The sequence below is a fragment of the Heteronotia binoei genome, chromosome 4 (genome assembly GCF_032191835.1).
Source record: "Heteronotia binoei isolate CCM8104 ecotype False Entrance Well chromosome 4, APGP_CSIRO_Hbin_v1, whole genome shotgun sequence".
In the NCBI taxonomy this organism is placed as follows: domain Eukaryota; kingdom Metazoa; phylum Chordata; class Lepidosauria; order Squamata; family Gekkonidae; genus Heteronotia; species Heteronotia binoei.
The window spans coordinates 163,217,594-163,339,489 of record NC_083226.1 but is presented as its reverse complement, the minus strand read 5'-3'; the positions used below and the strand labels follow the sequence as shown (position 1 = coordinate 163,339,489).

Sequence of the window (121,896 nt, the reverse complement as noted above, 5' to 3'; positions counted from 1 at the left end):
GTGACTGAGAGGGTAGTAGGTATCATGTGCTTCTGGTTCATAGGAGTGGATATCTCCACATGTAACTGGTGATAAGGGCTTTAGAGAGGGAGAAGATTTCCATGGTAAGCTTTATCAGGGTGGTTCTGGTCCTCTCTTGTGTACTTTTATCGCATGTTACAGTACTTTGGTGGAAACAGCTGAATGGGGTCTTTCATTTTCTGGTTAAGCAGCATATGCGTTTTCTAAAGATTACATCCAAAGGACTGAAATGGGCCTGGTTTGTGTTCGTATGAGAAAATCTTTTTTGCACATGAGTTGGTTAGTGACCAAAATGATGCCTATGAAACTCCTGTACAATAATTCTAGGTTGAAACATTCTCAAAAAACCCTGGTGATTATGCTAAATATTTTTTTAAAAGTGTTGTAGAATAACCCTTAGCCTGACCTGTCTCAAACCTACGAACATTTCACTGCTGAACTTGCCATTTGAGATCTACCTCAGTGAGCGAGTGTTGGTTTGGGTGTTAAGTTGTGTTCAACACTGAAAATACCTGGAGTTCTTTGTTGTGTGTGCCCTCTGTGCGGTCCCACACTGGGAACCATGTATGTGAAGGCCAGCTGCAGAATCTTCCAGAACTTTAGGGAGGAGCACAGGACTTGCATGGCGCCCTCTCCTCAGATAAAGTTGTTTTCGTGCTCTTTTGTTTCACGCCAACCGACATTATGGCTTGTTTCTCCCTGTGCCTCGAGAGTCAAACTAGGCAAAACAGATAATCTGAAGGGAGCTGTACACACAGGTCTCATCCAGATGGTATATGAAAAAGATGAATTTGTCACAGGGAGAAGAGCGGTATTATAATTCCGTCAGAAGTGGGTGAATTTTGATATTTCAGCGGGCTTCCCATTGTACCCAGAGATTTCCATAAAAAAACAAACTATTCACTGCCATTTTCATTTGAACACCACTGCTTCTGGGATTTGCCTTCTAACAGTTTTGAATTAAGTAAACAGAATTCAGGCCAAATGAAGGGGTGAGGTAAGATATATATATATATTTTTCTGTGCCATACAGCTGTTCTTGCGCTTTGAAATAAATCTTTCCTTTCTTTTCTAGTTCAGAGGCAAATGGCAACCTCTTTGTTCTGTGCTTAATTTTGTACCATGTTACATTTTCGTTGATCCTTTTACCAACCATCTCTCGCCTAAAAATTGCCTGCCCTCCTTGCACAATAGGGCTGTCATTGTATATACTATGTAATCCAAGGTACCTATTGTATCTTGCCTGACTATATTTATTGAGATGATCCTTTGCAGATTTTTGTATCCTTTGTCTTTCTGATTTAACACTAACAACCTTCTAGTCAATCGATTGCCTTTTTAAAAAGCGTATTCCTATGTTTCAGTTACCCAGAGCATGTTTTATGTTGGTCCGTGCAGCCAGTCTTTACTTGTTGAGATTTACACTCTTGAATGTGGAAGTTTTTATTATACATCTCTTGGTAGACTGTGATGCCAGCATAACAACATCAGTCATCAGTATATTGTACCAAAGTACCTGTGGCTTCAAAGCAAATATATACATACATATATATTGTCCAACTTTCTTTACTGGTGTATGGGTTTGTACAATATGGTCAAGGACTGTAATTGTGTGATTTCATTTCTGCACTGTTCTTTTGAAAATTAAAAAAATACCGTTTTTAATCACTAGTGGTCTGTATGTTGCTTGGAGAGCAAAATTTAATGCTGTGTATCCACAGGCCCGTAGCTATGGGGGGGCCCAGGCCACTCAATTCAAACCCCCCCTCTATATGTATGGCCCTTCCATTGGAGGAGGGGGGGAGTTTGATAAATATGTGTGTGATATTTAATAAATAAGTGTGTAGATGACTGGGGAAGGCAATGATGACAAACCACCCTGTAAAAAGTCTGCCAGGAAAACGTGATGTGATGTCACCCCATGGGTCAGTGATGACTCGGTGCTTGCACAGAGGAGGGACTACTTTTACCTTTTAATATTTGTCCCTGTCTTGTGGCTTTCAAACATCTGATATTTATTCTATGTGGCTCTTATGTTAAGCAAGTTTGGCCTCCCCTGGTCTATAAAGTATCAGACACTACAGACCACAGGACCAAATCTGACCCCCTCACATATCAACCAAGGACCCATCCTTGAGGAAAGAAATGAGCAGAGGAGAGAAATACGGGTGTTCTGTTGTGCAACATGAAGAGCTAAGTTTTCTTTCTGTTATCTGTTCTTTCAAACATGCTGATTTGGATCCTGCTTTGCTATGTTTTGTTCTGCTTCAAGGCAGCTGTTTCAGCAGCCTTAAGCCTTTTTACTTTTACTTTCAGGATGTTTTCTTTGATAAGATGCTGAATGTAGCCTAATTAGCTTTAGGTGTAAGAGGGGAATAGCTGGTGCACCAGCAGAAATTGTTTACCTTCCTCCACTTTTATAGCTGTAGCTTTCCCAACAGCAACCTGTTTCATCTTATATTTTGGGTTAAATTGGTCCAGTCCCTACTGTGCTGAGAACACATGATAGCTTTCACCTGTGGGCTAAGTGTGGCATTTACAGACTATACTCTGCTATAGAGGAGCATTGTCTTAGCTGATTTTAATTGGTTTTAGCTTTCGGTAGCAGAGATTTAAACTTTTTAAAGCTCACAGACAAATATGACAAAGATTTAAAAAAAAAAAAAAACCTTAAAATAAACCATGCTTAAAACATCAGCACTTGTTGGTCTTAAAGGTGCTTTCTTTGTGTTTCTCCCATGGGATCCAGGGAACTGGGCAAAGGAAGCTCTGGCTCTTTTCTTCCCTCCTCAGGGGACCAGGACGGGGAGGAGCCTCAACCAATGGAGAAAATTGAGGTTTCGCTCTGTAGTTCCTGTGCAATTGAGCAAACCTTGCAAAGCAAGCTGCAGAAGGAAGCAAGAGAGAGGGAGAAGGAAGCAGATGACAGCCAGTTGCTCGGGGGGGGGGCTGATAGGAGCCCTCTGGGGGCCTGTTTTGGCCCCTGGCTGCATGTCTGACACCCTTGAAATAAACGGTGCAGGGTTTTTTTTTAATATTTCCACATGATGTCATCTTCTGTTTGTCCACAGACTATCAATAGTTTATTTCCATACACAAAAAAACCCCCAAAAGCAAAACAAAAACTGGCTTTATTTTAAACCTGTAAAAAAGAAGTAGTAGTTCCTAGGCAAGATGCTATTTCCATGAGCAATTTTGTGTATCTAAAGGGGAGCCAGTGCAATTTTAGGACTTCAGTGAAGAGCTAGTCAAATTTTCATTTGTTGATCTGCTCCCTCTAAGCTGTGGAGTCTTGTAGGCAAAAATTCTACTTTGTGAGCTACTGGCATTAAAGTTGTGACAGAAAGATTTGGCTGCCGCTCCAATTAATTTGCTCTGGGGCCATTCTTCCTGAGCTAAGACAAAAATGTATGAGCAAGGGGCTAGAAAACTGTGAATCAGCTCACACTAACTTAGCTTAGAGGGAACACAGTTGATCGCCACAAGGGGTTAGTCACTTGCAGAGATCAGTGCAACAGAAGAGAATCACCTGCCTTTGAGACACAGGGGAGGAAGAAAGGATGAGGAGGTCTCTGCAAATCTGAAGAGATTTTTGAAAAAGTTGTTAAAAGATATTGTGCTATTCCTATCCAGCATTACTCATGCCTTTAAAATAAAATAAAAAGAACAAGAGCATTGTCTTACCTTTGGAGGGTATCATCAGAGGTGTCTGCAAAGATGTTGGAGGTTTATTTAAAAAAAAAAAGTATTGCATTTATTCTGTGCAGCACTGTGTTACCTTCAAAATTGCTCCTTGAAATTAAAAATTAAAAAAAAGTAACAGTGTGGGCAAAGAATTCTGTGGATCACAGGAGAACATAGTGGTAGCAGGCCTTCAATGCACATCAAGCGTGAAAGGTAAAGTGCTAAAAATGGAGATTGTCTAGAATCTCTGTTGCAAGGGCAATTTCACACAGAATTGCATCATCAACCACAGTACCTCAGAAAATCACCCTGGTGTGGAAAGACCTCCCCGGCTAAGTTGTGATAAATGTCTCCTGGTCAAACAAAATATACTTTTGAGACACCTGTTTAAACTTTGGCTCATAGCATTTTTAATTTTGTTTTTTTTTTGCAGGCTTGGAGTCCCCCTTCTGCTTTCCAAATTCAGCTGCATCTAAATAGCAACCTACCAGTGCTATTTGATGTCCTAATTTGCCAGGTTTCTAATTCCTAGGGGCGACTCAGCAAGTAACATGCTGGGACTACTAAATAAATAAGTCATGAGCAAATGCGTAGGAGAGTTATTCATAAATCTTTTAACACCAATGATTGCAAAGCTTCAAATGTTTTAAATATTTTCATTTTAGCGTGTCCTGGTTTTTTTTTTTCCTTGGTTACTGAAAATGGCTTGGAAATTTTTGAAAGCACTGCACCATGGATAATGCAGGTTCCAATTGATGGTGCCTTGGTTGTACCTAATATATGTTTATGTCATGGGTGGCCAAACTGTGGCTTGGAAGCCACATGTGGCTCTTTCACACATATTGCGCGACTCTCAAAGCCCCCACCACCTTGTTGACTGGCTTAGAGAAAGCATTTCTCTCTTGAAATCATTTCTCCAAGCCAAGCCAGCCAGCAGACTGGAGAATGCATTTAAAATTGCTTCCTTTTCACCTCTCCCTCCCCTATCTATCATCTTCCTTCCTTCCTTCCTTCCTTCCTTCCTTCCTTCCTTCCTTCCTTCCTTCCTTCCTTCCTTCCTTCCTTCCTTCCTTCCACCCACATCTGATGTTTATTCTATGTGGCTCTTACATTAAGCAGATTTGGCCACCCCTAGTTTATGTGTTTGCTTCATTTATAGGCCTTACAGAGTCAAGGCAGATTTAAGCTCTCACACTCCTCCCCTCCATCTCATGCTGGACAAAATGGTTTTATAATGCTCCCATTAGCTAAATAAAATGCTAAATAGCGGGGGGGGGGGGGGGGGGGGGGTGGAGCAGGAACGCAGTTCCAGCTAGCTTGGCATCAGGGGTGTGGCATAATATGCAAATGAGGTCCTGCTGGGCTTTTTCAACAAAAAAGCCCAGTGTGAAGCAATGGTGAGATGGGGGTGTGGCCTAACATGCAAATAAGTCCCTGCTGGGATTTTTCTACCCCAAAAGCCCTGCTAAATAGTATTCATTTCCAGGAATAATGGCTACCATAGCGAATCAAAATTATCTGGAAGACATCTTCTATGGACTTTTCTCTTTCTGGCCACCTGAGATATGCCCTGACCTGGACAGCCCAGCCTCATCAGATCTCAGAAGCTAAGCAGGGTCAGCTAGGGTCTGACCAAGTCCAATTCAAGAAATATCTGGGGACTTTGGGGGTGGAGCCAGGAGGCATTGGGGGCAGAGCCAGGAACAAGGGTGTGACAAGCATAATTGAACACCAAGGGAGTTCTGGCCATCACATTTAAAGGGATCACACACCTTTTTAAATGTCTTCCTTCCATAGGAAATAATGAAGGATAGGGGCACCTTCTTTTGGGGCTCATAGAATTGGACCCCCTGGTCCAAACATTTTGAGACATGGGGAGAGGCACTAGATACTATATGGAAAATTTGGTGCCTCTACCTTAAAGAACAGCTCCCCCACAGCCCCCGAAACCTCCAGATCAATTCCCCTTTATACCCTATGAGAATCGATCTCCACATAGGGTGCCTCCCCTTTTCCTGAGGTAATACACCATGTGACACCACATCATGTCCCATCTGACCCAGTGTCATAATCCTCTGCCCTCCTCCCCCCTAAGGGCTCAAGGAAGACCTTATAAGCTCTGACCCTACACCCCACAAGTGTGCATCAGACAGTACCCCTACCCTGCTGTTTAGATACGCCCCCGATACCTGATCAGTTGAGGGTCCTTCCCGCATCTCCTTTTTCGTCACCATTGGAGCCTTCCTCGAAGACTACAATAGGTAATTATTACCCTATTTGTCTATCCCTGTGTTTACCTCTGTGTATTTTCATGCTGTTTTCTTAGGTCTGTATGTATGTTGTGTGATTTTATACCCTTGTATGTTTGCCTTTATTCTATAATAACACCTCCCCCCCTGATTATTAGACAAATATCTCCTCATTATTGGGTGACTTCCAAAGGAGAAACCTTCTGTATACATTGGATTCACAAGATCTCGCTAAGGCCTAGTTGCCCACCCGCTAATTCTCCAAGCCTAGTTTTGGGCAGTTTAGGTAACAATTAGCACTCATTGGCCTTAAGGGTGTTTTCTTTGTATTTCTCCCATGGGATCCAGGGAACTGGGCAAAGGAAGCTGTGGCTCTTTCCTCCCCCAGGGGACTGGAAGGAGGAGCCTCAGCCAATAGAAGGAAGAGAGGCTCGGCTCAGTAGCTCTGCTGTGTGATTGAGAGAGCCTGGAAAAATGAGCTCTGCCTCCCCCCCTTCCTCAGCCAATGGAGGAGCCTCAGCCAATGGAGGAAATAAAGGTTTTGCTCTGTAGCTCTTCTGTGATTCAGAAAGCATTGCAAAGCAAGCTGAGATGTAGAAGGAAGTAAGAGAGAGGGAGTAGGAAGCAGATGACAGCCAGTTGCTCGGGGGCCTGATAGGAGCTCTCCGGGGGCCTGATTCAGCCCCTGGACCACATGTTTGACACCCCAGCTCTACCCCATAGGAGATTCTGAGGAAAGAGTCATCCAGAGAAGGACCTCCAACCCAGATCACAATTGCTGTCAGGTCAGTGGCTGCCATTATCTACTTGCTGTCACACCGTGATTGGCACACTCCATTCTAAGTGCTGGTAGCAGCCAAAGGTATGTCACCTGCGCATTACATTGGTTTTATGCCACTTTAAACTGTCATGGCTGTCACCAAGGGATGCAGCAAGGCAGAGAGAATTTTCTTGCAGGGATTCCTGGCAATACCTATTTGCATTTGTCCAGGGGTGGGATTCTAGCAGGAGCTCCTTTGCATATTAAGCCACACGCCCCTGCTGTAGCCAATCCTCCAGGAGCTTACAAAAAAGAGCCTTGTAAGCTCTTGGAGGATTGGCTACATCAGAGGTGTGTGGCCTAATATTCAAAGGAGCTCCTGCTAGAATTCCACCCCTGCATATGTCTACCCACAGCACCTGAGATGATTCTCAAGACTCCCTGGAGAACAGAGCACAACCGCTAAACCCATTTGAATGTGCAGCATAGCTACATATTAAGGGCCTAGATAAGTCCATTTCATTGTAGAAGATGATACTGGATATACACCCCACCCTATACTCTGAATCTCAGAGTGGCTTACAATCTCCTTTACCTTCTCCTCTTCACAACAGACACCCTGTGAGGTGAGTGGGGCTGAAAGAGCTCTTATAGCAGCTGCCCTTTCAAGAACAGCTCTGAGATAGCTATGGCTGACCCAAGGCCACTCCAGCAGCTGCAAGCGGAGGAGCGGGGGGGAATCAAACGCAGTTCTCCCAGATAAGAGCCCACTTAACCACTATACCAAACTGGCTCTTCATGTAAAACCATGTAGGCATGAATAGAAGTCTGCCATATTCTGGGCTCCTATTCAGTTTCTTTAATCCTTCATGTGTTGGTCGGTACAGCTGGACGGATATTACTGCATACAGCACAAAAAAGTTCCTGGCTGCCGCGTACAGCTGAATCAGTCTTAAATGCAGTACATTTCCATCACTGGTAGAGAGAGCCACACTGCTATAGACACGTGTCTTTAAATAAATAAATAAAAATGAAGTCACTTCCTCCTCCTCCTCCTCCACCACCACCACTTTGGAGCCATCTTCCAAGTCCTCCTTCATATCAGACTCTGTTTCTTCCATTGGAAGGTGATTCCGGGTTACCACTTGTCCTGCCACAGGCATGAACCAGCATGTTGTGGGGGAAGAGCTGCTCCTATGCGGAATGGTTCAAAATGAGATTGCACAGGAGAGGAATCCTCCACAGGAAGTGAAAGTAACATGGGATCGTAGGGCTGGATCACAGGGACGTCTCACTTGCGCAGCCTGGTCACCATGCTGTACGGAGAGATCCCGTCAAGCCTGCAAAAACAAGGAGAAGGTAAAACCTTTCCATAGGGAACAACACACCTGTAAGCACAAACTGATCTTGTGCCTACCCGGTGCATCAAGGCACTGGGGAAGGGGGCGGAGAAAGCTTGCACTGAATCCAACCAGCTTATCTGCTGGTGAAAAGGAGGAGGTATAACTCCTTCGGCCACCAAAAATGGAGGAACTGTGGATCATGGTACCTGCATAGACAAAGGCTATGTGGGCTGGAGTAAAGAGGAGAATTGGGGCAGGCTGAGTGAAAAAGCTGGCTGGATGTAGCCCTGTTCAGGGCTTTTTTTATAGCAGGAACTCCTTTACATATTAGGCCACACACCCCTGATGTAGCCAGTCCTCCAAGAACTTACAGAGCTCTTCTTACAGGGCCTACTGTAAGCTCTTGGAGGATTGGCTACATTAGCGCTGTGTGGCCCAATATGCAAAGGAGTCCCTGCTACAAGAAAGCTACTGGGGACAGTTCAGTCATGATTTGATCTACAAACAATGGTTTTACTACTTCTGCAAAGTTAATTTAGATACAATGGAAGCTTAGGGAAATGCAGGATTGCCAGGTCTTTGGTGGTTAGCCAGCTGTTCTGGCAACTTCCTGAGAGATGGGTAGGGAAAAGAGCTTTCAGGTAGCTCTGAACCAATCTTGGGCAAGGAAACACTGCTGGCCAACTGATAACTCATGTAGTGGAGCAGTGAATTAGCCTCTAGCCACCTTCCTCAGGCTTGCAGAGGGGCCAGAAGAAGGCTCCAGAAGCCAGTTCCTCAGAGACTCAATATGAGGGATGGATTTGCCACAAGCATCTTTCTTCTGTGGTATTTCCATCTTTTACAACTGAACTCAAACTTTGTTCCATTGCGTCAGACCAGCCTGAAGAAACCCACTCAAACAGATGAGGAGGAAGATTGCAGTGAGCCACAGGTGCTGCCATTTAATTGTTCAAAACAAATGAAGCTATTGATAATTCTTTAAACACACAAGGTGCTAGATCACCAGAGAGGGATGTGTGTGGAAGGATTCTTACTTCGCTGAAACAGCTTTGGAAACTCTTGATTTGGATTGGGCGGACCAGAATTGCACTCTGTACTTCAGTTCTTCATTCTGGAAGAAGGAATCGCACCGATTCAGTTTCATTATGGCCCCACCAAACATTAATGTTCAATTCCAGTAATTCGTTTCAGCCGTTAGTACCACCACCTTTGGATAGACCAGGGGTGGGGAACCCCCATCCCGAGGGCCGAGGTCACTTGGTATGGCCCTCGGGGATTGCTGGGCCAAACCGAGCCATGTGGCAGCCTCTCTGGGGCCTGGTTGGCCAGCAAGGATCAGGGGGGCCCAGCTGCACTGTGCAGCAGCCTCTCCAGAGCCAGGCAGGGATCACAGGGCCCAGATGTACTGTGCGGCAGCCTCCCTGGGGCCTGGATGGCCGGCTAGAATTGTTGCAGGGCCTGGAAAAGTAACTGTCCCAGTTCAGTTTGCACTTGATTATCCCAGATGGTGTGGCCTAATATGCTAATGAGTGTGTGGCCTAATATGCTAATATTAGGAGATGTGGTCTAATATGCTACTGAGTTCCTACTGGGCTTTTTCTACAAAAAACCCTGGATCTATGAATTTGCCTAGGGCTGCAGGCCAGGTGTGTGTGTGCGCGCCAGATTAGGCTCTCCCCACATGACTTCATATAGAAAAACAATTATCTGCATTAATTTTGCTGGCCTGAATCATTCTCCCTTGGCAGAGCACTGTTTTTTAAGTTGGTAATTTTTTATGTCCCGCGAATGATGTTATAAATATCCATATGGCCCTTGGCAGAAAAAAGGTTCCCCACCCCTGGGATAGACCAACTTCAGATTTAAAGGGCCTCTTATTTTGATTTTTTTAAACAGAGTTCATTAGCTGAAGTCATTTGCAAAATGGCTTCATTAAGGGGCGGAGCCAGCTGCAATGAGCCCTGCTTTGAAATATCTGCTTCTACACCAAGATCTGATCACAGAGAACCAACCACCACTTCTATTTTACAGGTGGACAGCCATCTTGTTCTGCAGCAGAAGAGCAACATTTGAGTCCAGGAACACCTTAAAGACCAACAAGGCATAAACTCCTGAGAGTTAAAGCTGTCAGATATCTGATGAAGCCAAACTTTATCTCATGAAGGCTTATAGCCTGGAAACCATGTGGGTCATTAAGATGCTACTGAAGCCAACTCTTGCTCTACTACTTTACAGGCAAGGAACACTGTGCCTGAAAGACAAGGGACATAAGAGAAGCCATGTTGGATCTAACCAAGGACCCAAAGACAAGGAACATAACCTAATAGAAGCCATGTTGGTCAGGCCTATCTAGTCCAACACTCTGTGTCACACAGTGGCCAAAAACCAGGTGGCATCAGGGGATCCACCAGTGGGGCTGGAACTCCAGAAACCCTCCCACTCTTGACCCCCAAGCACCAAGAATACAGAACATCATTGCCCCAGACAGAGTGTTCTATCTATACCAGGGTGGCCAAACTGTGGCTCAGGAGCCACATGTGGCTCTTTCACACATATTGTGCAGCTCTCGGAGTGCCTACTACCCCATCAGCTGGCTTGGAGAAGGCATTTGTCTCTTTCAATCACTTCTCCAAGTCAAGCCAGCCAGTGGTTTCGATAACGCATTTAAAGTTGCTTTCTTTCCACCTCTCCCCCCATCTATTTCCCTTCCTTCCTTCCTGCTCTAAAACATCTGATGTTCATGTCTTGCAGCTCTCCAACACCTGACATTTATTCTATGTGGCTCTTACATTAAGCAAGTTTGGCCATCCCTAATCTATACCTTGTGGCTAACAGCCTCTCATGGACCTCTACTCTTAAGAAGATAAGATATGCCACGTTAGCTCAGGCCAATGGCCCATCCAGCCCAACACTCTGTGTCACACAGTGGCCAAAAACCAGGTGCCAGCAGGAGGTCCACCAATGGAGATTTATTAATCCTTATTTATAAGTTCCGAACAACAATACATGTGAGCATTTTTGCATGTAAAGAGTAAAGCTGCTTTATAACTCAACTAGGGAGAGAAGATGAGGTTAATGGTTTTATGAATGTTTAATGGTTTTATGAATGTTTATTTAATGGTTTAAATGGTTTTAATGGTTTTATGAATGTTTATCCGTTTTAGATGTATTTAAATGGTTTTAATGGTTTAAATGGTTTAATGGTTTCAGATGTATTTAAATGGTTTATGAATATGTGTGTTTGATGTGTTGGTATGTTTGTGGAAGAGCACCTCATTTCGTTGCTCTCTTTTTGTTGAGAACAATGACAATAAATTCATCTATCTATCTATCTATCTATCTATCTATCTATCTATCTATCTATCTATCTATCTATCTATCTTTAGCATATCACCAGCCTGTTGATTTATTCATGCCATTAGGCCATTACACAGAGGCAAATTTGCCCTCCCAAGCAATCTGATGTCCTATAGTCTAGAACAGTGGTGCTCGATTGCTCTAAATTTTGCATAATGGTGTGTCTCTGGAGTTCCCCCCTCCCTTTACCTTTGCCTGCAACATCCCAATCTTCTCTTTTAGGGATTCTATTCGTTCATCCTGAAGTCTTAGCTCATTATTCAAGTCTTCAATCTGCAAAAACCAATAGGAAAAAAAATGCAAATCAGTAATAAAACCAGTTACTAATATATCCATCACCCTCAATTCATCGCTACTCTTTACATTCACAGGTACTTTTCCTTGTGAACTCTCAACATTTATATTAGATCAGCTATGATGCCAAATACCTGAAATAAGCAGCCACAAACCATTTCCCCAAAGATCCCGACAAATTAAATTAAAACATCAACTCAGGGCACTGAACAACCTATAGAAAGATGATGATGAAGATGATATTGGATTTACATCCCGCCCTCCACTCTGAATCTCAGACTCTCAGTGCGGTCACAATCTCCTTTACCTTCCCCACCCCCAACAGACACCCTGTGAGGTGGGTGGGGCTGAGAGATCTGTCAGCAGCTGCCATTTCAAGGACAACTCCTATGAGACCTATGGCTGACCCAAGGCCATTCCAGCAGGTGCAAGTGGAGGAGTGGGGAATCAAACCCACTACACCAAAGTGGCTCTCTGGATCTCAAAAGGAAGGAAGGAGCCAGAGCTTCCTTTGCCCAGTTCCCTGGATCTCATGGGAGAGATACAAAGAAAGTACTCGTGGCGCAGAGTGTTAAAGCTGCAGTACTGCAGTCCTAAACTCTGCTCACGACCTGAGTTTAATCCCCGGTGGAAGCTGGGCTTTCAGGTAGCCGGCTCAGGTTGACTCAGCCTTCCATTCTTCCGAGGTCGGTAAAATGAGTACCCAGCTTGCTGGGGGGAAAGTGTAGGTGACTGGGGAAGGCAATGGCAAACCACCCCAAAAAAGTCTGCCGTGAAAACGTTGTGAAAGCAACGTCACCCCAGAGTCGGAAACGACTCGTGCTTGCACAGGGGACCTTTCTTTTCCTTTCCATTTAAGAACGTAAGAGAAGCCATGTTGGATCAGGCCAATGGTTGCTCCACTCCAACACTCTGTGTCACACAGTGCCCTCAGGAGGTCCACCAGCGGGGCCACAACTCAAGAAGTCTTCCTACTATTGGCCCCCGAGCACCAAGAATACAGAACATCATGACCCCAGACATAAGAACAGAAAAGAAGCCATGTTGGATCAGACCAATTGCCCATCCAATCCAACCCTCTGTGCCGCACAGCGGCCAAAGCACAGGTGCCTTCAGGAGGTCCACCAGTGGGGCAAGAATTCCAGAAATCCTCCCACCATTGGCTCCCTAACACCAAGAATACAGGGCATCACTGTATCCCGACTTTCTCCCCAATGGGGACTTAAGGCAGCTGGTATTATTATCCTGTCCGGGGAAGTCTGTGGGACTGAGTGTGTGACTGGTCCAAGGTCATCCATTAAGCTTTCACGGCAGGATGGGGACTTGAACCCGAGTCTCACAGATCCTCGTCTGACGCTCTAACCACTACACCAAACTGGCTGTAGAACACAGTACTCCAAATGCTACACAATGTGTGGCGTTCGTTTTGCCTAGGAGATCTTCTGCATTAATTTAAGAACCAAGACGATGTTTATTTATTTGATTAAAAAATGTACTAGACAAAACATAATGATCTTAAAATACATTATTGCAGGGGTGGAATTCTAGCAGGAGCTCCTTTGCATATTAGGCCACACTCCGCTGATGTAGCCAATCCTCCAAGAGCTTACAAAAAAAGAGCCCTGTAAGTTCTTGGAGGATTGGCTACATCAGGGGTGCGTGGTCTAATATGCAAAGGAGCTCCTGATAGAATTCCACCCCTGCATTATTGGCTGTTCAATAATATGCCTCAGCAACTGTGGTGTGTCAGACAGCACAGTACCTTAGTGCTCCAATGAATGCATTTATACAGATGTGGGCTAGAGACAAGATGAATCCATTTCTTACCATTACAGCAGAGAAGTGAGGAGAAGGAATTGGTTTTATAACCCACTCTTCACTAGCTGAAGAAGTCCTGGAGCAGCTTACAATCACCTTCCCTTCCTCTCCCGTAAACAGACACCCTGTGAGCCAAGCCCCTGGTCTGGGCAGGGAATCCCCCACCCCAGAGGTTCCCAACCCGTCGGCCCACATTGGGCCAGCGGGGGGAACCTCCCCCTGCATCACCAGCATGATGAAATCACCCGGAAGTGACATCATCAAAATGGCGGCGTGCACGCGGGGTATCATAGAGTTTTACCTCCCAAATGGCTAGAGCGTCTGGGAAAACCATAGAGTTTTCCCGGAAACACCTAGAGCAGTGCCGTGTGCACGCCGCCATTTTGACCCAGAAGTGACGTCATTTTGTCATGTGCACGCATTGAACGCACACAAATGTCCCCCACCGGGGCTTGAAGAGGACTTGGCAACCCTAGTTCCCTCTCAGTCGTGGAGTCTTGAGAGCAAAAATTCAACTTTGTGAGCTACTGGCATTACAGTTGTGAGCCACTGCATAAATTAGTGTGCTCTGGGGCCATCCTTCCTGAGCTAATACAAAAATGTGTGAGCCAGAGGCTAAAAAGCTGTGAGCTAGCTCACATGAACTCAGCTTAGGGCAGGGGTGTCGAACTCATTTTGTTAGGAGGGCCAAATCTGACATAAATGAGACTTTGTTGGGCTGGGCCTTGTATGTACTTATTTAACATTAGGTAGCAGAGATATAAACTTTATAAAGAACACAGACAAACACAATTAAAGGTTGCTATTTTTAAAAAACTTATCAAATGCTTAAAACTTTAGCACTCATTGGTCTTAAAGGTGCTTTCTTTGCATTTCTCCCATGGGATCCAAGAAACTGGGCAAAAGAAGCCTTCCTTCCCCAGAGGACCAAGAGGTGGAGGAGCCTCAGTCAATAGAAGGAAGAGAGGCTTGGCTAAGTAGCTCTGCAACTGAGAGAACCTGGAAAACCAAGCTATGCTTCCCCCCTTCCTTCCCAAGGGAGAAGCCTCAGCAAATGGAAAAAACAGGTTTTGCTCTGTAGCGCCTGTGCGATTGAGCAAGCCTTGCAAAGCAAGCTGTTATGCAGAAGGAAGCAAGAGAGAGGGAGAAGGAAGCAGATGACAGCCAGTCACTCGGGGGGCCTGATAGCTCTCCAAGGGCCTGATTCAGCCCCTGGGCCGCATGTTTGACACCCCTGGCTTAGAGGGAACATCGCCTGAGAGGTAGGCAGGGCTGAGAGAGCTCTGAGAGAACTGGGACTGGCCCAAGGTCAGCCAGCAGGCTTCATGTGAAGGAGAAGTGGGGAATCAACAAAATTCTCCAGATTAGAGTCCACTGCTCTTAACCACAACACCAAACTGGCTCTCTCTCCCTCTCGCTCTCTCTCCCTCGACTCTAAAGAAGCTGAGCTGAAGAAGGGCAGGTGTAGTAACTCACACTACAGTTCTAACAAGGCATCCCCCAAAAGTCAGAAGCAAGGGCAGTAAAGTACTGGGGCAGGTACTCCCCCCCAAATAGGGACAATCCCTAGCACAGAGGTGCCCAATGTGTTGTCCCCAATGGGCAACATTGTACCCACTGACACCTTTCCCAGTGCCTGACAAATATTTTCAAAAGTGGGTGGGGCTTTTGCCCTGCAAGACTCCTGACTGGCCTCTGGAGATTTGACTGGCTGTAGAGATATGCCAGAACGCTGTTTTGTCAGCGGCTGCCACCACAGCACAGGGATCTTCACTGTGTGACTGAATGTAAGCCAAGGCAGCCATTTTGTTGCTGGCTGTACCTCCCGTGGCAGCCATTTTGTGGCTGCACACATCACACTCAGTCAGAATTCCGAGGGGGCCCACAGGCTCATTAAAGCTGGGGACCTCTAGTAAACATGGAAAAGTGAAGAGATGCGCAGCGAGCCCTCCAGACGTCATCGGATTAGCTCACCTGATGAATCAAAGCATGTAAGTTTTGATGCTGAGAATGGATCAGGTGTTCCAGATGACTTATTTGCTCCTGGAGAGTAGAGATCTCTGTCTGGACTTTGACACAGCTGTCAAGAAAAGAAGAAAAGGAAGCATTAGGGGATAAGGAACCTCCAACCTGACTTCAGCTTAAGAATCTACATAAATATTACAGACAAATTCACCCTTTCTTAATAGCCAAGAGTACAGGTGGTCAGTAGGCTCTCTTAAAATGAACATCTGCTGCCCTAGTCCCACCTTTGGTTCTCCTTGTTTTAACGGCATTTATTATGCTATCCCTTATACAAAATAAAATGTTCAACAGCACACAGATTGCACCGTTCTTTCCGAGGGAAAAGCTGTCTCACGATTGAACACAAAAAGTTGTGCAAACCTGTTAGTGTCTTCTGCTTTCGACATCATCTGTTGCAGCTTCCCTTTTAATAACCGTTGCTTTTCTTTCAATGTCTTCTTTTCCTAAGAAACAGCAAAGTGATTACCAGCCTCGTGCAGAGCAGAACTTTCTTTGATATAAAAGCGTCGGGATTTTCCAAGCAGTGCAGGCGGAGATCAGAAGGGCACAATACTTTGTACGGCCTTAGCTTATCTCCAGTTGACTTTCCTTGCATGCAGTGGCCCTGATCCAACCTCAGATACGTGCTGCCTACACCCGTACAAGCACAGACAATTACCACACTTGACCAGAGGTGTACAAATTTGGCTCTGATCCCGGCATCAAACTTAAATGTCTCCTAACTGCAGCAGGAGACTCCGGCTTCCACGGAGAAGTGCCATTTCCACTCATTCTCTTTTCTCCCTGTACACCCATCCCATGACACATCTTAGTCCAGGGTTCCCCAACACTGTGCCCATGGGTACCATGGTACTGACAACACCTTTCCTGTTCCTCACCCAGTTTTTAAAGAAAGTGGGTGGGGCTTTCACTCAGAGTCGGATTAACAGTTAGGCCAAGTAGGCACTGGCCTATGGGACCCCATGCTTTTAGGGGCCCTGGGCCAGCTTCTCCCCCCACCCCACCCCGGTTTTCCTCCTGCTTGCAGCCCTCCCAGCCTGTATGCACAGCCAGCAACTGAGCTGCTCTTTGCCCGACTTGCCTGCTGCGGCTGATGCTGGCATCATTGCCAAGTCTGCCTCTCTCTGCCTCTCCCCCGCAGCTTTGTCAAAGGGGCTTTTGAAAAGGTGCCTACAGGCTGCAGTGGGGGCCACCGGCAGTGGGGTGGCTGCTCCAACTCAGACAATTTACAAGGAGTCCCCACACCCCGAGATTTTGACTGCTCAGGGGTCTCCACAGGGTTTAATCCAGCCCTGCTTTCACTCAACAAGGCTTCTGATGGGCTGCATGGATTTTTTTAAAAAATGTTGCTTCGGTAGCAGCTGCCAACATAGGATAGGGATCATTGCTGTGTAACTGACTGAATGTAAGTGTCAAGTTCCACATAGTCTTCATCTATGAACACTTCTCAGTAGTTAGCAGAGTAAGTTTAATTGCATGGTTAAAGCAGGTACAGAGAGCAAGATTCCTCTCGCTGAAACTGAGTCTCAAGGCCTCAGCCCTTACATATATAAGTTTGGGTTTGTCCGTTATACATTCAAAGTGCTAAGTGCCAAAATCTACCAACTGCATCTTCCCACTATCCCCCGTTAGCATTCCTAATTGCATCATTGAGCAAGAAACAAAAGTATATTCTCTGCGAATCGGATAACATAGGTTGACCTTGGTACCAGCGTATTGGATACATATATGGAGAAGAGATCCATCAGTGGCTATCTTGACTAATTTGTTATGAGGGCTGGATCTGATATAAATGAGACCTTGTTGGGATGTCAGGTTGGGCCGGGCCATGTGTATACCTATTTAAGATTAGGTAGCAGAGATATAAACTTAATAAAGGACACAAACAAACACAATTAAATATATATTTTTAAAAAACTTAAAACATGCTTAAAAAGTTAGCACTTCTTGGTATTGCAAAGCAAGATGTTATGCAGAAGGAAGCAAGGGAGAGGGAGAAGGAAGCAGATGACAGCCAGTTGCTCGGGGGGGGGGCTGATAGGAGCCCTCCGGGGGCTTGATTTGGCCCCCGGGGCTGCATGTTTGACACCCCTGATTTTGAGGTTCTGACACTCCACTCACAGGAGCTCCTGCCCAAAATGAGGCCTGGTTTGATCACTGCAGAACTATCAGTAGCCACAGAGACCAAATTTGATCAGAAAGTGCAGGGGACAAAATGCTTTGAAATAAAATGAAAAAGTAAAATAAAAGCAAGACCAAGCTGGTCCCAAAGTACAGAAAAACACCCTTTTTTGTCCTGTCATATAAAAAAGGCTTCACAATCTGGCTGTTTGACTGAGCCTCTATTAATGGAATGCGATCCCACTGCCTCCCACGTTAGAACGGAGCAGATGGCGATGCTTTAATTTTAAGTAATGCATTCATTGCGATAAACTTCTCATTGCTAATCACTGTTTACTATTAAGGAGGTGGTGTTTGTTCACTGCAAGCACTTGTGAATCAGGCGAGAACGCTGGAAGGGTTTTCGGGGGGGGGGGGAGTGGAGGGAAATGAAAAAAATTAGCTCATCTGCCTGCTGGAATTCTGAGGAACAGGAACCGAAAGAGTAGGTGTGTGTTCGCAAACTGTGCCAAAGTTGTCATCAGTTGGCTTCTTTCTTGCATTTAGCTGCCTTTCAGCCAACCAGTAAAATGATCAGAATTTTCTTTTTTTAATAAGATTCTCTGTGTACACTCACTTTACAAAATGGAACAGGCACTTTGACTCAGCTTCAACACAGCCAAGTTGACGGAGTTTGCTTCTGTGCTGCAGAAAGTCCCACGGCTCAGTAGCAGAGCATCTGTTTAGCTGCAGAAGGGCTTAGGTTCAACCTGGGGCATCTCAAGTTTAAGAGATCAGCTAGGAAATTATATGAAAAGACCACTTCCTGGGACTCTGGAGAGCTGCTGCTGGTCTGAGGAGACCATATTGACTCACAGGGCTTTTTTCGTAGCAGAAACTCCTTTGCATATTAGGCCACGCACCCCTGATGTAGCTAATCTTCCAAGAGCTTACAAGGCTCTTAGGACAGGGCCTACTGTAAGCTCCAGGAGGATTGGCTACATCACAGACAGTTTGGTATAGTGGTTAAGTGTGCAGACTCTTATCTGGGAGAACCGGGTTTCATTCCCCACTCCTCCACTTGCAGCTGCTGGAATGGCTTTGGGTCAGTCATAGATCTGGCAGAGGTTGTCCTTGAAAGAGCAGCTGCTGTGAGAGCCCTCTCCAGCCCCACCCACCTCACAGGGTGTCTGTTGTGGGGGAGGAAGATAAAGGAGACTGTGAGCCACTCTGATATTCAGAGTGGAGGGCAGGATATAAATCCAATATCTTCTTCTTCTTCATCAGGAGGGTGTGGCCTAATATGCAAAGGAGTTCCTGATACAAAAGAAGCCCTGTTGACCCTGATGGACCAAGGATCTGATGCAATACAAGAGACCTTCATATGTAGAAGATCCTATGAATATTCAAATATATTGGCTGATGCTCCTCCCCTTCCTGGTCTTCTGGGAAAGGAAGGAAAGAGCCAGAGCTTCCTTTGCCCAGCTCCCTGGATCCTGTGGGAGAGATACAAAGAAAGCACCTTTAAAACCAGGCCTCAGATTCAGCGGGAGCTCACAGGAGTACAGCTCCTGAACCTTCCAGAGAGTTCCACCTCCTCCTTCTGAGAGTTCCACCTCCTTGTCCATTGAATAGTATGTGCAGTTGCATCACTATCCCAGGATGAGCTCCACCACCTATTTTTCTACAAAATGACCGCTGTTTAAAACCAATGAGTGCCAATGTTTTAAGCGCTTTAAATTGTGTTTGTCTGCGGCCTTTATAAAGTTTATATCTCTGCCATCTAAACAGATACACACATGGCCCGACTCAACATGGCCTCATTTATGTCAGATGTGGCCCTCATGACAAATGAGTTTGACACCCCTGGTGTAGACAATACTGACTTTGATGGACAGATGGTTCAAGGCATCTTCATGTGGCTCAGTGGTGGAGCATCTGCTTGGTAAGCAGAAGGTCCCAGGTTCAATCCCCGGCATCTCCAACTGAAAAGGGTTCAGGCAAATAGGCGTGAAAATCACCGTTAACATAACACACTTCACCACTCTGGGGGCAAAGTTTGCGGCTCGCAAACCAGGTCAGACTAACCTCTTCCATCCTCTGGACTCGCTTCTCCAGCTCCTCAGTCTGGTTGTACTTTTCTTTAAGTGCCACATTCATTCGACTGAGGTTCTCCGTGCTTTGCTCTAACGTCTCTTCTTGCTCAGACTTACGTGCCTGAAATGGATGAAAAGTGGATAGAGAAGACCAAAGGAGAAGTAACCCTCGGAAGGGGTGACAAACAAAAACTTGCTGTCTTGCAGCCGCACAGCCTTCTTCTGTCTGCTCAGGGCAAGGCTGCCATCCACCGTTCAACTGGGACAAACAACAAGCTGATCCCGGCAAGCACTCAGACAGCAAGAAAAGCAGTGCTCTGTAAATCAGCTTGATGCTACCTACGCTAGCAGGAAGAGGGAGGTGGGCCTTATCCTAGCTGCAGTTGCCAGAACAGGAACGGACACCCCCCCCCCCCCCCCCGCCCCGCCATGTCCTTCATTAGGCTTGCCAGCTCCAGGTTGATAAATACCTGGAGATTTTTAGGGTAGAGTCTGAAAAGGGTGTGTTTTGGGGAACAGAGGGACTTCAATGGGGTGTAATGCCATAGAGTCCGCCTTCTGATGTGGCCATTTCCTCCTGGCAAACTGATCTCTTGTCACCTGGAGATCTCCCGCTATCTCCCTCCCCCTTGGTTCCAGCCCCACCCTCCTGTATCAACTGAGGCATCGTCCAGGTATCAGGCGTCTCCACTTCCTGTTCCCTGCTCAGTTGGGGTTGGCTTCCCAACCCAAGCATTACTTCTGGCAGGCTCTTTCCATGGTGCAGCCAGTTTGGTGTAGCAGTTAAGAGCAGCAGACTCCAATCTGGAGAGAACCGGGTTTGATTCCCCACTCTTCCACATGCAGCGGCTGGGTGACCTTGGGTCGGCCAAAAGTTCTCTCAGAGCTGTTCTCTCAAGAGCAGTTCTCAGTCAGGGCCCTCTCACAACCCAAAGGTGGCACAGCTCCCAGAGAGACAGAGAGGTTATTTTCAGACACACTTCAACTCTTCTGGTATCTAACAAAGGGAGCTTTGACTCTCCAAAGCTTATACCTTGGAAATCTTATTGGTCTTAAAGGCACCACTGGACACAAACTCTTGCTCTTCTACCAGCAATACCCTCTCTCTGGGTGTGAAGGGTCAACAAGTCACAGCGAACTTATGGCATCCCCAGCAAGGGGCTTTCAAGTCAAGGGAGAAGCAGAGGTGGTTTGTCATTGCCCTCCTCTGCAGAGTCTTCCTTGGTGGTCTCGCTTCCAAGCACCGACTCTGCTTAGTTCCCGTACCAACCCTGCTTAGCTTATTAGGCAACACCCTCCTGATGAAGAAGAAGATCCCAGCAAGGGGCATTTAAGGCAAGTGAGAAGCAGAGGTGGTTTGTAGGGGAGGGACGGTGGCTCAGTGGTAGAGCATCTGCTTGGTAAGCAGATGGTCCCAGGTTCAATCCCCGGCATCTCCGAGTAAAAAGGGTCCAGGCAAATAGGTGTGAAAAACCTCAGCTTGAGACCCTGGAGAGCCACTGCCAGTCTGAGTAGACAATACTGACTGTGATGGACCAAGGGTCTGATTCAGTATAAGCAGTTTCATGTGTTCAATCCCACCTACCTCACAGGCAGCAACCCCTCTAAGCTGAGTTAGTGTGAGGGACGGTGGCTCAGTGGTGGAGCATCTGCTTGGTACGCAGAAGGTCCCAGGTTCAATCCCCGGCATTTCCAACTGAAAAGGGTCCAGGCAAACAGGGATGAAAAACCTCAGCTTTGGGTCTGATTCAGTATAAGGCAGCTTCATATGTTCACCATTTTATCCTCACAACAGCCCTGTGAGAGTGTGTGACTGGCCCAAGGTCACCCAGTCACTTCCATGGCACAAGCAGGGATTTGAATCTAGGTCTTCCAGCTCTTAGTCCTAGTGTTGTTGTGGTAGGATACGCAGAGCTAGAATTAGAACCTGGCTCTTCCAGAGCCTACTGCGCCACTCAAACCACTGCACTGGCTGTGCCCTTACCTTTATGATCTGTATAACTCCTTCATGCCTTTTCCTAAGATTGCCGCAGCGCCGATTGTATTCTTCCTGGAGTACGCACGAAGCACTTTTGACAGACTCTAATCCAGCAGCTCTCGAAGCCTCGAGCTGGAAACGAAAACACCATCGCTCTAGTCAACACTTTAAATCACCCCTGTCATGAAAACAGCTTCAAGTGGGTAGCTATGCTGGTCTGCAGCAGAAGGGTTTATGTTCTTGCCAGGGGTCATTTTGTAAAAAAATAAGTGGTGGAGCTCATTAGCATAACCCATTAGCATATGCCACCCTCCCCCGCCAAAAGCAACCTGATACAAAAAAGGAGAGCCCTGGGCAAGTGAGGCCTGTTTGGGCTGGCTAGAGATTCAGCCAGCCCAAGCAGGCCTCACTCACCTGGGGCTTTCCTGGGCCATCTCCCCCACCCCAGTCAAAAGGCCAGCAAGCCACCAGCCACCCAAAATCACATAAGAAGTGGAGAAAGGGAGGCACTGGATTCTCCAGGGGTTAATAAGGGCTGCTGGGGATGTGGCAAAGCCCCTGGTGGCTGGCTGGCTGCCCGCTCTCCTAATCCAGGAATTGTTATGCAGCTGCACCTACTATCCAATGGACAAGGTAGGTGGGGAGGAAGAGGGGGAACCCTCAGAAAGGTTCAGGAGCTGTGTTCCTGTGAGCTCCTGCTGAATCTGAGGCCTGGTTCTTGCACTCTGCACCCTTGCTACTTGGGGCGCGGCAACTGTGGGAGGGCTTCTGGTGGTGGACCTCCTGATGGCACCTGGGTTTTAGCCACTGTGGGCAGAGTGTTGGGCTGGATGAGCTACTGGTCTGATCCAACATGGTTTCTCTTATGTTCTCTTATCTACAGCATAGATGAAGGAGCACGTTGCTGGGATCCCTTTGGAGCAAAGTTTCTGTGATTGCTCTTTGTCAATAGTGGATTTGTTACTGCATGTTTTTTTCCTTTACTGTTCTAAGCACACGGTTACCAGGGAGAAACGCCTTGCAAAAGAATTGCAAAACTATTTGGTCACTTCTAACACCCACAAACTGCAACCATTTTGCAGTGGGTTTTGTAAAGCCCTCAGGTGTCAAGATGACTCTTGCCATTCCCCCCCCCCTTCTCTGAAATACTTTCATTTCCCTGTGTCTCTGCTTTGCCTTGCTCCTATCTCTATGTAACCGCTACCACATTCTTTTCTGCCTGGTCTCAAGAGTTGCTGAAGTTGATTCCGTGCACACCTGCAAAGGGGCTGAGAAAGACTTGGGGGGGTGGGGACTGCTGCTTCCCGCTTTCCTTTGAAAATGTAACGGTTTCAGCCAAGGCAAAAACCCACTGAGCCAGTTTTCACAAAGTCCGTCCTGCCTTGGGCTGCCATGTATCAATAAATAGTTATTCATGAAATGGACTGTTTGTGATCATTAAACTGCTAGGGTCTGGACATCAGGGTTCATGTGGTGAAATCTATGGGGATGCCAGCCACCTGGTGGGACCTGCAGTCCTCAGGAATTCCGGCTCATCTCCGGACTACAGAGATCCATTTCCCTGAAGAAAATGTGTCTTTCTGTGGATAGAGAGAAGCCCCTTTGGATTCATTTATGAACTGTTATTAAGGACCTTCTCACATATTAACCTGTTCCACCCTGTGGTTGTTTTGCGGATTTTTGTCATAAATTGATCTGAATGTCTCAATAGGAATTAACATTGGAATTTTTGTGGTTCCAATGTTTACAGTGTGACTGAATCTTTAACTGTTTGTTATTAGATTACTTGTCACTGGGGCTGTGCCTTTTTTTTATTCCTTGCTCCTTTCCCATGATTCTCACTTCTGTTTCTATAATTCCCAATTGGGGGCAGAGGATCCCCTGGTTTGGAAACCCTCCCCCCCCCCCGCCGCCCCGCTTCAGAGTTATCAGAAAGCGGGAGGGGGGATGTTAAATGGCTGCTGGGCTCTCAGTTCCCATTTCATGTAGCAATATTCATAACCAGGAACTCATTAGGCCACACCCTCTGATGTCACCATTGTTTCATCCAGGCCTTTTTTGTAGAAAAAGCCTAGCTGGGACTTATTTGCATATTAGGCCACACCCCCTGGTGGCACCATTGTTTTATGCAGGCCTTTTTTATAGAAAAAGCCTAGGAGGAACTCATTTACATATTAGGCCACACCTCCTGATGCCAAGCCAGCCAGAACTACATTCCTGTTCAAAAAAAGCCCTGTTCTTAACTCTGCAAGGATCTGTAAATCAATATATAGTTCCCAATTTGACCTGATTTCAGTGCTCAGCATGTGGAAGCCCAGTGTCTGCTGCAATATTATACTACTACCACAAGGTGGCAGAAAACAAGTCTGTTCCCCTGGACACCGCATTCAACGTGTGGAGAGAGCTGACAGTCGTTCTTGAAAAATAATTTGACTGGAAATGTGCTGGAGAGACGTTTTAAATTGCAGTATGTCAGGATTAAGCACTTAAAATGCACATCACTTACTTCTTAGCCAGCTCGAGCCATCTGTGATGACAGTTGTTCAGGCTAATTGGGAGACAGAGTGGGATGGGAGACCATCCTTTGGAGAGGAGGGAAAGAATGGAGGAGGAGGAGGACAGGGAGCTTTTGAGGTGAGAGGAAATGGAGGGAAAGGGGTGTGTGGCCTTGGCTTGAGCCCTGGGCCTTGTACACACTTGCACCCCAGGGCAGAAGCTCCCCCTTTCAAAATAAACTGGCCAGGTGTCTCAGAGTGAGAGAAATAGGTGAGGCACTTTTGGAATTGCTTCTGGTGCCTTCAGGAGGCAATGCCTCCTAAATAGAGCCAGTTTGGTGTAGTGGTTAAGTGTGTGGACTCTTATCTGGGAGAACCGGGTTTGATTCCCCACTCCTCCACTTGCAGCTGCTGGAATGGCCTTGAGTCAGCCATAGCTCTGGCAGGACTTGTTCTTGAAAGGGCAGCTGCTGTGAGAGCCCTCTCAGCCCCACCCACCTCACAGGGTGTCTGTTGTGGGAGGAGAAGATATAGCAGATTGTAAGCCGCTCTGAGTCTTTGATTCAGAGAGAAGGGTGGGGTATAAATCTGCAGTCGCAGTCGTCTTCTTCTCCTTCTCCTCCGGCCCAAATGACTGCAGTAACTTACTGTCAAAGTTAGATAAGGAGGAGGAAGGGAGGGGAGGAAGAGAAATGAGAGATTGATGGGAAGATAGAAAGGCCTGTTGCTCCAGAGGGGCCTCTGAGGGCACTGCCCCCTGACCTTCAGGCAGGGCCCCCCCGACTCCCAGGGAACCCACTGGGGTGCAGCCTGCTTTTTGTCTTTTTGCCATGGCTGAGCTGGTAAAGTGTCACCAGCTGCAACCAGAGCCAGGAGAGCTGAGCAGGGCACAGTGTACTACAGAAGCAAAAGCGGCAGGTGGAGAGGAGGGAGGCAGAAGAGTGGGAGGCGCGTGGAATGGGCTGGGAAGGCAGATGGACCTGTTGGCTGCAAAATGCCAGGATGGGGGAGAGGGAGGTGGAAGGAAACTCCTCCCCCCCCCGCCCTGCTTACAAACAAGGTGCAGGCCAAGCTTTAGGGTTAGCTGCCTCGACTCGGACACTTTCAGAGCCTCCAGCTTTTGCCCCAACTTCTGAGAAGCGGTAAGCCCCACTGTGGATGGGAAAAGGGTGCCCCCTGACTTTTTAAACCCCCCTCTCAACTTTTAAAATCCTGGCTACAGCCCTGAAGATAGATTGAGAGGAAGACAGATTTAAGCATCAAGAGTCTTGGCTTGATTGACTCTTGGATAATTATACTCTCTAAATTTTATTGATCTCTGAAATGCTACTGGATTTGAATCAAACCTACTCCAAACCAAGATGGCTACCCTAAGAAACTAACCACTAAGAAGAAGAAGAAGAATTGCAGATTTATACCCCGCCCTTCTCCCTGAATCAGAGACTCAGAGCGGCTTACAATCAGAGCCGATTTGGTGTAGTGGTTAAGTGTGCGGACTCTTATCTGGGAGAACCGGCTTTGATTCCCCACTCCTCCACTTGCACCTGCTGGAATGGCCTTGGGTCAGCCATAGCTCTGGCAGAGGTTGTCCTTGAAAGGGCAGCTGCTGTGAGAGCCCTCTCCAGCCCCACCCACCTCACAGGGTGCCTGTTGTGGGGGAGGAAGGTAAAGGAGATTGTGAGCCGCTCTGAGACTCTTCGGAGTGGAGGGCGGGATATAAATCCAATATCTTCTTCTTCTTCTTCTTCTTCTATATCTTCTCCCCCCACAACAGACACCCCGTGGAGTGGGTGGGGTTGAGAGGGCTCTCACTGCAGTTGCCCTTTCAAGGACAACCTCTGCCAGCGCTATGGCTGACTCAAGGCCATTCCAGCAGGTGCAAGTGGAGGAGTGGGGAATCAAACCCGGTTCTCCCAGATAAGAGTCCACACACTTAACCACTACACCACTCCTATATCTTCTCCCCTCACAACAGACATCCTGTGAGGTGGGTGGGGCTGAGAGGGCTCTCACTAAGGTAAATGCAGGTCCACATCACCACTATCTGAGGGGATTGGATAAAAATATGGAGCAGAGGCCCATCAATGGCTATTAGCCATAGTGTGTGTGTGTGTGTGTGTGAATTGGCCACTGTGTGACACAGAGTGTTGGACTGGATGGGCCATTAGCCTGATCCAACATGGCTTCTCTTATGTTCTTATTGTGTTTTCAAGTTTATTCACTAGCTGCAATTAGGTTTAATCCTGGCTTGGGGTGACATATGAACACAGATGTCCCTGCTTCATACAGGTGTGCAGTACTAACTACAGAATTGTCTAGTCACAGTTAAGAAGAAGATATTGGATTTATATCCCACCCTCCACTCCGAATCTCAGAGTCTCAGAGGGGCTCGCAGTCTCCTTTATCTTCCTCCCCCACAACAGACACCCTGTGAGGTGGGTGGGGCTGAGAGGGCTCTCACAGCAGCTGCCCTTTCAGGGACAACTCCTGCAATAGCTATGGCTGACCCAAGGTCATTCCAGCAGGTGCAAGTGGAGGAGTGTGTTAACAGTCACTCAATACCTACCAATAGGGTACTGGATTCGCTTCAAGGTGCTGGTCATTACCTTTAAAGCCCTATATGGCCAGGGTCCTGCATACCTTAGGGACCGCCTTTCCCTGCACATGCCCCAGCGAGCACTTCGGTCCGGGTCTCAAAACCTGTTGACAGTTCCCAGCATCAGAGAAGCGAGGCTCAAAACAATGAGAGCCAGGGCCTTTTCCGTTGCTGCCCCTAGCTGGTGGAATGAGTTGCTGGAGGTGGTTAGGGCCCTGTGAGAGCTTTTAGAGTTTCGCAGGACCTGCAAAACGGCACTCTTCCGCCAGGCATTCACATGATGGTAACAACTGCAGCAACGGGACTGGTCCATAAGAACACCACCAATGGCCTATCCTACCACGCTACGGCGACCCTCAAACCTCCGAGTACAGTAACCACTAGAACTCAATCGCTGCCTGAAACTATTATAGTACCACCTCCAAAATGTTTTAAGCAATTGTTTTTATGTTTTGTTGTTGGTTTTACTGGTCACACTAATGTGTTTGTGTCGACCCTTGGTTTGTAAGCCACCCTGAGCCTGCCTTTGGCAGGGAGGGCGGGACATAAATTAAATAAATAATTGGGGGTTTTTTTTGCAGAATTAATCTGAATGCAACTAATCCTTCTATGTATCTGAATATGTCAGTATTGTTTACTCTGAATATTAGGCTACACCCCCCAGATGTAGCCGATCCTCTGAAAGCTTACAGGGCTCTTCTTACAGGGCCTACTGTAAACTCCGGGAGGATTGGCTACATCAGGGAGATGTGGCTTAATATGCAAATGAGTTAGGGTTGCCAAGTCCAATTCAAGAAATATCTGGGGACTTTGGGGGTGGAGCCAAGAGACTTTGGGGGTGGAGCCAGCAGCAAGGGTGTGACAAGCATAATTGAACTCCAAAGGGAGTTCCAGCCATCACATTTCAAGGGACTACACACCTTTTAAATGCCTTCCCTCTTTGGAAATAATGGATAGGGGCACCTTCTTTGGGGGCTCATAGAATTGGACCCCGTGGTCCAATCTTCTCAAAACTCGGAGAGTCTTTTGAGAGGAATCGGATGCTATGCTGAAAATTTGGTGCCTCTGCCTCAAAAAATAGCCCCCTCAGAGCCCCAGATACCTGCTGATCAATTCTCCATTATTCCCTATGGAATCGGTCTCCATAGGGAATAATGAGTGCCCAGCAGACATTTCCCTGCCCCCCCCTGCTTTCTGAAGACCCTGAAGTGGGAGGAGGGCCTCCAAACCGGGGAATCCCCTGCCCCCACCTGGGGATTGGCAACCCTAAAATGAGAAATGAGTCCCTGCTACAAAAATAGCCCTGCGTACTCTGACTGATAAAGGCTCTCCAGAATATAGGGTTGCCAACCTACAGGTGGTAGCTGAAGATTTCTTGGGATTACAACTGATCTGCGAACAACAGAGATCAGTTCACCTGGAGAAAATGGCCGCTTTGGAGAGAGGACTCTATGGCATTGTACCCCATTGAATTCCCTCCCCAAACCCTGCCCTCCTCAAGTTCCACCCACTGAATCTCCAGGTATTTCCCAACCCAGAGTTGGCAACCCTACCAGGATCTCGGACCGAGGTTTTCCACCTACAACTTGATTCTTTTAACTGAAGATGCTGGGAATTGAACCTGGGACCTTCTGCATATGTTATGTATGTGGACTGATGTATGTATGTGAACTGGTTTAGGTGTCCTGCCGGGCTCATTGGAGCTATACAAACAAAGCTTGGGGAACCGGGAACAATGGGCGGCAGGATCCAAATACCTGTCACCCTGCACCAATCACAGGGCCCCTACCGGTTTGAATGATCCAATAAGGTGCTTGCGTGGGAACCCAGAGTTGTATATAGTTTCGGCCCTGTTGACCGGTTCTCCAGTCTTGTTAGTGCAGCCAGCTACCTAATGAAGAGCTGTTATTCACTTCCACTTCGCCTCTTCAATTATTAGAACCCACTATATTATAGCATACAAAGCAGATGCTCTGTTATTGAGCCACAGTCCTTCCCCTAAGATGCACTCAAGAAAACTGGACGCACCTTGATCTGCAGCCATTCGTTTTCTTTGTTCACCCGTGACAGTTCTTGTTCCATTTCCTCCACCTTCTCCAGTGTCTTCGTGTAGCTGGAAACCAAGGCCTCTTGGTCAGATTCCAATGGAGATTCTTGGAAATGTGGCTAATGTGAATTAACATCAAGCATTAGTAGGTTTCCCCCTTTCCATTTGGTTACTGTTCCATGGCTTCTCTCTGTCTCACATTCTACTTAATTGCTTAATTAATTTTTAAATTGGCCCATGCAAATTTGATTCAATTGCCAGTACATTCTGGAGGGATTCAACAGATACATCCCAGCCCATTGAGGAAGAAGAGGAAGTAGTAGTAGTAGAGACTGAATTTATACTTTGCCCTTCACTCGGAGTCTCAGAGTGGTTTACAAACTCCTTTCCATTCCTCCCCCTACCACAGACACTCTAGGAGGTAGGTGAGGCTGAGAGAGCTCTTTCAAGAACTGCTCTTAAGAGAACAGCTTTGAGAGAACGGTAGCTGACCCAAGGTCACCCAGCAGCTGCATGTGGAGGAGTGAGGAATCAAACCTGGTTCTCCCAGATTAGAGTCCATGCTCCTAACCACTACACCAAACTAGCTCTCTTGCTCCAAAAAGTAGGGGGGTTTTTGAGCAGGAATGCCCAGGAATGCAGTTGCGGGCGGCTTGGTGTCAGGGGGTGTGGCCTAATATGCAAATGAGTTGCTGCTGGGCTTTTTCTACCAAAAAAGCCCTGCCAAAAAGGATTTTGCCATTGCACAGTTGCAAAGTGCACTCAAAGTGAATTGAAAGTGTATTACTTAGCGTGTGTGAAAGCACCTTAAAACACACCCCCAGCTCCCCAAATCTAAGTCGGTATGGGAAAATAAGATTTCTTAAGCATTTTCTGATTGATATAAACAATTTAACTAGAGGTTTCTGGCAAAGAACTCCCAAAGCAGATATGCAGATGAACTCAATGTGACAAAACTTCTGCCCCCCCCGCCCCCGGGTCTTTGTAGCCCCGTTGAACTGAGCCCCAAGAGAGATTCTCAGCAAAAAAACAAACCTCTTTCCTCTCTCAACCCATGGCAGTATCAAATATCATGTTCTATCAGCTCAGCTTCCCGGGGTTTCATATCTTGAAAGCATTAGCACAACAAACCTGATAAATAACAGCTTTTGATTCCCTCGGGAATGGGGTTTTTTTTTCCTGCCTACAAGATTAATTAGCGCTCAGAACACTGCAGAGGCAGAAAAGCAAACTCTTTCCGCCTAGGTCTGCAAACCGGTGGCATTCAATTGCTGAAAGCCGAAGCTAATTCCTTCACATTCGTTGTAATGAACATTCAACTCGCTCTGTGGCTAAAAAGGCCATCGGACCCGCTGGCTAATGAGTAGGTCTGTGATGCAGGGCAAAAGGTGATTTGGAGCATTTCACTAGAACAACAAAAAATGTGTGAAAGGGTCCTTCGGGGGCAAAAGCTCAGAAAAGGTCAAGCAGCCCGGTGCTGCTTAATTCGGGGTCTTTTGCAGCTGTTTCATAAATTGGAATTACGTACTGTTTTTATTTAGAGGGGTGGTTTTTTTTGTCCAATTGCTTTCCTGTTTAACATAGGTAGCAAACAAAGCACTTTTAGCAGAGGAGCAATTAAACATTTAATATCTGCACATTACAGCGAAAATATCCAAAGCCTGGTTGCTGTCAGCATTTCTGTCTGAATGCTGGCCGTTCTAGATGGTCCCTATTTTGACTGTGAAAAAAAGAAAATTGCTCATGAAATTCTGGCTCAGCCTTACGGTTGCCAAACTCCAAGTTGGGTCTGGAGTTCCCCCAGAATTCTAACTGCTTTCAAGACCACAGAGATTAAGAGAAAATGGCTGCTATGGAGGGTGAGCTCTATCTGCTTCATACCTCACTGAGGCCCTTCCCTTCCCCAAACTCCACCCCTTCACTGACTCCACCTCCAAATCTCTACAACCTTCCCAAGCTGGTGCTGACAACACTAAAGTAAAGGTAGTCCCCTGTGCAAGCATCAGTCGTTTCCGACTCTGGGGTGACGTCGCATCAGGACGTTTTCACAGACTTTTTACGGGGTGGTTTGCCATTGCCTTCTCCAATCATCTACACTTTACCCCCAGCAAGCTGGGTACTCGCTTTATTGACCTCGGAAGGATGGAAGGCTTACTCAACCTTGAGCTGGCTACCTGAATCCAGCTTCCGCCAGGATCAAACTCAGGTCGTGAGTAGAGCTTGGACTGCAGTACTGCAGCTTTATCACTCTGTGCCACGGGGCTCAGCCTTAATTATTTATAAGCTACCAAAGTCAAATCAGAACAAAACTCTTCTGCTCTCCGTTCTCCTGTAGGTATTTAGCCTGGGTATGGCCGCTGGAAGGGGAACAGCTCAACCAGCTGAGATCCACCCAACATGTTGGAATTTCGTTGCCATGATTTTGTCTGTCTAAAGCATACTTTTGTGCTTCTGTGTAAGTTGCCTTGAGTTCCCAATGGGGAAGAAGAGTGGAGCAGAAACATTTAAAGAAGGTTAAGTTGATCAATAATGGCCAAAATGTGCAGGGCCAGAAGGTTTTTTAAAGCTATTTCATTTCTGGAGTGTTACTGAATAAAGAAAATATCCTGTTATAGATTAGATTATTGTAGAAGTATTCTAGGATTCCTTTAAATATCTCAGGAGAGCCAGTTTGGTGTAGTGGTTAAGTGTGCAGACTCTTATCTGGGAGAACTGGGTTTGATTCCCCACTCCTCCACTTGCACCTGCTAGCACGGCCTTGGGTCAGCCATAGCTCTGGCAGAGGTTGTCCTTGAAAGGGCAGCTGCTGTGAGAGCCCTCTCCAGCCCCACCTGCCTCACAGGGTGTCTGTTGTGGGGGAGGAAGGTAAAGGGGATTGTGAGCCGCTCTGAGACTCTTCGGAGTGGAGGGCGGGATATAAATCCAATATCTTCATCTACCTCACAGGGTGTCTGCTGTGGGGGAGGAAGGTAAAGGGGATTGTGAGCCGCTCTGAGACTCTTCGGAGTGGAGGGCGGGATATAAATCCAATATCTTCATCTATCTCACAGGGTGTCTGTTGTGGGGGAGGAAGGTAAAGGAGATGGTGAGCCACTCTGAGACTCTTCGGAGTGGAGGGCGGCGGGATATAAATCCAATATCTTCATCTACCTCACAGGGTGTCTGTTGTGGGGGAGGAAGGTAAAGGAGATTGTGAGCCGCTCTGAGACTCTTTGGAGTGGAGGGCGGGATATAAATCCAATATCTTCTTCTTCAACAAACGTCCTGAACTGGGTAGCCCAGGCAGGCCTAATCTCATCAGACCTCAGAAGCTAAGCAGGTCTGAACCAGGTTCCAGCGGAGGATCCCCCGTTTTTACAGGCTTCTCCCCGCCCCCAGCCAGCTGGCCAGCGGGGGAAGCCCCACCCCCCACAATCACCATGTAGTTTTAGAGCTCCTGCAGGTCCATTTTTAAAATATGTGCCTTTAAGGCTCAGCAGGAAGCAGGAAACAGGAAGGGCTTTGGAGAACGGCCCCTCCCTTTGTTTTGCTTTCGTTTTCAGATCAAGTAAAGTTCTGCAGGAACAAGACCCAGTAAGTATTTTTGTGTGTGAGAGAGGGAGGGGGCAGGGGATTCCCTGGTTTGGAGGCCCTCCCCCCACTTTAGAAAGCGTGGGGGGGAGGGAAATGTCTACTGGGCACTCTGTTATTCCCTATGGAGAACGATTCCCATAGGGAATAATGGGAAATTGATCCGCGGGTATTAGGGGCTCTGGGGGGGCTGTTTTGAGGTAGAGGCACCAAAGTTTTAGTATAGCATCTAGTTCCTCTCCCCAAAATACCCCCCAAGTTTCAAAATGATTGGACCAGGGGGTCCAATTCTATGAGCCCCAAAATGTGGTGCCCCTATCCTTCATTATTTCCTATGGAAGAAAGGAATTTTAAAAGGTGTGCTGTCCCTTTAAATGTGATTGCCAGAACTCCCCTGGAGTTCAATTATGCTTGTCACACCCTTGTTCCTGGCTCCACCCCCAATGTCTCCTGGCTCCACCCCCGAAGTCCCCAGATATTTCTTGAATTGGACTTGGCAACCCTAGCTCTAAGGAATACCAGGGCCGAAGCAGGCTGCATTGAGCCACTTCTCCGAACTTCCTCCATGCCCCAACAGGGTTCGCCAAAAGTCACCATGACTTACAGGGATGCATGTACACACGCGCACAAACCACAAAAGATATCCCCCCCTGTTAGAAGTATGATGCATTCAGCAGAGTAACGTAGAGAAAACTAGGCACACGATTTAGCTTTAAACAAAGTATTTTACTTGTCTAGTGAGGGAAGGGAATAACTTGGAGTTCTCCAAAACAACAAAGGATTTAATATCCTATGTGACTCCTTAACTACATGTTGACTCTCTCAAGTCTAAACTGCAACTGCATGGAGATCTGAGGGCTAGAGACAAAGGGCCATAAATGGTAACCTAAAGCTTTCCCTCAGACCAACCCCAAAAGTATTGAATAGCCAATTAGGGCTTTCCTTTACAAGTCACTATGCATATTGACCCCTAGCCTCTGGCGAGAAATACATGGAGACATTCTGATAGATCCTTTCACTGATTGGCTAAATATCAGCATGCATAAACAAATAATTAACTCGTGATGACAGGAAGTGAAGTTGCCAAAAACCCAACACCCTCCCCCCAATTGCAACGAGCTATCTATGATGTTGATATTTTGGAGATACGCCACATTTATTTGCATTAATATCTCGGTCCGTGAAGCACGACAGACACAGCTTGGCCCATTTTTTCAGTACTAGAAGCCTCCCTTACCTTTGAATCTAGAATGCCATTTGCAAGTCCGCGGTTTTTACACAGCAGGGGCTGAACTTTAGCTAGAGTGGATCTGATCTGTCGGAAGAAAACAAAACGTCATTAGGTTTCAATACACTGTTCTTGGAAGTCTATTGGTTAACTGTACATTCTGGGGCAAGTGCTAGAACAGGGATGTGCAAACAAGAAGACAAATAAATGAGGGGAGAGGGAGAGATGGAAAGAAAGTAATTTTAAATGAATTCTCCAAGCTGCTGGCTGACTTGGTTTGAATAAGTGATTTAAAGAGATTTTTAATGCCTTCTCCAAACTGGCCAGTGCGGGGGGGGGGGGAGGGAGGGCTTTGAGAGACACACAATATACGTGGAAAAGCCACATGTGGCTCCGGAGCCACAGTTTGGTCACCCCTGTGCTAGAGCATGCTGTCATGCGATGATGTCACTTCCTTTGATGCGATGATGTCACTTCCTGGTTGTGCCAGAAGCGGCATCATCACACCAGGGATGCCAGTCATGCCCTGTCAGTTCACCTGCCATTTTCCTGAGTGGTGGCAGACTGTAATGGTGGGGGGAGGAGATCTACCACCAGTGGGAATGTGTCAGTCCTACATCTGAGGCAAGTTTCTTAAACTATGTGGCAGAGGAAATCAGTCAGCTCACATGTTGGGGGTGGGGATAATTCAAAAACAAGAATACTCTGCACCACTGACGAACAAACATGCCCAGGACTGCTGCCCGGGCTGTGACAGCAAGCAGAAAGAGCATAATAATAATAAGACCGCAGATTTACACCCTGCCCTTCTCTCTGAATCAGTCTCAGAGCGGCTTACAAGCAATCTCCTATATCTTCTCCCCCCACAACAGACACCCTGTGAGGTGGATGGGGCTGAGAGAGCTCTCTTTCAAGGACAACTCCTACGAGAGCTATGGCTGACCCAAGGCCATTCCAGCAGCTGGAAGGGGAGGAGTGGGGAATCAAACCCGGTTCTCCCAGATAAGAGTCTGCACACTTAACGGCTACATCAAACTGGCTCTCCAGCTATGCTGGATCAGACCACTGGTCCATCTAGTCCAGCATGTGCCTTCCATGCAGTGGCCAATCCATTGCCCCAGAGAGTCAACAAACTGGACACAGTAGCAAGGCATTACCTCCTAACACTTTTATTTATTGCCTCTGGATAGGGAAATTCCCTTTGGTCATCATGCCTAGGCCATGGACCTCTCTTCCCTTGAATCTAACTCCATTTTAAAGATCTTCCCTACTAATGGCTATCGCTACATGCCCTGCCACTGAATCCTACAATCTACTCATTAAGAAGAGAAGAGCAAAAAGGGTAGCAGGCAAAATTTCAAGGCAGCGCTCACATCCTTTTGGGCATAAATCTGGACAACATTATATATGCTTAGGATAAGCACAACCCTACCATTTTTATTTATTTATTTAGTAGGCATATATTCCACCCTTTCCTATAATGGGCTCAGGGCAGATTTCAACACAAACTGAACAATAAAAATCTAAAATTTAAATTTAAAACAATACAATAGAAACCAAAACAATAGAACTTTTCACGGCAAATCTGGGGTCATCAATAAGCATACCTCAAAAGGGAGCCAAAGCCCATCCAAGCTTTCTAACAATTTGTACCCAAAGAATACACTATAACTCTGTTTAGGATTGTACTGTACAGAGTGTTTGAAACCAGAGTATTCTTTGGGTACAAATAACTTATACCCTTCTAAACCGGTTGGTTCCAGTGGACTTTGAAGGGTGTAACTCTGCTTATCTCTTGGATTCACATATAAAAAAGAAATATGTGGAAAAGCTCATTAGATTAGAGAAATAAATTTGTCATTGCAAGAGCGAGAGAGAGAGCGCAAGCCAGGGAATGAGTTTGCAGCTACTGGAAGCCCCTAATTGAAGCCCAGATATTTCCAGTTATTATTTTAGGCATTTTTTTACCATACCATCTAATGAAGGTTGTCAGTTTGCATGTTGCAAACTGCAGTTTTTAGAAAGGTGATATAAAAATGCTACACTAGAGCAATGTTTATGCACATGTAGTATGCCCAAAACTTGAAAGTAATTCCAGATATGGAGCCTATATGTAAGTCTGTAGCGGAAAATAAAACCAACACAGGCAACTTCAAGATGGGTGGGTGTAAAATGAGCTCTGACTCACAGAAGTTTGTACTGGAATGAATTTGGTTAATCTGTTTTTCAAAACTGACAGCCTTTGTCATTATGTAGGTCACTATCCTAATTAGACACGCCAAGACAGAATCTCCTTGAAAAGCTATGAATACAGGACAGTCAAGTTGCTCTTACTGATAAGATTAAGTTTCTCCTTTGTGGTGTTCATGCCCTTAGCGGACTGGTAGCTAGAACTGTTGTATAGACACAGAGAAAGTCAGGAAGGAATTTATGGGGGATTTTATGGTTGACGCTCCAAGCTGGGTTTGCGGGGTGGTTTGCTTTTTTGAAAACTATTTTACTGCTTTACACATAATTCACTGTTACACTTTTTGTGGTCAAAATTCTTTTTGGCTAACCAAAAACCTGAACAAAACAAGCAAACAAACCTAACAGAAAAGATTTATTAAATGATATTGGATAACTTCATGGCTGATCTGAAACCAGGTCTCCCCAATACTCTATCCACAATTTCACACCAACATAGGTTCAGTATTTTTCCATTCTGAGCCACTGGAACGGATCCCAGAGGAGGGTGACGAAGATGGTGAGGGGTCTGGAGACCAAGTCATATGACAAAAGGCTGAAGGAGCTAGGTATGTTTAGCCTGGAGAGGAGGTGGCTGAGAGGTGATATGATTATCACCTTCAAGTACATGAAAGGCTGTCATATAGAGGATCGTGCAGAATTGTTTTCTGTCACCTCAGAAAGTAGGACCAGAACCAATAGTTGAAATTAAATCAGAAGAGTTTCCGGCTCAACATTAGGAAGAACTTCCTGACAGAGCAGTTCCACAGTGGAACAGGTTTCCTCGGGAGGTGGTGGGCTCTCCTTCCTTGGAGGTTTTTAAACAGAGGCTAGATCACCATCTGACAGCAATGCTGATCGCGTGGACTTTGGGGAGATATTTCTGAATTTCCAGCATTGCGCAGGGGGTAGGACTTGATGACCCTGGATGTACCTTCCAACTCTATGATTCTGCTGTGGGATATTGTGGGGAAACATGGTATAAATATTTTAATCAATTAAAATACATTCATATAACATCCTACCTGTTTTATGTATTCAGTTTCTTCAGTAATCTCAGAAGCAGTGGATCCATACAGGAGATAATTACCCTCCGTCCCCCGGTCCTCTCTCAAGACATGCTGGGTCAACACTAGAGTGGTGGTCATTATTAGGGCTTTGGGGTGTTCTGCATGCAAAGACCAAAAATGCTGATTAAATATTCTTCTATGGGACAAGCTCCAAGTCCAACCAGTAAATCATGCCTCTTGACAGTCAGACGATACAGGAGAAGCAAATCATGATGAAAGAGAATGATCAAAATGTATATTTAAATGTAGGAGAGGAGATCTTTATATATATTTATACTTCATTGTTTCATATTTTCTATATATTATTTCCTTTCTTTATTTCTCTGTCCTTTAAAGTCAAATAGAAATCTCTGAAAACAAAAAAAAATATTAACACATTATGTTAATAGAAAACTGTTTCCTTCCAGCTCTCAAAATGGCTCTGTTGTGCAAAAACACCTGTGGTTTAGGTCCAATTTACTAACCCCTCCCTTATGTCTTCTTAAGAGTCATTCGCAGGGATGGAATTCTAGTAGGAGCTCCTTTGCATTTCAGGCCACACACCCCTGATGTAGCCAATCCTCCCAAGAGCTTAGGAGGCTCTTTTTGGTAAGCTCTTGGAGGATTGGCTACATCAGAGGTATGTGGCCTAATATGCAAAGGAGCTCTTGCTAGAATTCCATCCATTAACTAAAAGCATCCTCTTGAGTTGATCACTCCAAGTTAGAAGAACTGAAATGGAGATAAAGTATTATGGGCTACAATACCTCTCTCATACAGATATCTCTCATTCAGAGGCACTAAACCTCTGAATCCCAGAGCCAGGAGGCAACATCAGGGAAGGCCTCAGCCTCTGTGCCCTGTTGCTGGCCATCCAGAGGAACTGGTTGGCCACTGTGTGAGACAGGATGCTGGAGTAGTCAGAACACTGGTCTTATCCAGCAGGGCTCTTCTTATATTCTTATACCACCCTCAGCTCTCTGTTGAAAGTGGTATGAGAGGGGTATCATAGCCCATAGCATTCATAAGAACATAAGAGAAGCCATGTTGGATCAGGCCAATGGGCCATCCAGTCCAACACTCTGTGTCACACAGTGGCCAAAAAAACTCAAGTGCCATCAGGAGGTCCTCCAGTAGGGCTAGAAGCCCTCCCACTGTGCCCCCCCCCAAGCACCAAGAATACAGAGCATCACTGCCCCAGACAGAGAGTTCCAACAATAAGCTGTGGCTAATAGCCACTGATGGAGCCCTGCTCCATATGTTTATCCAATCCCCTCTTGAAGCTGTCTATGCTTGTAGCTGCCGCCACCTCCTGTGGCAGTGAATTCCATCATTCACATTTGTGTCCTATCAAGATGATGCGTCTACTGCATCACACAGATGTAAACCTCAAATAGATGTAGAACTTACTCAGACAGCAACAACACAGGGACAAATAAATAACTGAAGGTCCACGCCTACCGCCACTTTTGATTCTCTGAATAACCATTTTTGCAGCAGATAACTGAAAGCAGTTGTGGCATCCCTTTCCTGGAAACTTTTCAAAACCTAAACGTCCATTGGAAGCCTTGTGAAGCCTTTTACTTATTCCTTATATTTATCGTGCCCTTTCTTAGGGGTCGTTTTGTAGAAAAATAGGTGGTGGAGCCAGCCCCGTAGCCAGAAATTTTGGGGTGGGGGGCCCAGGACATAAAATTTTGGGTGGGGGGAGCGTGGAGGTTGGCTGCTTCTTCCAGCCTCTGAGTCCCAGCTCTCTCTCTCTGATGCTCTTGGGGGTGGGAAGAGCCTGGAGAGAGCAGCAGCGGCGAAAACAGGTGTGTGAGGAGAGCTTGGGAGGCAGGGAAGAGACTGGGGAGAGCAGTGGCGACAAAAACGGGGCTGCGGGCAGTGCAGGGAGAGCGGGAGAGGCAGGGAAGAGCCCGGGGAGAGCAGCAGCAGTGAAAACGGGGCTGCGGGGAGAGGAGGGGAGGCAGGGAAGAGCTCAGGGGGAGCGGCGACAGCGAAAATGGGGCTGCGGGGAGAGCTTGGGAAGCAGGGAAGAGCCTGGGGAGAGCAGCAGCAGCAAAAACAGGGCTGGCAGGAGAACGGGGAAGGCAGATGGGCCGTGGGGAGAGCCTGGGGAGAGTGGCTGCGGCAAAAACAGGGCTGCGGGAAGATGGGGGGAGGCAGGAACAGGGGGGGAAGAGCTTGGGGAGAGTGGTGACAGCTGCGAAAATGGGTCGCAGGGAGAGCAACGGGGAAAGGAGGGGCCACACAGGTGGAAGGGGGGGTTGGTTGGAGGGGCTGTGCCTCCCCAGGCCCCACCATGGCTACGGGCCTGGGTGGAGTTCATCCAGGGATTGTTATGCAGCTGCACCTACTATTCAAAGGACAAGGAGGTGGAACTCTCAGGAGGAGGAACTCAGAAAAGTTCAGGAGCTGTGCTCCTGTGAGCTGCCACTGAATCCAAGGTCTGCCCTTCTCCAAAAATCCCAAAGTACCACATATCCATTTTGTCCCCACCTCTGGGTTAGGCCCAGAAAGAGACTTGACTAAATTCAGCCAGCAAATATCACAGCAGAATGAGGACATGACCTTTGGTGTTCTAATCCAACACTTTAACCACCACATTAATGGGTTTTTTTGTAGCAGGAACTCCTTTGCATATTAGGCCACACACCCCTGATGTAGCCAATCCTCCTGGAGCTTACATTAGGCCCAGCACTAAGAGCCCTGTAAGCTCTTGGAGGATTGGCTACATGGGCGGGGGGGGGGGTGGCCTAATATGCAAAGGAGTTCCTGGCTTTTTTGGCCCAATACACTCTTATGTAAAGTCCTCTTATTTAAGGTCTGATATTGTGAATTGTGACTGGGACCCTGTCACAGTGATGGACTGTTTAAATTCAACTGCATGACAGGGTCAATATATGTATAAGACAGTTTGTAATTCACAATATCAGACCTTAAATAAAAGGACTTTAAATGAGAGAGTCCTGCAGGGAATGCTTATAGCTATTGTGGGCTTTTGGGGAGTGGTTGTGCGGAGAGCCAGTTTGGTGTAATGGTTAAGTGTGCGGACTCTTATCTGGGAGAACCGGGTTTGATTCCCCACTCCTCCACTTGCACCTGCTAGCATGGCCTTGGGTCAGCCATAGCTCTGGCAGAGGTTGTCCTTGAAAGGGCAGCTGCTGTGAGAGCCCTCTCCAGCCCCACCCACCTCACAGGGTGTCTGTTGTGGGGGAGGAAGATAAAGGAGATTGTGAGCCGCTCTGAGACTCTTCAGAGTGGAGGGCGGGATATAAATCCAATGTCTTCTTCTTCTTCTCTTGCGTGTTTTTGTTTTTTTGTTATTGCGACAGGAAGATGGCAGCATGACTACTGTTAAAGCTTGCTCAATGAACTCTGTCCACACAAGCAGTAGTATTTGATTCTTTTATGTGCAATCGCTAGGAGGAAACTATATTTTCCACCTGCAAGGCAGAGAAAAGCCATCTCTCCCAGTACAAATGAACTGCTGGCAGTTTCACAACAGAACATTAATCCCTGCCCACATACACAAACTTGATTCCAATTTATGGTACTATGATGACATCCAGTGTTTGAGGAAGTAGTCTCAGGCCTATATATACAGTGCAGCTCTAAAAAAAAAGCCTTCTTTATCTTTAGGGTTGCCAGTACTTGGAGATTTGGGCGGAAATACTAGGAGATTTTTTTTGGGGGGGCAAAGCCTGAGGAGAACAAGGTGTGGGGAGGGGAGGGAATTCCTTGGGGTATAATGCCAAAGAATCCACTTTTCAAAGTGGCTGTTTTCTGCACAGGAAACAGGAAATCTCTACCACCTGGAGGTCACTTGTAATCTCAGGAGATCTCCAGTCACCACCTAGAGGTTGGCCACATTCATATACTACAGGATTCCATCAGCAGCCTAGTTAACTGAGACGTCATCATAAAGAAAATGAAGGGAAGTCACACCTCTGGGTTTACAGGCAAGCAGCACATCCATAAAATCGCTGTTTAAATGCAGCATCTAACTCTTCACACAAAACTCGACAGCCTGTGCATTTAAGTCACCTTTCTTTTTGTTAATAAGTCAACTTCTAGTCCTTATGAAGGCAGAGGAGAACTTGAAAACATCTGTCCTTTGCGGGGTCTGCAATGGTATAGCAGCAGAAAGCATGGAGCAGATGTACAAAAGTCATAAGAACATAAGAACATAAGAGAAGCCATGTTAGATCAGGCCAATGGCCCATCCAGTCCAACATTCTGTGTCACACAGCGGCCAAATATATATATATATATACACACACATACACACTGTGGCTAATAGCCACTGATGGACCTCTGCTCCATATTTTTATCTAACCCCCTCTTGAAGGTGGCCATGCTTGTGGCCGCCACCACCTCCTGTGGCAGTGAATTCCACATGTTAATCACCCTTTGGGTGAAGAAGTACTTCCTTTTATCCGTTTTAACCTGTCTGCTCAGCAATTTCATCGAATGCCCACGAGTTCTCGTATTGTGAGAAAGGGAGAAAAGTACTTCTTTCAGGTCTCAGTGGATCTCTGCTCCTCACTGAGTCCCTGTCTGGCACTCAGAATAATGGTCAGGCAAGGCAGACAAATGAAGATTTTATCAACAGAGTAATCAGTAAATGTGTGTGTCCAGGAATGGTAGGTGGGAGGGAAGGCTGGTATAGCCCCATCTCATCAGATCTCAGAAGCGGGGTCAGTACTTGGATAGGAAACAACCAATGAAGACTCCGTAGAGCGGGGGTGGCCAAACTTGCTTAACGCAAGAGCCACAAAGAATAAACGTCAGATGTTTGAGAGCCACGACATGAACATCAGATGTTTGAGAGCCGCAATACATGAACAGAGGGATGGTGGCTCAGTGGTAGAGCATCTGCTCGGTAAGCAGAAGGTCCCAGGTTCAATCCCCGGCATCTCCAACTAAGAAGGGTCTAGGTAAACAGGTGTGAACGTTAGATGTTTGAGAGCCAGAAGGAAGGAAGACAAATAGATGAGGAGGGAAAGAAAAGTGGAAAGAAAGCAACTTTAATTTTAAATGCATTCCCCAAGCCACTGACTGGCTTGGCTTGGAGAAGCGATTTAAAGAGAGAAATGCCTTCTCCAAGTCGGCTGACGGGGCAGTGGGGACTTTGAGAGCCACACAATAGGTGTGAAAGAGCCATATGTGGCTCCTGAGCTGCAGTCTGGCCACCCCGCCATAGAGGAAGGCAAAGGCAAACCACCTCTGCTTCTCACTTGGCTTAAAAGTCCCTTGCTGGGGTTTCCACAAGTTAGTTGCAACTTCACAGCACTTACAAGTGAAGGATAAGCAAAAAAAGAAGAAAAAAAGCCCTGACTAGATTTCTTGTGACGTTGCTCAGGCTGAAGGGTAGTAGAAGAGCTGTGTTAATAATATAAGAGATGATTGGTTCCTTCTGATCATCTGTCTGTGTGGGTTCCACCCTGAAGCTTCTGCCTGTTGGCTCCCAGAGTATGCCATCGTCCACTACTATGGGGTAGCCTAGAGCTTAACTCCTAGGAATTCAGGGTCTAGCCCTGTGGAAGGATCAGGAGGTAAAGGCGGTAGGACAAGCATAGGAAAGAAACCTACAAGTTTGGCTTCTCATTCTCATCAGAGCATCCTTTGGATGGGAGGAAGAGCATACAGCTGAGGAAGAAGAGGCCAAGATTATGAATGATTTCTTTAAAAAGGTATAGAAATTCTGCTTTGGGCCCACCCATCTCTCAAATGGAAGCATCACATACTTGTCCTTTCATGGCTCATGTTGAAAGAGACACTGCTCCTTCCTGAAACGCAGCCGGGGGAGCTGGCTTGATTGTAGGGGTCCCAAGGGCCAAGGACTGCGCAGAAATGGCTGAGGGGTTGAAACCAAAAGGCTTGAAAGGGGGGCGTAAATGAGTTATGAAAGAGAAGAGGAGGACAGATAGATAGCATGGAATCCCAGTTTCACATAACCGTTCACCACCGCCTGGCATCACATCTCTCCTCTTCTCTCCCCACGCTGACCTCCTCTCTGTTGGGATCCAGGTCCATGCCTCTGCTGACAACTTCCTTGATCCCCCCCCCCCACTTCCTGTTGATATCCAGTTCTCCTCCATCCCACTCCAAGGACACAGCAATAAACATGGCCCCCCCTCCCCCATTGTGCATGCACAACAGCTCCGTGAAGCAGGTTTAACTGGGAGGGGGTGAGAAGTCTACAGCCCCTGGTAAGCTTCAGGGCTGAACTGGGGATTCGAAACCAGGTCTACCTAAATCTTAATGTGGCACTCTATTCAGCACACAAGACTGGCTCCCTTCTTACCTTAAGTCCCCAGTTAAACTCCCATAATGTTTACTTGTTTAGAAACTTTATTATATCACCTCTCCAGAGACTAGCTTGATATTATTTGGGCTGCAATGTTTAGTTCGATGAATCAGTCCCAGTCCCTATGATCTGCTAATAAGGCTGCAAACTTAGTTGGGAAATTCCTGGAGATCTGAGGGTGGAGACTGGGGGAGTTGGGACCTCCCTGGGAGCCAGTTTGGTGTAGTGATTAAGTGCGCGGACTCTTATCTGGGAGAACCGGGTTTGATTCCCCACTCCTCCACTTGCAGCTGCTGGAATGGCCTTGGGTTATCTATAGTTCTTGTAGGAGTTGTCCTTGAAAGGGCAGCTTCTGGGGGAGCCTCTAAGTCCCACCTACTTCACAGGGTGTTTGTTGTGGGGGCAGAAGGTAAAGGAGATTGTGAGCCGCTCTGAGACTCTGAGTGGAGGGCGGAATATAAATCCAATGTCTTCTTCTCATTGCAATATGATGCCATAGAATCCATCCTCCAAAGGAGTCATTTGTGCCAAGGGAAATGATCTGTCATCTATGTCATCTGTCTGTTTAATTCTGGGGATCTCCAGGTCATATCTGGAAGTTGGCAACCCTATCTACTAATTAAGCAACAGAATTTAGAATTATTTTCAATATAGCTTCTTGTAAGAATGGCCATTTTAGTGGTAGGTGTTATTTTAGACAAAGCATTCCTCCCTCTTCTCTTAAGAGATATGTTACCGTATGCACAGTGTCTTGAGCCTTTGAAAATATGTAAATACTAAGTATCTGTCAGTTAGTCCTATAAATTTTAATTTGCCTGCACACATTTGTATATAAGTAATAGTAATAGAGCTTTGTTTTTAGATGATAAATTTATGAGTCTGGGTGGGGACAATTTAAAAAACCAGTATTCTCTCAGTTGTAGGGAAATTATTGTGGGATAGTTTTTATATGTGCTTTGTTTTTATAGCACAGACACTTTGTTACAACAAATGATTCTAGCTAGCTAATATTCATTGACAGATCTATTCATCCCAAGTTGATGCCATTAAGAGAGGCCATAAGAGAAGCCATGTTGGATCAGGCCAATGGCCCACCCAGTCCAACACTCTCTGTCACACAGTGGCCATAAAAACCAACTGCCATCAGGAGGTCTACCAGTGGGGCTAGAAGCCCTTTTAATGCCAGTGGCTTTAAAAGCCAGTCATTTAAAAGCCAGTGGCCATCACATTGGCATTCCATTAGATTGTTTCCCTGCTCAAGTAGATTTAACATTCTTGGGGAACTTTGACCACTATGTCAGTGGGTGATTCAGTCTCCCAGAAAAACAAGATGACAGCATCATCTTGTCCCAAGAGCTGAGATTTATTAGCATTCCAAGTGGAAACTAAGTCTTTGAGATATGTCAGCTTACAACCTTTAAGCTTCTTTACTCATCCCAGGATATCACCACAAGGATACACCTTCCAGTTATCACACACTTCATCTGTGATCTTGTGGTCTACCAAATGAAGTACAATGAGCCACCATGGATGGATCCTCTCTGTTCCTGGAAGGGTGATAACGTCACAGTCTTGGTTGTCTGGGAAAGCAAATAACCTGTTGGCACAATACAATGTTCTTGGAGAATTCTGAGCATCTTCTGATACGGAGAAGAACAGAAAGGACCCTGCCTTGATGTCTGAAAAGCAAGTGACTGTGGTGGCCAAGACAATTTTCTATCTCCTGAATCTGGTTTGCCATGCAGCTGCATAACAATCCCTGGATTAGGAGAACAGTCAGCCAGCCACTAGGAGCTTTGCCATACCCCCAGCAACCCTCACTAACCCCTGGAGAAGCCCATGCCACCCTTTCTGCACTTCTTATGTGATTTTGGGTGGGGGGTGGCTTGCTGGCCTTTTGACTGTGGCAGGTGGCAGCCCAGGAGAGCCCCAGATGAGTGAGGCCTGCTTGGGCTCGCTGGATCTCTAGCCAGCCCAAGCAGGCCTCACTCGCCCGGGGCTTTCTTTTCTTGCGTTGGGTTGCTGTTGGCATATGCTACTGAGTTATGCTAATAAGCTCCACCACCTATTTTTCTACAAAACGACCCTTCCTCACATAGATTGAAGTCCAGTAGTGTCTTAGCAACCAATGAGATTTTCAGGTAATATTTGATGAAAAGGGAGCTTTAACTCTTGAAAGCTAACACCCTGATTATTGTGTTGGTCTGTAGGACGCCCCTGGAACCCAAATCTAGCTGGTCTAATGCAGATCAGCACAGCTACCTTCTGAACGTGACTCATGGTGACCCAACCATGGATTGTTCAAAGCAAAAGACTAGCAGAGGTGCTTTTTTAGTTCTTTCTTCCACACAGCAACCCATCTTCCTTGGTAGTCTCCCATCTAAGTACTGGCCATGGCTGACCCTGCTTAGCACCCAGGCTCTGACAAGATTGGGCCAAACTGAGCTATTCAGTGCTGCTGACCTCACATGCTTTTATCACCTCAGCTGGACTACTGTAACATGCTCTGTGTGGTGCTGTCCTTGAAGACTACCCTGAAACTGCAACTGATTCAGAATGGGGCAGTTGGATTACGGCCAGGGACTTGCCATTTGGAAAAGCTTCCCTATAGTAAAAGATATGTATATTTATTTTGTTTACTTCATTTGTAGCCTGCCTTTATCCCCATAAGTGGCCCCGTGGCGCAGAGCGGTAAAGCAGCAGTACGGCAGTACTGTGGCCTGAACTCTCTGCTCACGACCTGAGTTCGATCCTGGAGGAAGCTGGATTCAGGTAGCCGGCCCAAGGTTGACTCGGCCTTCCATCCTTCCGAGGTCGGTAAAATGAGTACCCAGTTTGCTGGGGGGGAAGTGTAAAAGACTGGGGAAGGCAATGGCAAACCACCCCGTAAATAAAGTCTGCTGTGAAAATGTTGTGAAAGCAACGTCACCCCAGCGTCGGAAACGACTGGCGCTTGCACAGGGGACCTTTCCTTTCCTTGATCCCCACTGGCTTCCGGCTCATTATGACCATTAAAGCCTAGAACCAACATAACTGTAGGACTAACTCACCCCTTACATTGCTGTGTTCCAGTTACAGTCCCCCTATTTTAGATTATCTGCCTCTTATCTACCACAGCCTGTTCCTTTTCAGAAGCAGTTCCCACTTTGTGGTACAACCCTCCTGAAGAAGCGAGAAAGGCACTGGTCTTAGAAGTTGTTCTAAGGCTGATTTATTTGTCAGGGACAGAGGTAAAGTCTAATCTGCGAGCCTTTTGCTAAGAGAGGGGCTAATAGGTTTTTATTTTATTATAGCCGCCTAGATGGCCCTGATTAGCCTGCACTCATAAGAACTAAGAAGCTAAACAGGATCTAGGGTTGCCAGGTCTGTGCTGGAAAATACCTGGAGACTTTGGGGGTGGAACCAGGAGAGGGTGTGGTTTGGGGAGGGGCCTCATCATGGTTCAATGCTATAGAGCAGGGGTCCTCAACCTTTTTAAATAGGGGGCCAGTTCACTGTCCCTCAGACTGTTGGAGGGCCGGACTGCCGTTACTGTACAAGGCCGCGGGCCGTCAGTTCTCCGTCTTCTGCATCTCTCTCCCTTCCCCACACCACACACCCTGGCCTGGGAACTCACCTCACCTCGGTATCGCCTCACACTCTGTCTCCGCCGCCTCAGCCCAGTGCCGGAAGTGTGCGTTGCTAACGCAAGTTTAGGTCGAACGTCACTTCCGGTCTGATTTTGCCATAACCCGGCGGGCCGCATAAACGTCCTCAGCGGGCCGCATCTGGCCCACGGGCCGTAGGTTGAGGACCCCTGCTATAGAGGCTGCCCTTCAAAGCAGCCGTTTTCTCCAAGGTAGCTGATCAGTGTCAGCTGGAGATAAGTTGTAAAAGCAGGAGATCTCCAGGCCCCACCTGGAGGCTGGCAACTCCAGCAGGATCGGCTGAGGTCAGTTCTCACATGGGAAACCATCAAGGAGGATCAGGGATAAACCTATGGAGTAGAGGTCCATCAGTGGCTATTAGCCAAGGTGTATTGATGGAACTCTTTCTGGGGCAGTGATGCTCTGTATTCTTGGTGCTTGGGGGCACAGTGGGAGGGCTTCTAGTGTCCTGGCCCCAATGATGGACCTCTTGATGGCACCTGGGCTTTTTGGCCACTCTGTGACACAGAGTGTTGGACTGGGTGGGCCATCGGCATGATCCAACATGGCTTCCCTTATGTTCTTAGGGTTGCTAAGCAGAAGGCAGCAACGGCAAACCTGTTCACCTCTTCTTTTGAAAAGCTCTTGGGTGAATATAAGTCAGCCACAACTCAACAGTATGTTATTATTTTATTATGGATACTTTTTAATTTAGAACTGTAAGCTGCCCTGAGCTGCAAGGGAAAGGCAGGGAATAAATGTTTTTATTAAAATTAATTTATTATAGAGTAGGACTTAAAGGGCTGCTGAGGGGTCACCTGAACGAACGTTCCTCTGTTTTTTAAAAAGAAATCCCTGCATACAGAAAGCTAGATAGCAGGGAGAAGGTTAGACTAGAACCTGTCTCCCTGGTATTTATTTTTCTAAGTACTGGGAAAGTTGCTGCATGGAGGAACGCTTTATCAGGTGAGTAGTCACCTGCACTTTGAGGTAACACAGCCCAGATTTACCACCTCAGTAAGGCCAATAATGGTGTTTGCTCAAAACGGTTGACGTTCTAATCAAACAGACAGCACCACGCATGTGGACTTTCCACAAGGCCATAAAATTTTTCCAACCAAACATAACATTTGATTATCACAGGATGGTGATGGGCAAACGCTGCCAAGATAATTGCAAATAGTTGTTCCCATCCCAAACTGCTGAGAGGTTCAAAAAACTGTTCCTCAGCTCTATTCTTTTTTGTTGTGAATTCTAAGGGAAAAAAATGTTCTGCTCGGTCTTATGTGCATCGGGGGATAGACAGCAAAGACTGGCAGAATTTGCTTGTGCAAACAGTCTTAGGTCACCCGTTCCTCCCGTTTTCAAAAGCACGGGTCCATCCACAAAATGATACCCAACAAATCCACCCTTGATTTAGCTAAAAAAACACCCAACAGATAGGAAGAACTGTGTGCAAACACCAGGAAGGTTTTACTATAGTGTAGTCCCGTAGAGATTAAAATGAACAAGTCTGGGCTCATGAGACTCAAGGGCAATCCCAGCCCCCCACTTTCTCTCTAGACCTGGCATGCCCCTCCCCCCCCCGGGGCTCTTTTGCAGCTGCTACTGGGCACCCTTGCAACTGCTAGTGCAACCCCCCCCCCCCCCAGCTCCACCACGCTGAAGGTAGGAAGGAAAGAGCTTTCTCTACATTTGCACAGAGAACACTATTTCACTTTGGGGGGGGGGGGACTTTAAACTCCCAGTGTATTTTTAAAAAAAAAATATTTCAGGTTTTTCTGCAAACTTGGGGTCACCTGGTTTACAGCTGGTGTGATCCAGATCTGAGGATTTAGAGGCCTGCTGATGGGGGGGGGGGGCACTTGGGAAACAGCATATGGCTAATAGGATGGGAGAGAGCCAGTGTGGTGTAGTGGTTAAGTGTGTGGACTCTTTATCTGGGAGAACCAGGTTTGATTCCCCACTCCTCCACTTGCACCTGCTGGAATGGCCTTGGGTCAGCCGTAGCTCTGGCAGAGGTTGTCCTTGAAAGGGCAGCTGCTGTGAGAGCCCTCTCAGCCCCACCCACCTCACAGGGTGTCTGTTGTGGGGGAGGAAGATTGTGAGCCGCTCTGAGACTCTGAGATTCAAAGTGGAGAGTGGGATATAAATCCAATATCATCTTCTTCGTTATAAACCTCAGGTTTGCCAACAGATGAAAAGTTAACAGGAGTTACAGCTTCCTCAAATCATTTTAAGGGATTGTGTTGCCACCTCCAGCCTGGAAAGTTCCTGGAGATTTGAAAGCAGTTCTTGCAAAAGGTAATTTGGGGAGTAGGGGGAGCTCAGCTTGAATATGATGATCTCTGAAACTGCCATTTTCTCCAGAAGAAATTAACCCCCTGTGGTCCAGAGATTAACTGATGTTTCACAAAGAACTCCACTTTTTAATTAAGAACATAAGAACATAAGAGAAGCCATGTTGGATCAGGCCAATGGCTCATCCAGTCCAGCACTCTGTGTCACAGAGTGGCCGATATATACACACACACATATACACACTGTGGCTAATAGCCACGGATGGACCTCTGCTCCATATTTTTATCTAACCCCCTCTTGAAGCTGTCTATGCTTGTAGCCGCCACCACCTCCTGTGGCAGTGAATTCTACATGTTAATCACCCTTTGGGTGAAGAAGTACTTCCTTTTATCTGTTTTAACCTGACTGCTCAGCAATTTCATCGAATGCCCACGAGTTCTTGTATTGTGAGAAAGGGAGAAAAGTACTTCTTTCTCCATCCCATGCATTATCTTGTAAACCTCTATCACGTCACCCCGCAATCGACGTTTCTCCAAGCTAAAGAGCCCCAAGCGTTTTAACCTTTCTTCATAGGGAAAGTGTTCCAACCCTTTAATCATTCTAGTTGCCCTTTTCTGCACTTTTTCCAATTTAGAACTGTAAGCTGCCCTGAGCCACAAGGGAAAGGCAGGGAATAAATGTTTTTATTAAATTAATTTATTATAGAATAGGACTTAAAGTGCTGCTGAAGGCTTACCTGAATGAATGTTCCTCTATTTTTAAAAAAGAAATCCCTGCATACAGAAAGCTAGATAGCAGGGAGAAGGTTAGACTAGAACCCGTCCCCACTTGGAGGCTGATCAACCACAAAATAAACAACACTGTATCTTCCTTAAATTAGCGTGTTATAATTGTTATTCACGTGCTCATGCAGTCAACAGTACAAAGTGACATTTCCAGAGCCATAATTCATGTCTAGAATGCAAAAAAGAAGTCCATGTAGAAGTCTCCAGTCAGTTTCCAGTAGTGTTCCTCTGAGCTCTTGACTTTAGGTGATAAACTCTGGTCAAACTCCAGTAGTGTTCCTCTGAGCTCCTGGCTTTGGATAAGTGATGACACGTCTCCCAGCTTTAAACTGGACGTGTTTCAAGAGGCTCTCCCTTCTTCAAACCACCATCATTAAATTTGGAACCACTGCTCAAAGTACAATTTCACAGAGGCATGAGTCCAACCAGTGATGCAGACAGTCTAGGTTCTACATGTTGTTTATTTCGTGGTTGCTCAACCTCTACACCAGGGGTGTCAAACATAAAGTTTGGGGGCCAAATCAGGCCCCTTGGAGGGTTTCTATCAGGCCCCCGAGCAACTGGCTGTCATCTGCTTCCTTCTCCCTATATCTTGCTGCCTTTTGCATAACAGCTTGCTTTGCAAGGCTTGCTCAATTGCACAGGAGCTACAGAACAAAACCTCTATTTTGTCCACTGGCTGCGGCTCCTCCCGTGGGGAGGAATAGCTTGCTTTGCCAAGTTCTCTCAATCGCACAGCAGAGCTACTGAACTAAGCCTCTCTTCTTTCTATTGACTGAGGCGCCTTCCCCACCCAGTCCCTGGGGAAGGAAGGAAAGAGCCAGAGCTTCCTTTGCCCAGTTCCCTGGACCCCATGGGAGAAATACAAAGAAAGCACCTTTAAGATCAATGAGTGCTAACGTTTTAAGCATGATTTAAGTTTTTAAATATATATATTTGTCAAAGATTTCAGGTTTTCACGGCTGGTAACATCATTAGGGTTTGTAGAATCTTTCGGGATCAAGTGCCATGTTCTACTGGAGAACACGGCACTTGATCCTGAAAGATTCTACAAACCCTAATATATATTTGTGTTTGCCTGGGTTCTTTATAAAATTTATATCTCTGCTACCTAATCTTAAATAGGTACACACATGGCCCAGCCCAACAAGGTCTCATTTATGTCAGATCTGGCCCTCATAATAAATGAGTTCGACACCCCTGCTCTACACTGTAGTTTCGTGTTTTGCTAAGTACCCATCTGGAGGCTGGCAACTGTAACTAAGCACTTCATTGCATTAAGCATTCATGGAGCATCAAGGGGGCACAGACTTCCTACACATCCTACCATTGTGTGCCACTGCCCAGGTAAGCCCAATCTTGTCAGATTTCAGACGCTAAGCAGGGCTGGCCGTATTTTGCGCTTGGATGGGAGAACACCAGGGAAGTCCAGGCAATGCCAAACAAGCTCTGTTCGTCTCTTGCCTTGAAAACCTTAAGAGGTCGCCGCATCAGCATGGCTTCACAGCGCTTTCCATCGCCAAGCTAGTGGTCATCAAACAAGACTTCTCTCTTGTGTGGGATGCGTAGCAAATGGGGCTGGAAAATTAAAAGCTAAATTATGAACAGCCTGAGGTGTGCTCAACTCTGCATAACTGGATGCAGAACCTTTGTTGACTGACCAGGGAGGGTCAATTTTGATAGTCAAGAACTCTTGATAAGAAGGGCTGGAGGCCCTAAGAGCACACTCATTTGGATTTGCTATTTTTGGCTCTGCTGTTGTAGCATTAACCAGAAAAAGGTAGGAAAACAGAAGCAAAACAAGACTTGCCTCTTACAACAGATGAGAGCTCCTGGGCAATTACTAGGGTTACCAAATGTCCTCTTCTTAGAGGATATGTCCTCTTTTGGGTTGGAAGTCTATGAATATAGCAATTATCACAGCTTAAACAGTTTGCTGTTGTTCAGCTGCACAGTCGAGTCCGACTCTTTGTGACCCCATGGACCAAGTCATGCCAGGCCCTCCTGTCTTCTACCATCCTGAGCCACTTTGGTGGGAAGGGCAAGATATAAGTCAAAATATAAATAAATAAATAAATAAATAAATAAATAAATAAATAAATAAATAAATAAATAAATAAATAAATAAATAAATAAATCCTCCAAAGTCTGCTCAAATTCATGTTAGTTGCATCAGTAATTCTGTCCAGCCATCTCCTCTTTTGTTGTCCCCTTCTTTTGCCTTCTGTCTTTCCCAGCATCAGGATCTTCTCCAGAGAGTGCTCCCTTCTCATTTGGTGGCCAAGGTATTTGAGCTTCAGCATCTGACCTTCCAGGGAACAGTCAGGGTTGATTTCCCTTAGGACTGACTGATTTGATCTTCTTGCAGTCCAAGAGACTCTCAAGAGTCTTCTCCAGCACCACAATTTGAAAGCATCTGTTCTTCTGCGCTCGGCCTTCCTTATGGTCCAGCTCTCACAGCCGTACATTACTACTGGGATTACCATCGCTTTGACTATAGATTAAACAGTCAGGTATTTAAAATTAGGTCAGTCATTGTTACCATTCCTTTGAAGTAGTCAGTTGGGAAATACATCCTCTTTTTCGATTTTTCAAAACACGGTAACCCTACCAATTACTATATTTTTCATCTTTACCACTCTTGAACCACTACAGCAAACTGACTTGGTGACCTCGGTTCAGCCACACGAAAGCTTATACCTTGAATAAAACGTTGCGGGTCTTAAAAGTGCCACTGGATTCAAACTTTGCTCTACTGTTTCAGACCACCACAGCAACCCACCTGAATCTACCTTATAGGGTTATTGTGAGGATAAAAAGAAACGTAAGACAATTTGGGAGGAAAGTGGTTTATAATATCAAGGCCAAGGAACACAGCAAAGCCCCATCATCTCTACAAAGAGACATAAGAACATAAGGGAAGCCATGTTGGATCAGGCCAATGGCCCATCTAGTCCAGCACGCTGTGTCACACAGTGGCCAAAAAAACAGGTGCCATCAGGAGGTCTACCAGTGGGGCCAGGACACTAGAAGCCCTCCTACTGTTGCCCTCCCAAGCACCAAGAATACAGAGCATCCCTGCCCCAAACAGAGAGTTCCATCAATACGCTGTGGCTAATAGCCACTGATTGACCTCTCCTCCGTATGTTTATCCAGTCCCCTCTTGAAGCTGTCTATGCTGGCAGCAGTCACCACCTTATGTGGCAGTGAATTCCATGTATCATAATCCAGTATCATAATGCCCCTGTATAAATCGATGGTGCGGTCTCATTTGGAGTACTGTGTGCAGTTCTGGTCGCCGCACCTCAAAAAGGATATTATAGCATTGGAGAAAGTTCAGAAAAGGGCAACTAGAATGATTAAAGGGCTGGAACACCTTCCCTATGAAGAAAGGTTGAAACGCTTAGGGCTCTTTAGCTTGGAGAAACGTCGACTGAGGGGTGACATGATAGAGGTTTACAAGATAATGCATGGGATGGAGAAAGTAGAGAAAGAAGTACTTTTCTCCCTTTCTCACAATACGAGAACTCGTGGGCATTCGATGAAATTGCTGAGCAGACAGGTTAAAATGGATAAAAGGAAGTACTTCTTCACCCAAAGGGTGATTAACATGTGGAATTCACTGCCACAGGAGGTGGTGGCGGCCACAAGCATGGCCACCTTCAAGAGGGGGTTAGATAAAAATATGGAGCAGAGGTCCATCAGTGGCTATTAGCCACAGTGTGTATGTGTGTGTATATATATATATATATATATTTGGCCGCTGTGTGACACAGAATGTTGGACTGGATGGGCCATTGGCCTGATCTAACATGGCTTCTCTTATGTTCTTATGTGTTAATCACCCTCTGGGTGAAGAAGTACTTCTTTTTATCAGTTTTTGACCTATCATTATTTGATGAGTTCTAAACCACCACGTGATAACTCACTGCATTAAAATAATTTACAACACAGCATGCCTCCATTCCAGTAGAAAAAAAAACAAGAGGAAGCTGGATTTTGTAATTTCTACAAGAACGCTAGAACATGAACACTCAGTTGTGATCTAGTTAACAGGAATGCAAAAGGAAATGTTGAATTCCTTGCCCTGCAAGTAGCCAATGGACTTTGATCCTCATTGGGCTCTGAGAGAGCTCACAAAAAGCCCAAACACTGCAGACTCATAAGTGTTTTGCCAAGAGACTACAGCCTCAGGCTTCCTCTGGTAAATCTTGTGACTAGGATTCCAGCCTCCAAATGTCTCTTTTAACCTTCCAAGCAGATGAGAGTACGTTTCTAGTATTAAAGATACAAAAATTAAACATCTGGTAACCCTAAGTACATAAAAATGGCACTGACCTATAATGACATCACAGGCAGTGTCCAATAGGTATCCCTGACACTTCTGCTATCATATTCTCAACAACCAGAGGTCATTTTGTCGAAAAAGAGGTGCCAGAGCTCATTAGCACAACTTATTTGCATATGCCACACACCCCTGACATCACCAGAAGGGGTACTAAATTATATCAGCTCACATCTACCTTCAAATGCTTCTTGAATTACAATTGTCATTAAAACCTTACTCCCATCTTACTTTTTAAATTACTTTCTCCTATGTGGCCACAGTGGCATGTGGAAGATTTCCATTTGTCTGTTTGATATGTTTTGATTCTTTCCCCATTTTTTTAGTGGGGGGAAATATTAGAAATGTTGTCAAATATTAGAGTTCAGCAAAATTCTCACAGGGAGTTTGAACAATGGAGCCCAGAAGCAAGTATTGGAAAGAGGGGTTTAACAAAGAAAGAGCACAATAAAATTTAGAGGTTCCGGAGCTCTGCTCCTGTGAGTTCCTGCCCCATGGGGAGGGACGGTGGCTCAGTGGTAGAGCATCTGCTTGGGAAGCAGAAGGTCCCAGGTTCAATCCCTGGCATCTCCAAAAAAGGGTCCAGGCAAATAGGTGTGAAACACCTCAGCTTGAGACCCTGGAGAGCCACTGCCAGTCAGAGAAGACAATACTGACTTTGATGGACCAAAGGTCTGATTCAGTATAAGGCAGCTTCATATGTTGTTCATATGCCCAAAATGAGGCCTGTCAACAACGGTCTCAAGTACAATAGCATCCATCCTACAGGTACAATCCTACTTAGTGTTTGTATCAGGCCTATCGTTTTGTGTAGGCAAAGTGTTTTCTTCTACATTTTCTCAGTTTTACAACAATCTTCTCACATTATGTTGTCTTGACTGCATGTGGGAGCATTAAAAGAGAACAGGAAACAATAGGTTAGCCACTGAATTTATGGCTGTGGAGATGAAGTTTTTGACAAGTGATTTTCTGGCTCAGAGTTCTGCACCCATGAGGACAACCCAATTTGTAAGCCCTGCCAAGTTCAGTGGGAGGTATATTTCCTACTTGACTCTGATTATAGGTCAAGGCACAGCTATTAGGAAATATACTTGGCGGGATTTATCTCTAGCTCTTCATGTACACAAGAGATAATAAGACAATAACAGGCCACACCACTGAATTTATGGCTTGCAGCTTGTTTTAATGATGAGAATGGAAATTATAAGAGCTTCCCAGTACTTGTGGAAGAATACTGTTCAGACCCTATGCAAGATTATAGGACGTGATGGGTGGGCAGCCACATTGGCCTGAAGCAACAGAACAAGGTTCGAGTCCAACGGCACTTTTAAGACCAACAAAGTTTTATTCAAAGTGAGCTTCGTGTGTAAGTGGATTTCACTGCACAATGAAATCAAATTAGAAACAGCAGTCATACATATAGGCCCTGTGGCGCAGAGTGGTAAAGCAGCAGTACTGTAGTACTGTGGTCTGAACTCTCTGCTCACGATCTGAGTTCGATCCCGGCGGAAGCTGGATTCAGGTAATCGGTCCAAGGTTGACTCAGCCTTCCATCCTTCTGAGGTTGGTAAAATGAGTACCCAGCTTGCCGGGGGGCGGGGGGGGGGGGAGAAGTGTAGATGATTGGGGAAGGCAATGGCAAACCACCCCGTAAAAAGTCTGCTGTGAAAACGTTGTGAAAGCAACATCACCCCAGAGTTGGAAAAGACTGGTGCTTGCACAGGGGACTTCTCCTTTCCTTTCCTTTCCTTATATAGAGCAGGGGTGGCGAAGCTGGGGCTCGGGGGCCACATGTGGCTATTTCACACATAATGTGAAGCCCCCACTGCCTTGTCGACCTGCTTGGAGAAGACATTAGTCTCCTTAAATAACTTCTCCAATCCAAGCCAGCTGTCAGCTTGGAGGATGCATTTAAAGTTAAAGCTGCTTTCTTTCTACTTCTCCCTCCCCCATCACTCCATCTACCTTCCTTCCTTCCTTCCATAAATATTTGTTTCTGTAACCTGGAACTTCTTTCTCCCTTTTGTAAGCTGCTTTACTTTGCATAAATCCAGGGAGAAAAACTACCTTAAGCAAAATGCTTTATGTATATATGTGTGTGTGTGTATGTACATGTGTGTGTGTGTGTGTTCTACCAAAAAAGCCCAGCAGGAACTCATTTGCATATTAGGCCACACCCCCTGTCACCAAGCCAGCCGGAACTGTATTCCTGTGCATTCCTGCTCAAAAAAAAGCCGTGTGTGTCAGTGTTCCCTGTAAGCTGAGTTAGTGTGAACTAGCTCACAGTTTTTCAGCCTCAAACTCACACATTTTTGTCTTAGCTCTGGATAAATGACCCCAGAGCAATGTAATTTATGTAGTAGCTCACAACTTTAATGCCACTAACTCACAAAATAGAATTTTTGCTCACAAGACTCCACAGCTTGGAGGGAGTATTGGGTGTGTGTGTGTGTGTGTGTCTCCTTCCTTGGAGACTTTTAAACAAAGGTTAGATGGCCAATTGTCAGCAATGCTGATCCTGTGAACTTAGGGGGAAGTATTTGTGAATTTCCAGCATTGTGCAGGGAGTTGGGCTAGATGACCTTGGGGGGGGTCGCTTCCAACTCCATGATGAGAGAGAGGGGGGAGGGAGAGAGATGGACAGATAGATATCTATGTATTTATTGCCACAATTCCATAGAAAAGCAATTCTTTAAATCACCCCTTGTCTACTCGGAAGTAAATATCTGGGTTTGGAGAGGGACTGTGGCTCAGTGGATGAGTCTCTGCTTGGCATGCAGTAGGTCCCAAGTTCTATCCCCAGTATCTCCAGTTAAAAGGATCAGTTAACAGATGATGTGGAAGACCACTGCCTGATACCTTGGAGAACCTCTGCCAGTTGGAGTAGAGTGAAATCAATTCTCTTGTATGTCACTGTGTGTAGAATAGCCAAGACATCCTACGGTTGTCTGGCAGCCAGAAGTTCTAGCTCTTTCAGCATTGTGCACCACTAGGTGGCAAACTAGAGTTGCTTTTAAGACAAGAGATGGTTCAGAGGTGGTTTGCTATTGCCTGCCTCTAAGAACATGAGAAGCCATGTTGGGATCAGGCCAATGGCCCATCCAGTGCAACACTTTGTTACGCAGAGGCCAAAAATCCCCAGGTGCCATCAGGAGGTCCACTAGTGGGGTCAAGATACTAGAAGCCCTCCCACTGTTGCCCTCCATGCACCAAGAATACAGAGCATCACTTGTCCCAGACAGAGAATTTCATCTATACCCTGTGGCTAGTAGCCACTGAAGGACCTCTGCTTCATATGTTTATCCAGTCCCATCTTGAAGCTGTCTATGCTTGTAGCCACCGCCACCTCCTGTGGCAGTGAATTCCATGTGTTAATCACCCTTTGGGTAAAGAAGTACTTCCTTTTATCTGTTCTAACCTGACTGCTCAGCAATTTCACTGAATGTCAAGTTCTTGTATTGTGAGAAAGGGAGAAAAGTACTTCTTTCTCTACCTTCTCCATGCAAAACCTTGTAAACCTCTATCATGTCGTTGCTCTCTTTTTGTTGAGAACAATGACAATAAATTCATCTATCTATCATGTCACCCCTCAGTCGACGTTTCTCCAAGCTGAAGAGCCCCAAGCCTTTTAACCTTTCTTCATAGGGAAAGTGTTCCAAACCTGTAATCATTCTAGTTGCCCTTTTCTGAAGTTTTTCCAGTGCTATAATATCTTTTTTGAGGTGCGGCGACCAGAATTTTACATAGTACTCCAAATGAGGCCACATCATCGATTTATACAGGGGCATTATGATACTGTAATCACAACCCTGGTATTCCTTGGGGGTCACCCTTCCAAATGCTAGTCAAGGCTGACCCTGCTTAACTCAAGCTACCCAGGTCAGGACAGTCAAAGTAGAAAATGCTGACTTTGAGGACCCAGAGGTCTGACTCAGGACAAGGCAGCTTCCTACGGTCACAGAGGTTCATGGCCAGCCTTCTACCTCGCAACCTTATACAATGAATATAAAAAGAATAATACGAAGAATAAAGTTCCTCTTGCAAGCTGCAGTGTGCACTTACCCTCAACATTCGAATAAATACAGAAAGTCCCCACTCATCACAAATCAGGAGGCACAGTTCCCAGAGAGACAGAAAAGGTTATTTTCAGACACACTTCAACTCTTCTGGTATCTAACTAAGGGAGCTTTGACTCTCGAAGGCTTATACCTTGGAAATCTTAGTGGCCTTAAAGGCATCACTGGACGCAAACTCTTGCTCTTCTACCAGCAATACCCTCTCTCTGCGTGTGAAGTCCCAGCCAACTTATGGCATCCCCAGCAAGGGGCTTTCAAGTCAAGGAAGAAACAGAGGTGGTTTGTCATTGCCTTCCTCTGCAGAGTCTTCCTTGGTGGTCTCCCTTCCAAGCACCGACCCTGCTTAGCTCCCATCCTAGCACCAACCCTGCTTAGCTTAGACTTATGAAGATCCCAGCAAAGGGCATTTAAGGCAAGTGAGAAGCAGAGGTGGTTTGTTATTGCCTTCCTTGGTGGTCTTCCTTCCAAGCACCAACCCCACTTAGCTTAAGACTTATGGAGCTCCCAGCAAGGGGCTTTCAAGGCAGCTGAGAAGCAGAGGTGGTTTGTCATTGCCTTCCCTTGCAGAGTCTTCCTTGGTGGTCTCCCTTCCAAGCACCGACCCTGTTTAGCTTCCAAGATCGGACTATACTCTACCATTATGTGCACCAACACAGCCACCCACCTAAAAGCAGCTTCAGCTCTTGGGCTTGCCTTTTTATTAAAATAATTTTTTTTCCAGCCTGGGGCATTCAAAAGTACCAAAAATCTATCATCTTGATGAGATCAGTATAGTGCTAGGGAGAGAAGTGCTATTTTAGCCCCATACTACAGACAGGCAAACTGAGACCGATTTCTCACTAGGCTTCTGTTTTCTCCTGCGTAACCGATCTATTTCCCACTAGTTGCTCTGCAGGTGCATTTTGATGTGTGGTTCCGTCCACTTCCCCTTGCAGCTTTGTGATGCTGTCTTTTATGGATTAAGAAACCACAAGGAGAACTGGAGGGAGCCATGCCTCAGAATTCATCCATGGAGCAACTAGTGGGAAATCAATCACTTGCACGGGGGCGGGGGAGCGCAGTAGCCTGGAGGCACAGCAATTCTATTGAGAAATCAGTATGAAGCTCATAGATCTTCACCGACGGACTTCATGAGAGAGGGGAGAGATTCAAACCTTTCAGATTCATAGCTCACATCCTAAACCTTTAAGCCATAGAAAAGAGTCCCGGAGCACCTTAAAGCAGGAGTGTCAAATGTGTGGCCCGGGGGTCGAATCAGGCCCCCAAATGGATCCAATCAGGCCCCCGAGCAACTGGCTGTCATTTGCTTCCTTCTCACTCTCTCTTGCTTCCTTCTGCATAAGAGCTTGTTTTGCAAGGCTTGCTCAATCGCACAGGAGATACAGAGCAAAGTCTCTATTAAGGGTACTCAAGAAGACTGAAATTACTGGAATGTATTATTATTATTATTAGCACCAAACTGTTTTAAAAAATGTTTTAATTGTTTTATTGTAAGATTTTAATTACGTAGTTAATATTTAACCTGTAAATGCTTTTACTGTTGTGAGCCGCCCTGAGCCTGCTTTGGCAGGGAGGGCGGGATATAAATCCAATCAAATAAAAATAAATTAAATAAATATGTTCTCCATTGGCTGAGCTCCTCCCTTGGGGAAGAATGGGGGAGGCGGAGCTTGCTTTGCCAGGGTCTCTCAATTGCACAGTAGAACTACTGAGCAAAGCCTCTCTTCCTTTTTTCGGCTGAAGCTCCCCCTCCCCTCCAGGCCCCCTGGGGAAGGAAGGAAAGAGCCAAAGCTTCCCTTGCCCAGTTTCCTGGATCCCATGGGAGAAATACAAAGAAAGCACCATTAAGACAAATGATTGCTAATGTTTTAAGCATGTTTTAAGCTTTTTTTTTAAAAAAAAATTGTTAATTGTGTTTGTGTCCTTTATAAAGCTTATATCTCTGCTACCTAATCTTAAATAGGTACACACATAGCCTGGCCCGACAAGGTCTCATTTATGCTAGATCTGGCCCTCATAACAAATGAGTTTGACACCCCTGACTTAAAGACTAACAAAATGAGTGGCAGGGTGTGAGCTTTTGTGAGCCACTGCTCTTTTCTTCAGATGCAGCTAGAATGTGAGTCCATCTGTCCTATATACTGGAAAGTGGAGTGATTTCAGATGCCAAATGACAATGGAAGGTGTAATTGGATTAGATGAGATATGCAGAGAGGCAGTAGACATGGAGAAATCAGCATTGGTAATAAGACAGGAAACCAAGGTCTTGATTCAGTCCAGGTGGATGCATTTTTTTGAGCTTTGTTATCAGCTCAATCCAGCCACACCTTCTATTGTCATTTGCCTGCTAGATGTCATTTGGCCTCTGAAATCACTCCACTTTCCAACACACAGGACAGGTGGACTCAAGTTTAAGTCCAAGTTATTGGCATTAAAATAACAGTACAAAATTAATATAGTGTGAAACAGGCGGACTCACATGCTAGCTGTATCTGAAGAAGTGACAGTGACTCACAAAAGCTCCTCCCCTGCCACAAATTTTGTTAGGCTTTAAGATGCTTACCGGACTCTTGCTCTTCTCTACTGCTACAGACAAGCATGGCTACCTGTCTTGTTCTGTCTTTAAGCCATAGTTCCAAAATGCTAAGGATCACAAATAGGCCTGTTTTGCAATTGACTTTTATGGTCACTGACCTACCAGCAATCCTAAAATTGCTGGGGCGGGGGATTATTTATGAAAGAGCTTCAGGGTTCACACAGACAGTAAGTACTCTTCCTAAAGTTGGCATGTTCTCTCTGGCCACTAGCATGGGGGCGGTATGGGGTGTAAGGTTGCCAGATCCGAGTTGGGAAACTTCTGGTGATTTGGGGATGGAGCCTGGAGGGGCCAGGGACCCTAGTGGGGTACTGTGTGTTAAGAGTCCAATCTCCAAAATATTCATTTCCTCCAGGGGACCTGATCTCTGTAGTCTGGAGTTAAGCTGGAACCAAAGCTCCCCCAAAGTTGTGGAGCCTTGTGAGCAAACATTCTACATGGTGAGCGACTGGCACTGAAGTTGTGAGCAGCAGCATCAATTCGTTTGCTCGGGGGCCATCCTTCCTGAGCTAAGATTAAAATGTGTGAGCCGGAGACTAAAGAAACGGTGAGCTCGCTCACACTAACTCAGCTTAGGAGGAACCCTGGCTGTAACTCCAGGGGATCCCCAGGTCCCACCTGGAGGCTAGCAACCCCACCAAGCTGACAACTTCACCACCTTTACTTTGAAACATCGTCTCATTCGCCCCCTGATTAAATAAAACCCCAAAACATCCCAGAGAAACCACAATCCCTCGGCAGTTTGAAAAGGAAGCAGCAGTGGGAATTCCCTTAAGAACCCAGCAAGGGTGGCCAAACTGGGCTATGGAGCCACATGTGGCTATTTCACGTATTTTATGTGGCTCTGGAAGCCCCCATCACCCTGCCAGTTGGGTTGCCAATCCCCAGGTGGGGGCAGGGGATCCCCCGGTTTGGAGGCCCTCCCTTTACTTCAGGGTCATTAGAAAGCATGGGGGGGAATGTCTGCTGGGCGTTCCATTATTCCCTATGGAGACCAATTCCCATAGAATATAATGAAAAATTGATCCGTGGGTATCTGGGGTCCTGGGGGGGCTGTTTTTTGAGGTAGAGACAACAAATCTGCCGCATAGCATCTGACGCCTCTCCTCAAAACGCCCTCCAAGTTTCAAAAGGATTGGACCAGGAGGTCCAAATCCATGAGCCCCCAAAGAAGGTGCCCCTATCCTTCAATATTTCCACTGGAGGGAAGACATTTAAAAGGTGTGCAGTCCCTTTAAATGTGATGGCCAGAACTCCCTTTGGAATTCAATTATGCTTGTCACAACCTTGCTCCTGGCTCCACCCCCAAAGTTTCCTGGCTACACCCCCCAAAGTCCCCAGATATTTCTTGAATTGGACTTGGCAACCCCGTTTCTCTCTGTAAACCACTTCCCCAAGCCAAGCCAGCAGCAGGTGGGTTGGAGAATGCATTTAAAGTTAAAGTTGCTTTCTTTCCACCTCCCCTTCCCCATCTATCTGCTTCCCTCCCCCCCCCCCATTTCTTGGTGCTTTCAAACATCTGATGTTCATGTCTTGTGGATCTCCAACATCTGACATTTATTCTATGTGGCTCTGACGTTAAGCAAGTTTGGCCACCCCTACACCAAACTCTCCCGGGAGATTTCCACAGGGGACGCGAACGCCTCCTCCAACCTCGCCAGTACCAAGACACGCGGGGAATCTGATCCACAAACTCCGCTCCTCCTCGCCCACTAAGCCCACGGAGCAGGAGACTTCGCTTTGCCCCAGCTCAGCCCTTACCGCGGTTCCAGGAGCGGGTCTGCGGACGGCGCCTCTCGGACTTCTCTTTCAAAGCCCGGCGCGACTCCGTCTTTTGGCTGCGGCGCTCTGCTCCTGCCCGGCTCTTCCCAAGCCTCCAGTCGACCCGGCCGGCTCCGCCCCACGCCCCGCCCTGCAATCCCCGCCTCGACGGCGCGCAGCTGCAGTCCTTTCCCCCGGGGGGGGGGGACTTCCCAGGCTTGGAGAAGTTGTCAAGCGTTGGTGGGAAAGACAGTCGGGGCTTTGCGAGTGGCAGGCCGGTTTCTTTCCCAGCCGCTTCCTCGCTCAACCTGCAAAAGAAGCTGAGGTTGAAATGGATGCTGTTTACTTAATGTATACCCTGTTTTTCTCCCCAGCGGCTTTTCCTCTCCTCCGTTTTGTAGGGATGCCAGCCTCCAGGTTAGGCTGAAAGCTTGTGAGTGGCCCAACCTCACCCAGACAGCTTCCAATGCCCCAGTGGGGACTAGGGTTGCCAGGTCTGCGTTGGAAAATACTTGGAGCCAGGGGAGCTGATATTTCTGCCAGCTGGAGATCAGTTGTAAAAGCAGGAGGTCTCCAGGACACACCTGGAGGCTGGCAACCCAGGACTGGAGATTTGAACCCAGGCAACCCAGAACTGGAGATTAGTGCATGTGTGTATACACACACATATATTGGCCACTGTGTGCCACAGAGTGTTGGACTGGATGGGCCATTGGCCTGATCCAACAGGGCTTCTCTTATGTTCTTATGTGACACGGAGTGTTGGACTGGATGGGCCATTGGCCTGATCCAACATGGCTTCTCTCATGTTCTTATGTGACACAGAGTGTTGGACTGGATGGGCCATTGGCCTGATCCATCATGGCTTCTCTCATGTTCTTATGTGACATGGAGTGTTGGACTGGATGGGCCATTGGCCTGATCCATCATGGCTTCTCTCATGTTCTTATGTGACACAGAGTGTTGGACTGGATGGGCCACTGGCCTGATCCAACATGGCTTCTCTTATGTTCTTATGTGACACGGAGTGTTGGACTGGATGGGCCATTGGCCTGATCCAACATGGCTTCTCTCATGTTCTTATGTGACACAGAGTGTTGGACTGGATGGGCCATTGGCCTGATCCATCATGGCTTCTCTCATGTTCTTATGTGACACGGAGTGTTGGACTGGATGGGCCATTGGCCTGATCCATCATGGCTTCTCTCATGTTCTTATGTGACATGGAGTGTTGGACTGGATGGGCCATTGGCCTGATCCATCATGGCTTCTCTCATGTTCTTATGTGACACAGAGTGTTGGACTGGATGGGCCATTTGCCTGATCCAACATGGCTTCTCTTATGTTCTTATGTGACACAGAATGTTGGACTGGATGGGCCACTGGCCTGATCCAACATGGCTTCTCTTATGTTCTTATGTGACACAGAATGTTGGACTGGATGGGCCATTGGCCTGATCCAACATGGCTTCTCTCATGTTCTTATGTGACACAGAGTGTTGGACTGGATGGGCCATTGGCCTGATCCATCATGGCTTCTCTTATGTTCTTATGTGACACAGAGTGTTGGACTGGATGGGCCATTGGCCTGATCCATCATGGCTTCTCTCATGTTCTTATGTGACACAGAATGTTGGACTGGATGGGCCATTGGCCTGATCCATCATGGCTTCTCTCATGTTCTTATGTGACACAGAGTGTTGGACTGGATGGGCCATTGGCCTGATCCAACAGGGCTTCTCTTATGTTCTTATGTGACACAGAGTGTTGGACTGGATGGGCCATTGGCCTGATCCAACATGGCTTCTCTTAGGTTCTTATGTTCTTATGAACCTGGGACTCCCCAATCCTAGTCCAATACTCTTAACCACTACGCCACACTGGTTGGCGGGGCGGGGGGATTCCCAAGTCTTTTGTACTAGTTCATGTTTCAGGCAAAATACAGCCAGTTGTCGGAATGCTCCATGCTAGACAGCAGGATTGCCTACTGACCAGGGAAAAATCCAAGCCTGCTCCTGTGTCTTTAGCAGGCATCTGACCAGTAGCAATCAGCAGGGGAAGCGTCAGGCAGGATGGGACTCTACTTTCACCAGACTTTGCTTTCTCTGACTTCTGTTAAAGACGCAGACCTGGCAACCCTACCTGTCATGCATCTAGGACACTCCAGGCTGCTTCTGCTCCAATACCTTTTCTTCACTCTTGAGTTACTCCTGATTTTCTCAGGAGTCAATCCACAAGCATTGGAATGGCTCTGGGCAGGGTTCTTCTGCACATCTGCCCTCTGTCTGCATTTTCACCGTTGCAAAAAGGTAAAGGTAGTCTCCTGTGCAAGTACCAGTCGTTTTCGACTCTGGGGTGACGTTGCTTTCTCAGCGTTTTCACGGCAGACTTTTTACAGGGTGGTTTCACAGTTGTAAAGTCAGTTTATTTTCTTCTGCGTGTGCCTTCGGTAATGATGATTTTCAAGGATGCTGTTATCAGTGGTGTCACAGTACCCCCCCCCCCTTAAAAACAGCACCAAAATACTGATAAATTGCTAGAGTGTTGCAACTATAGGTTTCCCAGCTTCTTCTCTTCTTCGTCTTCTTCTTCTTTAAAAAGGAAGTCTCTATCCTCTTTCCCTTGCTGAAGGAAAGACGCTAAAGACTTTTTAAAAATGAATGCTGGGGATTTAGAGAACTTGCTAAGCCTATTGCTACATCATTCTAGCAATATATCAATATTTTGGTGCCTTTACACAGAAACGAAAAATACTTATTTTTAGGGTTGGCGGGAGGAGAGGAAATGGTTTGACCACCACAGTCCAATCATGGAAAAGTGGGTGGGTGGGAGGTGAATGGGAATGGGTGGGACAAAGAAAACTGACAAACATTACCCATGAGGGGAAAAGTAGGTCATAATTGGCTTCCAGAAAAAAAGAAAGGGGTAAAAATAGTCTCCAGAGAACTGGAAAAAAAACATGGAGTGGGGGGGAACAAAGTGAAAATTGAAGGTACAAAAATGCGTGCAGAAATCAGAGGATAAACCAAAGCAGTATACAGCCAGAACTGACAAAAACAAAACATGTGGAAAAGGACTAATATTCTACGATATCCCATAAACGTCACTGGCATGGTGTGGGACCAGCTATGTGGAAACTGTACCCCCTAGGGTTCCCAGCTTTCTGCTGGGGGCGGGGTTTTCCCCAATTTTGGGGGTCTCCAACCCGCTGGTACAGGATTGGGCAGTGGGGGAGCCCCCCCCCCAAGAGCTCCATCGACTCTCGATGTGCCCGGTGTGATGATGTCACCTGGAAGTGACGTAATCACACCATGCACATCACACAGGGACACTCTAGCATTTTGGTTGAAAAAAGCCCACCTCTATGGTGCCTAAATACAAGAGGAAAGTTCAGCCTCTGATAGCCAGGGACAACCTGGCAACGCTAGTACCCCCAGCATTCTATTGACATTCAGAATTAAGCATTCACGTTGAGTTGCCTTGTCATGTAAAGGAAGTGCATTGCCATAACTGTTAGCTGGGAACTTAGTCAGAGGTGGAATTCTAGCAGGAGCTCCTTTGCATATTAGGCCACACCCCCATAATGTACCCAATCCTCCAAGAGTTTACAAAAAAGAGGATTGGCTACATCAGGGGTGTGTGGCCTAATATGCAAAGGAGCTCCTGCTAGAATTCCACCCCTGAACTTAGCAAAGTTTTGCATATGGAGACTTTGGTTTGCTCAATGCAGGAACTGAAAGGAGGGCGGGGTTCAGAAGAGCAATGGCCCCGCTTGCTACCATCCAGCCTTGTAGGGCGGAAGCAGTAGACTTTGCCCTGCCATTCCTGTGTTTACAAGCCAAACAAAGAAGGATGTTAAGTCTTATTTTTGCTTTTCCAGGGTGGGAAAGGAGCGGTTCTGGCCTTTAAAAATGGCTTCAGCTTGTAGCTGTTTCTAGGACTCAACAGCGAGCAGCAAACAGGTTCTTAACTGAGCTAGGATTTGATGGATTTGCATTTAGAAATGTGCTTTGAAAGCCAAGGCTAAAGACATAACAAAGAAGGCAATATATTAGGGATAAGGTAAGGATAGTCCCCTGTGCAAGCACCAGTCATTTCTGACTCTGGGGTGATGTCACAGCACATTGTTTTCACGGCAGACTTTTTACGGGGTGGTTTGCCGTTGCCTTCCCCAGTCATCTACACTTTCCCCCCAGCAAGCTGGGTACTTACTTTACCAACCTCGGAAGGATGGAAGGCTGAGTCAACCTGGAGCCGCCTACCTGAACCCAGCTTCTGCCAGGATCGAACTCAGGTCGTGAGCAGAGAGCTCGGACTGCAGTAGTGCAGCTTTACCACTCTGCGCTGCAGGGATGCCAGCCTCTAAATGGGACTTGAGGACCCCTTGGAATTACATCTCATCTCCAGACTACAAAGATCAGTTTCCCTGGAGAACATGGAGGCTGTGGAGGGTGGTCTCTATGGCACGGTACCCCACTGAAGTCCCTGGATCTGGCAACCCTATCCCCGAACCCCACAAGTGGCCAGGAAGGATCTGCCAACCCTACAGTATTCTCAAGCACATACAGTACCTTTCCTTCTCCAGTGGGAAATGGAATCTTGTTCATGTGCTTAAAATCCACTTTGCAAATTTTCTGTGATGGCATGTTATATTTTTTGCTGTATGTGTTATATTTTTTTGTTTTAGGGAGCTTAGGATTCAGGTTTTTAGCCTTGAATGTTACAGAAAAAACGCAGTAAATTAGAATACAAATACAAGAGCTAATCCCTTGGTACCTGTCGCATCAACCATCACCAGTGGTCTGACCTAGTCTCAGATCGCAAAGCATGGAGGCACACCATCCACCAGGCTGTCTCTTCCTTTGAGAATGCACGCATAGCTGGTCTTGAGGACAAAAGGAGATTGAGGAAGAATCGCACTGCTACAGCACCAACCCCAAATCAGACTTTTCCCTGCAGCCACTGTGGCCGGACCTGCGTGTCTCGCATTGGTCTTGTCAGCCACCAGCGAGCCTGCAGCAGACGTGGACCACTGCACCTTTCTTAAATCTTCGTTCGCGAAGTCAAGCCGAGAGAGAGAGAGAGAGAAGAGCTAACAAACAGATGTGGGAACGAGGTTTGAATCCAATCGCACCTACAATTGCCAGTTGGTGTAGTGGTTAAGTGTGCGGACTCTTATCTGAGAGAACCGGGTTTGATTCCCCACTCCTCCACTTGCACCTGCTGGCATGGCCTTGGGTCAGCCATAGCTCTGGCAGAGGTTGTCCTTGAAAGGGCAGCTGCTGTGAGAGCCCTCTCCAGCCCCACCCACCTCACAGGGTGTCTGTTGTGGGGGAGGAAGATAAAGGATATTGTGAGCTGCTCTGAGACTCTTCGGAGTGGAGGGCGGGATATAAATCCAATATCTTCTTCTTCTTCTTCTACAAGCCAAATAAAGTTCAATACGGGGTACAAACAAGAACTGAAAGATTTGATATGTACACTCCTTGTGATGAACCGAAAACAGATTTTCTCAAATACCTATAGGTAGGAGGGGGTGGGTGTTAGTGGCCACAGAGTTAATATAGCTAAAATTTACTGCCATTCACAAACCAGTTTGGTGTAGTGGTTAAGTGTGCGGACTCTTATCTGAGAGAACGGGGCTTGATTCCCCACTCCTCCACTTACAGCTGCTGTAATGGCCTTGGGTCAGCCATAGCTCTCGTAAGACTTGTCCTTGAAAGGGCAGCTGCTGTGAGAGCCCTCTCAGCCCCACCCACATCACAGGGTGTCTGTTGTGGGGGGAGAAGATATATACAGGAGATTGTAAGCTGCTCTGATTCAGAAGGGTGGGGTATAAATCTGCGGTCTTCTTCATCTTTCTTACATCCAGTCTCAGCTATAATCACCCAGTCGTTATGCATCTAAATGCACCTTCCTGACAGCTACCCCACCCCCTATAAGTAAGGTTGAGGAAGTTCTTTTTTGTCTGTATCTGATGAAGTGTACATGCACCCAAAAGCTTATACCCAGAATAAGACTCTGTTAGTCTTAATGGTGCCACTGGACTCAAACTATGCTTCTGTTTCAGACCAACACAGCCACCCCACCTGAATTTATCACACTACAAATGAAGACAGAGATTCTCTAGTTGAATCCTACTTAGAGAATCTGTTAAGTGCAGTCTCTGATACAAGCTACTGATACAGTTTCATTTGGGGGTTATTGAAACATCTCAAGTATGCCGGTACATATTCAGCACACTTGTGAACTGAGGGCTGCAGCAACCGCAGCTCCTGAACCAATCGCCCTTCTTTCTTTTGGAGAAAATCTGCATGCATGAGCGGGATTGGGTAGAAGTCTACAGCAGGCTGATCCACATGCATGATGCACCTGAGGCTAGCAAAGTTATGACTGGTTGAAAGCACCTGACAAATCAGTACTGAAGAAAGAAAGGCCCACTTGGTGGTTGCTGACAAAGTTGCAGCCCCCTCACTTCCGACCGAAAAGCGCACTTTTGCAAAGTGACAGTGCATCCGTTTTAATCTGGGCAATTATTCTTTGATTCAGTGCTGCTGATTTGTAATTTGAAGCAGGTTTTCAGGAATACTCATGTGAATGAAATCTAGCAAACTGTCTGCAGAACTGGAGGCTTCAGGAAAACAAAAATGCTACTGTGCACAATTTTTTTTTTTAAAAAAAATATACTTGTAAACAGTTAGAAAAATTCGATTACGTCATTTCATAAGGAAATTTAAACCGCACACACTTTTCACTACAAGAAACTGTTCCTTTCCAAACTCAATGATGTTACACCTGGTGTTTTTCGAAGCCACGGTACCGTCCACAGCAAATGCTAGGTACAAATCAAATGCAGAATTCATAGGAGCTCACACATCACACATAGGAGCTCACTACCAGCCGAGGTTCGAGCCCTGCGGGACTATAATCAGTTCCGCAGGGCATGTAAAACTATTCTTTTCCAAATGGCCTACAAGACTGAATCCTGAAATGACATCCAGCCATCTGATATACATCGTTTTGTTTTATAGCACCTTATCTGTTGTGGTTTTAATTAATCTATTTATTTAACGTATTTTTATTGCATTTTATTGTATAATATATTTATTGTACGTCATAGCACTTTCCATGTTTGTGAGCCACCCTGGGCCTGCCTTGGCGGGGAGGGCGGGATATAAATAAAAATTATTATTATTATTATTATTATTATTATTATTATTATTATTATTATTATTATTATTATTATTATTATTATTATTATCATCATCTTGCTCCAGGAATGAAAAAGCCACTCGACACTTCTGCTAGCTCAGGATAGTGTTTCATCAATTAATTCCCTCAGGAGTTGTTCCACAATACACATTCAAATATTCGTAACATCCACATTCCAATGTACAGCCTCAATTTCTCTTTTCTGGCACACGCTCCAGTCGTACCTACCTATTTACTGGAGAACTTATCTGAAATTTCTGTTTAATTTCCCAGGACTGCAGTTGTGCCTGCTGTATCACTCCGTTCCATAGCACAGAAGAAACATCAGGAGCTTCAAGTTGCAATGTCGCGCTTTCCTACAACAGCACATCTCTTGGACAGCCAGCATGATGTAGGGTTAAAATAGCATAGCAGTTAAGCCCACAGACTCTAATCTGGGAAAACTGGGTTCAGTTCCCAACTCCTCCACATGCAGCTGCTGGTGTGATCTTGGGTCAGTCACAAGTTCTCTCAGAGCTGTTCTCTCAAAAGCAGTTTTCTCAGAGCTCTCTCAGCCTCACCTACCTCACAGGATGTCTGTTGTGGGGAGAGGAAGGGAAAGGAGATTGTAAACCACTCAGATTCCAAGTGAAGGGCAGAGTATAAACCCAATTTCTCCTTCTTCTAGACCAGGGGTGGCCAAACTTGCTTAACATAAGAGTCGCATAGAATAAACATCAGATGTCTGAGAGCCGCAAGACATGAATGTCAGATGTCAGAGCAGCAAAACATGAATGTGAGATGTCTGAGAGCCGCCAGACATGAATCTCAGATGTTTGAGAGCTTGAAGACATGAATCCCAGATGTTTGAGAGCTTGAAGACATGAATCTCAGATGTTTGAGAGAAGGCTTGGCAAAGTGATTTAAAAAGACAAATGCCTTCTCCAAGATGGCCAATGGGACAGTGGGGACTTTGAGAGCGACACAATATGTGTGAAAGAGCCACATGTGGCTCTCAAATCATAGTTTGCCCCCCCCCCTGTTCTAGACTAAAATTTGGAAAATCCAGGTTCAAAGCTCATCCCATGGAAGCTTGCTGGTTGATCTTAGGCCAGTCACACATTCTCAGCCCGGCCTTCTTCACAGGAGTAGAAAAGAGCAGTAGCACCTTAAAGACTAACAAAAGTTGTGGCAGGGTATGTGCTTTCGTTAGTTACTGCTCGCTGCTTCAGATCTACCTTATAAGGCTGTTGTGAGGACTGTTTCAGCCTGTGGCCCTCTGACCATGGCCGCTCAGAGATTTCCCAAAAAAGCCAACTTCACTTTTGAAACTCTGTGTTTGATCCAACCCTGATCGCAGATCTTGCGAGATATTCCGTACCACGAAGAGCTGCACACATCAGAGAACCTCACAAGCGGCTTGCACTGTTATTGTGGCTTCGTGGTTGAACTGAGCTCAAGCAAGGCTTATATTTCGCAAACTGATGATTCGCTGGGACTTCTTCCTCTGGAGCTCAGTGGCAGAGCATCTGCTTGGCATGCAGAAGGTTCCAGGTTTGATCTCCAGCATCTCTGGTTAAAAGGACCAGGTAGTAGCTGATGCGAAAGATCACAGCCTGAGATCCTCAAGAGCCGCTGCTGGTCTGAGTGGACAATATTAACCTTGATGGACCAATGGTCTGCTTCAGTATAAGGCAGCAACTTTATGTATTCAGGGCTTTTTTGGTAGAAAACCCCCAACAGGAACTCATTTGCATATTAGGCCACACCCATCACCATTGTTCCACAGAAAATAGCCCTGTAGGAACTCATTTGCATATTAGGCCACACCAATCACCATTGTTTCACACCAGACTTTTTCTACAAAATAGCCCTGCAGGAACTCATTTCTGTATTAGGCCACACCCCTGATGCCAAGCCAGCCAAAACTGTTCTTGTGTGTTCCAGCTCAAAAAAAGTTCTGCACGTATTCCCTTTGCAAATATTTTCTCTTTTAGAGCAAACTGGAAATATTAAAACAGAGCTTGTATCTGTGGCACTTGATGCATGAGCTGTCTTCAGAAGAACTTTGCGAATAATGTTGACAGTAGGGACAGGAATCATCCTTATCTAATCTTATAGATTTCCTTCCATGAGAATTTTCATACTGTACAGCTCTTCAAAAGCATTTGGGGGTGTATATTTGATTTAATTTCTCCCCAGTGGGGACCCAAGGCAACTCACATCATTTCCCTGTCCTCCATTTTACCCTCACAACAACTCTGTGAGGTAGGTAAGGTCACACAAGGTCACCTAGCAAGTTTCCATGGCTTGAGTGGGCATTCGATCTTGGTATCTTCCACATACAAGCCCAACACTCTTAACCAGATGGAAATCGACCTTGTCTGATGAGAGGTGGCCAAACTGCGGCTTGGGAGCCACATGTGGCTCTTTCAGACACATTGTGTTGGTCTCGAAGCCTCCCCTACCTCGTTGGTCAGCTTGGAGAAGGCATTTGTCTCTTGAAATCACTCCTCCAAGCCAGCTGGCAGTTTGGAGAATGCGCTTAAAGTTAAAGTTACTTTCTTTCCACCTCTCCCTCCCCCATCTATTTGCTTTCCTTTCCTTCCTTCCTTGCAGCTCTCAAACATCTGATGTTTATTCTGTGTGGCTCTTATGTTAAGCAAGGTTGGCCACCCCTGAGACGGACATACTTGATTGCCTGTCTTCTTTTCCTAACCCCTCCACAGCATGCGGAGTTCAGCCATATCCTGCAGAAGTAGAAGAATTCAATTCCCCCTATGCATTTTGCATAGGCTGGCCCATTGGGTGGGTACAGCATTTTGAACATGGTTTTGCTACTAGCAGGGGTCGTTTTGTTGAAAAATGGGTGGTGGAGCTCATTAGCATATGCCACCCCCCACACACACACACACACACCAGCCAACAGCAACCCAACACAAGAAAGGAGAGCCCTGGGCGAGCAAGGCCTGCTTGGGTTAGCTAGAGATCCAGCCAGCCAAAGCAGGCCTCGCTCACCTGTGGCTCTCCTTGACTGCCCTTCCCCAGTCAAAAGGCCAGCAAGTTACCCACATAAGAAGTGGAAGAAGGGTGGCATGGGCTTCTCCAGGGGTTAACAAGGGCAGCTGGGGGCATGGCAAAGCCCCTGGTGGCTGGCTGGCTGCCTGCTCTCCTAATCTAGAAATTGTTATGCAGCTGCACCTACTATTCAATGGACAAGGCAGGTGGGGAGGAGGGGGAAACCCCCCCCCCCAAATAGCCGAAAGGCCAGCAAGCCACCTGCTACCCAAAATCACATAAGAAGTGGAGAAAGGGTGGTGTGGGCTTCTCCAGGGGCTAATGAGGGCTGCTGGGGGTGTGGCAAAGCCCCTGGTGGCTGGCTGGCTGCCCGCTCTCCTAATCCAGGGATTGTTATGTAGCTGCACCTACTATTCAGTGGACATGTTACGTGGGGAAGAGGAGGGGGAACCCTCAGAAAGGTTCAGGAGCTGTGCTCCTGTGAGCTCCTGCTGTATTCAAGGCCTGGCTTCTAATCAGTCAGATTGTGATCTAAAAGGCAATTTCAAGGTGATGGGGAATCACAGCATTTCTTTATGGTGGCTCTTCCGGAAAGCTGCTAACCTTTATGCTGGTGCTTCAGTTCTGGCCATACCTGCTTGGTTCCTGCCATTGCCTCAAGCACACACCCTCTCCAGCCACTTACACTAATGCAGCACATCCTTTGGTGGAAAAACACACAAAGACCTGAAGCCATATTAAGATTTTATTTTCCATTCCTGTTGTCAGCTGTTACTGTGTGGTTTGATCTGCAGTGGGCCTTGGGAAGCAGCTCTGTCCCATCCAAATTGTCACCTGCCGAAACTACACAGCAGGCAGGGTTGCCAACCGACCAGGGGGAAATGTAAATCCTTACAGCCTTCATAAGACGTCTCCTCTAGATTTCAAGACACTTCAATACTGGTCGTCTTCAGTTATCAGGCTTTCAAACTAGCACCCGATTTCAACGGCTTCTAACACAGACTCAAAGTTCATAGTTCACAGTAGAATCAATTAGAGTAGAATCAATCTAGAGGGGATGTTTTATGAAGGCTGCAAGGATTTCCTGATCCTTCCTGCTTGAAAGAATTTCAGAACTTTTCATGGACTCTATCATGAACTTTATTTATTGAAGGAAGGAATGATTGAAGACTATTAATCCCTCTATTGGAAATTATGGAAGCAATTGATTTGTAATGAATTGTAATTGCGATTTCTCGGGAGGGAAGATATGATGATATTGTATACACTGGTTTCAAATTATACAAGGATTTAAGCATATGTATTATTATTATTATTATTATTATTATTATTATTATTATTATCATCATCCAGAGAAGGGCAACTAGAATGATTAAAGGGCTGGAGCACTTTCCCTATGAAGAAAGGTTGAAACGCTTGGGACTCTTTAGCTTGGAGAAACGTCGACTGCGGGGTGACATGATAGAGGTTTACAAGATAATGCATGGGATGGAGAAAGTAGAGAAAGAAGTCCTTTTCTCCCTTTCTCACAATACAAGAACTCGTGGGCATTCGATGAAATTGCTGAGCAGACAGGTTAAAACGGATAAAAGGAAGTACTTCTTCACCCAAAGGGTGATTAACATGTGGAATTCACTGCCACAGGAGGTGGTGGCGGCCACAAGTATAGCCACCTTCAAGAGGGGTTTAGATAAAAATATGGAGCAGAGGTCCATCAATGGCTATTAGCCACAGTGTATGTGTGTATATAAAATTTTTGGCCACTGTGTGACACAGAGTGTTGGACTGGATGGGCTGTTGGCCTGATCCAACATGGCTTGTCTTATGTTCTTATTGTTTTTCAGCAGTGCTGTTTGTAGCAGTATTTGTTTGCTCGCATTCACGCTGAAACCCCTTCCTCCGTAGTATTTATAATAGCTTCTGAGCTCAAGCTAGCTTGGGGCACCTAAGTCAGGACTCGAGTAAATTAATACAGCAAAATATTATTTTTCTTCCCCAACATATTCTGTGGGTGAGATCAGTTCCCTCATGTGTCACTGACAACATTTATCAGGCTGAGTGGACACCTCACATTGTTGTCGGCTGCGATACCGTGGCTTGACATCACACACGAACATCTTTGCTAAGCCTGTAATTTTCTGCGTAGGAAGACTTCTTGTAAATAGACAAGATTCATTCTGGAATTTCAGGTTTTGACTGACTCATGTTCCTCCCTGTCCTTATACATCCTTTGTTATCAGCCTTGGGACACTGGATCAGAGTTTATTTTGGGTGCACAGTGAGTTGGACGGTTTATTATTGGGTGCACACTCTACTCTGGTTAGACCTCCCTTGGAGTACTGTGTTCAGTTTTGGGCACCACAGTTTAATAAGAATGTTGACGAACTGAAACATGTCCAGAGGAGAACAATGAAGATGGTGAGGGGTTTGGAGACCAAGTCCTATGAAGAAAGGTTGAAGGATCTGGGTATGTTTAACCTAGAGAGGAGATAACTGAGAGGTGATATGATAGGATGGAATGGAGTTTTCTGTTGCCCCAGAAGGTTGGAGCAGGAGCAATGGATTTTCCTCCGGGGCAGACTGGCCCACGGATCTTGGAGGCCTTTTTCTCTTTTTTTTGTCTTCCTCTGGACATAGAGCAAGGGTCACCGGTGTAGTTTGGGAAGAAGGTAGCTGATGATTTCCAGCATTGCTCAGGGGATTGGATAAGATGACCTGGGGTCCCTTTCAGCTCTACGTTTTTATGTGGTCAGAAATTCTGATGAGGATTTTGAGCTGTTGTGCACTTGGTCCACATTCTTCTTCCAAAAGTAATGAACATAAGAACATAAGAGAAGCCATGTTAGATCAGGCCAATGGCCCATCCAGTCCAACACTCTGTGTCACACAGTGGCCAAAAAAAATTATATATATATATATACACACACACACACACACACACACACACACACACATACACATTGTGGCTAATAGCCACTGATGGATCTCTGCTCCATATTTTTATCTAAACCCCTCTTGAAGGTGGCTATGCTTGTGGCCACCACCACCTCCTGTGGCAGTGAATTCCACATGTTAATCACCCTTTGGGTGAAGAAGTACTTCCTTTTATCTGTTTTAACCTGTCTGCTCAGCAATTTCATCAAATGCCCACGAGTTCTTGTATTGTGAGAAAGGGAGAAAAGTACTTCTTTCTCTACTTTCTCCATCCCATGCATTATCTTGTAAACCTCTATCATGTCACCCCGCAGTCGACGTTTCTCCAAGCTAAAGAGCCCCAAGCGTTTCAACCTTTCTTCATAGGGTTAATCATTCTAGTTGCCTTTAATCATTCTAGTTGCCCTTTTCTGGACTTTCTCCAATGCTATAATATCCTTTTTGAGATGCGGCAACCAGAACTGCACACAGTACTCCAAATGAGACCGCACCATCGATTTATACAGGGGCATTATGATACTGGCTGATTTGTTTTCAATTCCCTTCCTAATAATTCCCTTTGTCTTCCAGAAATAATGTCTTTCTTCTTCCGGAAACAATGCCTTCATGACGCATTCTAAGTCATCTTGACATCACTGCAAACATATCAAAGGTGTCAACCTTGGCAGCTTCCATCTCTGCCTCTGAAAGTCATAGTGCTTATTGGCTGTTTTCATAGAAGGCATATCACCTTCTTGAGTGTACGAAGTTGCCTTCTACTGAGTCAGACCCTTGGTCTTTCAAGGTCAGTATTAAGAACATAAGAGGAGCCCTGTTGGATCAGACCAGTGGTCCATCTAGTCCAGCATCCTGTCTCACACAATGGCCAGCCAATTCCTCTGGAAGGTCAACAACAGGGCATTGAGGCTGAGACCTTCCCCTGATGTTGCCTCCTGATTCTGGGATTCAGAGGATTCGTGCCTCCGAATGTGGAGTCTCCCCTCAGCCGCCCTGAGCCACTTGTGGGAAGGGCGGGGTATAAATCTTAAATAAATAAATAAATAAATAAAAATAAACCATAGCTAGTAGCCACTGATAGACTTATCCTCCATGACTTCCTCTAATCCAACACTCTGTGCCTCACAGTGGCCAAAAAAAGCAGGTGCATTGTGCAGAGGGTTGGACTAGGTGACCAACCCTTGTAAGCTCTTGGAGGATTGGCTGCATCAGGGGGGTTTGGCCTAATATGCAAAGAAGCTCCTGCTAGAATCCCACCCCTGACGTTATATATGACTGCAAATTGGATTTGGGATTCCTAACTTGTCTCATTTCACGCATATAATCTAGGTGAGCCCTTACAAGGAGTAATTTCAAATTAAGTAAGAGTGAGCAGAATGTGAAACCAGCAAGTTCCTGATGTGGGTACAAGGAATGAATTCACTAGGTGTGAAGATGTGAAAGTTCTGTGTCGTCCCTGGTAGAGATGCAGCAGGAACCAGAAAAGCCAGTGCCTGGTTAAGCTAACGCTAACCATCAAAACCAAGATGCTCATCTAATCCTGCCAGCCGTTGATGCCCTGGTATATAGCACTGGAATGTAGATCACATCTTCTAGTTGCAAAGAGAAGAAACCCAACGACTATTAAAGTGGCATCCTTGGCATTTCCTGGAAAAACAGTCACCCGTGTAGATGTTTTCACTGCATTCAATCTACCAAGCACCCAGGTCTTTCAGAAATAGAGACTGCCTAGGGAATGTGCAAGATGGCGGCATACCAAAGCATGGGTTTTGTGGTGAGATAGCCAATGCTAGAGATAAGCAATCAGAGACCACTCAAAGTTCTAACATAAGGATGTCTGCATGTTATAACCTTAGAGACTTTGACATGCCCAGGGGTGGAATTCTAGCAGGAGTTCTTTTGCATATTAGGCCACACACCCCTGATGTAGCCAATCCTCCAAGAGCTTACAAAAAAGAGCCTTGAAAGCTCTTGGAGGATTGGCTACATCGGGGGGGGGGGGTGGCCTAATATGCAAAGGAACTCCTGCTAGAATTCCACCCCTGGGCATGACACTGAAGAATGGGAAGTTCTTAAAAGTGAAAAAGGATCACAGCAGGCCTGTAGCTACGGTGGGGCCCGGTGGAGGGGCCATTCCATTAACCCCCCCCCCCTTCCAGGGACAGAATTCTAGCAGGAGCTCCTTTGCATATTAGACCACACACCCCTGATGTAGCCAATCCTCCAAGAGCTTACAAGGTTCTTTTTTTGTTAGCTCTTGGAGGATTGACTATATCAGGGAGGTGTGGCCTAATATGCAAAGGAGCTCCTGCTAGAATCACACCCCTGTTTCTACCTGTATGGCCCCTCCACAAGGGAGCTGTCAAGCAGCTCCAGAGCAGCAGCATCAGAAGGAGCCTCAGAAGGAGCATCAGCAGGGAGGGCATGGAGCCGCTGCAACTCTAACAGCAGGAAATCAGAGCTGGAAGCAGCAGCAGCGATCTGGCAGGGGTCTCCATTCTGGAGCTGGATCCATCCTCTCCCAGGGCAGCACACGCAGCTATGACTCATCCAGTTTAAGATGAAATCTCGATCCGACTAATGAGGATGCAGCGTTTGCTAGACTGAAACTGCTTCGTTAGTCCCTCTTCCCTGGAAATAAACTGAAGTTCTGTGAAGAAAAGCAAGGTGTGGCTATCCCTGGAGAACTCTCAGCACCACCCCAAGGTTCTTGCAAAGCGGATCTCAGGCAGCTGAGGAAATATAAAACTGATCTAGGTTCGTAGGTAGGATCTTGTCGCAAGGTGGGCCAGTCTCAAAGGAATTTCATCAGCCATTGGAGGAGGTGTAGTCTGAATTGAGACAAGTTAGCCTAAAAACAATTCAGGTCAATAATTTTGTAAAGAGACTCTTCCACTAGCCAGTTTGGTGTAGTGGTTAAGTGTGCGGACTCTTATCTGGGAGAACCCACTCCTCCACTTGCACCTGCTAGCATGGCCTTGGGACCACCATAGCTCTGGCAGAGGTTGTCCTTGAAAGGGCAGCTGCTGTGAGAGCCCTCTCCAGCCCCACCCACCTCACAGGGTGTCTGTTGTGGGGGAGGAAGGTAAAGGAGATTGTGAGTCGCTGTGAGACTCTTCGGAGTGGAGGGCGGGATATAAATCCAATATCTTCATCTACCTCACAGGGTGTCTGTTGTGGGGGAGGAAGGTAAAGGAGATTGTGAGCCACTCTGAGACTCTTCGGAGTGGAGGGCGGGATATAAATCCAATATCTTCATCTACCTCACAGGGTGTCTGTTGTGGGGGAGGGGAAGGTAAAGGAGATTGTGAGCCACTCTGAGACTCTTTGGCGTGGAGGGCGGGATATAAATTCAATATCTTCTTCTTCTTCACATACATATTTTGCCTACTCAGCACTTCAAGATGCTAGAGCAGGGGTGTCAGCCATCTGGCCTGGGAGCCGAATCAGGCCCTTGGAGGGCTCCAATCAGGCCCCCAAGCAACAGGTTGTCATCTGCTTCCTTCTCCCTCTCTCTCGCTTCCTTCTGCATAACAGCTTGCTTTGCAAGGCTTGCTCAATTGGACAGGAGCTTCAGAGCGAAACCTCTATTTTCTCCATTGGCTGAGGCTCCTCCCTTGGGGAGGAAGGGGGGAGGCAGAGCTTGCTTTGCCAGGCTCTCTCAACTGCACAGCAGATCTACTGAGCCAAGCCTCTTTTCCTTCCATTGGCTGAGGCTCCTCTCCCTTCTGGTCCTCTGGGGAAGGAAGGAAAGAAGCCAGAGCTTCCTTTGCTCAGTTCTCTGGATCCCATGGGAGAAATACAAAGAAAGCACCTTTAAGACCAAGAAGTGTTAATGTTTTAAGCATGTTTTATTTAAAGGATTTTTTTAAAAAAATATATTTAATTGTGTTTGCCTGTGTCCTTTATAAAGTTTATATCTCTGCTACCTAATCTTAAATAAGTACACACATGGCCCAGCCCAACATGGCTTGGCCCAACAAGGTCTCATTTATGTCAGATTTGGCCCTCATAACAAATGAGTTCGACACCCTGTCATGTATATACCAACCCATCTTATGGCAAACTATAGGATGTTATAATCTCTTGAGAAACCATGTCCTCTATTTAAACTAACAAAGCCAGAATGTTACCTAGATTTATGGCACTTCTCACCTACAACAGCAGTCTGCTTTTTGTCACTCTCCAATGTTTTTTCAACCTTGTTTTGTCCTACACTAACAAACACAGATCCCTATTTTTGATTTTTTCAATCTGCTAAAAATATTTCCATGATTCCAGACTGCCCACTTATATTAAGTATTGCTGCTTGCCATTCCCATTTTGTCTGATGAAGTCTGCTTAAGAGCACACGAAAGCTTACATTCTAAATAAAACCTAGTTGGTCTTAAAGGTGCGCTTGCCTACTGCTTTGTTCTATTGCTTCAGACCAAAACGGCTGCCTACTGGGATCTATCCACAAATAAAGGAAGAGAAATTCCTCTTTTGAAAGAGAAAAAAAGAACATAAAAGGAATCAATGGTTGTATCTTTCAAAAGTGAATGTTGGGGGAAATTCCACTCCCAGCAATAGCACCGTTGTAAAGCTTTCTGATATATTCCATTTATTGTTGCACTTGAGAGAATGTTGTTTGAAAATTCTCTGGGTTGGATCTCACCAACCAACAGCAGAATGTACACAGATTTCCCCCTAAGTTTCTTTCTCTTTGTTTGGCCCACGTTGGGGATCCATATGGTCAAACAACAGTGAAATTTATTGGGGGGGGCGGGGTGGTCTACAGTGAAGAGGGGGAAGTCAGACAAAATGGGAATGGCAAGCAGCAATACTTAATATAAGTGGGCAGTCTGGAATCATGGAAATGTTTTTAGCAGATTGAAAAAATCTGTAATCTTTCATTGAAATCTGCCTCCGTTCCTGAGGACTGGAAGGTAGCAAATGTCACCCCCATCTTTAAAAAGGGTTCCAGAGGAGATCCGGGAAATTACAGGCCAGTCAGTCTGACTTCAATACCGGGAAAGTTGGTAGAAACCATTATCAAGGACAGAATGAGTAGGCACATTGATGAACACGGGTTATTGAGGAAGACTCAGCATGGGTTCTGCAAGGGAAGATCTTGCCTCACTAACCTGTTACATTTCTTTGAGGGGGTGAACAAACATGTGGACAAAGGAGACCCGATAGATGTTGTTTACCTTGACTTCCAGAAAGCTTTTGATAAAGTTCCTCATCAAAGGCTCCTTAGAAAGCTTGAGAGTCATGGAGTAAAAGGACAGGTCCTCTTGTGGATCAAAAACTGGCTGAGTAATAGGAAGCAGAGAGTGAGTATAAATGGGCAGTCTTCGCAGTGGAGGACGGTAAGCAGTGGGGTGCCGCAGGGCTCAGTACTGGGTCCCATCCTCTTTAACTTGTTCATAAATGATTTAGAGTTGGGAGTGAGCAGTGAAGTGGCCAAATTTGCGGATGACACTAAATTGTTCAGGGTGGTGAGAACCAGAGAGGATTGTGAGGAACTCCAAAGGGATCTGTTGAGGCTGGGTGAGTGGGCGTCAACGTGGCAGATGCGGTTCAATGTGGCCAAGTGCAAAGTAATGCACATTGGGGCCAAGAATCCCAGCTACAAATACAAGTTGATGGGGTGTGAACTGGCAGAGACAGACCAAGAGAGAGATCTTGGGGTCATGGTAGATAATTCACTGAAAATGTCAAGACAGTGTGCGTTTGCAATAAAAAAGGCCAACGCCATGCTGGGAATTATTAGGAAGGGAATTGAAAACAAATCAGCCAGTATCATAATGCCCCTGTATAAATCGATGGTGCGGTCTCATTTGGAGTACTGTGTGCAGTTCTGGTCGCCGCACCTCAAAAAGGATATTATAGCATTGGAGAAAGTCCAGAGAAGGGCAACTAGAATGATTAAAGGGCTGGAACACCTTCCCTATGAAGAAAGGTTGAAACACTTAGGGCTCTTTAGCTTGGAGAAACGTCGACTGAGGGGTGACATGATAGAAGTTTACAAGATAATGCATGGGATGGAGAAAGTAGAGAAAGAAGTACTTTTCTCCCTTTCTCACAATACAAGAACTCGTGGGCATTCGATGAAATTGCTGAGCAGACAGGTTAAAACGGATAAAAGGAAGTACTTCTTCACCCAAAGGGTGATTAACATGTGGAATTCACTGCCACAGGAGGTGGTGGCGTCCACAAGCATAGCCACCTTCAAGAAGGGGTTAGATAAAAATATGGAGCAGAGGTCCATCAGTGGCTATTAGCCACAGTGTGTGCGTGTGTGTGTGTGTGTGTGTGTGTGTGTGTGTGTATATATATATATATATATTTTTGGCCGCTGTGTGACACAGAATGTTGGACTGGATGGGCCATTGGCCTGATCTAACATTGGCCTGATCTTCTCTTATGTTCTTATGTTCTTAAGTCAGTGAAACTCCATCAACAATCCCTCTTCCAACTGCAGATCTGCACTCATGGAACAGCACGCAATACCCCACTCCTGTGTTGCCATCATCAAATGAACAATGGGGTGATGTCACATCACAATGTTTTCTTGGCAGACGTTTTGTTACGAGGTGGTTTGCCATTGCCTTCCTCAGTCATTTACACTTTCCCCCCAGCAAGCTGGGTCCTCATTTTACCAACCTTGGAAGGATGGAAGGCTGAGTCAACCTGGAGCTGGCTACTTGAACCCAGCTTCTACCAGGATCAAACTCAGGTCATGAACAGAGCTTGGACTGCAGTACTACAGCTTACCACTCTGCGCCATGAGGCTCCTAAACCAAGTGAACAACTGACATGTGGAAAGCCAGGGGAAGAATTCTAGCTGGAGCTCCTTTGCATATTAGGCCACACACCCCTGATGTAGCCAATCCTCCCAGAGCTTACAAGGCTCTTTTTTGTAAGCTCTTGGAGGATTGGCTACATCAGGGGTGTGTGGCCTAATATGCAAAGGAGCTCCTGCTAGAATTCCACCCCTGGTCCCAGGCCATTAGATAGGAAGAAAATAACCCATTTTTAATAGTCAGATTCCCTAGCAAAATAGTCTTAAAGTCCAATCAGTCCCCATGAGTTTGATGAGGCTCATATACTGAGAAAGATCTCTTGCTTTCAAAGAGAGCAAGAGAGTTACTCCCATCTAAGCTCATTGATTTCAAGTGGACTAGAATACATCCATATAGGATTCCCCCCCCCCCAGCTGTCAAGTCATATCTGGTTTATGGCGACCCCTGGTGGAGTTTTCAAGGCAAGACAAATTCAGAAGTGGTTTTCCGATGTCTGCCCCTGCATCAGAACCCTGGAGATCTTTGGTGGTCTCCCCTCCAAATCCTGGCCAGTTCTGACCCTGCTTAGGTTCTGAGATCTGACGAGGTCAGGCTAGCCTTGACTATCCAGCTCAGGGCCATATAAGACTGTATTGCTGTTCTCTAACTTCTGTCGTCTTTCTCTCTTAATAAACTCTCCTGTCTCTTTGTCTTCGTGTTCTGTCTCTGCTCTCTCTTCTGATGAATCTTCTCCAGCATTCTGCCAGTTTTCCTTATAGCGACCTTATCCTTCATGACAGCAAGGTCTCAGATTCAGCAGGAGCTCAGGGGAGCACAGCTCCTGAACCTTTCTGAGGGTTCCCCCTCTTCCTCCCCACCTAACCTTGTCCGTTGAATAGTAGGTGCAGCTACATAACAATCCCTGGATTAGGAGAGCAGCCAGCCAGCCAGCCGCCAAGGGCTTTGCCACACCCCCAGCAGCCCTCATTAACCCATGGAGAAGCTCGTGCCACCCTTTCTCCACTTCTTATGCGATTTTGGGCAACAGGTGGCTTGCTGGCTTTTTGACTGGGAGGAAAGTCCAGGAGAGCCCCAGGTGAGCAAGGCCTCCTTGGGCTGGCTGGATCTCTAGACAGCCCAAGCAGGCCTCGCTCACTCAGGGCTCTCCTTTCTTGCATTGGGTTGCTTTTGGCTGGGGGGGGAGCATATGCTAATGAGTTATGCTAATGAGCGCCACCTATTTTTCTACAAAACGTCCCCTGATGATAGCTGACTGCAGGGCTTTTTCTGTAGCAAGAACTCCTTTGCATATTAGGTCACACACCCCTGATGTAGCCAATCCTCCTAGAGCTTACAGCAGGCCCTGTAAGAAGAGCCCTGTGAGCTCTTGGAGGATTGGCTACAACAGGGGCGTGTGGCCTAATATGCAAAGGAGTTCCTGCTATGAAAAAAAGCCCCACCTGGCTGTAAAGTATTCCAGGACAACTTGGAATCAGATGGTAGGATCTTAAGCTGACTGCAACAGGCTTGGTATGAACATACTCTTTTATACAGCTGTGTAAGGCGTGACTTCCAGCCATTGGGCATTTGTTAGAACTCTAGGAGTCTTATTTAGAAATTGTTGCTGTATTACAGCTGCGTTGTAGATCACTTACCCCTTGTGGTTACTACCAAAAGCCCTGCTCTTTACTAGAGATCTACATGTTGGGGAGTGACGCTGAAATACTTTGGCGTCTGTGTAGCACTGCTGCCCGGTCACATTCCCAAAGGCATGTGGTGCTTGGGTGCAAACCCTTACATGTGTAGGCTGAGACGCAAGAGAAAAGCATTGAAAAGTTATTCCGCCTTTTGGACTGTATGTATTTATACTCTGCTTTTCTCCCCAGTGGGGAGCCAAAGTGGCTTACAAAATCATTCTCCCTTCTGGCACTTCATTTTTGTTATAACAACCCTACAAGTAAGTTAGGCTGAAAGATAGGGTAGCCAAGTCCCTTGGACCTACCAGCCAGGGGATTGGGGATGAACTTACTGGGAGCAGAAAGGAACATGGAAAAAATATGCAGGGGTGGAATTCTAGCAGGAGCTCCTTTGCATAATAGGCCACACACCCCTGATGTAGCCAGTCCTCCACGAGCTGGCAAGGTTCTTAGTACAAGGCCTACCGTAAGTTCCAGGAGGATTGGCTACATCAGGGTTGTGTGGCCTAATATGCAAAGGAGCTCCTGCTAGAATTCCATCCCTGGACCTATGTGACCTGGAAGTGATGTAGGCACATTGGGGACTTCGTGTGGGGGGGACGCTCTGGATTTTGGGCAAAACTCTATGGTAGAATTAGCTTTTATCATAGTTTTGCCCAAAAACGAGAGCATCACCTCCAATGTCCCTATGTTTCCTACGTTACTTCCAGGTCATGTAGGCACATCACATTTAATTTTGGCTTTCTTCCCTGGTTTTTTTTTGGGGGGGGGAATCCCCCTCACCAGCCAGCTGGCCAGTGGTGGAGAGGTAGGACCCAAAAGTAGGGGACTCCCATAGAGGGGGAGGTCTGGAATCCCTACTGAGAGAGAATAACAGGCCCAAAGTCACCAAGAGCTTCCAAGGCAGAATCGGTCTCAGATCTGGGATCTTCCAGATCTTGGTACAACCAGCACTCCATATTGGCTTTCCCCAGTCACTAGAAAAAGCTCAGATCCAAGCGGGCAGCTGTGTTGGTCTGAAGCAGTAGAACAAAGTAGGAGTCAAGTTGCACCTTTAAGACCAACAAAGCATACATTCTGAATAAAACTATGTTGGTCTGAAAGGTGTGACTTGACTCCTACTTTGTTCTAGGAAAAGCTTGTTAGCGACTACTGCTGACTTTAACAGGTGGCAAACAGCCTCAAAAAAATTAGAGACCAGCCGCGGGAAAAGGAGCAATGAGACCAGAACGAGGTGAGTGCGGAATCGATAACGATGTGGTTACAATTTTCCCCTTAAATAAAACAACTCAATCTAGCAGCAAAGATTTGCAATAAAACAAAACAGGTGCGACTGTGCTGGGACTGAAGCATTGCTGTCTAAAGCAACCAATATACCCAACCGCACTGGTGAGCATCATGGAGGCAGTATGCAATCCAGCGATGTGTATTATCTTACGTTTATCATCTAAGGACCAATTTGAAGCAACAAGAGCAGAGAGACTTGTTCTTGGCGGTTGTTCTCCTATCTCTGAAACTTCCTGGCTCTCAACATCTTGTTTCTCCAGACATCCTGCACGGTTTTGTTTCCATCTTTTTAAATCCTTTTGTAAACATGGATAACCAGGATTTAGGGTTGCTGTTATGCATTATGCAAACACTTTATCTTTTAAATGCATGTAGTCAGAACCATCAGGCGGTTTAGTTACCTCTGCTGATCTCTCGAGGGCAGGGATTCACAGGAAGAGCGAGACGGTAAATGAAAAAAGCCTTTGGTCTTCTATTCCTTCACACTTACAGAATTAGGGTTGCCAAGTCCGCCCCCCCCAGCCTCTGGCAGGGACTCTATGGTTTCCCCAGGCACTCTAGCATTTTGGGAGGGAAAAACTCTATGGTACCTATTGTACCAGAGAGACAGTTTGGTGTAGTGGTTAAGTGTGCGGACTCTTATCTGGGAGAACCGGGTTTGATTCCCCACTCCTCCACTTGCAGCTGCTGGAATGGCCTTGGGTCAGCCGTAGCTCTGGCAGAGGTTGTCCTTGAAAGGGCAGCTGCTGTGAGAGCCCTCTCCAGCCCCACCCACCTCACAGGGTGTCTGTTGTGGGGGAGGAAGGTAAAAAAGATTGTGAGCTGCTCTGAGACTCTTCGGAGTGGAGGGCGGGATATAAATCTAATATCTTCTTCTTCTACCACAGAGTTTTCCCTCCCAAATTGCTAAAGCATCCAGGAAAACCATAGAGTTTTCCCAGAAACATTTAGAGCAGCCGGCGCACGCTGGCACCAGTGCAATGACATCACTCACGGGTGATGTCATCATGCCAGTGACATTGGGGGAGGTTTCCCCCGCTGGCCCAGTGGGTTGGGAACCTCCTGGGTGGCAGAACCCCCGCCCAGACCAGGGGCTTGGCAGCCCTATACAGAATGGATTATACCACCTAATAATGACGGCAAGAAGCAATTGGTTGACCATATAGAATCATAGAGTTGGAAGGGGCCATACAGCCCATCTAGTCCAACCCCCTTGCTCCGTGTAGGATCAGCCTAAAGCATCTCCGACAAATAATCATCCAGCCGCGTTTTGAAGGCTGCCAATGAAGGGGAGCTCACCACCTTCCTAGGCAGCCGGTTCCACCTCTGAACTACTCTGAACTACTTCTGAAATTTTTTACAGAAGAAGAAGATATTGGATTTATATCCCGCCCTCCACTCCAAAGAGTCTCAGAGCGGCTCACAATCTCCTTTCCCTTCCTCCCCCACCACAGACACCCTGTGAGGTAGATGGAGATATTGGATTTATATCCCACCCTCCACTCCGAAGAGTCTCAGAGCGGCTCACAATCTCCTTTACCTTCCTCTCCCACAACAGACACCCTGTGAGGTAGATGGAGATATTGGATTTATATCCCACCCTCCACTCCGAAGAGTCTCAGAGCGGCTCACAATCTCCTTTACCTTCCTCCCCCACAACAGACACCCTGTGAGGTGGGTGGGGCTGGAGAGGGCTCTCACAGCAGCTGCCCTTTCAAGGAAAACCTCTGCCAGAGCTATGGCTGACCCAAGACCATTCCAGCAGGTGCAAGTGGAGGAGTGGGGAATCAAACCTGGTTCTCCCAGATAAGAGTCTGCACACTTAACCACTACACCAAACTGGCTTCAGGGCAGTGTGGGAATTTGAACTGGCATCTCTCAGATCTTAGTCCAAATAACATTTCACTTGTGTATAAAAAAAGGTAGTCCTCTGTGCAAGCATCAGTCATTTCCGACTCTGGGGTGACGTTGCTTTCACATCATTTTCATGGCAGATTTTTTACAGGGTGGTTTGCCATTGCCTTCCCCAGTCATTTACACTTGCCCCCCAGCAAGCTGGGTACCTATTTTACCGACCTCGGAAGGATGGAAGGCTGAGTCAACTTTGAGTCGGCTACCTGAACCCAGCTTCTGCCGGGATTGAACTCTGGTCGTGAGCAGAGAGCTCCGACTGCAGTACTGCCGCTTTACCACTCTATGCCACAGGGTTTGTGTATACCTTATAGCTAATTCAAGGTACTGTTTAGCTTTTATCCAGGCCTTAATAAGAGCTTAAGCTTCCCATGTGTTGACCAAGATTCTGAAAACCAATTGCTCTTGTTATATCTTAATCAACTCTTGGGAAAGTCCAAGTTGTTGGTTGGTTGACCTGGAGAACCTGTGGATGGTGTGGTTTTGGAATCCCTGTTCCCAAAGTGTCAACCCAGCATGTGTTCACAGATTAAATCACTACTCCACCCTTTGAACAGTCGTATGGAAGAGTATGAGTCCTAGGCAGGGCATACAAATGGATCATGAAAGCATGCAGAAGATATTGAAATAATCCATGCTGTCTTTTTCTCAGCAGCTCTGCACTCTGGTTTTGGCACAGAATGACAGGTTCAGGTCTGTAGAGCAGTCACCTTTAATCCTGAACACATGTTCTTGTTACTTATTCCCCAGTGGTTGAACATGAAGCTGCCTTATAATGAACCAGAATACTGGTCCATCCAGGTCAGTATTGTCTACTTTTGGCTTGCCAATCCCCAGGTGGGGGGCAGGGGATCCCACGGTTTGGAGGCCCTCCCCCTGCTTCAGAAAGTGGGGACGGGGAGGGAAATGTCTGCTGGGCACTCCATTATTCCCTGTGGGGACTGATTCCCATAGGGTATAATGAAGAATTGATCTATGGGTATCTGGGGGAGGCTGTTTTCGAGGCAGAAATACCAAATTAGCAGCATAGCATCCGGTGCCTCTCCTCAAAGCACCCTCCAAGTTTCAAAAAGATTGAACCAGGGTGTCCAATTCTATGAGCCCCAAAAGAATGTGCCCTTATCCTTCATTGTTTCCAACGGAGTGAAGGCATTTAAAAAGGTGTGAAATCCCTTAAATATGATGGCCAGAACTCCCTTTCAAGTTCAATTATGCTTGTCACAACCTTCCTCCTGGCTCCACCTCCAAAGTTTCCTGGCTCTGCCCCCAAAGTCCCCAGATATTTCTTGAATTGAACGTGGCAACCCTAGTCTACTTAGACACGCAGGGTTTCAGGCAGATGTCTTTCACATGACGTACTTCCAGATATGTTAACTGGTGATGCTGGGGATTGAACCTGCAACCTTCTGCAAGCAAAGCAGAGGCTCTTCCACTGAGCCACGCCCCCTTAGTTTTCATGTTTAGGATTACTGTCTCCTTTTGCATTGTCACAACTGCAATGAGTCAGGAGCAGCCCCTTGACAGCACCCTACCTGCATCAGGCTCGATGAATGAGGCAAGAGACGTGAAATGAATTATAGTCAGTTCCCAAGATTCCATTGGAAGCTCCCAGCATTCATTGCACTCTAGTGGAACCAAGGAACATGTCTAGGACAGAGGGAACTGAATCTTTATGGCCCTGTACAGCCAGGGGCCTGCATATCTATGGGACCACCTCTCCCCATATGAGCCCCCCTAAGCACTTAAGTCTGTCTCACAACATCTACTTGTAGTCTCTGGGCCTAAGGACGCCCTAATGGTTCCAACAAGGGCCAGGGCCTTTTCCGTCTGGGCCCCTACTTGGTGGAATGAGCTCCCTTTGGAGATTCGAGCCCTGTAGGACTTGACAAAGGCTTTTAATTGATCTGCCGGGCGTCCCTTTGAATACCATCACTCCCCCCCACACACTATTTTACACTCATGGTGCTTATATAGAGCTGACAATCATTGGCCATACGTGCTGTTTGTCGCTTATGCCTGAAATAGTGTCTATTTCTTCTGAACATGCTATTTTGACCACTGAAAGTGTTTTTATGACTTCTTATGACGTTTTAATTCTGACGTTGTTTTTACTGCTGTAAGCCACCCTGAGCCCGGTTGCGGGTTAGGGCAGGGTATAAATAAAAAAATTAAATTAAATTAAATTAAATCTGCCCTTCCCCTGATGCAGTGAACATAGACACTTTTCCATCTCTGTTGGAATTGAGTCTAGCTCTCTGCCTTCCCTTCCCTTTTCTTCAAATCCCATCCCAAGGGCTTTGGACTCGTGTTTCTTCTTATCTTTTAATGATCACATTCTGGCAGGAATTTTGCTGACCTCCCTGAACAGGAAGTCGGGCTGCTGTTTATTTCCCCGGAGTCTACAGGGAAGGCAGAATTCCTGGAGGAACTTCCTAATCCATCCTCAGTTGTCTCACCAATCAGAAGGACTGTTTTCGCCCATCAGAGAAGCCAGTTTGGCGTAGTGGTTAAGTGTGCAGACTTTTAACTGGAAGAACCAGGTTTGATTCCCAACTCCTCCACCTGCTGGAATGGCCTTGGGTCAGCCATAGCTTTCATAGGAGTTGTCCTTGAAAGGACTGCTGCTGTAAGAGCTCTCTCAGCCCCACCTACCTCACAGGAGGTCTGTTGTGGGCGGGGGGGTGGGGGAGGTAAAGGAGATTGTGACCGCTCTGAGACTCATAGGAAAGGGCAGGATATAAATCCAATATCATCAATCATCATCATCATCAAAGACATGACATCGTGAAATGTGGAACCCGTGTAATTAAATGTTCCTTGGGATGACTGGATTGTTAAGTTTCAGGCACAGTCTGATATTGATGCCAGAAAGGAATTTCCTCCCAGATCGGATTGGTGGTGAATCTGAGGTGCTCTCAGCATCTGCTACAACATGTGGCTTGTGCTGTTCGTATGAGTTATCTTCAGCTACCTACCAGGTGAGCGCATTTCTGTGACTCACCTGCTCCCTGCTTGTGGCACATTGTCACCTGGGTTATATCAGCTGCTTGGAGATGGTTTCCAACACTGGGCGTAGCTGTCCTACAAAGAATAACTGCAGTGCTTCCCTTTTCCCAAGAATTTGACAATGCATTGTTGGGAGAATGACCTTCAACTGTGAATACTTAGCACATCACCACTTTCTCTGTGTGTGTGCGTGAAAGAGAGATAGAGACAGAGAGACAGAGACAAGCCAAAAGTCATGGTGAGAGGTGTTCATGGCAAGAAGCAGAGGAGGTTTGCCATTGCCTTCCTCTGCACGGTCTTCCTTGATGGGCTCCCATCCAGGTACTACTGACCCTACTGAACTTGGAGGCAGGAATGTGAAACTGACATGCAAGTTGAGACCACACTGTACAGAGCTGTTTATCCTTACTGGGTTCCATTTAAGTTCAGGCTAAGCAGAATGCTATCCAAGAAGCAAGCTGATGAAGTGACTTCCTTCCACACAGGGCCGCCCTGCCACTAGGCGAGTTAGGCAGTTGCCTAGTGCGCCAGCTTTCGAGGGGCTCCAAAGTGGATCCCCCCCCCCCCATGCAACCAGGTCTCAAAAATAGCCCTGCAGCCATGGATTCCTCCCTTCCCTGGTGTCTCCGCTTGCCGGCCAGGCTCGGGACTGCACTGCTGTGGCAGCTTCTGGGAGCTCCACTCACTGGCTGGGCGTTGGGACAGAGCTGCCCTGTTGTGGCACCTTCTCCAGAGCCTGGCTCTCTGGCTGGGCTCAGGAAACTGAGCCGCGCTGCTACAGCAGCTCACTGGCTGGGCTTGGGGGTGGAGCCACAGCACTGCCCTCTCACAGCACTGCCGTTTCAAGGACAACCTCTGCCAGAGCTATGGCTGACCCAAGGCCATTCCAGCAGGCTGGCCCTGCTTCCACAAAACTAGAAGAAGAAGATATTGGGTTTATATCTCGCCCTCCACTCCGAATTTCAGACTCAGAGCAGCTCACAATCTCCTTTATCTTTCTCCCCCACAATGGACACCCTGTGAAGTGGGTGGGGCTCGGAGAGCTCTCACAGCAGCTGCCCTTTCAAGGACAACCTCTGCCAGAGCTACGGCTGACCCAAGGCCATTCCAGCAGGTGCAAGTGGAGGAGTGGGAATCAAAGCCGGTTTTCCCAGATAAGAGTCCGCACACTTAACCACTACACCAAACTGGTTCTCATATCTGGAAACACGATTCTGTTCATCTGAAACTTTTGCACTTGGATTTATTACCTTTAAGACTAGTTAGATGAAACCTCCAGTTGTTTGTCTTGAAACTATTCTCTCATTGCCTGAAAGTACTCTGCACAAAAAGGTGGCAAGAGTGTGGGTGTAGTTACTACTGCCTGCTATTTAGAATCAAAGAGCCTGCCTATATCTTTGTATTTAATAATTTAGCATCATGTTTATACATGAAATCTGTATTTTTGTATGTATGTAGGTTTTATGAGAGATCTTTGACCACAGATCCAAAAGTTAGCATTTGGAATTACCGGTTCTAAGAAAAAAACCCACAGGAAAAAAATCCTATTTTAATCCTGAAATAACAATAAAAAATAACAAAATGGTCACTTTTTGTTGCATGTGAATGCTAAAATAACAACAAAATATTATTAATAGTTATCCACAATTATAAAAAAACTATAAAAATCTACATATTTTTCTATGTGGGTTTTTTCCCATGGGCTTTTTTCTGGTTACAGGAATTACCATATATAAACCTTTGCACTATATAGGCATAAAAAAAAAGCAGAAGACTTTTATTATACATATCGATGGTCTCATATTCGGTGGATTGTGTTATCTACAAGACCAGGGTCTACCATGCTGCCTTCCCTAACTTCACCAAGTGTGTGTGTCTGCTGGGCACGCCATTATTCCCTATGGAGACCAATTCCCACAGGGTATAATGGAGAATTGATCCATGGGTATCTGAGGCTCTGTGTGGGAGCTTTGTTTTGAGACAGAGGCACCAAATTTTCAGCATAGTGTCCAATGCCTCTCTTCAAAACACCCTCCGGGTTTCAAAAGGATTGTACCAGGGGGTCCAATTCAATGAGCCCCCAAAGAGGTGCCCCTATCCTTCATTATTTTCAATGGAGGGAAGGCATTTAAAAGGAGTGCGGTCCCTTTAAATGTGATGGCCAGAACTCCCTTTGGAGTTCAATGATGCTTGTGACACCCTTGCTTCTGGCTCCACCCCCAAAGTCCCCAGATATTTCTTGAATCGAATCTGGCAACTCTATCCCACTGTAGCCTAACCTATGGGTTTTTTAAAATAATAAACAGGAGTACAGAGGCCCCTTAAAAACAACAACAACATTTATTTTAGTAAATTTCTATTCCACCCATTCCCCGTAGGGTTCAGGGCGGAGTACAACATATAATAAAACAATAAAATACAATAAAAACCTTTTTAAAATGGAGAGCCAGTTTGGTGTAGTGGTTAAGTGTGTGGACTCTTATCTGGGAGAACTGGGTTTGATTCCCCACTCCTCCACTTGCACCTGCTGGAATGGCCTTGGGTCAGCCATAGCTCTGGCAGAGGTTGTCCTTGAAAGGGCAGCTGCTGTGAGAGCCCTCTCCAGCCCCACCCACCTCACAGGGTGTCTGTTGGGGGTGGGGAAGGTAAAGGAGATTGTGAGCTGCTCTGAGACTCTTCGGAGTGGAGGGTGGGATATAAGTCTAATATCTTCTTCTTCTAAAACAGACAACTCAACAGCACTCAGATTACCATGACATCACATATTGCCCAGCCTAGCCATCTCACATCATGCTATCTCATAGGGATGGCAGTTTTTATTCCAGTTCCTAACACAGATGACAGTGCTGGCTGGGGAGGCCAACCAGATCAGATTTAGTCTAACAAGAGCTGTGAATCAGACCTCTGAGTCAGGGTTCTCTTGGAAAATATCAACGGAGTTTAGCTGCCTGGTTTCTAGATGGAGCAGTTTGAGTTTCCAGGACGTGCCTTGAAATTACATTGTAATCCTTCAGCCAGGCATGAGACAACTAATCCACCTCAAGTGTTTAAAAGTTGTCAGGTGAGCTGGTAATTAATTTACACTTTTAATTATGCAACATGTTAGCTTGATCCTGACAACATCTACCCCCTTCCCCCACCCCCTTAGAAGATCCAGATTTTGCTGAGAACAGAGCATATCCAAGCCTGAAGAAGCCTGCTATGTAGTCCTCTTGGTTGCTTATTCTGAAAATTGTCAGTGTTGAGAAGAAGTGGCAGATGTAGGTGAGATTTCTGACTCTCAGCCAGCCATTCCCTCCCACCACCTACCACCTGGTCTTTTCATCTGGAAATGCTGAGGACTGAACCTGGGACCTTCTGCGTGCCAAGCAGATGCTCAGCCACTGAGCCATGGCCCTTCCCATGAAACGAAAAGTTCAGTACTCCAGATTGGTGATGCTTTAGAATAAAGGACACATCTGTGAGTATAATATAGTGGGTTCCATGCAATGATGAGGTGAGGTGGTAGTGAACATAGCTCTTTATTCAGTTCAGCATCATATAAGGCTGCACTCCAAGACTAGCTACTGGGCCAACAGGGCCAAATATATATATTCCAGGTTCCCACGCTAGCATCCTGTTGGACCATTCAAGCCAGCAGGGGGCCTGTGATTGGAGCAGGGCAGCAGGGATTTGGATCCTACTGCCCATTGTTCCCAAATCCCCAAACGCGGTCCTGCAGGCTCCAATGAGCCAGGCAAGAACTCCATATAATAGACACATTACTGATCACATATATAACAGTGGGACAAACAGCAGCCAATTGAAAGTTAACACACCTACATAGGAAAAGGTAGCTGGAAAGACTGCTGGGAAAGGCCTAGGAGGGAAGAAGAAGAAGAAGATATTGGATTTATATCCCGCCCTCCACTCCGAAGAGTCTCAGAGCGGCTCACAATCTCCTTTACCTTCCTCCCCCACAACAGATACCCTGTGAGGTGGGTGGGGCTGGAGAGGGCTCTCACAGCAGCTGCCCTTTCAAGGACAACTCTGCCAGAGCTATGGCTGACCCAAGACCACTCCAGCAGGTGCAAGTGGAGGAGTGGGGAATCAAAGCCGGTTCTCCCAGATAAGAGTCCGCACACTTAACCACTACACCAAGTGTTTTTTCTCTCTCTCTTTCTCTCTGCTGCAGACCCCAGTCTCCAATCAGCTAGGATTGCCCTCCAGGGCTTTTTTTTTTGTAGCAGGAACTCCTTTGCATATTAGGCCACACACCCCTGATGCAGCCAATCCTCCTGAAGCTTACAGTAGGCCCTGTACTGGTGTAGTGGTTAAGCATGTGGACTCTTATCTGGGAGAACTTGGTTTGATTCCCCACTCCTCCACTTGCAACTGCTGGAATGGCCTTGGGTCAGCCATAGCTCTCACCAAGTTTGTCCTTGAAAGAGCAGCTGCTGTGAGAGAGCTCTCAGCCCCACCCACCTCACAGGGTGTCTGTTGTGGAGGAGGAAGATAAAGGAGATTGTAAGCCACTCTGAGACTCTGATTCAGAGAGAAGAGTGGGGTACAAATCTTTGATCTTCTTCTTCTTCTTCTGGGAAGTCTCCAACTGCCACCTGGAGGCCGGCAACCCTACAATCAGCAGATAATATTACTGGCCTACATTTCAGAACTGCTGTTAAGGATTACGGGGATAAAATATGAGAATCCTAAAAGTGTAGTATGAATACTAAGCATCGAGCTCCAAGTCTGACATGCCAGACTGCAAGCCACAATTGGAACTACTTTATATAAATTGAGGCATAGGACAGCCTTAGGCATATCTTCCCCAAACGGTCTTTCAGCTTTAAGCCTCATGCCTTCATTTAAAATCTTTAGCATCTTGAGTCTGCAAATTCTGTGACCCATCCAACAGCACTCACTCCACTAGCCATGAACTGAGACCCATCATGTCCAGGGGTAGAATTCTAGCAGGAGCTCCTTTGCATATTAGGTCACAAACCCCTGATGTAGCCAATCCTCCAAGAGCTTACAAGGCTCTTTTTGTAAGTTCTTGGAGGATTGGCTACATCAGGGGTGTGTGACCTAAATGCAAAGGAGCTCCTGCTAGAATTCCACCCCTGAACATAGCTTTTTTAAAATAAACACTCATTTTTTTTTCGAACCTAAGTGCCAGGGGATTTGAAATTTGGGGGGTCTCATCAAGGCACCTGGGTTCAGTCATGACATAGGAAGATCCTAGGAAAGAAGAAGGGCTGCTGGAATTTAAAAAGGCAAAGGTAGTCCGCTGTGCATGCACTGAGTTGTTACCGACCCATAGGGTGACGTCACATCATGACGTTTTCTTGGCAGACGTTTTACAGGGTGGTTTGCCATTGCCTCACCCAGTCAATTTGAAATTTAAAATCTTAAAAATGAAAAGAAACATCTTAAATTCAATCTCTCCTGGCTCAGTGGCATACAGTTCTCAAGAACAAAAAAACTTTTCAGTGTAGTATCCTGATACACCCTGGAAGCATTTGCCCAGTTCCAAGGTATGTCTAATACAATAATATCCTTTACTCCAAGGGATACTTCATCAAGACAATGTGAACCATTTCCACCTATGGATGGTTAAAGGTAAAGGTAGTCCCCTGTGCAAGCACCAGTTGTTTCCAACTCTGGGGTGATGTCACATCATGACATTTTCACGGCAGACTTTTTACGGGGTGGTTTGCCATTGCCTTCCCCAGTCATCTACACTTTCCTCCCAGCAAGCTGGGTCCTCATTTTACTGACCTCAGAAGGATGGAAGGCTGAGTCAACCTTGAGCCGGCTACCTGAACCCAGCTTCCGCCAGGATCAAACTCAGGATGGTTGGGCAACCTTTAAGTGTTGATGAAGGCAGCCTAGCATCTGATCCATCCAGGATGGGCAGTCAAAAGGACCTTTGAAACTATCATTCATGCCCTGTTCTTTGTCAATATTCTAAAATGACCCAACAATCAATTGTCCCACTTTGGAATGCCAGGTATTTCCCTACTATTTATCCTGCCAGATGTTGACAGCAATTACCTTCAAATAGCCTTTACTCCAAGGGATACTTCATGAAGACAATGTGAACCATTTCCACCTATGGATGGTTAAAGGTAAAGGTAGCACCCTTTGCAAGCACCAGTTGTTTCCAACTCTGGGGTGATGTCACATCATGACATTTTCACGGCAGACTTTTTACTGTGCGGTTTGCCATTACCTTCCCCAGTCATCTACACTTTCCTCCCAGCAAGCTGGGTACTCATTTTACTGACCTCAGAAGGATGGAAGGCTGAGTCAACCTTGAGCCGGCTACCTGAACCCAGCTTCCGCCAGGATCAAACTCAGGATGGTTGGGCAACCCTTAAGTGTTGATGAAGGCAGCCTAGCATCTGATCCATCCAGGATGGGCTGTCAAAAGGACCTTTGAAACTATCATTCATGTCTTGTTCTTTGTCAATATTCTAAGATGACCCAACAATCAATTGTCCCACTTTGGAATGTCAGGTATTTCCCTACTATTTATCCTGCCAGATGTTGATAGCAATTACCTTCAAACTGCCCAGTCAAATTGAAGTGTCATATCTTGGACCAATCATGTTCCTGGGAAAGTGGCTTCACATGTCTAACTATGGGACTCTCCCCCACAAAAAGACCATCCAATTTTTTTGGCCCTGGTCCCTGCCTGGTGGAATCAGCTTCCAGTGAAAATCCATGCCCTACCTGAGAAACTATTGCCATTTCATAGGGCATGCAAGATGGAGCTGTTCTGCCGGGCCTATGGTTGAGGCAGCGGGCGTCCTATTATTCCATCGTTAGCCGCCCTTGTAGTGACACGGTGGCCTGTTGCACTGCTAACTTATTGCTATTACCATCGTTTAAGGTGGGCCTAGAACTGGTTACTTAATATGCTGTGCCCTTTCTGCCAGTGGTACATTTTATTTATTGTTTCTACTGCTTAATTTTAATATGGTGTTTTAACTTTGATCTGTAGGTTTTTATTGTTGTCATATGTTGTGATCCGCCCTGAGCCCGTTTACGGGAAAGGGCGGAATATAAGCCTACTAAATAAATAAAATAGAAATTCTGCACAAAGTGTGCCAGGTTCTCTGGCTAACTGAACACCCCAGCAACTGCTTTGCAGCCTCCTCCCCCCACCCCCACCCCCCCACCTTGATCCTCTGTTAGCTGGAGGTCTCCTCTTTTTGATAGGGGAATTAGCAAGAAGTAGACCTGGGTAGAGCTATTTTTGGAACAGGGAACTTTCCGCCAATAACACGAAGGGCCAGCATCAGAAGGAAGACTCCAGAGTTAAAATATTTTAAATAGATTACTTAAGAAAAATGTATAGGAACACAATCACACACAAGCAATCACAAACACACCCAATCAAGAGGCTAAGGAAATCAGAGGTGAGGAATAGAGACTTTCAGGAATCACAGAGGTAATATTTCCCTTATCCAGTTATGCAGAAGTCCGTGTAGAAATTAAAGATGGGGAGGTGCACAGCCATCGTGCCACATTTAAGAGATCAGTTGCCTGGAGATCAGTGGTATTCCCAAGAGGTTTCTAGCCTCCAAGCAATCCTAGTCTCTTTTGTAGATTAGGGTTGCTAATCTCCAATCCCCAGATTTGGAGAACCACTAATGCCTTCTAGGAGTAATCGACTAACTGCGTGTATGTTCTTATTGAGCATTGGTTCCAGATTATTGAAGTATTTTGATCAGAGGAAGTTGATATCGAAACACATAAATTCTACCTGGGAAACCTGTTATCAAATATACTTCTTATTCGTCTTCGAGTTCTCACTACACTGCAACATTGTTCTTTTGAGAGTTCTTCAGCAATAACTTTGTTTCTCCACAGAGAGGTCTGCCCGTCAACACTGCTATACTACAGCAGCCCTTTTGGGTAGACTCTTTAAGCGACTCTGGGGGGTTTTTTGTATGATTTGTAATGATTTCAATGTACTTTCACAAATGGTGAGCATGTAAAAACAGGCATAATGCTTTAAATGCACTCATAACTTTATTAATTACCCTTAGAGTAAATGTATCTCGGCATTAAGCTTTTGTAAGTGTTTGTAGTTATTCTCAGCCTTTAGAGACTTCTTGAGAGATTTTACATCTCTTGTGAACACGGTTCATTCTAGGTTCTCAACCATACTGTGTTTTTCCCATTTGGTTTACAAATCCCCAGATGGGGGCAGGGGATCCCCCAGTTTGGAGGCCCTCCCCCTGCTTCAGGGTCATCAGAAAGCAGGAGTGGGGAATGTCTACTGGGCACTCCATTATTCCCTATGGAGATCCATTCCCATAGGGTATAATGGAGAATTGATCTGCTGGCATCTGGGACTCTAGGGGAGCTGTGTTTTGAGGAAGAGGCACCAAATTTGCAGCATAGCTGTCGGTGCCTCTCCTCAAAACACCTTCCATGTTTCAAAAAGATTGGACCAGGGAGTCCACTTGTATGAGCCCCAAAAGAAGGTGTTCCTATCATTCATTATTTCCAATGGAGGGAAGGCATTTAAAAGGTGTGCGGCCCCTTTAAGTGTGATGGCCTTTGGAGTTCAATTATGCTTGTCACAACTTTGCTCCTGGCTCCACCCCCAAAGTCTCCTGGCCCCACCCCCAAAGTCCCCAGATATTTTTCGAATCAGACTTGGCAACCCTGTCGTCGATATTTATATTTCTAAAGTTCATTTAATCTGACGTCTTTAGAAACAAGATGTGGTTGAACTTCAGATAACATTAACTATACGTGACTAACCAATTCCCCAAGCCAATCATTTGGCATCAACATGCTTCAATGGCTTCACGAATCAATGACTGCTGTGTGGAAAGAGTCATTAGATTCCCTTCTGTTCAATCCAATCCCTCTCCCATCGGACTGGTCGGTGAATCACATCAATTCTCCCTTCTCTACAGCTGCTCTTTTAGTCTCTAGATCTGGAGGGAGAGAAAAAATACAAGCTGTTAAATCTTTCCCCAAACTCATAAAGTCATAGCAAGCCTTGATCATTACCAGCTTTTGTAAACAGTCACTGATTCCTGCAAATTATCGTGCCTTTGCTATAATTTGTTTCCCACCGAGCTGTTTTTAAGGGCTACTAATGCCTTGGATCACTTCTCTTGGATGCAGAAGCTCAAAATGAGTGGGCGTCATTGCCTTCCAGTCAAAGCAAAATATTAAATGTTAAATGAGAGGCAGTTTGGTGTAGTGGTTAAGTGTGCGGACTCTTATCTGGGAGAACCGGGTTTGATTCCCCACTCCTCCACTTGCACCTGCTGGAATGGCCTTGGGTCAGCCATAGCTCTGGCAGAGGTTGTCCTTGAAAGGGCAGCTGCTGTGAGAACCCTCTCCAGCCCCACCCACCTCACAGGGTGTCTGTTGTGGGGGAGGAAGGTAAAGGAGATTGTGAGCCGCTCTGAGACTCTTCGGAGTTGAGGGCGGGATATAAATCCAATATCATCTTCTTCTAAATCTTCTGGCGGTCAAACTTCTGCAGATTTCGTCTGATATAAGTTTCACTCACACCTGTTGGATCATGGCTGTGATTGCATTGATAGCATTAGTTCAGTGGCTCACAGTCTGTGGATCGGTGGCAAAGCTGTCAGTGGCAGAATGCGCCTGCTCCAGCCCACAGGCCTTCTTCCACCCCGCCCTCCTAGTAGGGTTGCCAGTTCCCAGGTGGGTAGTAGGGTTGCCAAGTCCAATCCAAGAAATATCTGGGGACTTTGGGGGTGAAGCCAGGAGCAAGGGTGTGACAAGCATAATTGAACTCAAAAGGGAGCTCTGGCCATCACATTTAAAGGGACCGCACACCTTTTTAAATACCTTCCTTCCACAGGAAATAATGAAGGATAGGGGCACCTTCTTTGGGGGCTCATAGAATTGGACCCCCTGGTCCAATCTTTGTGAATCTTGGGGGGTAATTTCGGGAGAGGTACTGGATGCCATACTGAAAATTTGGTGCCTCTAACTAAAAAAACAGCCCTCCCCCAGAACCCCAGATTCCCATGGATCAATTCTCCATTATTTTGTATGGGAATAAGTCTCCAAAGGGAATGATTGAGTTCCCAGAAGACACGGTCTATCGAGATTTTGAGCTTTAAAACCTTATTCCAAGGACACGGACCGGGGTTCATATTTGCATTTTCCTTCTTTTCATCCGTACCACCTACCGGCAAATTTGCCATATTCACAGTTTTTAAGATTAAAAAGAAATTCAGCAGCTGAAACAGAATATAAACAGCATAGAGATCTTATGACTGAGAGCTTTTTACAGGGAGGGTTTCCTGCTGAAGTCATTGCCAAGGCAACTTGCAGAGCACAGGGTGTACAGAGAACCACTTTATTACAGCGGAAAAATAAACATAACCATCAGGGTATTACTTGTGCTATTTGACTATACGCCACATGCATTTGCAATTAAGAAAATCATTATTAAGCGGGCTGTAAGGAATTGCCTTTCATAGGCTTCCGTAGAACGAGATCTTTTAAGGACATTCTTATTCATTCAGATTTAACAAGACCTATGGTGCCATCTGGTGGTCCTTTGGGACATTACCGATGCGGGAACTGTACTATGTGTCCTATGGCAATTCAGACAAAAAATTTTGCACTGCCTGACAGAGATATACAATATAAGTTACTACATTTCAGCAATTGCAACTCTGCATATGTGGTGTACGCAATATTGTGCAGCTGCAATCGGATTTATGTGGGTAATACCACCCGCCCCACTAGAGTGCGAGTGGCAGAACACCGTTCCTGGGTGAGAATGAAAAATTTTGAAGCTCCGTTAACTAATCATTACATAGAGATGAATCACAGCATAGATGACATGACATTTATTATTTTGTTTAAGTATTCTGGCCGTATAGATGACTCTGCTAAGAAGTGTCTGCAGTGGGAAGAAACTTTCTGGATCTTCCAGTTGCAACCACTGGCCCCTAAAGGGTTAAATAATTGCATCGATTTTTCATGCTATTTATAAATGATGTTCATGATTTTTGTAGTAAATAATTTCTGTACTAAGTGTTTGCGTCATTTTCCTGGCTTGTCAAATTGCATACAGGTCTGTTGAAAACCTGCTGGGCACTCCATTAGCATCCAGTGCCTCTCCCCAAAATGCCCCCCAAGTTTCAAAACGATTGGACCAGGGGGTCCAATTCTATGAGCCCCAAAAGAAGGTGCCCCTATCCTTCATTATTTCCTATGGTGGGAAGGCATTTGAAAGGTGTGCGGTCCCTTTAAATGTGATTGCCAGAACTCCCTTTGGAGTTCAATTATGCTTGTCACACCCTGGCTCCTGGCTCCACCCCCAAAGTCTCTTGGTTCCACCCCAAAAGTCCACAGATATTCCTTGAATTGGACTTGGCAACCCTCTTCAAAGTCCATAAATCAATCTTTAAAGTATCTTGAATTGGACCGTTACTAGTAGCCACTGGTAGATTTGTCCCCCATGAATCTGTCTAATCCCCTTTTCAAGCTGCCAATGCCTGTGGCCATCACTACATCCTCTGGCAGTACATTCCACATTTGAAACACTTACTGTGTAAACCACTATTTCCTTTTGTCTGTTCTGAACCCACTGCCCATCAGCTTCTGTTGGTCAGCTGTCATATGAACATATGAAGCTGCCTTATACTGAATCAGACCCTTGGTCCATCAAAGTCAGTATTGTCTTCTCAGACTGGCAGCGGCTCTCCAGGGTCTCAAGCTGAGGTTTTTCACACCAATTTGCCTGGACCCTTTTTTGGAGATGCCAGGGACTGAACCTGGGACCTTCTGCTTCCCAAGCAGATGCTCTACCACTGAGCCACCGTCCCTCCCCGGATTCATGTCTCCATCTCATGAATAATTTTGAAATATTTTAAGAAGGATATTTTAACCACATTTTAAGAAGGATATAGACAAGCAGGAACGGGTCCAGAGGAGGGTGACGAAGATGGTGATGTGGCTGGAGACCAAGTCCTGTGAGGAAAGGTTGAAGGAGCTGGGCATGTTTAGCCTGGAGAGGAGGTGGCTGAGAGGTGATTTGATCACCATCTTCAAGCACTTGAAGGGCTGCTATAAAGAGGATGGTGTGGAATTGTTTTCTGTGGCCGCGGAAGGTAGGACCAGAACCAGTGGGTTGAAATTAAATCAAAAGAATTTCCGGCTCAACATTAGGAAGAACTTCTCAACCACGTGGTTCCTCAGAGGAACAGGCTTCCTCGGGAGGTGGTGGGCTCTCCTTCCTTGGAGGTTTTTAAACAGAGGCTAGATGGCCATTTGATAGCAATGAAGATCCTGTGAATTTAGGGGGAGGTGTTTTTTTTCTATGATTCTAATACTGTATATAGTTCTGGTCACTGTGTCTCAAAAAGGATATCACAGAGCTAGAAAAAGTACAGAAAATGGCAGCCAAGATGATGAAGGGTTTGGAGCACCTTCTCTGTGAGGAGAGGCTGAAGAGTCTGGGACCTTTCAGTTTAGAAGAGAGATGATTATGGTTAGAAGTTTATAAAATGATGCACACCACTTGAATAATCCTAGATTTTGAGGGCATCCAATGGGCAGCACACATCATCACATCACACAACCTTTATTGGCGTAACAGCACAAATCCCAATGAATTGTGAGAGAGTCTATGGACAAAAGGAACATCTCTTCCAAGAAGAAGGACTGCAGATTTATACCCCAACCTTCTCTCTGAATCAGAGACTCAGAGCAGCTTACAATCTATATCTTCTCCCCCCACAACAGACACCCTGTGAGGTAGGTGGGGCTGAGAGAGCTCTCCCAGAAGCTGCCCTTTCAAGGACAACTCCTACAAGAGTTATGGCTGACTCAAGCCAATTCCAGCAGCTGCAAGTAGAGGAGTGGGGAATCAAATCCGGTTTTCCCACTACACCAAACTGGTATAAGAAGCACAGTAAAGGAGTTTTGCTACAGATTCAATGATTTTGCACTTATTTGGGGCTAAAAAGATGGTGTTACGATCTTCAGATCGAGCCTCTAAAGGTTGTAAAAAAGGCTTAAGGAAAAACATGAAGATCATAATAAAATGTACAGTGCAAGAGAACATGATCATTGTCTTTAGTCTCCCTCATCCCACATGGACACAACCTGTCTGTACATGGAATTTTCTTAAATCTCCCATATAGCACTATAACATAGTGGCTTCAATGCAAGGAGGAGACAGGATTGCAGTGATCATAGCTCTCTTTATTAGTTACAGCGTGGTAATGGCTGGACTAAAAGACCGCTCAAGGGGGCCAACTGTATATAGTTCAAGGTTCCTGTGCTAGGATGCGATTGGATCATTTGAACTAGCAGGAGGCCCGTGATTGGAGTACAGCAGCAGGGATTTGGATCCTACTGCCCCCTGTTCCTGAGTTCCCAAGCTCAGACCTAAAGGCTCCAATGAGCCAGGCAGGAACATGGATAATGGCAGTATTGATACATATAGGCTTGCAAATCCCCAGGGCCCAGCGGGGATTCTTCCGCTTTCCCAGGCTCCTTCTTGCCCCCTGTCAGCTGACCGGCAGGAGGGGGGGGAAGCCCCGCCCCCACAGCCACCATGTGACTTTCCACCTCCGGAGGCTTCGGTCTCCAATTGAAAGGCTTCCTCTTGGGATGGTGTGTCTGCGTTACTTTGAAGAAGTTGGCAGCAACTCATGAATAGAGACGCCAATCCCTCGCTTCAGAGTTTCCAGAATGTCTGCTGGGTGCTTCATTATTCCCTAAGTGGAGGTCGATTCTCATAGGGTATAATGGGGAATTGTTCTGGAGGTATCAGGGGCTCTGGGGGGGCTGTTTTTTTGTGGTAGAGGCACCAAATTTTCAGTATACCATCTAGTACCTCTCCCCAAAATACCCCCCCAAGTTTCAAAACGACTGGATCAGGGAGTCCAATTTTATGAGCCCCAAAAGAAGGCGCCCCTATCCTTCATTATTTCCTATGGAAGGAAGGCATTTTAAAAGATGTGCTGTCCCTTTAAATGTGATGGCTGGAACTCCCTTGGAGATCAATTATACCTGTCACACCCTTGCTCCTGGCTCGGCCCCCAATGTCTCCTGGCTCCAAAAGTCCCCAGATATTTCTTGAATTGGACTTGGCAACCCTACATACACAACAAGCACCATAGTTGGGGGAACATTGAAAGGAGCCAGCATAAACACCCTGCGAAGTTCAGGATCACACAAACAAGATGAATATTCAGGCAGGGTAAATGTGCTGATGGGCAGCAGATTCAGCATGGGAGATTCAGTAGATTGCACCCTGGGAAATTCCTGGACTTTTGGGGGAGTGTTTGGGGGAGAGGAGGGTCCTCCGAAGAAGCCAGGGGAACTGATCTCTGTCTCCTGGAGACCTGTTTTAATTCCAAGAGATATTCAGGCCTCAGCTGGAGGCTGGCAAACCTAACCGGTTGCAGCCAGGCCAGGCCCTGCTATTAGGCAAACTAGGCAATTGCCTAGGACGCCAGCCTTCTGGGGGTGCTGAACTGGGCACTCTCCACATGACTCGGAGATGGAGTCCACATGGAGAGTCAGTTTGGTGCAGTGGTTAAGTGTGCGGACTCTTATCTGTGTCAGAACTTGAAGAACTTCAGACGATTCCCAAACTCGTTACAAAGTATAGGATCTTTATTGAGAACTGTAGTACTGGAGGTACGAGATAACAGTAATGCCAGGACTGGCATTTGGTTACATTTTATGCAGTCAGAGAAGATACCATAAAGTCATCTTTCACACGGATTGCAGACAAGTGTCTCCTTCCCAGGCTCTGTTATCAGAGGGGAGGATGCTCTCCTGCTGTGAAGGCCAAGCGGCCTGGCTTCAAAGGGCCACCTGCAGATGTGGACCAGAGGCTATCGGTCACCCCTCAGTGATCACAGAGTATTGCCAGGCACTGGGATCTTGTGTTAGTTGCTTACACAGTGTAGCATGGGTTAGTATCAGGTTACAGCATGGAGTTGGTTTGGCTAACAGCACATAGGAAAGTTACAAGTTCTGACAATCTGGGAGAACCGGGTTTGATTCCCCACTCCTCCGCTTGCAGCTGCTGGAACGGCCTTGGGTCAGCCATAGCTCTTGTAGGAGTTGTCCTTGAAAGAGCAGCTGCTGTAAGAGCTCTCTCAGCCCCACCCACCTCACAGGGTGTCTGTTGTGGGGGAGGAAGGGAGATTGTAGGCCACTCTGTGTCTCCAATTCAGAGAGAAGGGCGGGGTATAAATCCGCAGTCTTCTTCTTTGGTGACATTATCAGTGCCGTATGGAGTGGGGGAAGTTAGCCTTGCCGAGGGTGCCAGATAGTCTAAGGCCAGCCCTGTGTGCATCATATATCTTAGTTTTGTCCATCGGACTTTAAAGGCTGACATTAGGATAAGATACACATTAGCGTGCACACGCCTGCAAAACTCCTCTGGTGACAACCAAACAACCCGCAGCCCATCTTTCAAGTGTGCTGTACAGGGCACGACTGGGGATAAAAGATCCCCCAGCTTGCTCAGCAGACATCTGTACGAAGGAAGGACGGCAGGTTGGTGCAATTAGAAAGCCGCCGCCGTGAGGGACCTGACACCGTTGTCTTCCTGCCGCAGCCGAGACAGCAACTACAACAGGAGGCACAGCAATGGCACGGCACAGGTGGGCTTTTCTTTCCATGCCTCAGCACCCCTTATTTAAGGGAGGGGAACAAATGGATGCTTTGCAGCTTGAGATGCCGTTTAATCAACAGCAAACAGAGCCAGCCATGTTCTCGGCGGGGCCTGGGCTGCCTGCGTGCGGAACCGCAGCGGAAAACAAAACAACAATGCGGTGAAACGGTGACAAGGAAGGCTAACGACAGTGCAAGTTTGGTGCAATTTAGATCAGCATCTCGGATCTTCCAAGAGAATAGTGTCAGAGCGTAGCCCTATTGGTCTGCAGTGGAACAACTGGATTTGAATCCAGTCGCAGGGGCAGTGCTAGGGGTTCTGCCACACGAGGCAGACCCCCTGCACCGCGCTCCCCCCCCCCCCGGCAAGCTCCCTTTATAGAGCTCAAGGTGCGCGCAAAGTGACGTTATTGTGCAGGGCGGTGGGGGATGAGAGAGCAATGGGCAGTGCACAAGAGTGCTGCTGCATCGCCACTTTCCCCCTGCGCTGAGCTCTTCAGAAGCTTCCAAGGAAGCCTCCAAAGAGCACACTTTTTTAGTGTTGCCTGGCCACTTTCGGGTTGGAAGTGGCCAGTGCCGTTAAAACAGTGCGCTCTTCAGTGGCTTCCTTCTGAAGAATTAAGTGCACTGTGCAGTGGTCCTCTGATCCTGCCTTCACGGCAGGCTCCGAGGAGTGCTCTGCGTGGGTAAGGGGATGCCTGGTGGCGCCCCCAGGTGGCAGAGTGCCCCAGGCTGCCACCTACACTGCTGACTCCCATGCTCTGGTCATGCCTAGTAGCACCTTCAAGAAGAAAAAGAAGAAGAAGATATTGGATTTATATCCTGCCCTCCACTCTGAATCTCAGAGTCTCAGAGCAGCTCACAATCTCCTATATCTTCCTCCCCCACAACAGACACCCTGTGAGGTGGATGGGGCTGAGAGGGCTCTCACAGCAGCTGCCCTTTCAAGGACAACCCCTGCCAGAGCTATGGCTGACCCAAGGCCATCCCAGCAGGTGCAAGTGGAGGAGTGGGGAATCAAACCCGGTTCTCCCAGATAAGAGTCCGCACACTTAACCACTACACCAAACTGGCTCTCAAGACCAACAAAACAAGAGTTTCAGGGTATCAGCTTTGACGAGTCAAAGCGTCCTTTTCCAGTCTGAAAAATGGAGCTTTAGGAAAGAGCCAGAGTCCGGGCGCACCTCCAAGACTAACACAATGTGGGGCAGGGGAGGAGATTTGTGAGCCGTTGCTCGCTTCTTCAGATGCTGCATCCCTGAAGAACGGAGCAGTGACTCACAAAAGCTCAGACCCTGCCCTGCATTTTGTTGGTCTCGAAAGTGCTTGTTGGTCTTGAAATTGGGGGGAAGGGATATGGCTCAGTGGCAGAGCATCTGGTTGGTAAGCAGAAGGTCCGAGGTTCAATCCCTGGCATCTCCAACTAAAAAGGGTCCAGGCAAGTAGGCGTGAAAAACCTCAGCTTGAGACCCTGGAGAGCCGCTGCCAGTCTGAGTAGACAATACTGACTTCGATGGACCCAGAGTCTGATTCAGGATAAGGCAGCTTCATATGTTCATATGATCATATGTGCTGCTGGACTCTGACTTTTCTACTGAAGAAGTGCGCAGAGCCAAGAAAGCTCTTCCCCTGCCCCAAATTTTGTTAAGTCTTCAGGTGTTGCTAGTAGGGTTGCCAGGTCCAATTCAAGAAATATCTGGGGACTTTGGGGGTGGAGCCAGGAGCAAGGGTGTGACAAGCATAATTGAACTCCAAAGGGAGTTAATGAAGGGTAGGAGCACCTTCTTTTGGGGCTCATAGAATTTGGCCCCCTGGTCCAATCTTTTTGAAACTTGTAGGGTGTTTTGAGAAGAGGCACTGGATGCTACGCTGCAAATTTGGTTCCTCTACCTCAACACACACACACACACCAGAGCCCCAGAAAGCCACAGATAAATTCTCCATTATACCCTGTGGGAATTGGTCTCCATAGGAAATAATGGAATGCCCAGCAGACATCCCTCCCCCTTTCCAATGACCCTGAAGTGGGGGGAGGGCCTCCAAACCAAGGGATTCCCTACGTCTAGCATCTCCAAGCACTGAACATAGTAAGTAACTGCAAACTCTCCTTATCAGAAACACAGAGTTGGGGCTGAGAAATTTCTTCAGCCAATAATGTGACCCTGTACTGCCACCTAGTGTTGGCTTCTCTGAAATGCAGAAAAAGGATTAAACCAAACGCAATATAGAGAACGAAGTTTATGCAAACTATTGTATGGGAATAGATCCAAGCGGGCAGTTCCAAACAATTGTATGGGAATAGATCCAAGGTCTGAAGCAGTTGAACAAAGCAGGAGTCAAGTCTCACCTTTAAGACCTTTAAGGTCACAGTGTGGGTGTGTATATATATATAATTTTTGGGGGGCCACTGTGTGACACAGAGTGTTGGACTGGATGGGCCATTGGCCTGCCCTAACATGGCTTCTCTTACGTTATGTTCTTATGACCAACCAATTTTAATTTAGAACGTAAGCTTTCGCGTGCTCTTAAGCTCACTTCATCAGACGAGCCATCCAGCACAGTGAGCAAAGCCATACATAGCTGAGCAGAGCCATACATAGCTGCTATGGCTTTGCTCACTGTGCTGGATTCCTCGTCTGATGAAGCGTGCTTAAGAGCACGCGAAAGCTTACGTTCTAAATTAAAATTGGTTGGTCTTAAAGGTGAGACTTGACTCCTGCTTTGTTCTATTGTATGGGAAGAAATGATCGATCGAGGGTTAGCCGTCAATTCCATTTCTGATTTGTTTACGTGTTCAAAGGTCAAACGGAGCTGGCCAAGAATCGGCAATGCTTAAAATACCTCAGTCTAGATCCAAGCAGGCAGCCATGTTGCTCTGAAGCACTAGAACAAATTTTGAGTCCAGTGGCACCTTTACGACCAACAACAATTTATTCAAGGTACGGCCTTTGGTGTGCAGGTGTACTTCCACCTCTATATATGTGAGGAGGTGTACCTGCACGTGGAATTTCATACCTTGAATAAACTTTTGTTGGTCTTAAAGGTGCCCAGTCAGTGCCGGATTAAACCCCGTGGAGGTCCCTAGGCAGTCAAAAGCTTGGGGGGCCCCTTGCAAATTATCTCAGAGTTAGAGCTCCCACCCCACCACCTGTGGCCCCCGCTGCAGCTGCAGGCCCTTTCCCAAAAGCCCCCTTGACAAAACCGCAGGGAAGAGGCAGAAAGAGGCAAACTTGGTGACAACGCCAGCAGCAGCTACACCGGGCAAGTCGGGCAAAGAGCAGCTCTGTTGCTGGCTGCACATGCAGGCTGGAAGGGCTGCAAGCAGGGGGGAAACCGGGGGGGGGGGGAGTGGGGAGCCAGCCCGGGGCCCCTAAAGGTGTGGGGGGCCCGTAGGCCAGTGCCTACTTGGCCTAATTGTTAATCTGGCCCAAAATTTAATCTGGACTCAAAATTTATATTTTAGTTTAGTTCATTTTCATGTCAGGCATCTGAACTTTTGGTGGTAGAAAGTGCAGTTAAGTGCAGCCCACCCCTCAGGAGGATTTCAAGGCTAGAGAAAGAGAGGAGGTTTGCCATTGGCTTGTCTCTGCATAGCAACCTTGGATTTGCAGGGTGGTCTCCCATCCAAGCACTAATCAGGGTCAAACCTGCTTAGCTTTTGAGATATGATGAGAAAAGGCTAGCTAGGGCCAGCCAGGTCAGGGTAAGTGATGATGCAACACCTAGAGGATGGTGCAGAATTGTTTTTCTGTTCCCTCCAGAATGTAGATGTAGGATGCTGGGGCAACAACATATTTTAGCTTCTCTAGAATTAGGAAATTTGGGGTGTTACTGATATCTCCTTGGCGCTCTGCATCAAGCAATCTTTGTTGGCTCATTGATCTTGCTCGATCACAACCCATTTGTAAGACGAATTCTACAGAGAAGGCCACATTCTGCAGTTTGGAGTAAACGGCCCTCTCACAAGAGGATCGAAAGTTGTCTTGCAGGACTAAAGCTGTCAAACCCTTTGGGTTGTGTACTAATTTTAACCAAAAGTTAACAGAGGCTAGACTTACCCCAGCTTCCTTCAAACATCCTCTAGAGATCTGGCTCTCTGGTGTGTCCCCTTCCAGCTTCCTTGTTGCTATTCCCCTCGTTTTTTGTAAAGTTCCCTCTTTTGAAATCAAATGTTACCGTTTGGACTTTAGGGGTAACTTTCCATTGAGCTGAATGCTGAACTTAATAGCGTTGCGGTCCCTGTTCTCACTTGCTGTAACAACGTCAACATCTTTCACCAGATCTGGAGACTCAGAACCAAGTCTGAGACCACTACCTCTCTGGTTGGCTCTGTGACCAACTGTTCCAGTACAATCATTTATGATGTCTGGGAACCTCATTTCTACAGCATGACTCAAGCACACGTTTACCCGGTCAACGTAAGGGTCATTGTAGTCTCCCAGTAGAGTAACATTATCTGCTTTAGTCACCTCCTTTATTTCCTTCTCCATCTCAAGACAAAACTCAAGGGTTTAATCAGGTGGGCAATAGTACATCCTCACTCTGAGGGGCCTATATTTCCACCCATATCACGTAAGAACATAAGAACATAAGAGAAGCCATGTTGGATCAGGCCAACGGCCCATCCAGTCCAACACTCTGTGTCACACAGTGGCAAAAAATTTTATATACACACATACACTGTGGCTAATAGCCACTGATGGACCTGTGCTCCATATTTTTATCTAAACCCCTCTTGAAGGTGGCTATACTTGTGGCCGTCACCACCTCCTGTGGCAGTGAATTCCACATGTTAATCACCCTTTGGGTGAAGAAGTACTTTACTTACTTCTAACTTACTTACTTACTTCTAACTTACTTGATTCGATATCTTCTTTTATATTCCGGCCTGTTCTGCCTTATTCCTTCCTGTCCTGCCTTATACTCAAGAGTGACTGTATGCCATATATTTCCCCATCCTCCCATGTTTTTGAGATACATACCATATCTAAATTGTTATTGAACACTAGGGTTGCCAAGTCTATGTTGGAAAAGACCTGGAGACTTTGCGGGTGGGTCCAGGAGAGGGGGGTTGGGGAGGGGAGGGGAGGGGTCTCAGGCTGGTACAATGCCATAGACTCCACCCTTCAAAGCAGCCAATTTCTCCAGGGGAGCTAATATTTGCCACCTGGCAATCAGTTGTAAAAGCAGGAGATCTCCAGACTCCATCTGGAGGCTGGCAACCCTATAAAATGAACACCAAGCACTCTAGGTCCCCCACCTTGGCTCAGAGTAGGGCTACCAATGCCCTGGGCCAGGCGGGGGTTCTCCCCACCCTGGAGGTTCCAACCCGCCGGCCCATATTGGGCTGGCAGGGGGAACGGGAACCTCCCCCGACGTCACCAGCACAATGACGTCACCTGGAAGTGACGTCATCGTGCCGGCAATGCCGCATGCCGGCTGCTCTAGGCATTTTTGGGAAAACTCTATGTTTTTCCCGGATGCTCTAGCAATTTGGGAGGGAAAACTCAATGGCAATCCTAGCTCAGAGGACTTCTAACATTGGCATATAGACCTATAATACGTTTCTCCATGCATGGGATGGAGAAAGTAGAGAAAGAAGTACTTTTCTCCCTTTCTCACAATACAAGAACTCGTGGGCATTCGATGAAATTGCTGAGCAGACGGGTTAAAACGGATAAAAGGAAGTACTTCTTCACCCAAAGGGTGATTAACATGTGGAATTCACTGCCACAGGAGGTGGTGGTGGCCACAAGCATAGCCACCTTCAAGAGGGGGTTAGATAAAAATATGGAGCAGAGGTCCATCAGTGGCTATTAGCCACAGTGTGTGTGTGTATGTGTGATACAGAGTGTTGGACTGGATGGGCCATTGGCCTGATCCAACATGGCTTCTCTTATGTTCCCTCTCCAGTAACTGTCACCGCCCTCGTCTCTCAATCACCATCACGCCCTCACTCCCAAGTTCTATTATGTTCTTATCAGTGTTACCCTGAGTGTTTTTGCAACCATCCCTTTGGACTGACTTGCCCCAAAATCAAGGCTCCCCAGCTCCTGTCAGCTTTCTACCTGGGACTGGTTTAAAAGCTGCTCTGCTATCTTTTTGATATTAACCACCAGCAGCCTGGTTCCCTTTTTGTTCAAATAGAAGATATTGAATTTATATCCCACCATCCACTCCAAGGAGTCTCAGAGTAGCTCACAATCTCCTTTACCTTCCTCCCCCACAACAGACACCCAGTGAGGTGGGTGGGGCTGGAGAGGGCTCTCACAGCAGCTGCCCTTTCAAGGACAACCTCTGCCAGAGCTATGGCTGACCCAAGGCCATGCTAGCAGGTGCAAGTGGAGGAGTGGGGAATCAAACCCGGTTCTCCCAGATAAGAGTCCGCACACTTAACCATTACACCAAACTGGCTCTCCCATCTATGAAGCCCATCTATTTTGTTCAGGTTCAGTTTGTCCCAGAAAGGTCCCCAGTGCCTAACAAACCTAAGCCCTTGGTACCGCTTTCTCATCCAGGCATTGAGACTCCTGATCTGTACCCGTCTAGCTAGCCCTGCACATGGAACTGGCAGTGCTTCTGAGAACACTACCTTTGAGGTCCTATTCTGGGAATTGTTAGGAAGGGAATTGAAAACAAATCAGCCAGTATCATAATGCCCCTGTATAAATCGTTGGTGCGGCCTCATTTGGAATACTGTGTGCAATTCTGGTCACCGCACCTCAAAAAGATACTATAGCATTGGAAAAAGTGCAGAAAAAGGGCAACTAGAATGATTAAAGGGTTGGAACACTTTTCCTATGAATAAAGGTTAAAGCGCTTGGGGCTCTTTAGCTTGGAGAAATGTCAACTGAAGGGTGACATGATAGAGGTTTACAAGATTAAGCACGGGATAGAGAAGGTAGAAAAAGAAGTACTTTTCTCCCTTTCTCACAAGAACTCATGGGCACTCAATAAAATTGCTAAGCAGTCAGGTTAGAAGGGATAAAAGGAAGTACTTCTTCACCCAAAGGGTGATTAACACATGGAATTCACTGCCACAGGAGGTGGCGGCAGCTACAAACATAGACAGCTTCAGGAGGCGTTTGGATAAACATATGGAGCAGAGGTCCATCAGTGGCTATTAGCCACAGCATATTGTTGGAACTCTCTTTCTGGGGCAGTGATGCTCTGTATTCTTGGTGCTTGGGGGGCGGCACAGTGGGAGACTTCTAGTGTCCTGACACCACTGCTGGACCTCCTGATGGCACCTGAGTTTTTTGGCCACTTTGTGACGCAGAGAGTTGGACTGGATGGGCCATTGGCCTGATCCAACATGGCTTCTCTTATGTTCTTATGGCCTTAACTTGCCACCTAATAACCTAAATTTTCCCTCCAGGACCACACAATTACATTTCCAAATGTCATTGGTGCTAACCAGGGGTCATTTTGTAGAAAAAGAGGTGCCGGAGCCCATTAGCACAACTCATTTGCATACGCCACACACCCCTAACATCACCGGAAGGAGCACTAAATTATATCAGCTCAGCATCTATCTTAAATTGCTTCTTGAATTACAATTGGCATAATAAAATCTTACTCCCATCATACTTTTAAAATTACTTTCTCCTATGCGGCCACAGCGGCATGATTAGAGCTTTTTTGGTAGCAGGAGAGCATGAGAACACAGTTCTGACTGGCTTAGCATCAGGGGGTGTGACCTGATATGCAGATTAGTTCCTGCCAGGCTTTTTCCTACAAAAAAACCATGCGTGGAACAATGGTTATGTCAAGGGGTGTGGCCTAATATGCAAATGAGTTCCTGCTGGGCTTTTGTGTGCGTCGAAAAAGGTATCTAATTTGTGTGTTTAAAGGTATCTAGAATGGTACAGGTCCTCAGGCCTTACCCCCAGACTAAGGACCACTCATGCCAAAGGCTTGCACCTCTGCCTAGAAGGAGCCTTATAGTTCAAAGGCCCACAGGCCCTGCCTCCCAGGAGCAACAGCAGAGGGTGGGGCCTGCAATCAGCTTCAGACAAACAGACCTTGTTCAATGAGTAACAGACCAGACAAAAGATCCAAACAGACTCAGACAAAAACACCAATCTCCAGCAGACTACAAGCACCCACTCACCCTCAAACTCTGTCCTCTCACAAAGCACCTCAGTTAATGTTCCCTTATAGTTACCAGTTTAGGAAGGCCAAAGCAAACAAACAAACAAGCACCCAACCCCACCCCCTTCCCACACACACTCACCAGGAGCCATGAGAAAAGTTGTGACAAGCGTAAGTGAACTCCAAAGGGAGTTCTGGCCATCACATTGAAAGGGACCGCACACCAAATGCCTTCCCTCCATTGGAAATAATGAAGGATAGGGGCACCTTCTTTGGGGGCTCATAGAAATCGTTTTGAAACTTGGAGGGTGTTTTGAGGAAAGGCATTGGATGCTATGCTGCAAATATGGTGCCTCTACCTCAAAAAACAGCCCCCCCAGAGCCCCAGATACCTGCAGATCAATTCTCCATTATTCCTAGGGGAATCAGTCTCCATAGGGAATAATGAATGCCCAGCAGACATTTCCCTTCCCCTGCTTTCTGATGACCCTGAAGTGGGGGGAGGCCCCCCCCCAAAAAATCAATGACCACGTTTGATAACCGCAGCTTGGAAAAGGATTCATGTATTTGTGCATTTCTTTTCTTTTTTTAAAAAAAATAATAATAAAATTCTAGGCCGCCTTTCTACCATAAGGCCCCTCAGCGTGCCCTTTCACTTTCCCCTCAAACAGCACAGGAATAGCTGTGTTAATTTGCAGCCTCGAGAAAGGCGCAACAAAATATGCCGCTGGAGAGAAGGAAGGATGCACTGCCAGATTCACGCGGAGAGAATCGCGGGTGCCAGATGGCTCAGGAACAGGCCTTGCATCATTTTGTGTGGGAGGAGCCAGGGCTCAGTGGCTGCAGTAACTTTGGGGATGCTGAAGGTCCCAGATCAGCTGCTGCTGTTTCCATTTCATAATGGCAGTCCGGACCACTTTTCCACATTTATCAGGGACTGGGGCAATGAGTAGAAACTATTCAATGATTTTTTTAAAAAGTAACTAGTGGCCTATACATGCCAATATGGCAATGTGTAAACAGCATGAGAGGTTGTGTGGGCATGCAGGATGGGAGGGGCAGCAAACGAGTCTTCCCATCACTTTAGGGCTGCCAGTTCCCAGCCGGGAGCAGGGGATCCCCTGGTTTGGAGGTCCTTCCACCGCTTCATGGTTATCAGAAAGCTGGAGGGTGGGGAATGTCCACTGGGCACTCCAACATTCCCTATGCAGACCAGTCTCCATAGGGTATAATGGAGAATTGATCTGTGGGTATCTGGTGCTCTGGAGGGGCTGGGGTTTTTTTTTCAATTAGAGGCATCAAATTTTCAGCATAACATCTGGTGCCTCTCCTCAAAAGACCTCCAATTTCAAAAAGATTGGACCAGAGGATCCAATTCTATGAGCCCCAAAAGAAGGTGCAACTATCCCCCATTATTTCCAATGGAAGGGAGGCATTTAAAAGTTCAGTCCCTTTAAATGTGATGGTCAGAATTCCCTTTGGAGTTCAATCTTGCTTCTCACAACCTTGATCCTGGCTCCACCCCCAAAGTCCCCAGATGTTTCCTCAGCTGGACCTGACAACCCTACATGGCTTCCACACTTCTCTCTCTCTCTCTCTGCTGTCAAGTCACTACAGCCAACTTATGGCATCCCTGTAGGATTTTAGAGGCAAGAGACATTCAGTGGTGGTCTGCCATTTCCTTCCTCCATGTAGTGACCAATGCTCCCTCTAGGCTGTGCAGTCTTGTGAGCAAAAATTCTGCTTCATGAGCTACTGGCATTAGAGTTGTGAGAGAGCAATTTAGCTCCTGCATGAAATCAGTTTGCTCTGGGTCCATCCTTCCTGAGCTAAGACCAAAATGCGTGAGCCAGAGGCTAAAAAACCATGAGCTTAGAGAGAACGCTGGTAGTGACTGTGGTCTTCTTTGGTGATCTCCCATTCCAAATACTGACCAGGGCTAACCCTGCTTCGCTTCTGAGATCTATCCATGTCAGCACTGCTCTTGTTATACCTAAGGCCAGTCTTCACTGAAACAATGTGGTCCCACCCAGACCAGTCTGTTCTGCAGGATCTTCCCCCCTGCCATTGACTGTTGACACCACTTTTGGAAAGGAGGAATATTCCAGGAAGTGGCAGTGAAGATCCATCTTTCTCCTGGGTAGGACTCCAGAGACACTCCCCCCACTCCAAGAACTGGATTCTCATTCTGAAATCTATATATTAAATGGTTGTAAATAATTAAGTGTGAACCCTTTAAGGACAAAAGTGCATTTTGGAGAGGTGGGATACTGCTTTAAACCACTCTGAACTCATGGACTGTATTAGGCTATGTCTAATGACTCAATGATATCTGGGGCTTTTTTTGTAGCAAGAACTCCTTTGCATATCAGGCCACTCCCCTCTTATGTAGCCAATCCCCCAAGAGATTACAGGACTCTTCCTACAGGGCCTACTGTAAGCTCTTGGAGGATTGGCTATATCAGGGGTGTGTGGCCTATTATGCAAAGGAGTTCCTGCTACAAAAAAAGCCCTGATGATATTTGTTATTCATTGCTTACATATGCATTTACAATAGTCAGGGCTTTTTTTCAGCAGGAACACACAGGAAATCAGTTCCAGCTGGCTTGGTGCCAGGGTTGTGGCCTAATATGCAAATGAGTCGCTGCCGGACTTTTTCTGCAAAAAAAAAAAGCCCTGTGTGAAACAATGGTGGTGTCAGGGGTGTGGCCTAATATGCAAATGAGTTCGTGCTGGGCTTTTTCTGCAAAAATAATGACCTACCTTACAGGATTCTTGAAAGGATTATGGTGACAATGTATTTCAACGTCCTTGTATTTGTGGAAAATGCCTTTAAGTTGCAGCTAACTTATGGCAACCCCAGTAAAGGGGCTTTCCTGGCCCGTGAGAAGAATAGGTGGTTTGCCATTGCCTTCCTCTGCAGAGTCTTCCTTGGTGGTCTCTCAAATCTTGACCCTGCTGAGCTTCCAGATCTGATTAGACTGGGCTATACCATGCCACCTTCCTTCCCCATCCAAAAGTCCTTGAACACCCAAAAAGGATTTATCAATGCAAAAATATTATTGCCCCTGGCTCTTATCCCATCCTGCCACCACACACATTCTGAAGGACTATCTCATCTTCTGAGAGGTTTCATGTAATTCAGTGAATGCCTGACATATTATACGCTCAATGTTGACATCACATGGAAATACTGCATAAAGGTATATCCATGGCTAGAGGCATGAACCAAAGGACAACATGAAGAAGATATTGGATTTATACCCCGCCCGTCACTCCAAATATCAGAGTGGCTTACAATCTCCTTTACTTCCTCCCCCACAACAGACACCCTGTGAGGTGGGCGGGCCAGAGAGAGCTCTTACAGCCAGGGCTGGCCCTAGACTATTTGGCCCCCTAGGCAAGGCTAACTTCCAGTGCCCCCCCAACTGGTGCCCCCCGATAACAACACTAAGTCACATGGGGACACTCAATTCGGCTGCCCCAAAAGGCCGGCAACCTAGGCAATTTCTGCCCTTTCAATGACAGAGCTATGGCTGACCCAAAGCCATTCCAGCAGCTGCAAGTGGAAGTGTGGGGAATCAAACCCAATTCTCCAAGATAAGAGTCCATGCATTTAACCACTACACCAAACTGGCTCTCAGACAGCCAAAGGGATCATAACCCTTGCCTCTTAGCCTATGGCTCATGGCCTTGGTTTAGATGGCTCACTATACCAGCCCAAGATATAGCTGGTTGTTTTTTCTAGTTTTATTTATATTGCTCCCCCCTCTATTGTTTTAAGCTTCTTTGAGTCCCTTTGGGGAGAAAGGAGGGGGGTGGAATCAGATTTTTAAATAACTCTTTAAGTAAGGAGATGGCCAAGAAATCATTGAAGCCTGTCAAAATTAGACTAGGATCATTACCATTTTCATAGGAATGTCAACAGTCATAAGATGTTGAGCATTCACTTTGAGGAATGTCAGTAATGGGGAAATAATGTTATAAGCAAATTGACCCGAGTTGCGGCGGTCCGAAAAAGAGAGACTGCTATGGGTACCACCTTTGTCCTCCAAAGTCATTATCCAAGATAAGCGGGACTAAAGTTTTGTTCTGTTCTGAAATTGAGTTGAACATGAAACAACCTTTCCCCCCCTCCGCAGAATGATTAAACTCATATGCACAAAGTTTCTCTATCATTTCATGAGATAATTATTGTAATTAGCCTCTTAATTTGAATCTAGAAGCAATTTCCTTTCTTCCCTTCCATGCTTCCCCCCCCCACCCCCCCTCTCATTTTCTTTTTTGGAAATCTAAATTAATTCCCTGGGAAACTGATGAGAATTTTTCAAACTAGAAATAAATGCCTGTAATAAATCAAGAGATAAGGGAACGACAGAGATTATTCTCCAATTAAAGTTTACAAAATTAATTCCATTTAAAACCCGTAGAGCTTAATGCCATTTTTTAAAAAATAAAATAAAACAAAACAGAGCACCCTAGTAGCTAAATCTCTGCAACCCACTTAGAAATTTTGGAGAGGGAGGGGGGAAGAAAGAGAAAGCTTCCAGAGAAACACAGGCAATAATCAATATTCATTTGCACCTTAATCATCAAAGAGACTTCAGTGCTATCTTTCTCGATGTGACAGTCACATTAAACAAAGACACAGAAATTGTCCGATATGATGTCACACTGAAGGGAGTCTGGACAGGTGAGGGGGAGTTGAATGAGCGTCCTTCAGTTTTACCCTGATGAATGTAAATTTCATTAGTTGATAATTAAAAGGAAATTATACCAACATTACATTTACTGCCAATGGCATAAGTGATGAAGTTATATGGCACAACAATTTAGGAACCCTTATTGCTGGGTTGGGTTTAAAAAAAATTTTTTTGTCAATTTGGTTACCAAAGAAACCAGAAATAAATAATGTACTTGGTGGCTCTGCAAATGAAGCATTGATGTGTTGCTAGGCTGTTAAAGCTTAATGCCGTTGCATAAAACAATAATGTTAAACATTATTAGTTTTTTAATTATGTCAGTTAATTAGAATTGCTCCTGTTAATTGCCTATGATTCATCTCCAGGTTTTTTTTTTTTAAAAAGCAAAGAGACTTTTTTTGAGGGGGGGAGTCCCCCACACCCCAACACTCTAGATTTTTTTTCTTCAAAAACAGATATGAAAGATAAGATGAAACAGGGCTTTTTTTGTAGCAGGAACTCCTTAGCATATTAGGCCACACACCCCTGATGTAGCCAATCCTCCAAAAGCTTACAGGGCTCTTCTTACAGGACAAGCTGTAAGCTCTTGGGAGGATTGGCTACATCAAGGGATGTGGCCTAATATGCAAATGAGTTCCTGCTACCAAAAAAGACCTGTGATGAAAGATACATGATTTGTCAAATGCAGCTTTGCAGATCTGCTAACTATAGTTTAAGGACCACAAACAGGTTACGGGCACAGGAATAGACAAGCTAGAATGGGTCCAGAGGAGGGCGACGAAGATGGTGAAGGGTCTGGAGACCCAGTCCTATGAAGAAAGGTTGAAGGAACTGGGCCTATTTAGCCTGGAGAGGAGGCAGCTGAGAGGTGATACGATCACCATCTTCAAGTACTTGAAGGGCTGTCATATAGAGGATGGTGTGGAATTGTTTTCTGTGGCCCCAGAAAGTAGGACCAGAACCAATGGGTTGAAATTAAAACAAAAGAGTTTCCGGCTCAACATTAGGAAGAACGTCCTGACCATTAGAGCGGTTCCTCAGTGGAACAGGCTTCCTCGGGAGGCGGTGGGCTCTCCTTCCTTGGAGGTTTTTAAACAGAGGCTAGATGGCCATCTGACAGCAATGAAGATCCTGTGAATTTAGGGGGAGGTGTTTGTGAGTTTCCTGCATTGTGCAGGGGGTTGGACTAGAGGACCCTAGAGGTACCTTCCAACTCTATGATTCTATGAATTCCTTCTTCATCTCTGTCCCTGCGTCAGTCTCCCTTCCCCTTAGTAACGCTCCCCTGATTAGCATTAACTGTGGCAAAGGGTTACATCTGTACCAGCAGGAGCGATGGTTCATGTTAACTGTGGCTAATTTTAACCGAGGTTTGCATGCCAACTTTAAACCCTGGTTATAAACTAAACATGGTTAGAATTAGCTGGGGATAGAACTGGTGCAACGGAATCATAACACTACATTCTGGTTCACGCCATGCAGAAGAGGAGAAGGTGGAAGGGCAAGGAACATGTGAGCTTACAGCCTGGTCCAGTCTCTTAATAAGGATGTGGTTTATTTACTTATTTATTTTAAAAATTATACTGCCTCTTCAGGGAAACTGATTGGGGCTGCATAACACACACACACACACACACATATACCAGTTTGGTATAGCAGAGCCAGTTTGGTGTAGTGGTTAAGTGTGTGGACTCTTATCTGGAAGAACTGGGTTTCATTCCCCACTCCTCCACTTGCACCTGTTGGAATGGCCTTGGGTCAGCCATAGTTCTGGCAGAGTTGTCCTTGAAAAGGCAGCTGCTGTGAGAGCCCTCTCAGCCTCACCCACCTCACAGGGTGTCTGTTATAGGGAAAGAAGATATGGGAGATTGTAAGCCACTCTGAGTCTCTGATTCAGAGAGAAGGGCGGGGTATAAATCTGCAGTCTTCTTTTACACACACACATATGAATAAAAAATTAAAAAGGTAAAGGCAGTCCCCTGTGCAAGCACCAGTCATTTCCAACTCTGGAGCGACATTGCTTTCACAATGTTTTTACGGCAGATTTTTTAATGGGTGGTTTGCCATTGTCTTCTCCAGTCATTTACACTTTCCCCCCATCAAGCTGGGTACTCATTTTATTGACCTCGGAAGGATGGAAGGCTGAGTCAACCTAGAGCCTGCTACCCAAACCCAGCTTCTGCCAGGATCAAACTCCGGTCGTGAGCAGAGTTTGGACTGCAATACTGCAGCTTACCACTCTGCGCCACGGGTCTCTATGAACCTATTTCCACTTATTGTTTCATAACTCATAGAACAGTGATGAACAAGGAAACATACCCATCAATAATGAAGTATTGTTTTGTATTAGAAACATTAATGATCTTTGGAGTTCTGCTGCACTGAGCAATTCATGCTAATATTCAATGCATTAATTTTGATTGAAACTCATGACTACAGGCAAAGTTTAATGACTGTATGCCATGGGATTCTGACATACCAGAGTATTTTGGGTCCATTGAACTAGGGAGAAGAACACGGTTTCAGTGTACAAGACAAAATGTCACGTTGCCATAAATATAATGCCACAGGTTGGGATTCTGGGTTGCCAAATCTCAAGAAGAATATAATAAAGCTAGGCAGGCAGCAAAAGAGAAAGAATAGGGAACTGAGATGATCAAGGGGTTACATACCTATGTGGAAAGACTTTTTAAAAATGGATTTATTTATTTTTTTAGCACAGGTGCAAAAATGCAAAAATCCAAACATACAGAGCCCTAAACTGGATAGTGCTGGCTAGTCCTACGTTCAGATTTTAAAAGCTAACCTGTGTTGGCCCTGGTTAGTACCTAGATCCAGGGGTCGTTTTGTAGAAAAATAAGTGGTGGCGCTCATTAGCATCTAGCATATGCCGCTCCCCCC

At 46.4% G+C, this 121,896-nt stretch overlaps 1 protein-coding gene across 1 annotated transcript; it reads right to left on the bottom strand.

Moving 5' to 3' along the window:
- Window positions 1-7,550: 7,550 nt before the first annotated feature.
- CCDC68 (coiled-coil domain containing 68) lies at window positions 7,551-62,901 on the bottom strand. The gene is made up of 11 exons (XM_060236456.1): window positions 62,746-62,901; window positions 36,916-37,058; window positions 33,674-33,751; window positions 28,848-28,985; window positions 21,735-21,860; window positions 19,743-19,871; window positions 15,915-15,997; window positions 15,504-15,609; window positions 11,607-11,690; window positions 9,095-9,171; window positions 7,551-8,054 (listed from the first exon to the last, which is right to left on the bottom strand). Exons 2-11 carry the CDS (start codon window positions 37,036-37,038, stop codon window positions 8,006-8,008), a joined length of 993 nt encoding a protein of 330 aa, XP_060092439.1. The 5' UTR covers window positions 37,039-37,058; window positions 62,746-62,901; the 3' UTR covers window positions 7,551-8,005.
- Window positions 62,902-121,896: the final 58,995 nt, after the last annotated feature.

What these genes read in the sequence shown, in the direction of transcription:
- CCDC68 (XM_060236456.1), bottom strand. Translation starts at nt 37,038, where the DNA reads ATGACCACCACTCTAGTGTTGACCCAGCATGTCTTGAGAGAGGACCGG. An exon ending in ACGAATGGCTGCAGATCAAG is followed by an intron (nt 21,861 to 28,847) that starts GTGCGTCCAGTT and finishes TTTCGTTTCCAG; the next exon opens with CTCGAGGCTTCGAGAGCTGC. An exon ending in TCCAAAGCTGTTTCAGCGAA is followed by an intron (nt 8,055 to 9,094) that starts GTAAGAATCCTT and finishes TTGTTTTTGCAG; the next exon opens with GCTTGACGGGATCTCTCCGT.